General features: G+C 36.1%; 3 protein-coding genes across 4 annotated transcripts; 2 read left to right on the top strand and 1 right to left on the bottom strand.

Moving 5' to 3' along the window:
- The first annotated feature begins 12,508 nt into the window (after positions 1–12,508).
- Positions 12,509–64,818, top strand: LOC140135885 (uncharacterized). 2 transcript variants are annotated; one of them, XM_072157546.1, is made up of 13 exons: positions 12,509–12,648; positions 36,733–36,894; positions 38,573–38,759; positions 40,049–40,204; positions 45,749–45,885; positions 49,712–49,857; positions 57,610–57,798; positions 58,444–58,533; positions 59,135–59,224; positions 59,968–60,090; positions 60,701–60,832; positions 62,454–62,570; positions 64,558–64,818. In XM_072157546.1, exons 2-13 carry the CDS (start codon positions 36,888–36,890, stop codon positions 64,672–64,674), a joined length of 1,491 nt encoding a protein of 496 aa, XP_072013647.1. In that variant the 5' UTR covers positions 12,509–12,648; positions 36,733–36,887; the 3' UTR covers positions 64,675–64,818. The 2 variants fall into 2 exon arrangements, with proteins under 2 accessions (XP_072013647.1, XP_072013648.1); XM_072157547.1 differs by having other exon boundaries at positions 12,640–12,755.
- Positions 64,819–71,361: 6,543 nt separating this feature from the next.
- Positions 71,362–89,363, bottom strand: LOC140136568 (dolichol-phosphate mannosyltransferase subunit 1-like). Its single transcript, XM_072158264.1, has 9 exons — positions 89,209–89,363; positions 79,323–79,422; positions 78,115–78,148; positions 77,524–77,600; positions 76,935–76,960; positions 76,209–76,304; positions 74,884–74,952; positions 73,744–73,858; positions 71,362–71,559 (listed from the first exon to the last, which is right to left on the bottom strand). The coding sequence occupies exons 1-9, from the start codon at positions 89,313–89,315 to the stop codon at positions 71,455–71,457; spliced, it is 729 nt and encodes a 242-aa protein (XP_072014365.1). The 5' UTR covers positions 89,316–89,363; the 3' UTR covers positions 71,362–71,454.
- A 10,299-nt stretch (positions 89,364–99,662) lies between these two features.
- On the top strand, positions 99,663–114,159 carry LOC140136567 (solute carrier family 23 member 1-like). Its single transcript, XM_072158263.1, has 13 exons — positions 99,663–99,909; positions 101,925–102,082; positions 105,186–105,274; positions 106,255–106,316; positions 106,619–106,800; positions 107,611–107,731; positions 107,916–108,072; positions 108,675–108,928; positions 109,603–109,729; positions 110,357–110,500; positions 111,215–111,310; positions 113,156–113,353; positions 113,889–114,159. The coding sequence occupies exons 1-13, from the start codon at positions 99,715–99,717 to the stop codon at positions 113,969–113,971; spliced, it is 1,866 nt and encodes a 621-aa protein (XP_072014364.1). The 5' UTR covers positions 99,663–99,714; the 3' UTR covers positions 113,972–114,159.
- Positions 114,160–118,243: the final 4,084 nt, after the last annotated feature.

Below are 118,243 nucleotides of genomic sequence, written 5' to 3'. Positions count from 1 at the left end.
GGCCCGAAAGTTTCTATAATTCCAGGGTTCAGACCAACCTTAATGCTAAAAACCCTTCATATGTCCACAAGTAGCTGACAACCTAAGGTTTTTTTCCCAGTTTACTTTCATATTCGTTCAATGGGTGGCAAGTCTTGAAATTTGCAGGCGCTGGGATTAAATTTTCCCCCATAAAGCCACCAATGTCTCCTGGTCTTTGTAAAAATTTACATAAACCAGGAGCAAAATTGCTCCTGGTTTGGTTCTAGTTTTGCACTTGATGCAGTAATGCTGGTGTGCTGTATTGTATTATGCAGAAAAGGATTTACTAAGTTTGAAAACTGCTCCTGTTTCTTCAGAAATTGCTCCTAGTTCTTCAGTGAACCAGGAGCAATGTTCAAAGACTGACAATCTTATTATGTGAACTACATTTTTCTTATTTATTTATTTTTTAATGTAAATTGTACAAATTTTAAATTTAGAATCTATTTTTAAAGGTATGAGGACTGAAAGAAAGACATGAATATACAAATGTAGATAATCATGGAAGTAAATACTGTTAAGTAAATACATAGATAATAGAACATATTACTTTATCTTTTAACTTAAGGATCTTTGAAATTGAATAGAAATTTTATTTATCGACAAGTTAACAATGCATGACGTTTATTTGTAATTGTATAGTCACCCTTTATTTATTTATGCAGACTTTATGGTAGACTTAAATTGATTGTGAAATCTTAAAATTTTTATTATGTTTATGATATCTTACCTTCTAGGTATATAAAGAGATGTACCGTAATGTTCCTAATAAGCGCCCAGTCTCTATTAAACGCCCACCCCAAAATTTTCCAAAATGAAATTGAAAAAGCAATAAAATTTACCATTAGAGTGCAAATATACATGAAAGAATGTTAGATCATTATACTAGGTCTCACTCAGGGTCTTAGCTAGCCACCCGTCTGGCCGTCATTTTAGACGGCCAGTTTGCTCCTGGGACGGGCAAAATTAATGCCTTTGACAGATGCTATATTATAAATTGTATGTTTTGAGAAGCTAATTGACCTTTTTAGTAGACCCAATTGGTAGAACAAGGCCATATCAGCACATATTTGAACTCTTTGAACCCCCAATGGGCTATAGATGTCTGGTAAATGTTTTAGAGGTCAAATTAGGACAGGCAATTTCATTCAAATGACGGGCAACCCACAATTTCTAGCTAAGACCCTGGTCTCACTGGATGTTATAAGAAATTCATTTCTCATGATGACAAGCCCATTCCTCCTGCAAACAGACATGTCTAAAACTGGAATGGAATGGGTGGTGTTATTTTGGTTATTTAAAGGCCCATTCAGTGATTTGCTCATCCGGACGATCGTAAAAATCATCAAAATTCAGATTTTGGTACCTTTGTCATTGTCATAAATGTGCCGAAAGCCGTGTATTTAAGACAAAATAATAAATTTTACACGAATCTGTAATTTAGATACTGACAGGATCTAAATTAGCTACATGTATTTGAATGGGACTTCAACTTTGTCAGTACTGCTGTTTTCTTTGTTTTTTGCCAAATTTGTCATTTCAAAAATACCAAATGACAATTTGAATGACTTGTCCTTCACTTTTAAAGGGGCATTTAAGTGATCCACAGCCTCATCCCCCACTTTTCTCAAAAAAGTTGAGATTTTTATATCACTGGAATACTCTGGCTACATAATGTTTATGTACAAAATATTTCTTGCAGATTAATTCGTTTGGCAAAGATATCGCGAAATTTGAATTTCGTTCTGGTGCACCAGAACGAAATTACAACATATTGTCTATGGAGCAGTGTAATACACATAATCATGCATAACTCGCAAACGCAAAATCGGAATCAACTGAAATTTTGGGAATATGCTTTTTTAGTGGATATGTACTGAAAAATGTCATAAAAAGAGGATGCTAGGATCACGAAATACTCCTTTAAGCAATTTATAAACAATTTAAATTTTTTTACACTTGCGCTGGGATCACTGAATGGGTCTTTAAAGTAAATATGTACACAAAAAATTGATCCCTGATTGATGAATAAACGTCCACCCTTCATGAAATGTCACAGCCCATGGGCGCTTATTAGAAACAATACAGTAAATTATATGTGGCATGATCTGACCCAAGCAAGCCAAAGGGGCCATTTTGAAAAATGAGTTATTATTAGCATCAATATAATGTGCCTAACAACCAAGCATGCTAGTGCTGAAAACGTTACGATGTCTGCATCACATACTGTCGTATCTCAAAAGGCTGCCTTGTGTGATTTTTTTTTATTATTGTCATCTAATTGTGTAGTGAGATACACTGTAAAATTAACTTTTTATATTAATTTACAGGTATTATCACTAAATTACAATACCATGTCCATTCATAAAGGAAGCATGCTGAAATATAACATAACAATGAAAGTCAATATGAAATGGAACAATGATATAAACAAATCACATACGGCAGCCTTTTGAGATAAGTCAATATGTGATGCAGATGACGATTACATCCCTAGCATACTTGGTCGTAAAATTATCAGTTTGTTTTTGGATTTGTGATTTTCTTATGTATTTAATTTTTGCTCCCTGTTTTGTACCTCAATTACATGCGCTATTCCAGTTGAAATCCATCCACCCCTTATTGAAGACATAATTTTAATCTTCCGCACAGGGAGGGTGAATTTCAAATGAGGTTACATGAATGGGTGACTCCATTTGCAATCTACACTCCCTGTGTGGGAGATTATAAGTTCAAGTCATCCATAGGGGGTGTATGAATTTCAACTGGAATAGCCCATTGCAATCTATGACCTGATTGGATCAGATCAGATCACATTATTTTAACCCCATGAGTACTACCTTCTAATTGGCTACAAGAAGGCTATATATGAATTATTGAGCCAATCAGCAACATTGTAAGAATGCTGGTAGGGCTGAAGAGGCTTAACATGGTAAGAAACAGTTGTGCAGCTGAAGAGGATTGAGCTTAATTATTTAGAAGCTGTATCTTAATTGGTCTCTCAGATGGACATATCGCGTAATTATCCAATCGGAAACGCTGTAAGATTAAGAGAATAGTTGTCAGGGGGTTAATAATTTTGTTATTTTTTTGCACATAATTCTGTTATTTGGGTAATTCCAAGCAACATCATTCCACAACGCAAAGTTTGCACATGAATTCTTTTTAATGCAGCAGCCAATTATGTAGGTGAATAGTATAATGGAAACTATCTTGGGTAAGTGAAAGTTTAAGGTGGGAGAAACTTCTCCAAACGACCCTAATTTGCATATGCAAACTTCGCGTTGCGGAATGATGCTTGGAATTGCCGATTTGTTCGTTCAAACCTTGTGCCTGTTGAGAAGAAAGTCACACTATACATACGTTGATCTATTATTATGTACAGTATACAAATATTGACTGCTATGAGGGGCATGGTTAAAAGTATAGGCCCGAGGTGATCTCAAAACCATGCTATGACCCGAGGCGCAGCCGAGGGGCATAGCATGGTTTTGAGATCACCGCGGGCATATAATGTTAACCATGACCCGAATAAAGCAGTCAATATTTGTTTTGTATACCTCATTAATATAGCTTTTTGTCATCTGATTGGTTAAAAGGCCTATTTTATTGTTCATAGGCCATGGTAAAATTTACAACGAAAGTTTTTCGTTATGAACCGATCGCGTCACCGCAACTGGCAGACAGCCTGTTGGCGCCGCGTGTGTAATGTGAACACGCCATCACGCGCATAGAGTTTGATCGGGACGCACACTGATGATGTGAAAATGACTATGCACGGGGAATAGTCTTTTTAAAAGACTATTGCACGGGTAATAGTTCAGTTTTTACGTAATTCTTAAAAAGGAGGGCATAGCTAATTCAATGACTGCACTTTTAACCAATCAGATGACAGGAATCTATAATATATGAGGTATATAATCTATTTTATTGACCAAAGCAAAATTTGATGTTTTTTCAAAAGTAAGTTGTGGGTATATTCTTAGTACAAGATACTAGTATTCTTAGTGCAAGATACTAGTATTAATGAGTAAATCACTGTAAACCTTTAACAAGAGTGTAGGGCCTACTTCCGCTATGTCAACAAGGCTCAACTCGCAACTCAAAGGCCCTCTGAGCCCCCACAGGAAAAGATCCTGGACATGCCGGTGGTAATAATTAAAGATTCAATTGAGGAATTATGCAGCTTATGGAATAAAGCTGTACAATCCTTCAATAGAAGATTTCTGTGCTAGGCTAATTCCTTGCTCTTTCACACGAAGGTTAAACCCAGTATCAGTAGTGAGTCCCATCACATACATGCATAGGAACACATGACATGATATTTCACATAAACCATGGACCTCTCTGTAATGGGGACTGTCTGTTCAAGGAGGTCTGCAAATGTCCGCAAATGCATGTATAATGCATTTGCGAGATAAGTCCTTTATCATATGTTAGGTATACCGTCCACATTTGCAGTGGCGGTGCTAGGGTGGGGGGGCAAATCCCCCCCAGACAGAAGCTCTGCCCCTCCCCCCAGAAAAATTGAAAAGAGGGGTGAAAAGCCACTTTTAGCTAAAATTAGGTGAAAATGCCTGTGAAGTGTTACCATGTGCTTCTATTGTCCAGTTTGCCATCAAGATTTTGAATGGAAACAGTTCAGACCCAGAACAGGATCATGTCTGTAAATGAATATTTTGTCCTGGCACTGATTATTCAGACTAGTAATAAGGGTCTTTTGAGAGGGAAAAAGGTTGTTTGAAATAAAGTTTCTGGCCTTGTGAGATGTTTTTGCAGTTGTATAATCAGTAATGTGTATACTAGATATGACACTTGCAATACAGTCCAACCTCTCTTATCTGGACCTCTTTTATACAGATCTCTCTGTTATCCGGCTGTGAAATCTTCACAAGAAAACATATTTTTGATCATTTGACTCCTTAATTCCATGCACTGAATGCTTAGAATGACATGTCTTTTTTGCATAAAGCACTCAAATGCCATCCTTTAGTGGTATTACACCATGTTGAAACAATTTTTTGTTGTTCCAATTTCAGTACTTGGGACGGTCAATGCAGAATTACATGTAATTTACTTATCCGGATTTTTCACTTATCTAGACCATGCTTGGTCCCATCATGGCCGGATAAAAGAGGTCGGACTGTACTTGTTTAGCAGTGCATTTTTAAATCAATGCTTATTATACATATTTAGGATGCTTTTTGAAAGTCCATGTTGACGGATGGTACCCCTGTTGTTAATGTCAAGTGGCCACCATGGGCACCTATTCCTTGGTACCTGGGCCAGGGCATAATTAAGCAGTATCAAGATACTATACAGGCTATATCAAAATGATTGGTACCCATAAATTTTGATATTTATGGAAAAGCCTGCCTCTTCCAAATGCAATATTGGATACTCTTGAAATGTCCAGAATGTATAGTTTATGACTTGTTATACAATTAATCTACATATTATCGTAAACGTTCGCCTAATGGCGCACCTGGGCTCCTTTGCCTTGGGGTAAATTTCATGAGCAAATAGAGAGCTCCCTCCTCTGAAATCCCAACAAGAATTAAGGTTCCGTGCACTTATTTGCTGGTGGGAATTTTACAGCAGGGCACTTTTAGGTTGTGCCTAAAATTCCACTTATGTCAAGGGAGCTTATAGCACCATTAGGCGAACGTTTATGGTATTCGGATCTTAAGTTGAATTTTGATGTGTCAGACTCATCCATTATAAATGAAAACTGATGGGTACCAATCATTTTGATAGAACTTATATAGCAGTAAATTATAAGGGTTTAAAAAAAAGTTTTTCGCACAGTGTTATATGATATAATTTAAGGTGAATGTATATGTATTTGCCCAATCTTGCTTCTTAGTTGCAATGTTAGTTCCATTTAAAGTATGTTGCAATATTTGTTTAACTTATTTTGATACCAGCACTAATTTAAACTTTATGTACCAGTAGAGTTCAAGAATATAGATTATTTAAACATTGCTCATTTACAGAACAAAATTAATATTCTTACACTTACTAAGCAAATTCTTTTATGAGAAAACAAAACAATTCAACATTAATTTATATTATTGCATTTATATGTAAAAACTGAAAGAGGAATGGGCTATTCCAGAAATTAATGGCTCCCCCTAAAGAAGACATGTACGTTTGTACCATAATATTTTTGGAATTCACAGACCAAAATTTTATACAAAAAAAAATGGGAATTCCCATTTTGACAATAAAATGGTTAAAAAATTGGGAATTCCTACTGTCCTTAAAAAAGACAGGCAAATTTTTGGGAATTCCCAAGCCTAAAAAGGTGTCTTTTTCTTGGGAATTCCCATGTCTTCTTTAGGGTTGTGAAAATAATTACCATTATTTTTTTTGGAATTCCCAGAGCAAAAAATGGTGAAAAAATTGGGGAATCTCATGTCTTCTTTAGGGGGGAGGGGTGCCTTTAATTTCTGGAATAGTAAGCCCAATGCAACTTAATAGCCATGGCATTGAAAGGGGCTGCTTAGTGCCAGAAGTGGGTAAGTGCAATAGCTGCTCTGTGAATATTTGGCTATTGCACTTGCCCACTTCTGGCAGTGAGCAGTCGATGTGCTTTTAAAGTATAGAGAGATTTTTGCTACTTTGAGAAGTATGCGTTTGCGAGTTATGCATGATTTAGTGTATTACACTGCTCCATATGCCACTGTTGTAATTTCGTTCTGGTATACCAGAACGAAATTCAAAATTGGCGATATTTTTGCTAAACGAATAATCTGCAAGAAATTGTTGGTACATAAACATTATGTAGCCAGAGGTATCCAGTGGTATAAAAATCTCAACTTTTTTTGAGAAAAGTGGGGGGATGAGGTTGTGGATCACGAAATGCCCTTTAAGAGTGTTTGTTTACAATTTGATGAAAGTGATTTACAACTTACATTGGTAAATTTGTGGACCTTCAATTAAGACAATTCTGTCAAGTCTTATTTGGGAAAATAAAAAGGAATCCATGATGTGGAATCATAATATTAGTTTTTTGACTACTTATTTACTATGACCCTTTTCATCCTAGATGATTGTCTTGCTCACTCATAGGCGTAGATCCCAAGGGGATGGGGGATAACCCCACCCCAATATTTTGTCAGGGGGTATGGTCCATGCAATCATCCCCCTATTGATGCCTGTGTGTGGGTTTCTTAACCAAATTATTTAGCCATTTTAGCCCCAAAAAGCTTCGCTCAAATTTATTCCACTTTTGCACCATATTTCAACAGTTTAACTGCAATATGGTAAAACTTATTCTGTTGCCAAAGGTGCTGGATGCACTACAGGTACTACTTCAAGAATTTTGGTTCCAATCCCACCCCCCCATGTCAAAAAGAAATCTACGCCACTGGGTTCACTGTCTGTTTGGCTGTCTGTCTCGGCAGATGTAAAAACTCAATAAAATTCTTCATCTTGATCACAGTGAATTGAGTGAAACTGTACATTGTAATTTTTGTAAGTGTGCATACATTACCCAGGATACATTATTCCCTGCCATACAAAAAAATTGTCCCGCAGTTGAGTTAATGCGGCTGTGTACTCTAGACATTGTTTCTTTCGCGAAATTGAGTTTTTTTGATATGTTTGTACTTTGTTATGTTTTTTATAAATACAAGGAATGAAAATCCAGATTTGTAAACTCCAAACCTGCAATATTTTAAGGATTTTATTTCACTATTCCACTCATGTTTGAAATTGAAAAGGAAAGAAGATATTTGTTGTACCAGCAGGGTACACGCGCGCAACAACGCATCGCGTTGCGTATCACGCAATTTGTTAATGCAAAATACGCTACGCATACGCGACGCTTATCTGCATGCGCGGCGCATCTTATGGAAACACCATGGAAGCACTGATTTCACAAAAACCTAGTGGTCAAATGGCTCCGTTTTAGCTGATAAAATGTGAGTGGACACGTCGAATGAGCCGTAAACTCGGCAAACTGCATTTTGAGTTATAGTGTAAAATGTATGTGACGGTCGTATTCATAGGTATCTCAATTCGTTGCGACAAGTGTCTGATCAACCACCGTTTAAACCAATCAATAATCCTATTGCTAAAGAGGATAATAAGCTTCTACCTATTTCTATAGAATAGTTCTTGTCTTTGTTTGCTTTGGCTAAATCCTGTTCAAGTGGTAGATAACAAAGCATTGCATTTTGTCTAGGTATGTATAACCAACAATTAACAATGAGAGGACATTCCTGAACCTCGTTGACTTGGGGATGATTTGCAATGACCTCCAATTATGTCTGTTTGATATTTATTACCAGAAATGTGGAAAAAAAGAGTCACACGTAGAACCGAAAAAGGTACAATTTTGTTGAAGGAAAAAAGTTCAACAAACCATAACCCGCTTCTGGATATCATTTGAAGTCAAATGATATACCATTTTAAAGCTTACGATATATATTTTCTAAACACGAAATGAAACAAAATTGACCGGGGGCCGAATTTACGGCTGATTCGCCGTGTCCAATCACAAATGTGGGTTTTTTTCAAGTTCTTTCCCCGATTTAAATATCAAGTTATGAATGGATTTCGCTCAAAGTTTTCAAAGGGCCATGGATTTACCCGATGTTCATGTAATGTAAGATAGAAAAACGAAAACTGGCGCATTCTCCTGTGAGATTCGATGAAAGTGCAAAATGTGACCACTTAAAACTTCAACAGCCATTATTTCAATGTTCATTTTCTTGGTAAAATGACGATAATAAATAAATACAGCATCTATAGGTAAGCAAATATGATCATCGTAAGAAGCATGATTGACTCAAGAAACGGTTTTCCCATTTTTTTATATTTTGGTCTATTTCCGATTTTAGGCATCATTTTGTGCAAATAGGCGTTTGTGAATTTTAAAAAGTTCATGTTGATGCCTTATATGGTCAATATCTCAAAAAATAAGGCCAATATCAAAAAACTAAAAAAAAACGTTTTTGGAATGGAGCCTCAAGATTGAGATAAAAACAAAATAAAATATTTTGGAAAGAGTGTTTTTTTTTGTTATGATGTACCAAACAAATATTGCCAAAAACTGACTTTTTTGTGATTTTCTTCATAACTGTTGTTTTTACACCAAATCTATATTTATATTAAGATTCACTGATGTCTTGCCTTTATAAAAATGTATACTTTTATATGTCTTGCGCGAATAATTACAAAGTTATTGCCTTTTACTACATGCATGACTGAGAGTACACAGCTATAAAAAAAAAAAAGAACAAAAAGAAAGAAATTAGTTTGTCAACTTGGGAAGAGCTTAGAGACAAACTATTAAAATAAGATGCCCGACAGTCAATAGCTGTCAATCATCCAATTAAAAAGTTTCTGAAGTTGGGGTATGACATCATCCAAGCCCCATCTCATTGGTTGTTTTTGGCATACAAGCTATTTACGATTACGAGCTCTGCCATGAAGTTGATAGTAAAGCTAGTTAATGCAAAAAATTTGCACATTGTGGTAAACCACGTAAACTTGTATGGCTCAAAATTACTGTCAAAAATCATGACAAAAATATCTTAAGGGCTGGGGTATGAGCGACCTTGAAGTTCCGGTATCTGGAGAGGGGAAGCAATGAGTTACCTCAAATCACAGCGGCAGGTAGTGACTGGGCCGCCGAGTGCTAATATATATTTATTTTGGAAGGTTCGTGTTTGTTTTAAATTTTGGGGCGTTTTTCCAAAATTTGATATTTTTGGTCATATTTCAAAAAAGCGACATGCCAAAGACAACTCTTTGGGCACATAGTTTGTTATTGTTATTGCAGTTCTTTTCCACATACCTACGTTAACATTCGATTGGGTGATTTACTAATATTATATATTTTATGACTGCAATTTGGCGTTTTCAATGCGTTTTACACGTATCATGAAATTAACGCAAATATCTAGTCACGCTGCTTTTAGAATTTTTACCTGATCGTCGGCTTTTTCAGGCAACAGAATGCAGATTGGCTCACGATAGATGTCGTATTCCTCTATGTGGTTCACTCATTGATAAAATGAGTTTGCATTCCTTGTAACAACACACACATTGCCGTCTGGAAACCGGGTCTGGTACTGATTTTGGGACAGCCAATAGACTTCAGCGCCGTATCAAATCTCATAAAAACCACACGACTGACGACTATGTGTTTATGTTTCCCGCACGAAAGCTTGTGTCTACATCTAATTACTATACTTCTTTGGAAACGTTGACCTTTGACCATTCTTTGTATAACGCCCTGATATGACCTTGATATGTTCGCTTGATTGGGTACGTTATAGCATCCATTTCATTGAGGTGTTAGGACTTGGTCAGTATAATACTTGCAGGGATACAATAGTTTAACATGGTGTGTGAGCATGGTGAAAGACTCATTATTGATTAGGCGCGGACATATTAAAGGCACAGGTCCTTTGCGTGTATAGCAGAAAATTATAATAGAATGTGTGAATAGAATGTTTGGAATTTTGCAACTAAAATACTAACTGCATTCTGCATTATGTATTTATTTATTTATTTAGGCCTATGCCTATTTATTTATTTACTGACTTATTTATTTATTTTATTTATTTGGTATATTAGTTAGTAGGCCTAGTTAGTAATATTCCATGATAGGCCTACGTCGGTTTATTATTGATTGTTGATAACTTGACAACTTGATTGATTGATCGATTGATAGTCATTTCACATTATATTCCTAGTTTATAGGCCAATTTGAATAACATCGTACATTAGATAAATAGACCTATCAGTATTGATTTATTCTATTCAGCAATATCAAGGATTACTATCAAACTTCTCATAGCTGATTGTCAGTTGGCTCAGTGGTAACGCAGTAGGTTTTACAACACCGAGGTCCCGGGTTCGATTCCCACCTCTGCCTATTTTTTGCAAGGCTGAGAAAAATGAAATTTCTGGACTGCAAACTTATTTGGCGCGCGATCTGAGCTGGTCCTTTTCTGGTGGCTGTGTCTGTTACAGGCACACTCCCTCTGCATCCAAACCAGGTTCACGCTCATTAGACCTCCCTTAAGAGAAAAGTTGGCAAATTGCCTCCTCCTTTTAGACAGTAATCCTACCAAAAAGTTATTTGAGTACCTCCGAGTACCCCTCTACCAGGGGGAAGTGTGACAATTTACTGCAGCTGCGCTTTCTTGTTGAATGTGGGTTTCAAAATTGTGGTGGTCGTGGAAAGTTCTTGGTTATCAATATAACAATATTGCTATTGCAATTTTACACAGAAATGAATGGCAAATATTTTGAAAAATAACATAATTAATAACAAGGACCTCCCTCACCAATTTTTGTTCGGATGATGGGGGGGGGGGACGATGATAGGCCTACATGGTTTTTTTACTTGGCCTTAGACATCATTACATGTTTAAAATTTTTGGCAGACAAATCTGAACAATCAAAAACATTTTAGGCCAAGAAAAACAAAAACAAGTTTGTTTCCTGTAGCGCGTGCATTTCGTTTTTGACGGCTTATTTTGCGCATTTGATTTTTTTTTTGCTTTAAGGAGAAAAAACAAAAAAAACACCAAAAAATCACAAAAAAATAATATAAAACACTACTGGAGAAAACATTTACACATTACATCAGTGGCGTGCGCAGCATATTGAAAGTGGGGGGCCAGGTTGTTCAGTTCCCCCGAATGGAGTCTGAGTGGAAGGTGCGGGCATAGCCCGCACTGCGAGTGGCTTGCCGCGAAGCCCCTCACGGGTGGGATCCAGGTGTCCGCCTTAGGGCCTCTGGTGGGGGCGAGGGGCAAAGCCCCTGGCAGGGGTCCTGGGGCCAGTGCCCCGGAAGGTCTGGGGTTTTAGCATTTTAAAAGACCAAGGAATCCTATTTTGAGGGGGCAAATTTTAACATTTTTCCCCCGAATAACCAACAAAAGCACGCCACTGCATTACATAAACATGTGTAGTGAAAAACTACTGGAGAAAACATCACACATTTTTACTATTAATACCTTTTTTAATTTGCAGCTTAAAGGGGATCATAAAATTATTCTTGAATATGAAGAAATGTGATTTTTTTGTGGGTGTCGGAGAAACCCACTGTAAATTCCCATTCCAATTCGCATTAAAAAAGTTCATTTCAAGGCATGGATTTAAAAAAAATAATAAAAATAAAAAACCGCATTTCGCATTTGACTTTTTAGACCTGCTAAAAAGGAAACAAACATGGTTTTTTTTGGCCTTACACAGGTATGTTGATAAAATACTCAGTGCTGTGGCCTTCCAGTCTCCACTTTGATCCCGACTTTGTGTTGCATGCAACGCGACGACTTTATCATGAAATGCTCCATCCTGCTGTAATGTTGTATGTCGGCTTTACTACATCGACCGGCCAATTAAGCTCATTTAATACTCCATCGCTTTGGGACGAGCGATTGGTATTTGACGAATGAGCTAGCGCGCTTTTCCCAAAGCAACAAAAAGTGCTCTATCTCATTGGTTGAAACTAATCGCTATTGCCCAGCGATGCTTAAATTTATGCGACCCTAATCATGCGATGTTTAAGTTCAAGCAGCAGGTGATGTTATTCACGCATACATGCAGTGCAGTGATGCTGACGGAATCTACCATTAACCAACAGTGCAGTTTTTGACGGTATTTATACAAAATATTTATTTTCCATGAATTAGTGTTTGCTGTACACGTTGTACAAAAATTATTAATGTACTGGACAAGCTGATGCATGTACAATGTGTTTACAAGTAAGTAAGCTTAAAAATCATCACATTCACAGACAGTCACAGACTCTCACGTCACTGGTTACCACTACCAGTAGTACAGAGAAAGCATCAATAAAATGACGGGAATTAATTTTTAATGTGTGTTGTCTTGATCGAGAATAGAAGTCTATAATCAAATTAAGTAATTCTTGGCCAAACTGGAACACTGTGAACGCTAGTGGCTCCGCGATAAACACACGCGAATTCATATACCGCGGACAGACTCACTACAGTACAGATGAGAAGAAAGTATACACACGCCTTACACTGCGTACACGCTTAGTACACAACAGGGACACAACACGCATGTTCCAGTTTGGCCAAGAATTACTTAATTTGATTATAGTTAGTGGGGATTTATGCACTTTTCAGTTTCCCACACGTTTGAATGGGAATTGGATTGCGTACTTTCCCCCCGGGGAGGGCACTCAAATTTTTTTTGGTAGGGGTGTGCCACCGCCAGTTTTGAACTCGAGGTCTAAGGAACTGATCGGCCGGCCAAAAGGGGGTCTAGGGAACTGATCGGCCGGCCAAAAAGGGGGTCTTGGGAACTAATTAACCAGCCAAAAAGGGGGGTCTTGGGAACTAATTAACCAGCCAAAAAGGGGGGTCTTGGGAACTGATCAGCCGCCAAAATCTGGAAATGGTCTCGGAACTTAAAGCCATGCAGGCCAAACCAGGGCTCAATTTGGTTGCGTTTTTGCCACAGATTTTTGAAGGAATCAATTTCACTTTGAATTGTACATTAAATTATTAAATCAAGAAAACCATCAATGTAAAATTGGTCTGGGGTGGCCTACGATGGAAATCTCAGCAAAGCAAAACAGCATTCGGATCAAAATTACTAGACCCTGCAGACCTACCGATAGCCTACTGATAATTATAGCAGCAGCGAGCAGCATTACATAAAAGCCCACCATAAGGCGTGGCAAAGTCGATTTTGAGTTTCCCGTCGCCCGCCCGCACTTCATAAAATAAAAATAAAAACTTATCATTTTTGCAAAAAAACGATGTAAATCCGTGCATTTTTAGTGGAAAAATCAAATTCAAAACATCGATTTCGCTACCGGCAGTAAACTCATTGCGGCCGGTTTATTGGCGTCTGATAGTGATAGCCTAGATCCTGTAGGCCCGGTTCGCAACGCTTTGTAAATATGTTGACGTCGCAGTCCTTTTCCACTGGACTGACAGGCTAATAATGTTGTCATTGGCAGATCAATGATTCTACAGTGCTGTTCGCGAAATCGCACAATGAATAGCGATGTTTGTGCGAATTAAAAAAAAATATATTGATTCTGTTATTTTTGGATTTATTTTCATAAATATCAATCATATATTTTAAAATAGTACTTGTATCGTTTTACATTAATTTGACTGTACAAAATGGCAAAATTTATATATTTCAACTCTGCTCTATTGTGACACTGTTGCACGAAATATGCGGTCGAACAAAAATATTTTTCAATGTCTGATTTTTTATTCTACAGTGCTGTTTGTGACTTTGCACAATATTGTTGTTTGTGGTAATTAAAGAAATAATATATATTAATACTGTTAATTTTATTTGTTTTCCCGATTGATCAATTATTTATTTTTAAATAGTATTCGACATAGTTTTAATTTAATTTAATTACAAAAAGAGCAAAAAATTATATATTTCAACTCAGTTGTGTTTTTGACATTGCTGCAAGAACCATGCGGTATTCAACATCAACAAAACACGCATGGGATTTTCCCTTTAATTTTGTTGGCGCAAGATTCGATAGTGGAGTTGTAAAGCTTACCAATTCATGAATTGCAATTGTTTCGTATTTTGATTTCAATTTGATGGGAATGTGCTGACGTTTGTATTAAAGATTTGTCATACGTATATCAATTAAGATATGCGATAGTGGAATTGGTATCAATTTTGACCTTGCAGCCTCTTTGCAAGTTTATATCTTTAGTTAAGTGGCATATTTTCTAATTTCCTGCAGACGTGAAAGATGAAGGTCGGCCGCCATCAATAATATTTTGGGACATTAATAGGTTTTGATAACACTTTTCAATCACGACACTAAAAAATTCTCTGGAGCCCCCCGTTAAAAAATATGACCACCCCCTAAAAATCGCTCCAAAATCACCTAAAATATGTTTTAAAAAGCAGTTTTTCATCGCATTTCAAAGAAATATTGTAAGAAACTACATAATTCAACAGGTCCCAAACAAATTGGCATTGAAAATACATATATTGGTGAATCTCCTCACAAATTTGCAGAAGCCAGCAATTTCATTAAGGTGGATTTTTCATAAACTCAATATAGCCATATTTTCAAAATGTCGAAAATGAGAAAAAATGCAAATTTTACCTAATTTCTAACTTAATTATTGCCTTTATTCAGGCTGAGTTTGATATGACCTTTTAGATAAACATTTCCCATCCTTTGACTATAGGAAAATGCTTTTTCTATTGTGGGATCTTTTTCCAATTTATTATGAGGGGTCTTTAAAATATTGCATTTTGCATTAGTTCGTAAATCAACAAAATCAAAATGAGCATATTAATATTGTCTAATACTATGTACAATCTGTATTAATCAGAAAGAAAATATTATATAACATCAGTATGTAGATTATTAATAACAACTGAGTGCAAGTTTTTACCTAGAAGTGACTTTTTAATGTCCAAATATCCCATTTTGGCTGTATTTGGTCAATAATTTACATTCATATATGCCTACATACATGGCGCTACCTAACGGCGCTTGATTGTTTGAGACTAAACAACGGCGATATGGCCCAGCGTTTAGGACCGGCTGATCTGCGTGAGGGATTTCAGTTGGAGAAATAATGGTATATGATGAAGAAATAGTATAGTATCACAAAATGTTCTGGTATAAGCGTGGTTTTCATGAATGAATCCCTAAATTAAATTTGATGATGCGTGAGAATTTGTTAGATTTTACTACATCCACTTGGTCCCATTTGGTACAATAACCATTTGGTCCTATTTACCATTTAGACCAAAACCCAATAGTCTAGGGACCGTTCACAAACACTTGTGGGGGGGGGGTGATGCAAATCGCGAACATTTTTCGACTTTTTGACATGAAAATTATGGGTCAACCCCATAGAAACCTATTTCGTTTTAAAGTTTGGAGTGACAGATAACTCATACTGGCCCATGTCCCATGCCTGTGGCACCCCGGTGATGCATGATGAGCCTATACCGGTTATATTATTTATATACCTTGTAAAGACCGGAAAAGAAGAACAAATAGCCCGGCAAAATGTCACTTTCAATACATGCAGGCCGCATATGTCTTCTTCTTAATTTTTTGGGTACACTATATTTTATGAATGTAGTATATTTATACACGTGCCCGTCTCATTTACATATATTTACAGCCCGTAACCAGTTGTAGACGTTTTTTTGATGAATTGGCAAATACACGACATAGTATTAGATTATAACTGGTTATTAGACGGTTAATAGACCAAACGGTTATTAAATCAAAGGTAATTAGGCCAGATTGTTAAGGGCTGGGGTATGAGCGTTTGGACAGTATTTATTGTGGGACATTAGAGCACATCAGACATATCGAATTGCATTCTGAATACGAAGAATGTCATTCTGATATCAAATAATTTTGATTTTTTGAAATTGCAATGTAATACATATTTTATGGCAAATCATTAAAAATTGATATTTTTGATATTTAACAGTACTCGAAGTAAACTTTATAAATCTGATGATTTATACTAAACGTGTATGTAGGTGGGATGAAAAGCCGACGATCAATTGAAAATTTTGACCTTTTCAGTATTGAAGATATGGATTTTTTCCTAAAACACCAAAAAAATTAGGTCTTTTGGGAAAAAAATCCATATCTTCAATATGAACGGTCAAAATTTTCAATTGATCGTCGGCTTTTCCTCCCAGCTACATACACTTTAAGAATATATCATTAGATTTATAAAATTTACTTCGAGGACTGTTATATATCAAAAATTGAAAAATATCAAATTTTTATAATTTGTCATAAAATTTGTATTATATCGTGATTTTCAAAAATGAAAATTATTTGATATCAGAAAGACATTCTTCGTATTCAGAATGCAATTCGACACGCCTGAGGTGCTCTCATGTCCCACAAAAAATACTGTCGAACGCCATAAACGCTCATTCCAGATCCCTTAATAATACTAGAATTTACGCGGTTCATAATTAAGGTGGCCCCCACCCAAAGGTGTGTAAACAACAAATAATATGCAATATGTTAATAAGCTCATTAATATCAATAAAATATATGCAAATAACATGACACAAAACTATCCACCACATCAGGCCACCATATACTACATGTATCACAAGACCAAGTTAGAAGATGATCGGTTGTTGCGTTTAAGCTGTAGAGTGGATTGATGAAAATGTAAGCAAAATATGCAAATTAGCTCATCAATATTCATAAATATCACAAAACTATACAGCTTATCAGGCCACCATATCCAATCACCAAACCAAGTTTGAAATTTATCGGTTATTATGCGTTTAAGCTGCAGAGTGGATGAATGAAAATATAGGCAAAATATGCAAATAAGCTAATTAATATTCATTGATATACAAATAACATGACACAAACTATACAGCACACCAGGCCACCATATCCAATCACCAAATCAAGTTTGAAGTTGATCGGTTATTGCGTTTAAGCTGCAGAGTGAATTAATGAAAATGTAGCTGCAAAATGTAGGCAAAATATGCAAATAAGCTCATTAATATTTATAAATATGCCAATAACATGACATAAAACTATACAGCACATCAAGCTACCATGACCAATCACCAAACCAAGTTTGAAGTTGATAGGTTATTACGTTTAAGCTGCACAGTGGATTAATGAATTTGCTTCCGCCCGGACAGCCAAACAAAGAAACAAACAACCAGTCAACCATTTGGATGATAACATAAGCCCCACATATATGTGGGGGCCAAAAATATTAGACCAAATGGTTATTAGTCTATATGGTCAGTAGACATACTGGTTAATGGACCAAACAATATTATACTAAATGGACATTAGACTATATGATTATTAGATGTGGTAATTAGCCTTTCTGGTACTAGACCTTTTGTATATACAGACTTGATATTTAGTATGGAATATTTTTTTTGCAAAATTCCAAGACTGGTCTGGAAGGGGTCTGCATTTAAACAGCACGGGCTAAATATTAATCGGGGTGTGTCGGGAGATGGTGTAACATAATTTTTTGACAGAAAATGTGCTTTCCAAATTCCATTAGTTTACATTATGGCGCTCATAATGTAGTGAATTATCCTAAAATTGCGGTTTTAAGGAGACTGAATTGGATTTTTTTTTTTTTTTTATTTCTGAATTTGAGCAACATCATTCTGTTATTATCAAATTTATTGAGGTTTAAGGTGATGTTTACTGAACCTTAATACCAATAAGTGTTCATCAGAACTGAAATGCACTTGTAATTTACCAGTTTTGAAAGTGGGAGGAGCTTTAAAAATATGGCTCTTAAAAAGTGGTACGCACTCAGAAAGTTTGAATGGCCCTTACAATCTTACTGTACACAAAGAAGCAGCGTGAGTTCATTGGACAACCAGAATTCCGTGCAGTTGTTTTTGGTACCAAAAGTTTATAACATTTGACCCCAGGGGTCATTTAAACTTTCTGAGTACGTACCACTTTTAAGAGCCATATTTTAATCTCCTCCCATGTTCAAAAATGTGTACATTGCAAGTGTATTTCAAATGTGATAAATGCCAATTGCTGACGAAGTTTAGGAAATATCACCTCAAACCCCTATACATTTGATTTTGATAATAACAGAACAATTTTGCATAAAGTCCGAAATTACAGCCCAGTCCTCGAATTTTGCGAGAAAATATTCCATACTAAATGTCAAGTCAGTAGATAAAATGGGTATTAGACCAAATGGTATTAGACCAAATGGCAATAGATCTGACACCTGATAAAGTCCCCGAATGCGTGAGTCTCACGCTCAATGAGATATTGTAAACGTACATCATTACATGTACATATTCACATTCAATTTTAGACAATGCTTGAAGTACCTGTACATGTTATTTGATAGATAACTCATATTATCAAATTCGCCTTTGAAAAGAAATGAAAATTCCATTGCATTGGTAGTAGATATTATATAAAGTATGGCGTGGTGTTTGTTTTGTTTTGTTATAAATGTGTTGTTGTTTTTTGCCTGATCTAACAGTTAACTAAATATTAGTCAATTTTATTTTAAATATGATTTATTACCTAAACAGTGTAGGCCCCCTAATGTTGGTTGCAAATTCCACTTTCTAAAATATGTTTAAAGACACAAATTCCTTGGAAAAAACAAATTCCATTAAAAAAAAACACATTCTGTTATTAGAAACATATTTCTAAAATCAGCAATCAAAATAAATATATCAATCTAGGAAATCCGAGTTTTATATCATTAGTTAGCAGGGAGATTCATATGCAAATTCCATGAAAATTAACAAATTCCACTATAATAAAAGAGCAAAATCCACATGAAAATAGTTATCAAACTTAAATCAATAATAACCTTGGTTGAGAATTGAAGCCGTATTGTGAATGTAAAATAATTAGTATGTTTATACATTGGAAAACGTTAATTGAGTCTACAGAAAAAAAGCAAAAACGGAAAATCCGCCAAAATCAACAAACTCCCCTGCAGTATAGGAAAAAAAAGTCCCACGCTAATTTAAACATATTTCAGAAGTACAACATGTTGGTTATATTATCCAAAAGGTTTGATCCAATGTTAGCCTGAATATAGCAGAAAATGTGATTTGAAAATGCTCTTATTTCGCTACTTTCAAAATTATGAAAAATCCTGTTTTTGCCCAAATTCCACGATGATATTACGTAATTATATCAAAAGAAATAAATTTTTCTGAATAGGTCATCTTATAAAGCATAGTTCAATTCCAATATGTTCAACTTTCTGTCAGACCCAGGTTATTTCAAAGGACATTTTCATGATGTCAAATGTTGTTCATTTTAAGCTGTATCAATTCTGAGGCAGGTCAAAAGAGGGCCAATTTTAGGGGGTCATGGAATTTCCCCAGGGGTCACCTGATTTTTTACTATCATAGTTGTGAACCATCTGACCTAGCTAGACTACATACCAAATATCATTGGATTTGGCTGACCTTCATCTTTCAGCTTTGTGTACAGGCCGCATGGTGCTTAGAAAATATGCCACTTAAACATCCTTTGTTGAGTGAGTGAGCGGTAAATAACAACATATTTTACACTCGCATTTTGTCATATAATGAAAGTCACGAAAATAATGAATAATGAAAAAGTTACCTCACTTGTTTTCAAAAATTATGTGACGGGAAACTCAAAATCGATTGTTCGGAGCCTAAAAACAAACCCACAAAAATATTTTTTCAGTGCCGTAACTAAAGAAAAACATTGAGGCTACATAGAACTGCCATGCATACATGACACGATTAAGTGTTAAGTATGCAGAATTTGACAACCATTCCACTATTGGCACTAAACCAGTAGATCGTAAATTACCTTTTAATTCACTGTTATGGCTAGACTGTCCCACAGTCTCGGTTCGATCCGCCTGGATAATGGAACAATACATACATGTAATTACATAATAGCCTACCAAAAGATGCCCTAGTCCTTCACCTCCCCCCCGATTCTAAATACACAGCCCAAAACCAATTCCTCTCTCTACACAAATTAGCTCAAATTGATGCCACTACACTGATCACACCTCCTATATTGAACGCTAAAATTCAGTGACCGCTCCCCACGCCGAGACTGTTCCGAATTGTTAGAGATTTCACTTCCAAATATTCGTTCAACGAAGCCTGGTGATTCTGATGTCAATTACGAAAGCCCCGCCCAGTTTCAATCCAAATATGGTAGCACAAAGCTATGCCGCGGGATGTGGCGAAGATCGGATGGGACACTTGTCAACAACTGAGAGGTATTGAGCTCAAGTGGCACGCCGCTGATAGACCCATGGTACGCGCAATAATAAAAGGCAACCACTCGACTCAGACTTAGGCCTATTGTCCATATTGCGTATTATCGTGTGCGGTTTGCAAATGTTTGCACATTATTTAGCTAGGTAAGCCTTTTCAAATATCCCCGCGCTGCCAAGCTGCGTTGATTGGTCGGATACAATATCGTTGTTTTAGCATGTTTAGTCGCTTACACAAACGTTAATGTAGTGAAAACATGGACGTGGTATATAGAAAGATTGTGTGACTCCAAATCCGTAAAAGTGAACTCCCAGCATTTTGTGGGAACTGGAAGTCAAATTGCTTACAGACTGGGAGGGTCCATGTATTGGGTTGATTTTTAATGCTATGTAATCTACATTACCAGTCGTTCTCCATGGACCCGAGGGAGGGTCTATGTTATGGCCAGCTGCAAGGACGTGTACATAATTATTTGAGGTACTTTTCCTTATATTTGGCAATTTTATTCCCAAAAGAGATCTCAAAATCATTTATTTCCAGCAAAATGTTTATCAGCTGAAGGTCGGCTGGCCTGTAACTTTTTGAGGCATATTTCGAACACTGGGCTAGCGGCTCTGAAAAAGGGGGTCGTCGTCGCCGCGGCACATACCTGTATAGTTGGTGAGCATATTTCTCCAATATTTGGTGAGCATATATTCTCCAATATTTTGAGAAGTTGACGTTGAATTTTCTATTCTATATTGTTTGGTACCGTAATAATGTCTTTTGCCAATAGTATGTTTAAAGTTGTAATTTTGTGTTTTTGATCACAAAGATCGGATATTTTTATTCCCGATTCAAATTCTGAACCCTTCGCAAGGGTGCAGAATTCGGCAGAACTTTGACGATAATTTTGCCTTTTTGGACACTAAAATGCATTTGATCCTTAATTTTGTTTGCTTGTCTTAAATTAGCAAGCACAATAAAGTTGGTACCACTTTTATAAACATTGATGAAGTTTTTAATAATTTTTTTCAAGTTTCTGACCTGCGCAAATCGTTATTGTGTATTTTCCATTGACATCCAAAAATCCAAGCGAGTCTAAGTCTAGTTATTTATTTATTATTTCCATGGTGGTCTACTGGTCTGTCATGTGTGTGATGTGATGTGCGCAAAGCTGTGTGTGTCGAGACAAGAATACCAACAGAGTCAGAGATCGGAAGCATGATAGCCTGAGCCCATTCATCGCTGTGTGCAACGTCCGGTTTAGGCATCTTTATTAAAGGCCTACCAGCCTATATAACTCAAAAACATGCCTGGCGACTTGCTCCGGGTTTTGCTGGAGCTGGACACATATACGCGATCGCTGATCGCTAGTGCATATGTGACATGATCAAGCCTTATCCAAGTAGCCCTAGGTATTCACACCTCCATCACTACGATTTCCACTGTCCTTTTCCGTACGAAGGTCTGAGACTCCTGAGCCTATCTGGTCCAGGGTACACATAAAATACCACCTTTTCTCATAAATACCACTTCCTACCATTCCTCACATGAAGATGAGACTAAAACAAAACATATTTGTCGACATGTGACTCATTCCCTTTGATCATGTCACGTATATGGACCCAAGTTCAAGTAATAAAAATAAAAATAAAAAAAAGCTTTATCCTCAATCCACTTATTCAGGCCAATGAGAAAACTTTGCTCTGAAGATACAGATAAGTCACAAATTTCGGTAACATTAAACTTCACAAAGATTTTTTTTTTTGTGTGTTTGAAAATTGGTGACGATTGAGAGACTGAAGTTCAAGTATATGTACGGTTATAATTACATATGCTGCTCCCATGCGCACGTCCGCGTAGACAGACGGACTGACAACTTTTTGTAATTAGTATTGCTAATAGTCCAGTGCCATACAGGGTGTCCCAGAAAAAATTACCGGGCAAACTAACTTGGCTGTAAGTTGAAAATTAAGCATCCAAATCAAACAATTTAAGAAGCAGGGTGTAGCCCACCTTATTTTGCAACTTACCTGTCAATTTTACTTGAATCTGTTGACCAATTGCGAAGAAATGAGCGATTACATAATGCATGCGTCAATGCAGTTCATTCCAAGTTTGATCAAAAGGCCCTTTTTCATATTCGCTCACCTCTTCCAAAGTTCTGTGTATCTCATTAAATCTAGTCCTCGTATCTATTTTATAATCTATAATGTTTTGTTTTTCATGCTTTCACCTTTGAACGTGGACGACCTGAATTCAGTCAATGAATAAGGGTAAAGCTGATGAATGAAGACATTACATCTCAAAAACTAACAACAAGCCCAACAACTCATCCCGTCTTCCAACAATGGTTTTTGATATTCCGACAGGTTGGATGGAGTGGACATAATTTTATAAATGATGGTTTAACAATGGGTTTTTAATTAACATGATAATAACTGGACAACCAGCATATAGACCTAGCTGTCAAACTAAGATTGTACTTCACTTATAGCAGTGCAGTCTATGCCCATTCTTGCCAATATGGTTGGCGAACAGTTTACTGCCCGTCAAAGGGCCTTCGTTGTCTTAAGATATGCAGAAACACACAGTGCTGTCCAGGCCCAGCAAGATTTCAGGCGGCGATATCACAGAAGGCCTCCTTGTGAACAATCAGGAACAATTTCAAAAAGTATCAGGAAAAAGGTACGAGCCTCAACCTGAATAAGGGCAGGTCACTGAATAAGGGCAGGTCAGAGAGACCAAGACTGTACGTACTTTGCACAACATAGCCGCTATCAGACAAGCCTTCCAACTCAATCCCAGAATGAGTGCAAGGCGGAACAACATAATGTCCAAATCCTCATTTAACAGGGTTACTCGTCTGGACATTTCCTTCCATCCCTACAAGATTTAAGAAGTTTGTTTACCATTTCTTGGAAATATTCCAAAAATAAGAAAGAAAACCGATATTTTTAACCAGCTCGAATTCATTCTTTATGTTGTCCAATATGTTAACATTTTCTAAACGAAGAAAGCTATTTACAAGTACTGAGTATCATGCAAGGTTTCATTTTAATATTGTAAAGTGTGTTTGTAAGAAACAGATTGGTTACGAAGAACAAGAAGGACTTCACCAAACAAAATATAAAGCATGTTAACCACTAGTGCATTGTGTTAAGTGAAGTTTCTTGCAAACTTGGAATGAAGTGAATTTGTGCATACGTTATGTAATCGCTCATTTCTTCGCAACTGGTCGACCGTTTTAAATAAAAATGACATATAAGATGCAAAATAAAATGGGCTACACGCTGCTTTTTAAATTTTACGATTGCTTAATTCTCAAGTTATGGCCTAATTAGTTTGCCCGGTAATTTTTTCTGGGACACCCTGTATATATTTGATTAATTTATTGAATCAGTAGTTATCCTTTTGCACTTGCCATTTTTAGTGCTTTTAAACAGTTTTGATGTAATCCATGTATGCAGCTGTCATTATTATTTATATAATTTATATACATGTATTTTGTATATGTGTGAGTGGGAGCATGAGGGAGTACCAGGTGTTTTGGAGTATGTTTGAGCTCAGTGATATGTATGGTGTGGCGGTGGTGTGAATTGGGTATGTGTGTGTGAGTATATTGTGCAGGTGTGGGTGGCTGTTTTCTGTGGTGGTTGGGTGTTGTTTGTATTCAGAGGTAGTCCATACAGGACCAACGCAATATTTAGCACCATAATCAACGCCGTCAGGCGTTGGTCCTTACAAATCCGTTCGCTACCCCCAGCAGTGCACCCTCATTATAATAAACAGTGACCAAAACCAAACCAGTCGATAAGTTACGTCATGAATCCAAATATGGGAAATAGTCCCGCCCATCATTCGGGCCATCATTCAACCGCATCTATTACATAACTGGAACTCTCAAGTCATCTCAAGTACTTGGCATCCCAATCGATTGATTTTGATAATGCAATCAAAGCAATACAAACTTTTGAGGTCGCTTACCAGTGCATGGAAATAGTAGATATCTACTATTTTCCATGACCAGTGTAAATCGGGCTGGTATGAATTAAATGAAGTTTTTTGTTGCTATATCAGTGCAGAGATAATGTAGGCCTAATCAGTGTTAACAAAAAGTCATTTGTATGATTCTAGGTTTGTTTTCTTTTTTTATATTTAATATTGTCACATTTGTCGATAGGCCTAACCGTGATACCATTAAAAAAGCTAAAAGAACATCAATTCTGCACACCGTTTATTTGGAACTGAACTTAAAGTCATAATGTACGATCTTATAATATGAATTTGGTTAATTTTTTTCAAACCTGATTTTATGGCATATTTGTAATGTATACACATGTCACAACTTGCATTTAAATGGAACCAGCCAAATTTGTTGTGTTTGGGTTTAACACGCAAAGTTCTACATAAAGTCATAATTCAAGAATTATGACTTTATAGAACTGCGTGTTAAACGGCCAAAATAACAAACAGTGTTTACCTCGTTATTTCAGTTCAAAATGGACAGAAGCCATTCCCGATAATTACATGTAGGGCCTATTACTGGTATTATTTCAGCATTTTGAATATATAATGACAAATTAAAAATTTGAAGAAATCGTACATTAACCCTTTAACACCAAACTGGAAATAACAGAGTGAGTAAAATAAAACAAAAGGCGATACCACTAGCAAGTCGGCCTACTGTTGAATGTGTTGATATTTCAAATGCATGTGAAAAAAAAGGAACGGAAAAAAATCACAGTATATTTCTTTAATCCCGAAGGCATGAAAGGGCATGTGATTACTATTTGAATTGAGGGTTTTGATTTTTTTCCTATTTTAATATCAAATCTTTAAAAAAAAACATGGTCTTCTCGTTTTAACCGAGGGGCATGGGATTCATCACTTTTAACTACGTCATTCACGGACGGAGCTGAGGCAACGTCTCTCCGCTCCGTTGATAGTAATACTTTCCTGGTCTTTGTTTCATTTCAAAGTTACAAACAACTAAAGACAAGACAAGACAAAATTTTAAAAAGTGCACTGCTTTCATCGTTTTTCAATTTTTGGCAGCCGTCTGTTTGTATGAGGCGAGGTCCAAAAAAGGAACACTGCAAAATCTAAATGTTTATAGGCCTAATTTGCCATATTTGGAAGAGATACAGTACTTAAAAAGCTAAGGGAACGTTCATAAATACCTGGGGGCTGGAAAATTTTGATATCGGTATGTCAAAACTTTTTGACCCCTACACATGTTAAACTTTTAGAACCACTTTTTTGGATCCTTTTTGTATACACCAAAATATTTTGTACCCCCACACCAAAATCACTAAAAACACGCTTTAGGCCTACTTATGAATTCCAAGGGGTCATAGGTCAAAAACCATAGGTCGCAGAAAAATGTTATGATTGACGTTTTTGTTTTTTACATCCATCTTAGTAAACTGATACACTTTGCAAGATGTATATGTCAATTTTCAAAAAAATTCCCATATAAAAACTTGTTCTTTTGGTCAAAACTGAAAAAAAATATCCAAAAAATGCCATTTTTACCAATAAATTAAATGTATTGAATAAAGCGATGGTTTTTTTGCCTTATTCCAGGGTCCTAAAATAATGGAGAAAATTTGAACATCATTAAAATAATGAAGAGTTTGGTTCCAAAAGGCATTAAGTCCAAAGACTGTTTTGTGGGATTTTTTATTTGAAAATATTGAGTAGCAGTAACCTTGCCACTCTAATAACATTGGCGTAGTAGAATATATAGTTATAACAATTGCAAATCCTTTAACTTCCCATGCGAAGAAGAAAAGGGCATCAAGTGCAATGGCAGCCATTTTAAAACCTTGGATTTGACAATTTTAGGGGACAAATCTATTATTGAAAGAGAATAAGCCAGATGTGCAAACATATCCATTCCAATCGTTAAATGTCATTTAAACTTTAGAATGTAAAAATATTCCAGCAAAATGTTACACAAGGCAGCTATTTAACTAATGCCTTTTGGAAACAAACTCTTGAAATATTGTGTTAGTAAAGAAAGTGAATAGACCTACCTCACTTTAATAGGAATTGGACTAAACTACAAATCAAGTAAATGACTACATTTTATGGCGATGTCGACATTTTAAAGAAAATTAACACAAATTGGCGCTGACTGGAAAATAAAGCTCTTCCCATATCCTGTCGGAAAACCATGTCCATGTAAAATTTAGTTTATTCAAAGCATGCAAAATAGCGGCGTCATCCATTTTTATAGTATTGTAAAACAAATAATAATAACTGAGGCCTAATGATAAAATGAAACGATGGCCACCCCCCCCAAAAAACCCTGTATAATGTGCGCAACCTACAAAGTGAAGAACTTGAAAAAGAACATTTCAGCCCGAGTCACGGGTCAAATAATCGCCAAGTATCTTCTTAACCATTGATTTTCATATATGGGACAGGAATAGAGGTTATCCATGTTCTATAAGCCGCATGTCCTATCAACGACTGCTATACCTTGTTTAGGACATTCTAAAGAAGTACCTGCTGCATGTGCAACCATGACTGTTTCAAAATAGCCCGCCAAAGTCATGCAGGTAACTCCGAGGTCGTGCATTGAATTAGTTTGAATGACGAATACTACGGGAACCAGTGCCTTTTGTTAGAAGTCACACATGGGTGAAGTGGATAACCTCTATTATCAAAAGTCCCGGGGAAAATCTTCAATAGTTTCCCAATTGAAGAGGACATAGATAAATTGAATGAATGAATGAATGGACATGATTATCGATATTGTTACGCAATAGTGGTGTTAGATCCAAAGCTGGAAGCTAGTAGTTGGCAGGTGGAAGGCAAGTCTAATCTGATTGGCTAAATATCGTCAGTAGCTGTCAGTAGGCGTGGTTAGTCAGTTTGACATTTCCCTTGACTTTCCAAGGGAGGATATGTCGGATCTATAAGGACCAACGCCTGACGGCGTTGATTATAGTACTAAATATTGCGTTGGTCCTGTATGGACTATTCAGAGGTGAAGGGACTACATGTATGTGTGCTGGGCATGCTGTTGTGTGTGCATCTTTTTGCATGCATGGGGGTGTGTGCACTCATGCTCCCTTCACCTGTGTACCCTTTTTCCACCCACACCCGACTGAGTGACCGACTCACACCTGCATGCTGATGTGGCAATATCCATTTATGCTTTATATACTGTGCAATATTTTTCATCTTTTATCTTGCATTATTTGAATTTAAATTTGTTGTTTATATATTTTGTATTTGTAATTTTGTAATATTTTGATGTCTTTTAATTAATGTAAAAATTGCTCAATTTGGCCTTAGGGCCACAATGCTTTAAAAAAAAAAAAAATGAATGAAATGAATGAATGAAATAAATAATAGGGGTCCAATTTACCCTGTGTTACACTTCAAGTTCAAAAAGTTTAACTTATATATAAAGTAAGGCCAAATAACAAAAATAACATGTACATATCGTCCCCGCCCTCAACGATTTTTGGAGATTTTCAAATATTTTTGTTATTTTTCCTATTTTCTCCCTTACTTTATTTCTAAAATTGTTGTGATGAAAAGACATGTTCAGAAGTTCTTGGTTATCATTTATAAACACATTGCAAACACTTTCTTCAAGCTAGGGGTAGGGCTTTAGGGAAATAGCAAAAATATCTGGTGGCCTCACCGATTTGATGATGTGTTGACAAACACTGTGCAATTGCAATTTTACACAGAAATGAATGCGGTGGTAAAACTAGAGCGGTTACCGCACCATAGCTGAACCATGGGGATTTGGCAGTACATTGTGGTACATGTATATCACCCCTTAATGACCTTAAATGAATTTTAAAATATTTTAAACATGTTTAGAATGTCATGAGGATCATTGCATTGGTGCATTTTTGGTTAAAATGACCTTTTTTGACCCCTGTGACCCCTTGGATGACCTCTGATGTTAGGAAATAATTTTATTATATTCTTTACTCCTTCCTCTTTCATTTGACATCACTCGGGGGTTCATACCTTCGTGGCATTTAAAGATATGTCCATTTCAGACCAAGTAAGCAAGTAAGTAACATACACTAATATAGGCTGATACCATTTCATGGTTCAGCAAAAATAACACAATATAAATAATAAGGACTCCCTCACAGATTTTTTGAAAAAGTCTGGACGATATACATGTTATTTTTGTTACTTGGCCTAACATGATTCATATTTACAATTTTTCCAAATTGTCCAGTGTAATGTAATGTGTATTGTAAGGACATTTTGTTGTTGTTCCTTGGTAGGTTGTCATAAAAATGTCAATCCACTTGTTGAAAGTACACACCTGGCTCACTAATGTCTGGTTTTAAAATGCAATTTTTTAAAATAAATTATATAAAATGTTAAAATTAGAAAAGAAATTGGGTTGAGGTAGAAGGGTAAATGTAACTTCATTTAATTGACTTGTCATTATTTTTAATTACCTGCAGCTCCATGAAAGTACAACCAGGTTCATTAATGTCATTAAGTTTATGGTATTGTAAATCAGAATTCATGCAAAAAGACTCAAACTTTGCCTAAAAATAAAATGCACACAGCTGTCTACAATTTCATGAAATTACAGTCTACATGTAGACCTGTAAAATGTAATGATCAGAAAAAAAATATTTGGAGGCTAGGTTTTCATTTCAAATATTAATCCATTAAATTGAATTATCACTTTTTACAACTTGATGAAAGTACATGGTGTACTGACATGAAGTTAAACAGTATTAATTTAAAAAAACGTTAATCATGAAAATTGAAAAACGCATATAATAAACATTGTATTAAATGTTGCATAAAATCCTCCATAAAATGCACACCCTATGTCCCTACAATCTCAAAATGTGATAAGATTTCTGTAAATTTTGCAAGTTAAATGGCGCAAAGGTGCATTTAAGTTGTCGGCAAATTGTATGAAATTCGGCAAAGTTGCATACAAATTTCATTACAAAAGATTAAACACTCTGTTTATGAACTAAATGTCATTGCTTAACTTTAAACACAAAGATGTTTAGTTCATAAACAGGGTGTTATTTTCTATTTACAAGCAATACCTTTGATATCCAAATGATCTGTTGTGTCTATCAGTTAGGAACGGCTATGTGTTTAGTTTAGCGTTGAAACTGTTTAGTATTTACCTTGATACCAGTATACCTTGATTGTGTAAATACCAAGAAGAGTTTAAAAAGCGTTATACAAGTAAACAATGTTGAAGTGTGTTTAAAAGTGCACCCCTGATTAGTGATTATGCCTTTATTATCAAAGCGAATTTATGTCCTATCCTGGCAAAGTTGGCCAGCTGATTTGCTCACAAATTGCGCGTGGAGCGAGCACTCCACATTATAAGAGACTCTATTATAATGTGTATCTTTCTTGGAATTTTGTTTAGTTTTTTGCCATAAAATCATGAAATTCTGAGACAAATTTGGAAGAAAAGTAACATGATTCGATACTCGCTTTGATTAGGTATCGTATTTTTCTTATTCCTATTCTGAAATTTGACGCTCCAAGTCGATGTATTTCCGGAGAAATCAGAGAATTCATGCCAATATACCTCCTTTGGTGGCTACCAATTTCTGGAATTCTGGACAGGCTTATCGTAGAGAATTATAGTCTCCTCAACAGCTAGTTTGGTTTCGCGTCATTCACATTGTATGAAAAGAGCGAACCGCAATAACTGCTGAAGAGACTTCAGTTACTATAAAGCTTTAAAAGTCCTTCCGAAATTAGAAGCTGCCCGCGTGGCGCAGTTGGTTAGAGCGTCATATTTTGGTACCAGAGGTCCCCGGTTCAAATCCCGCACCTCCCCAAATTTGCAAAAGTATACAAAAAGTCCCAAAATTTAGTAATTTAGTAAAAATCAGTTTTTTAACGTTTTTTGGGTCAAAAATGGTCAAAATTTGAAGGAAAAGTCCACTTTTCACAAAATCGCCCCTTTTGGAAAAAGTCCACTTTTTCAAAATCAGCACCCCCAAAAAAATCCTGCGTCACGGGCCTGGTTGGACGCAAGACCACTGAGTGTAGGAACATGGAAATTGTGTGAGCTAGATCTGGTACATTGAGTGTTGGTGACAGTGGTTTAAGTGAAAAATTGATAAGTGGAACCCATTGAATAGAAAACATTGAAATCATGTGATTGAGTCAGGATTTGTTTGACTCTATCATGGATTTTCAAAAGTTTGATGGAATCTAAGTGAACCTGATGACCAATATATGTCTAATGATCTGTGGGAGATAAGATGAGGCTATCGTGGATTTTCAAAAGTTTGATGGAATCTACAATCTAAGTGAACCCAACCAATATGTCTTATGATCTGTGGGAGATAAGATGAGGCTATCGTGGATTTTCAAAAGTTTGATGGAATCTACGTGAACCTGACCAATATGATCTCTGGGAGATAAGCTGAGAATGAAACAAGCTTTTTCTCAAAAGCTTGTGTCCCTGTTGCTTGTAGGTTGTAAAAATAAGTGAAATAAAAGTTGGGAAATCAAATGGGAAATCCTTTGTTTTCTGTACCTACTTGACACATAATTCAAATTGGATTTAATTAAAAAGTGGTATAAAGGTATGTCTCATTTCATTTGAACAATAGACATGCAGGTAAGGGACGCACCATTAGATTCTCGTGGAGGGGGGAGGAAGTTTTTGAAAAAATTGTGCATCGAACCATATCTCAATGCAAGCTCTGCAAACATTACAGCTCATCCTGGTGATTGGTCACTTAATGACAGACACGTACTAGATCAGTGCAGGGTTGTAGTTAGCCAAATTTATGTGCGGGCTAAAATTTAGAGAAATTTGTATCAGAATGCCAATTACTTGACAGTAATGGCATTTGACAGCTGTTTTGAGGCCTTATTTCATATTTGTCATTTTAGTGCTGGTCAGCAAGACCTATAATTCCCTTGAGTGCCCGTTGGTCAGGTCAGACCTTCCATAGTCAGACTGATCGAGTACTGGCATAGATTATCAAGAGATAATCTATGGTACTGGTTACTAAGGCTGGCATTTTCGGGCGGGCTCGCGGGTACCCGCCTGAGATTACATTACCCGGGCAGGAAATACCCTGCCCGGGTGCCCGAAATTTAAAAAAAAATGAAAACAAAGTAACAATTTTCATATTAAAAACACAAAACATCATGCAAAATTTTTTTTTTTAGGTCAACCATGAATGATCCTAGCATTTAGATCTATAGGTCCAGGGACACTACAAATCCGGGAAAAAAAAGCAATTTTTTTGTTGTTGCAATTTTGGGTACCCGGTTACCCGCCCGAAAAATGCGGCGGGTACCCGGGCACAAAATTACCAAAAAAATACCAGGCCTACTGGTTACCATGGTTACTGCTGACCACCAAACCCCCTGTCAGTGCATAGACACTGATAATTCTTTTCGCCAGCCCATACGCGGGCTGGTATCTATTTCTGAGATTGGGTTTGTATGCTCAAGAGATTAACTTTATTGGTATTGGTAAGAATTATTTTATTTTACTTTTTGAGGTGGAATGTTTTAAAATTATTGTTATTCGATTTGTAAGGAAAAGTAAGTATGTTTTGCCGTTTCAACGAATGAAAACGCAGTGAGTATTACCAAAGTTATGTTTGAACTAATTATGACTTTAAAAGTTCTAGGTATAGGCCTAAATGTAACAATAATAGTTAATATACAGCATCATATGGTCAGCAGAAGAAAATAACATCACCTATGATGTCATATCAGTGTCCTTGACCAGTGGTCCTTACTCCTTGACCACTGAACAGCGTGATATCATGTTGATAACAGATCTATAGAATCAAAATCTTCATCATATCACAGATTCTCAACAATCTGTGATCATATGGACCATATTGATGTGAAAGTAGTTATCTATCATATCCTGTGTCGTTTTATGGATAAAAATGACTCAAAATGTTATTGATGAAATGGTTGCTATCATAAACATCAGTTTTGTCTTTTCAACGGGAAAAATCCGATGCAAAATAAAGTTTTTAGGGCCTAGCTATACTATGGGCATAATTTATGCATGCAGGCCTATACTATTGAACAATGTAACTCATTTGTTATGCACTTATATAGATAAATAAATTGTCTTACTTTATTAACTTAATAACTTCTTTATTATAAATAAAATGACACATAACTTATGTGAAGTCACTTTCTATCTTTTTTATTTGATTCATAAAATTACATTCAACAAAATGATTGAAGAGAAAACACACAAGGCACTAGGCAGACTGTTATAGAATGGAATACATGAATAGGTAAGATGCCATGTCCATAGCTTCGCAGAAGTTTCCGACTAGCAATCAACATGATCAGCACATTCAGAAAAACCCAGTTTAAGAGTGAAGATTATATATAGTGAGTAATCAGTCCTTTATAAATGTGCTGGCCACTATCTATTATAATATAGTAGGCTTAAACTATATACATTGCGAATTAATATCAAGTTATTTTAAAATAAAATGTACATGTAAGTTAACTCAAACCGGCAGTGTATTTGTGACGCTTGTATATCGAAAGCAGTGAAATCGGTAAGCGAAGATATGGAGTTCGTAGGTTGTGGTATTACAAAATGGGAAATTGAGATATCGTGGGGAAAAAGCTGAAAAGACAAAAAAAACAACAAAAAAACAGACCAGAACATTTTGGAGTAATGAATTAAAGAGTTGACATGAGATTAGGAATTAATGTTTTCTGCTGTTTCAGTGTACATGTTCTCATCATTGATGGTTTGGTGGACTGTCATGTAACATGGATGTAAGCGTGATCCTAAAAATGCCTTTCACATTGACCAAAACGAATTACAAGACTTCTTCTACATTGAGGCTGGCTTTCCCTTTTAAAGGGAATTTTTATTTCAGGGTCTATGATCAATGTCAATTTGAAAAGACACTTAACCTTGACCGATTTCATGCATCAGGTGTAGCGTTCGTGATCAGTATCTCTAAGTTATGTATAGAATACCTACATGTAGGGATTTATATCATCACACCACCAAAACCATCCGACTACAATGGCTACAAAGTCCATTCTTATCAAATATTTGTAGTGTTTGGAGTAAAGATTGTATAATATTTGTGTGTGCTTGTCTGAACAAATGATAAATTACATCTATATAAATCAAAGGAAGTCGCTAAATCTTGTCCAGAAGCAGGCTCCGAGATGCTTTCACTTTCAGCTCTGATTTATTCGTACATTGATCGGGTACATATTGCCATTAAACCATCTGACGTTCATTTTTGCAAAACTATTCAATCACTATGGAAATAACAAAAAAATTGGTCGGTTGCTAGGCCGTTGAGGTCAATAACCTTATGGGTCAGGTCATGACAGCAAACGCGTCAAGGGTGCATGCCACTAAATCCGCGTGTGAAGCGGTTTCCGGTAAAAGTTTATCACGACTATAGTCCCAACTTTGCATAAAAAATGTGCAAAATCGGTACAATATTAACAATTTTAGTGTTGCAAATCGTGTTTTGCTAGAACTTGTGAATGTGATCTCTACTAATTTGAACAGAAGGGTGTAAGCAGGTAAAAGCGGGGTCATTGGGTGACAGATTTACAAACAAATTCCACTTTTCAGAGGGAATGTTAAAATGTAGCCAACAGAGTCGTTCAACTGTTCAGTATAGCCCGAGAAGATTAAATGTTAGGGGTGGGTGGGTGAGCCCACTTTAGTGGAAGTTGAAAGTCCACATTTTGGAAATTCTTCGGCCCCGCAAATAAATCCTGGCTGTAATGTAGGTCTAACTATTAACAACGCGGGCTCGCTTAAAATAGTTTGCTGCAACTTTTAAACATGTTGCTTACAGCTTCTTTAATATGACAGGAGCTAACATGTGATTATCAAGCTAACATGATCATTACTATACTGGATGAATAATCTACATCAAGACACCATGATTATCATCACCGTTTACCATGTTTACTAACTACTCCCGTTTACTAACCGCTCCCGTTTACTCAACTAGCGGGGACCCGCGCGAAGCGCGGGTCTCCCGCTAGTTTTTAAATAAATACATCTCCTAGAGGTATTGCTTTTAGGGGTCGGTCACCCACCTTTGCACAGTATTTTTTTGTGGGACCTCAGAGCACATCGGACATATCGAATTGAATTCTGAATATGAAGAATGTCCTTCTGATATATCAAATAATTTTAATTTTTTGAAATTCAGGATATGATACAAATTTTATGGCAAATTGTTAAATTATTGATAAGTAAAATTTATAAATCTAGTGATATTTACTTAAAAGTGTATGTAGCTGATGGGTGGAAAAGCCGACGGTCATTTGGAAATTTTTCGTATTAAAGATACACATTTTTTCAAAAAAAAACCCCTAAAAAATTCAGGTCTTTTGGTGAAAAAAATGTATATCTTCAATACGAAAGGTCAAAATTTTCAAATGATGGTCGACTGGTCGTGGCTTTTCCTCCCAGCTACATACACTTTGAAGTACATATCATTAGATTTATAAATATTACTTTGAGGACTGTTAAATATGAAAAATAAATTTAAAAACAAAATCGTCATAAAATGTGTATTATATCGCCAATAATTTCAAAAAGTCAAAAATTATTTGATATCAGATACAGAAGGACATTCCTTGTATTCAGAATGTAATTCGATATGTCTGATGTGCTCTCAAGCCCCACCAAAAATACCGCAATGGTGGGTGACCGACCCCTTAAATCACACAATGGATGAGTGTGAAATTATTCACCTCAAGAGTTGCCACAGAGTACCGGTACAATATATTCAAACAACCGAGTTATGAAATTATTTCTAAGTTCCACATGCCTTCTGCCTCTTAATACATTAGGGACCATTCACAAACACTTGTAAGGGGGGCCTGATGCAAAACAAATTCATCATGAAAAATTTTTGGGCCCCCCCTTTACAGACCTCAACAATTACAAAGCCCCCCCTTTTGACATGAAAATTATGGGTCAACCCCATAGAAAAGCATATAAACTCAATTTTCCCAGGAAAGTTTGTGGTCATTTTTTTCAGGCCCCCCCCTTAGGAGGGTCAAAAAAATTCAGTATTCAGGGGGGTAGTGTCAGACCTGCATTGAGAAAGGAGACACATTTGCAGGTATCTGTTGTGACATTGATTGCTACCAGTTCACTAAGCCTCACGAGCGTAACCCAGCTGTTTGTAATTAACATAATTATCATATTCATTCCATTAATTATTTTTGGCATTGTTTTAAAACATAATTGCAAATTATGTAAACAATGGCCCTAAATATTGATTTTAATTGTATAGATAAAATCAATACATGATGATAGGGAATCATGTGTATATGTAGTTGGTTTCTGCAAATGATAGGGGATCATAGTTGCAGTGGCGGCACCAGGAATTTTTTTTTGGGGGGGGCATTGAGGGGAAAAGTGAATTTCAGGGGGGTCAAAATCAAAAGTGAAAATCAAAAAAGCAAAAAGTGAAATTTTTTGCAATGTTGGGTTTTTACTGGGGCGGCAACAGGGGGGGGGGGTGTAAGAGTTCTGGCTGGGGGGAAAATCTGTTTAGTTGGTTTCCTGCACATAATGGTAGAGGACCAAGTGTAGTAAAGTTGCTGGGTGGGCGCTTATAGGGTTTGGGCAGTAAATGGAATAAGTACAATGTACTGCAAGTCACTTAATGCCATGTGGCATCAAGGGCATGCTAATTACAAAGTCCATGGTTGAATGCATTTCAACCTATACTGATACACTAGGATCCACAACATGCTCATCTATCAGGGCACAGTTCTTTAACCCCAATACATTTGCACATTCATTGGTTGACCTTTGAAAATTTGGGTATAAAAACTCATACTCTGCAACATGAGGTCAAATTTTGCACTATGATCGTTTAATTGAGGTTATTGCACTATGCCATTGGGATGAGGCCATTGTGGTCCATAGTGATAGGCCTTCATTGTAGCTGTGTAAATCTGCGGTGTGCACATGTGTATTTTTTGCAGATTGAGTAATGAGACCGAGGGGTAGGCTTGTCAACTGTCGAAGTCGTTCTTTCAGTCGCACCAGAAGAGCTATACACTCAATTTGACACGAACAACTAAGAATTATTGCACCTGCAGAGGAAATAGTGGTTTTCTAGAAACAATACTGACTGAAAATGGCTGGTGAGTATATGATGCAATTCTGTTTGTGTATTTGCAATATTTCCAGATAACATGCCAAGTTTCTATTGCTACAACATGTAGTCAGATAGAAGAAGAGTATAGCTCAGCATACACAAGTTTTACAGAAAAAAGTTTAAATGTCCGGTTATATAATAGTGTACATTCAAAAAGGGTATTAATTTATCAACAACAAAAAATCAGTTGCTGAAAAAATCATCATAAAATGTTGATGTAGTATTTTTTCATATTTTGTTTTTTAATGTTTTCATGACCTTTATATAACCCAATATTTAAATTAAAGTGTTTTGATTCATTTATAACAGATTAACATGTAATATTTTATCACATGAATGATCAGAAAATGGCCCTACATTATAATTATTAATATTTCAAGGGGTGGAGAGCCAGCATTGGTTATTATCTCCACTACTTGAAGGGCATTTTATTTAAAGATTGATAGTAATATATATATTTAGTCCACCAATTTAAAAAAAAAAATTTTAGACAAATTTGGATTTCGGACATGCTTCTAAGTTCAGGTTTTGAGATACATGTATAACTTTCAGTTTACAGTTACCAGACTTTGTTAAAAAAAGATTCAAGGTGAAGATTTGAAGATTAAATACTGATAGTGATAGTGTGTCCATTATCTTTATGTGGAGTGGACCTACACTTATGTAACTAATCAACTGTGTCTTATTTCAGTCAGTTGATGGTATTGTGTTTAGGTCTCAAAGCTCGCGCGCGCATTTGTAAAATCGTGAGATTCGGGAAAAAAGAAATGCAGAATTTTTTTTATTTCAAAAAAATTCTTTTATAGTTTTTCCAGAAAAATCCGCGAAAATCAGAATTTTTTCTCCAAATACCATGAAAAAAGTCGGGAATAAAAAATGAAAATAAAATCGCATTTCGCATTTGTTTTCAAACCACTCGTGAGCTGTTATTTTTTTTTGACCTTATAAGTTGTTTTTTTCTATACACCCACTTTTTATACACCCAATCATCTACATGTACAGTGAGTACTGCTGTTATTTAGAATAGAATGACTATAGATGATTTGGTTCAGGTCAACTGCATCAATGCATGCACTGTTTTATTTCTGACAGAACAATGCACAATCCCGATTTTAAGTGGGAAGTAATTTGAACACCAGCAATATCATCCATTCTTTATACATAAACACCACAAAGGATTTGTTTTAATTGCCTTAATACATTTTGTAGGCCCTAATACTTAAACTCCCAACCCTTAGTACCCACGAATTAGTACTCCCCCAAAAAAAAAAACCTGCAAAAATTAAATAAAATTCGATATCAATTAGCATGTAAATGGCAAGATTCAATCTATGATCTATGCATTGACAAATAAAACAGCTGTTGGTCCATTGAATATTAATGATTTAAAAAAAAAATATATATTTGTGTGTTGTGTGTTTCTGGTTGACCAACCCCTACTCATACCATGCTAATCAAAATGGGGGGGGTGAGAATGTAACATTTTTCCTGCGATTTGTATTTTGTGCCCCAAAGTGGATATTTTTTTAAATGTTATTATTTTTACCAGGGATGAGAGCCAAGTAGGGGGGGGGGGCCACCACCACAATTATGTAATTAACCTGTGAAAAGTTTCCATCACCAAGTGTATTTCACTCTAATCATTGAAGTACATTCTCTTTCAGAAAAATCGGAAGCAGTGCGTGAGGACATGACAAAGTTCTGGAAGGAACATGCCAAGGATGCTTCCCTGGATGAGATGATGTTAATGAGTGGTGCCAGTGCTATTGATAAGAAGGAGAGACCGGAAGTATTGGCACTGCTCCCTGATATTGGTGGCAAGAAAGTCTTGGAACTTGGTGCAGGCATTGGGTATGTTTTTAGATCAAAGGGACAATTAAAACTAATGTTCCACAACTTAAGGTCAGATCTTGTGATATATGATTGCAAAATTTGCATTAGATGAAAAAATAATGCATTCACTAATATAGGCAAAGTCCCTGTGCTTTATATGCTGAGAATTCTTGCATATTTTTGAGGGCCCTAACAAATCACACCAGCAATATATTGCTTGCCTTTGTGTTACGCAATAGCGCATTGAGTTGCTTTACCGTAAGAATATGCGGTGTGCGTAGCAATTTTGTCTCTCGTATTCGATGGAATGATTGTCCCTCATTAATGGGTGATACTGGGACTTCACTTTGCCTATTTTTGCAGGCTGGGAAATAAGTGGGGGCCAGGGGCCATTTAACCCCTGGTTCATTGAAAAAAGCCTAAAACCCCGTGAACCAGGGGCTATTTTTTTCTTCACAAAGTAGACCCTGGTCCGGTGCTTCTTATTTCCCAGCCTGTTGATTGATCTGTATCAACATGTAGTTTATGTATGGTTGTCTAAATGAAGTTTTGAACTATGCCATTGAGGATGAGGCCATTATGGTCCAGTTGGTACACATGTGATGGATCACTTTATTGCATTGCTTGTTTTTGCCAGGATTCGGCTGTTCCACCTTGCACCCTCTGACACCAAGGGGACACTCACTATTGCACTTAATTGGGGAAATCGCAATACAAAAATGAATCCCTGTTATTTGTTTGTTTGTTTTATTTCTTCTTAATCAGTTGAAAACACAATTAATCATCTGTTCTTCCTTGAGGCCCAGGGAAACAATTCAAAAAGGTTGATTTCTTACCATTGGAATAAACTCTGAATAATTACAAAAGAAAAGGCAATGGGTATTTTCTATGTGGAGAAAATTGCCTGGAACTGAAAGGCCCTGAAGGGATTTCGTGAGGGTGTCCCTTTGACAGACGTAAGAAATAGGTAAGGGCAATAGATGGAATAGCCCGGACTGAAAGAATAGAGGCCGTCAGCGTGACGTCATATGCCGCCACCTTGTGGGTACACGCTGTGATGGTCGTTCAATCTCCATGCGTGAGCAGCAAAATCACCGCCGCGTTGAGGCGTGATAACAGCTGCGTGGCAAGCTGTGCCCTGTGCGTAGTGTCCGACGCATGAACACACAGATCATTTGTACCCACAAGATGGCGAAAGGCTGATGGCCTCTATAACATAAGTTTTTCCTCCCTTTGTTTCTATTTGGCTAAAATAATTCTTTCTTCGTCTTTGTTGTACCTGATGATTTAAAATATCTCATTTTCAGACGCTTCACAGGTGAATTGGCCCAGGAGGCCTCACATGTAACCGCTGTAGATTTTATGGAACAGTTCATCAGTAAAAATAAAGAGCAACATGGTCATCTGGGCAATATTGACTTCCGTCAGGCTGATGTCACCACACTGGAATTGCCTAAAAATAGGTTGGTAGATTTAGTGATTTTCATTCCTATAATTGCCCTACAACTATGGTTTGGTTTACTGATACTCCAAATACCGGAAAAATAAATAAATAAAACTTGAACAAAGGTTTCAATTGAAGGTCACATTCTGCAAAATGAAAGTAGCATGAATTTTTATATGAGGAAAGTATTGGTAATAATGATGAGCATCATATATGTGACACGATCAAGGGAAATGAGTCGGATGTCGCTAATATTGATTTTGAGATATTGGCAAAGAAAGTGTTAAAATTCTTTTGTTTTATATTGTTTTCAGCGATTGATAAATTGATGTAACTTCACAAAGAAAAGTCGTATCAACATGGGGTTTTCAGTTTCTGAAAGCTCTAAATGGCCTCTTTAGAAATATGTATAAAACTCATTTTCGACCAGGGCCGACATGTGACTCATTCCCCTTGATCATGTCACATATATTTAGCTCATTAACTAAATTGATTTATTGGTAAAACTAAAGCAATAAAATTTATGTTCAAAGAAATTATAAATCAATGTATCATCAATGAATGGCTAAATTTCCTCAAACAAATGCATATTATTATGTGCTCTGTGTTAACTAATTTCAAGAAAATGCAAGATTTGGGGATCTTATAACTTCACAGTACTTAGAAGCTTAAGGAAAGTAACACATTGCTGTTGTGGTGAAATTTTTCCACAAGAACAGAAACGACACTGTGGCGGCTCAAACTTGATCATACTGTCAAGCACTCACTAACTCCTTACTGATTGAGCTGACTTAGTTCTTACTTTGGACGGCTTACGACCACACTTTACAATCCATGTGTCAATAATTGACCAGCTCGTAATCGGCGGGAATTGTTAGGCTTTTACCTACGCCGAAAACAAAGAGTGCAATAGTAGAACTGTCTGATCTATATTGTCCGAGTTAAATAAAGTATAGACAAAGTATAGACAAAGTATGGGACTTAAATTAATAATTTGTGTTACTTCTGTCAAGTTTCCACGGACAGTTCTTCAAATCAAATATATTGATATTAATCTGTGATGTTATAAGGCCCGCCGATTACGAGCTGATCAAAGTATAGCTTGAAATTACCTGGGTCTACCCTTACAAAACTTTGGGAGCCAATCCTGTTTGCCCTGGTTATATCACTTGCAGGCAGATTAGGGTTCTGTGCCAGTATAGAGCTGCATTTATAAATGATGCTAAATGGTTTTAAGGTGTGTGTTGCACAGTGTCATCGCCCCGATATCTTCATGGCAGAAATCGCCATGCATATGGTAGGTTGAATCCACAGCCACGCATGGCCATTTTGTTCCGACCTTTGACACGCATAATGAGCCGAGGGACATCCGAGTAAGGCTACTGACAATAGCCTGGTAATCAACCTCTCTGTGTGTGAGTGAGCATGTATACGCCATGATGAGGTCAATGGTCATCTGCTTTGGCCACGAGTGAGTGGAGCTAGCCTACGCTGCCCTATAGTTCGGCACATATAAAATCGGTTTTTGAGTTCAAGACGCAAGCTTCTTTCTCAAGACGCAAGCTAGCAACTATCATATCCGTTCAACACATATATTCAAGTGCAAGGAACAAAATCTGGCTTCTTTAGACTAAATAAATTACGGAGATATTCATCATTTTCTAACCCGTATCCAAAGATTCATCGTCTGAATATCAAATCGTGCATAGCACATTCACGTGTATCGATCCCGGTATTCATTTCAGTGTCTCTGCTGTATAATGTAATTATTAACCGGGCGATGTCGGTGTGTGTGTGTTGGCCACAGTGGTCAGTGAATTCCTGTGAAGTTTACCCAGGCTTGTGGATTTATGCATATAGCATACTATAAATTACTGTGCTTCAAAGTGGGTCCATGGTTAAAGTTTCAGGTTCAAAATGTCCTTGCTTAGATATGTTCAAGTTAAAAGATCCTCGGTTGGAAAATCCTAGGTCCATGTTTGCTGATCTGATAAGTAGGGGAGGTGTGTGCAGGCATGCATATCTATGTTTGTCAATGTTTTTTTCCAGTTATGACAGGATTTTCACCAATTGGTTATTGATGTACCTTTCTGATGAGGAAAGTAGTAATTTGTGCAATAATATACTTCTATGGCTGAGGGAGGGTGGATTTCTCTTTGTGAGAGAGTCGTGCTTTTGTCCAGCCGGTGGCTTTCGGAACACTTCTGTGCAAGATGTAATTGCTGCAAGTAAGTGTGCACCTTGGTATGCAGTCAATCCCAGCGTTAATGTATATTTTAGATTTTTTGACTTACTATCAGTGACAGCTTATAAAACTGCATGGGTAGTCTCTTTGTGCAAGTTGTAAATGTACTAAATATCACCTTATGGGCTATTAGGGTCTGGTGTTAAATGCACACGGTTACACATTTTATAATATATTCATGGCTGGCTATCGACAGGCTTGTCGGTGATTCAAAATTGCACCAGTGATTATTCTTTCTTTCTTTCTTTCTTTCTTTCTTTCTTTCTTTCTTTCTTTCTTTCTTTCTTTCTTTCTTTCTTTCTTTCTTTCTTTCTTTCTTTCTTTCTTTCTTTCTTTCTTTCTTTCTTTCTTTCTTTCTTTCTTGCTTCCTTTCTTTCTTTGCTTCCTTTCTTTCTTTGCTTCCTTGCTTCCTTCCTTCTTTCCAAGTTGTGGAGATGTATGCAGGACTGCAGGCATGTATGTCCATGTTTGTCAATGTTTTTTTCCAGTTATGACATCGTATTCACCAATTGGTTATTGATGTACCTTTCTGATGAAGAAAGTAATAATTTGTGCAATAATATACTTCTGTGGCTGAGGGAGGGCGGTTTTCTCTTTGTGAAAGAGTCGTGCTTTTGTGGAACCTACACCCTTCAGAACACTTCTGTGCAAGATGTAAATGCTGCTCAGCCAGCAAGTAAGTGTGCCCCTTGGTATGCAGCCAATCCTTCGGAGCTTATGTGTATTTTAGATTTGTATTTGACTTACTAACAATAAAACTATTTACAGAACTGCATGAGTAGGTAGGCACAAAATTTTTTTGGTCCTATAGTGCTATCGCTGCCCGAAGAGGTACCGATGATACTTTTTATCGTACCCTGAATATTTGTACAGTGCATTTGTTTTTTATTTGAATGAAAAACAATAACAGTATGCAACTCGTAATTATTATGCTTGATACAATTTATAATATCTCCAGGAAGCGATGTTAAGAGTCATCGGTACCTAACCGGGCACCGATAGTTCTATAGGACCAAATTAAACGTGGTGCCGTACTCTTTGTGCATGTTGTACATGTACTGTCTGGTATTACATGCACACGGTTACACATTTTATAATATACTAATGGCTGGCATGAAAGATATGAAAACGATCTTGGCTTTTGAAATGTGATGCTGGCGGAAGACGCTGAGAATATCGTGGATAGAACATAAGACTGATGAATTTGTAAGAAACCAAATTGGAGGGCAAAAGATGACGCGTATCACGCGTTGACTCCCAGCCGTTGACCTCATGAGCCGAGCTGCTTCCTGCAAGTAGGCCTACTAATTTTCTTCCAATTTATGAAGGAAAACGGTATGGAAATGTTATTTAAACTTGTAAACCCATATTATTTTCATCTGTATTGAATTGCTAAGAATGTTGGGTATGTATGAACGGGTTTCATTCATAGGATTTCGGGCATGATCGCTGTTTATGCCCTCGGCTCATGCCTCGGGCATAAATAGGGATCATGCCCTCAATCCTATGAATGAACCCCTAATTTGATAATATATTTGATTTGATTTGGATACACTGCAACCTTGGACACTATAAATAAAATAAATAAATTTTGGATTTATATAGCACCTTTTTCCAGGTCTTCAAAGCGCTGTAATTTTGGTGCCATGTTGAATCATCACAATCAGATCGCATCAACTAGGCCAGTTGCAGCCGAATCTGGTGCAGACCTATCCGCACTTCGATTATATAACATCCACCAAGTATCTGTGCGACTCCCCAAATTCCATTGGGTGAAGGAAGTTTTTAATAACCAAACAACTAATCACCGTTTTTTTGAAAATCTATCTATCGCTTTGTTTTTTAAGCAGGGTAAAGATGCATTAAACCATGTGTCAGTTGAATCCTAAGTGGTCTAAAGTAAGAACTAAGCGATTCAGTTATAGCTCAATCAGTAAGCTTAGTCTACTGTAGTAGACCATTTTAATTTATCATCCCTCTAATCCCTCTGATTATGGAAAATCCACCAATGACCTGTTCTGATCCAAGAGCTAGCTATCCATACTACTATATTTAGAATATACAATGAACTATGCACTCTAATACTGGGTATGATGCTACCTCGTTAAAAATGCAGCTTTGGTTAATGTTTATGCACAGACCTCATGTTTCCCTGAGACGAATATACCTGACCCAGATAGAGCTACCCAGTTGGACCAAGTGGGTTGAGTGTACAGTGGGTGGGGTTAATGCATAAACATGTATGCTTGCCTATCTGTTATTGGTTAAGATAACCACCCACATTGATTTTAACTTCATTAACATTCATCTCAGATTGGAGATGAAAGAGGTTGAGTCTATGTGTTAAGATATGGTGGGTCACACAGGTCATATTCAACTAGAGCAGTCCCTTTTTTCTCTGGACAGGGCAGTCACTGGGGATATTGATTGTGTTTTATGCATGGAATGGTATGAATTGTTTATCAAAAAGGGAATGCAGAGCAGTCTATAAGGTTCTAGACTCAGTGCTGCCAAACTTTTCAGCGCCAAGGTGCAGCAAATTGGCTCGCCATCGCCAGGTTGTGGTAAAGGATTCTCAAGTAGCCCAATTTTTAAGCTTCCAATAACGGATAATTGGTTTGATTTTACCTGTTTTAGATTCCCTAATCACACAATTGGGCGGAAAAGCACTTGACTTAAAAACTTCCGGTACTTAATGGGAAGTTACACAGTACACACTGATCTATAAAAGATCACAAAACCCATTGTAATAGCAATTTGCAGCTTTAGAGACTCAAAACTTTTACAAATCGGATCGGCTAAATCGAAATGAAAATTTGTTAAATTACTGCCGCTGCTTGACACTGGCAAAAGTAGCCCAAATTTAGGCAAGTAGCCACATGCTTTTTTTGAGTAGCAGCAAGCGATCGCCAAGAAGCCCAATTGTGTGTATTGTGGGAATTCCAATTGAATGGACACAGCTTTCAATAGCGTGACGATTTTTTGCGTACACTGCGCGATGTACGCCAGCGTGTGCAATTGTGTGTGAATAACGCGGAAGTGAATCCAACCATGCCAACACACTCGTGATTGGTTAGCATTGTATCCAAGGTCGTGTGTTTGTGTTGTAATTTGAAATACGCGATATACGATCGCGGTTGGATCGAGTACAGCTGCTGAAAGCTGCGTTCATTCAATTGGAATTCATACTATAGACTTTAACTCTTTATTCTGAAATGCTTCGCAAAATTATGGATCAAATTGTATCACAATTTAATGTATCAGTTTAATACTGTGCTTGTTAAAATTTATTGAATGCCTAACTTACTCTGTTTTCAGCTTTGATGTAATATTTTCAAATTGGTTGATGATGTACTTGGCGGATGAAGAAATTCTAAAGCTAGCTGATAAAATGTCATCATGGTTGAAGGAGGATGGGTTCCTTTTCTTCAGGGAGTCTTGTTACCATCAATCAGGTGAAGGGGCTGGTGGTCAGGAAAAATTGTTCGATGTATTTGTTGTAAATTTTTGTTTGCTTGTTTTGCATGTTTTGTGCTTTTGTTTATTTGTCATTGTGTATTTGTTTGCTTGTTTTTGTTTCTATTAGAACACTAAGACATTTTGTTTGCATGTTGCACTCCTTTTAAACTTGAATGATCTAATATGGTTCTCAAGTCTTGTTCATTGAATGTCATTTTTTGAGTGCCTGATATCATGTAATTTGATTTGGCAGCAATTTATTTGCTTTAAGGAATCTGATAACAATGTTTGCACAGTATTTTTGTGGGACCTGAGAGCACATCAGACACATCAAATGTGACACGATCTGGTCCATGGGGGCCAAAGGAGGCATTTTGAAAATTGAGTTACTGTGATTAGTACATTATACATACAATAGGCTATCATTTACTGAAAACACCAAAGGTCTAGCATACTTGGTTCTAAAGTTATGCAAGTTTTTGATGCCTATTTTCTTATGTATTTCATTGTTTTTTACTCCATATTTTACCTTTATCTCAGTTTCAAATTTGCCGCCTTTGGCCCCCATGGACCAGATCATGTCACAAATATAATACAATTTTTATGCCAAATTATATCTTCAATTTTCATATGAATTTTCAAACAGAATATTTCACCAGTCTAAAGTACCACAATCAAACTGTTTTAAAATATATTCAAGCAAAAATAGGAAAGTTAAGTTTCCATTAAATAAATAGCAATAAAAGTTCATCTGTATAGGGTAGAATTATGAGTGAAATTTAAACTTAAGATCCAAAAGCTTTACCTTCAATGAAGGTGAAATATGTAATATAACACACTTCAGAATAGCTGTAAATTAGCATAATAATCTGTATAATGTCATTGTTCTGGCAAAACCTTGTAACCCCAATAGATGCTATTTGTTAGATATGTACAGTTTTACTCCAATAGCTGATATAGTGCGATGTGTTAAATGTGAAACGCTTGTAAAGTCAACCCCTGGTCAATTTTGTTTTCTTCCGTGTTACGAAAATATATATCATAAGCTTTACAATGATATATGTGACACGATCTGGTCCATGGGGGCCAAAGGCTACAAATATTAGGCTATCATATACTGAAAACACCAAGGTCCGTATGCATAAAAGAGATAGACCGGGTCTAAAGTTAAGTGGAATTTAGTTCCATCAGGAATGGTCCTTTACTCTTATTTTTTTCCTAGAGTAGCTAGCGAATTCTCAAGATTTAAATGCAATGTTAAAAAATAATGCAAAATAACTTAAGCAAATGTAAAGGAAAATGACCTTTCTCCTGGGACTAAATTCCACTAAGACCAGGTCTAACTTTAGACCCGGTCTAACTCTTTCGTGCATACGGGCCCAAAGGTCTAGCATACTTGGTTCTAAAGTTATGTAGTTTTGAGAAGTTTATTTTCTTAAGTATTTTATTGTTTTTTACCTCAATATTTTTGCCTTTATCTCAATTTCAAATTTGCCACCTTTGGCCCCCATGGACCAGATTGTGTCACATATCATTTGACTTCAAACGATATCCAGAAGCGGAGTTACGGTTTGTTAAACTTTGCTCCTGCAGCAAAAGGGTACACTATTTCGTTGCTACATTATTTCTCTTTTTCCACATGGTATTAAATATCAAAATGGTCATAATTGGCGGTCACTTCAAATCATCCCCAAGTCAACGAGGTTCAGGAATGTCCTTTCATTGTTAATTATTGGTTAACCCCTAATAGGATTTAGCCAAAGCAAACAAAGACTAAAGCTATTTAGGAGTTCTATACATAAGTAGAAGCTTTTTATCCTCTTCAAGAATAGGATTAATGATTGGTTTAAAAGGTATTGTGACTCTCACTAGCAAAATGAGAAACATGTCACACCAACTTGAGGTGCATATGAATACAACCTTTATGCACATTTTGCACTGTAACTCCGAATACAATATGCCGACTTTATGAGCGGTTTGTGGTGGACGGCCACAAATATGTACAATACAATATATTGTATTGTACATATGTGACTGGACACTACGAATCAGCCGTAAACTTGGCCCGGTCAATTTTGTTTTATTTTGTGTTTAGAAAATATCAGAGATGCCAATCTTCCGATTTAAATCGGAATTCCGATTTTTTGTATTTTTCCAAAAAAATCAGATTTTCTAAAAAAAAAAAAAAAAAAAAAAAAAAAAAAATTTTTTTTTTTTTTTTTTTTAAGTAAAAAAAATATTTTTGGCCAAAAAAGCAAGTTATAGACCCTAAATTACTTGTTATTCAAGGTTGAAACCATAGAAATACTGCTATTTCAAAAAAATTGCCAATTTCATTTTACAAAGTTGGATAAAGTTGTACATTTTGATTACTTTTGCTTCTATTGAACAGTCAGGAACACATTGAATTAATATACATTGCTAGCTGTTCAGTAGAAGTAAAAGTAATTAAAATGTACAACTTTATCCAACTTTAAAATAAAATTGGCAATTTTTTTTTTTTGAAGTAGCAGTATTTCTATGGTTTCCAAAAACAAGTAATTTAGGGCATATAACTTGATTTTTTGGCCAAAAATATTTTTTTGAAAATTTAACAAAAAAATAGGGGGGTCAAAATTTGATGAATCATCGTTTTATATTACGCATTATATATATCCATTTCAGCCATGTAGGCCATGTTATTAGGCCAAAAAATGCTTTGGAAAATGGTCTCTCATGTACAAAAGTATAGGAAATTGAACATTTAAAACCACTTTTTTGGGATGAAGGAAGCATTTTTTTCAAAAAAGTCTAAAACTGGTTTTTATGTTAAAAATGGCCTTTTGGGGTGCTAATTCTGCTAAAATTGCCTGGGCTTATGTACCCAATTTGCATATTTTATGGTATAATTTTCAGAAAACAAGCCTTGAAGAATATTACATGTATAATAGATAGTCTTCAATACTGCTATCTAGGCTTGTTTTCTCAAAATAACCTTATTTTTTAATCCATTTGAATGTAATTTTACCTCAGAAATGGTGTCTCCTGCAGTGTAAAATGTGTAGAAACCCTCTGGCTTTGGGGGCTTCATCCCTCAACTTCACCGGGCTTTCCCCTGACCCCACCAGGGGCCCTTAAGCTGGCCCCTGGACCCCCGGCCGTGGGGGCGAGACTTCGGTCGCTTCGCTCCCTACGTTCGCAAATTTCAGATTTTTTTTCCATAACCCATTGGCATCTCTGAAATATATATCATAAGCTTTAAAATAGTATATCATTTGACTTCAAACGATATCCAGAAGCGGGGTTATGGTTTGTTGAACTCTGGTCCTTCAACAAAATGGTACCCTTTTCTGTTCTATATGTGTCTCCTTTTCACTTTGCTGGTAATAAAGTCATAATTGGCGGTCATTTCAAATCATCCCGAGACAACAAGGTACAGGAATGTCCTCTCATTGTTAATTGTTGGTTATGCATACCCAGCCAAAATACAATGCAATTGTAACTCACCACTTGAACAGGATTTAGCCAAAGCAAACAACGACTAGAGCTATTTAATGATTTTATATGTAGAAGGTTATTATCCTCTTCAGCAATAGGATTATTGATTGGTTTAAACGCTATCAAATGAGAAACATGCCGCGCCTAATTGAGACACCTATGAATACGACTTGCGGCACATTTTGCACTGTATCTCAGAATACAATTTGCCGTTTTACGGCTCATTCGTAGTGTCCACTCACATATTTAACACAAGGTAGCTATTGGAGTTTGGAGGTTTTTCCAGAACAGCAATGACAAGATGACCTACATATAAGATGACCTTTATGCCTTTCTCACCAACAGGAGATAAGGACCGTACATTTAACCCCACAAAATACCGTTCTCCCGCCTTCTACAATGCATTGTTCCAGTCGGCCGGTTCGGAGGAGGGGGGCAAGAATTTTGGCTTTGAGATGATTTTCAGCAGAAGTATTCAGACTTACGTTGAGGTATGTAATCATCCAATTAACAAAGGTACATGTAGATTGAACCAAAATAATTAAGTCCCAAATTTTAACTATATGCATTGGGCTATTCCAGTTGAAATCCATATGCCCCCCCATATGGAAGACATGTCCTTAATGGTGCATGATACAGGGAGTGTGAATTTCCAATGGACTTACCTAAATTGGTGACTCTATTTGAAATCTACACCCCCTGTGTAGGAGATTAAGGTCATGTCTTCCATAGGGGGTATGGATTTCAACTGGAATAGCCCATTTACAGTAGTCTGCTACCAGTGATTTGTCTTATGATGACAGTGCGTGCTAGTATGATATGAGCATTACTGTAGTATATTAATATGTGTCGTAGTATTGAGCACTCTCTGTGGGTCCTACATGCATGGAGGTGTGATGGTAATAATTTGCATCCCTGTGTATATTTTTCTGTTTGACTCATTTGGCTATAATGCAGTATTAACTATTTTGTCCCCTAAATTGGGCTTTTAAAGTTGAAATCTATATTATTATGACTACACAGGGAGTGTAGATTTCAAATGGAGTCACCCACTCATGTGGGTCCTACATGTAAGAAGGTGTGATGTTAGCTAGTGATTTGCATCCCTATGTTTCATGGTACTCATTTGGCTATAATGCAGTATTAACTATTTTGTCCCCTAAATTGGGCTTTTAAAGTTGAAATCTATATTATTATGACTACACAGGGTGTAGATTTCAAATGGAGTCACCCACTCATGTGGGTCCTACATGTAAGAAGGTGTGATGTTAGCTAGTGATTTGCATCCCTATGTTTCATGGTACTCATTTGGCTATAATGCAGTATTAACTATTTTGTCCCCTAAATTGGGCTTTTAAAGTTGAAATCTATATTATTATGACTACACAGGAGTGTAGATTTCAAATGGAGTCACCCACTCATGTGGGTCCTACATGTAAGAAGGTGTGATGTTAGCTAGTGATTTGCATCCCTATGTTTCATGGTACTCATTTGGCTATAATGCAGTATTAACTATTTTGTCCCCTAAATTGGGCTTTTAAAGTTGAAATCTATATTATTATGACTACACAGGGAGTGTAGATTTCAAATGGAGTCACCCACTCATGTGGGTCCTACATGTAAGAAGGTGTGATGTTAGCTAGTGATTTGCATCCCTATGTTTCATGGTACTCATTTGGCTATAATGCAGTATTAACTATTTTGTCCCCTAAATTGGGCTTTTAAAGTTGAAATCTATATTATTATGGCTACACAGGGAGTGTAGATTTCAAATGGAGTCACCCACTCATGTGGGTCCTACATGTAAGAAGGTGTGATGTTAGCTAGTGATTTGCATCCCTATGTTTCATGGTACTCATTTGGCTATAATGCAGTATTAACTATTTTGTCCCCTAAATTGGATTTTCCCATTCGGGTAACCCCATTTGACATTCACACTCCCTTGTATGGATTTCAACTGGAATAGCGCATTGTCATTAATAAAAGCATTTGTATGGGGTGCTGTTTTTGTGACCAAATGATGTATTTATATAATTTTAGCTTTTAGGGCTCTTCCTCTACTACTGGTATATTACTTACTTTAAAACTTAAACCTAAAATGTCATCCCTTTCAAGCATTCATGCAAAAAGAACATGTAAATGTGACATTTATACATCGTGATATTGGAAGTCAATCAGGTTACCCACCTTTAATATTTACTATAAATATAGGCTTAGTTTCCTAGTGTATATGCAACTCTTAATATTTAGGCCTATTTTCTTGTTGCCCTTGTGTTAGTACCACAAGTCAATTTCATTACAAATTGCAACACATTGTATGTCCTTGATTCCATCATAAGTCCAAAGTCAGCCCAACTCATGATCACATAATATGGGATGGTTACGATGTGTGAAGAACTTATACGATGTGTAGTGTTTATAGTGATATCCCTACGCTTGCCAGCCGCTTGTCATGCAAACATCATACAATGTATCACAGCTTTTCTATTTGCAATTTCTTCTGGTACTTGTAGGATCCCGTTGTAAGTATTAGTGTGAGTTATTTTGTCGTCTGCTTATTAATTACTAATCATAAAGCTAGCTTGTATGCTGCTAATTAGTCACTAATTGTACAGCTTTCATGTACTCAAAGGGGTATACTAACATATTCGCCATCAACCAACATTTTTAAAAATGTGTTTGTTTGTTTGTTGTAGTTTTTCATTCATATTGAATACATGTACACCAATATTCTTCATATGTGACACAATCTGGTCCATGGGGGCCAAAGGTGGCAAATTTGAAACTGAGATAAAGGTAAAAACATGGAGTTAAATAATAATGAAATATATAAGAAAATAGACATTCAAAAACTTCATAACTTTAGAACCAAATATGCCATGCCATGCCTTTGGTAAATGATACTAGCCTATTGTATAATGTAATAATTACAGTAACTCAATTTTCAAAAATGCCTCATTTGGCCCCCATTGGCCAGATTGTGTCACATATGTACATGTATGTCACATTTCGTTTGTTTGTTGTTATTGTAATTTTTCGTTCATATTGCATGCATATACCAATGTTGGGCTATTCCAGTCAATATACACCCCCAATGGAAGACATAACCTTAATCTCCCCACAGGGAGTGTGAATTTCAAATGGTGTTGCCTGAATAGGTTGCTGTAATTGAAATCTACACCCCCTGTGTGGTTATGTCGTCCATAGGGGGTGTATGTATTTCAACTGGAATAGCCCATTCTTTACATGCATACAATGTCACATTTTCAGAAATAAGGCAGATGAAATTATTATATAATTTCAAGTAAATCTGGTCTGTTCCCCAAATTTGATTTTCTTAGACATTGTTCTCATTTTGCTTGATCAGGGGTCCATTTCACTAAACGTTATGAAGCTTCATAAGTCTCAAAATCATTTGTAACTTATGACGAGTCGTTAGTTCCATTTCACTAAACTTACTTACGAATGGTACCTTTCGTAAGTAATAGGGATTTACTACAGGGACCCTTCGTAAAGTTACATCTAGTATTGGGTATTCGTAACTTTACGAATGGTCAGTGGAGTTACGAAGGGTTAAAAGTTTAGTGAAATTGATCCCATATCATATGATTTCAGAGGTATAAGATCGGCCTAAAAGACACTTTTTGACAAAAAAGATAATTTCTTCTATTTACCTCAGATTGAATATTAACTGCGCACAGGATTTACATGCACATTTAATGAAATATGTATGATCATGGAACCTAGTATTGGGAGTGGGGTTGTGCTGATAAACATTCCAGATGATCCCCTACTCTTTTATACAATAAGTATAGTTAACACACTAACACTAACTTGATATAATATTAAAAATTTTGTTTGAGTGGTGTGATCATGATCATTTCTTTATCATTTCATGTGTGCATTGCCATTGACTAATCCACCAGAAAATACTGTAGTGGTTCAAATTGCACTTAAGGGCAGAGTAATGGGAGAGAACATGGACCTTTTCGGGCTTCATTATTTCTGAATTGTATGTCCAAAGTATATAAAACTATACATTTTTGGAAAGGAAATGAGTCAAGGAATCCCATGGTGACGTCAGATTTGTTCAAAAATCTCAAGTTTTTGAAAAATCACAAAATTTACTTTTTACCCCAATTTTTTGTGACAACTTAGAAAAAAAATCCGTTCGAGTAAACAAAATTCAGTTAGCTTTTCATGAAGAAGAGACATGAACTTAGGGAAGGTTTTTACATTTTTTTGAAATTCGTCTCTTTTTTCGTAATATTTAAAAAAACATGTGAAAAAAGCCATTTTGTCACTCTATTAAGCTAAAATTGCACATAATGGTGTATATTTTTGTTTAAAACAAATATTTTGAAAAATGAAAAAACCTTCCCTAGACTTTGATGTACTCTAAAGGATAGTGCAAAAGTTTACCCTTTGCTTGCATATTTTTCGAGTTATCTTGTCACAAAAATCGCATAATATTGTCAAAAGTGAACTCTACTAAATCGACGTTTTAGTAAAAAATGTCAAAATTATGCACAAAACGTCCTTAAATTTTAAAACGGTAAGACTTTCACACTTGTAAAAGCTGTATCTGGTGCATGGTCTAAATATGCATCTTTTTGCACCAATGAATCTATAATCTCTGCTTTCAGTTCGCCAAAATTCAAAATAATTAAAAAATCTAAGTGGCATTTTGACTGCAAATTTTTGTTTTGTTTGCTGGCGTTAACAACATACCGAATGCGCCTTGACTGCGTTGGATATACTGCGCAGAGTTACGCCAGCGTCACGCTTGACGCGAATCGCTGCGTAATCACAATATTTCGCATTCAGCGCATTTCTGACTCATTATTTCCGCCAATTTACTAAGCTGTCTTGAGCCATGTGACTTTTTAGAGTTGAAAAGAGTGAAATAAATCAAGCAAAAATACGAATAAATATTAGCAAGTTGTATTTTATCAGTTTCAAGTGAAAGAATACATCTTAGTGTTGATAAATATCAAAAAATCTCAAATTCGGTCGTGGACGAATGTGTCTTCCATTACTCTGGCCTTAAAGGGATTATTAGTGATTTGCTGAACTAGAACACCCTAAAATTTATCAAAATTCAGATTTTTGCATTTCTGGAGACAAATGACAAAGTTGTAAGTAATCTGATGAAGACAAAATCAGAATGAAGATTACTTCCGGTATTTTTTTATTGAGCCAGAGAGGCTGTCAAATTTAGCATGGTATAGGGCTTGCAGTAGACTTGAAGCAGGCTATTTTCAGTAAGATATTGTGATGATATCGGTCTTTCTATATAATTGTTGACCATTTGGTTGTGCTGCTGGACTAAATATGTGACCTGCTACCATGAAATGAACATAAAGTCGCAAGTTGATTATTTCAAGACATCCTGGCTGCTACGTTGGTGTTCTTTGTTTGCTGTGCACCTGTCTTGAAATGACCAACTTGCGACTTTGCACTCAATTGGTGGTAGCAGGTCACATATAATGATCAGAAATGATCTGATAATTCCTTTAAAATAGTGTGCATGAGCATTGGCAACCTGCTTGAATCAAACTTACATAACAGAAACTCAATCATTTTGATGAAGTTCAACTTAGGCCAAAAAAAACATGTTTGTTTCCTGTAGCAGGTCCAAAATGCCAAATGTGTTTTGGTTTTTTTGTTTTGTTTTTTAATCTATGTCCTGAAATGGAAAAAATACCCTTTTCGCTGCGAATTGGAATGGGAATTTACAGTGGGTTTCTCCGACACACACACAAAAAAAAAAAAAAATCATATTTCTTCATATTCAAGAATATTTATGACCCTCTTTCAACCAGCAGTAGTTTTTCACTATGCTTGTTTGTTGTATAATGTGTAAATGTTTACTCCAGTAGTGTTTTATTATATTTTTTTTGCGATTTTTCCGGGTTTTTTTCTTCGTAAGTGAAAAAAAATCAAATGCGCACAATAAGCCGTCAAAAACGAAATGTGTGCACGCTACAGGAAACAAACTTGTTTTTTTGGGGGCTTATCACAATTCAAGGAAGCATAGTGAATTTTTCAGAGGTCAAAGAGGTGTACTATTTTGCTCTTCAAAAGGGGCATACAAACAGATTGAGTCTGGACCTCTAAACTGTGTCTTGTCTCAAATTGAGAGTCTGAATGCCATTTCGTAGTGACCGATTCAAATTGCGCGTGCTAATCTAACCCTGTGGGGCGTATACATACATGTAGAAAGGTGATTTGTCTGTACGCTGGTGACACTAAATGCACTGATTCGAGTCTACCATTACACAATCCAACATGGCATTGCTCTCAAACTTGAGACAACCCACAATATAGTTTACCCCTAATAAACAATCACATTTTTGCCTGTTTGCTTTTTGTTTTTGGGGAGGGGAACAGTATTGTTTCCTTTTTGTCTGTTGACTAAAACGATTTGATTTACTCTCCTTACCTGAAAACATCAGTGACTTGCTCCTCAACTAACTGCTAAATGCTGTTGCTACTTACCCTAACACTATAAAATCTTACAAAATCTTGCAAGGAAAACCACTGCGCATCATATTTTTGATGAAAAATGACAATTTTCAGACCCCCCTTAGACCCCCCCTGTCCGAATAAGTTTTTGGCCGGCACCTTCTCATTTTTTGGCCGATTTCAGTAAAAAAGGTGTCAAAATGTTCAGGAGATCATCCTGCATCAAATAAGCTTGAGCCCTAAGGAATCTGACACATCACCCTTTTTTTACCCCTCTATAACCGACCCCTAACTAACATAATGTAACCTTACAGAATAAATCACAATAAAATATTATGTATTAGGCAAACAACAGTTTCCGTAACATCAAAAAGTTATGATAATTATGAAAACCAAGCATCAACTGATACTAAGCAATTGACAATAATGACAATGATGGTGATGGAAAAAGTAAATAAACATATCAAAAAAAGTAACTAACCCCCCTTAAATAATGATCATTATTCAAAAACGGGCAATTGTATTACAAATCTGTAAAATGCATTGGAAGCAGAATTTATTTCTGCGTATTTTGACACCAATTGTAGCAATTGTCTAAATATTGATGCCGCAGCGTACATTTAAATCAATGTAACCCAAGATTTGAAAGTTGCAGTAAATTCTATTGATATGTATTCAGTATAATGGAAAGAAATCTGCTGGACTCTCATGGGAATGTTCGTTTTGTTTCGTGCATTTAGGGATCAAAATTTCGGGAAAATCAATACCAATTGTATTATTCTTATCGTTGGTCAATATTCGCTTAATGATTAATCCCTAGTTGAAACATGAAGAGTTAACACATTTTTAAATACCCCGCCGAGTTGTCCATTTCAACGGTTAAGGCAGATCAGGTTAGGCTGGTCATCTTTGTAACATGTCAGTGATGTCACCTTTTGAACATGCCAAGGTTACAAGAGACTTCATCTTGATGGACGATAATGCAACTCCACATAGGGCTAGGATAACCAACCAGTTTCTGGAACAAGAAGGCATCAATCGTATGTTATTGCCTGTTATGACCTGAACCCGTTGGAGCATCTGTGGGGACATTTAAAGTACCGGGTAGACAAGAGGATCAAGCCAACAACAACTTTGATTGGACTGGATCAAATTCTGAGACGGGAATGGGCAGCAATAGACCAGAGACGTATCAGACGTCTTGTAAACAGTATGAGGCGGAGGTGCTTGGCAGAAGGAAGTCACACCCGATATTAACTGATATGACAGTGATCATTACAACAACAGTTACAAGAGACATTTGTAAAAACCATTAAATCACATGAGTTTAAAACTGTAAATGACAATGTGTGTAATGATATAAGTGTTTTTGTATTGTTGTAAGTGCAACTTTCAAATCTGGACCTTACTACATTAAATTGACCAGTGTTTTATTGTTTTCTGAGCTATCGTATCAAATGAGGTATCAAAATACGCAAAAATAAATTCTGCTTCCAACGCATTTTACAGATTTGTAATACAATATCCCGTTTTTGAATAATGGCCATTATTTAAGGGGGGTTAGTTACTTTTTTTGATATGTTTATTAGGAAATACTTAAAACTATGCAGAACAACTGGTGCTTGACATTGTGGAGCTGTACATATCAAATTTAGAATTCTTCAACATGGCGATTTCCCTTCATGATTTAAAGCAATAATGATTACATAATAACATCCGCATCTCAAATAAACCGCTATAAACTTGTATATCTTATTTATTATTTTTACTTTTAGTTGAAGAATAACCAAAACCAATACTGCTGGCTTCTGCACAAGACCCAGCAAGACACTACCGCCAATCATGGCTTTGAGACATTCCAGAAGTTCTTGGACAGCAGGCAATACACACGCAATAGCATATTGAGTTATGAGAAAGTATTTGGTGATGGCTATGTTAGCACAGGTGGACCAGAAACTACAGAGGTATGGTGTGAATTTACAGTTGAGGAATTCATTCAAAGAAAATCACTTTATTAGAGTTATTCTAATCCATGGTTCGAAATAAGCAGGAGCCAGAGCCAATTTTATCCCTACTGAACCTGCAAATGCCCCTGGTTTCCATGGAAATCTTCATGACCAGGGGCAAATATTGAAAATTGCCCCAGATGACTACATCCACTACATGTAAGGCATAATCATCTTTTCACCCAGGTAATGTGAAATTGCCTCTGGTTCAATACAAATACATGTGAACCAGCAAGGGCAGTTCTCAAAAGAAGTTGCTCCTGCTTCAGAAGATCTTATTTCGACCCCTGTTCTAATTAGCCAGTGAAGTAATGAGGGTATGACATCTTTGTGTGCAAGGTTGGGACACTTGTAAGGTGTGGGTATGGTAGTCCTCAATCTCATTCCAAGTTAAACGGTTCCAACAATTTGGATATCAGGTTCTTCAGATGCTAAAATCTGAATTTTGATGGGATAACATAGAGAGGGGAGATGAGGCTGTCAGTCGGGTCAACCACCTTTAATGCATTCCACATGTTTGTGCTCGGATATGACAGCCATAATTATTACAGGGCTATTTTGTTTTATGTGACTTAAATTGCATCTATTTTCTGACATTGATAGGCCTTTGTAGCCATGTTGAATCTGAAATCAGGCCAGAGGGTGCTGGATGTTGGCTGTGGAATTGGTGGAGGAGATTTCTATATGGCAAAGGTAAGCATCAAAGATTTCACTCTTGTTGCTGAACAATGCAAAGGGAACAATGCAAAGGCTCAGAGCAGCTTGTTGCACCAGTAAAGGCAGTAAAGGAACCAGTAATGGTTCTCTCCTGTAGATGTAAAATTGTGTTTGTTCACCAGTGGCCATTTTGTCAGGCCAGGTATGGTGTGATATGGCTAGCTTGTTGATGACTCTGGGAATGAGCACTGGTAAACAAACAAAGACATTTGATGCATCTATCCCACAATGTTTTGTGTCACGGAGGAAGTTTATAATTGTATTTGGTTCAACGTGGGGAAACAAGGCAAAGTAATCCCGCCTGTGAATTGAACCAAGGACCTCAGGTTTGTGAGACCTATGGTTAGCCACTTGGCTACAGGTGCTTTTTGATTAGACAACACTAACAAGGAATAAATGCGTCATTATTGATGGGAATTAACAGACTTTTATAGAAAGGTTTAAAATAGTCTCACTGTCATTAACATATTTTAAAGGAGAAACAGGAAAAGGGAGATAGTTTTAGTTATTTCAGATTCTCATCTGAAATAAGACTGAATAAAAACTGTTTTGTTGTGTTGTGTTTTCCTTGTTGCAGCAATATGGAGCTGATGTTGTGGGTATGGACCTATCTACTAACATGATAGAGATTGCTATGGAGAGAGTTGTACACAACAATGGATTGAAGGTAAGAGTTGTACTTTTAGGTACTCTCATTGACCCACACGAAAGTGTAAAAAATAGAATTTGTAGTATATTTTGCTCAAGGTGGAATACAAGGCATTATCTGGAAATTTTTGTAAACATGATACCACAGAGACAATTCGATTGTTATTGCCTTTTCCTTCTAACCATAAACCATCTTGAAAGCCACAAAAAGTGAGGATCTGGGTGGGAGTGGTCAACCAAACCACCGTCCCTTTATGCCTTGTTTTTCCTTGAGTTTGGTTGTAAAACTCAGGTAAAATGGAGTATAGGGTTTGTGAAATGTATATTTATGATATTCCAAGACTTCAAGAATTGAGTTTTGAAAAGAACAGGTGTGATATAAAATTGGATCAATTGAGCCCATATTTATTGGTCAAGCTATGAGTTTTAAAATATTGGATGAGACGTAGTCGAGTCCAATATTTTAAAACTCATAGCGAGACCAATAAATATTGGGCGTGAAGCATCCGATTTTATCATTATTATGTTTCGGATCCAAAATTTTCACACACTTGGATTCATCAAAACATAATAATGCTACAAATCGCACTTCTGGAAATGTTAAGGCGGGTTGTCAGGTGTGCCTAAGAAGTTTAGGAATTGAGGTGTGCTATAAATCGCACTCGGACAGACGATTTAAGGTGTGCGATGGTGAGTGATCGCACACCTTAAAACTGTGAGGTCAGTATTACCTTGTCTGTTTTATTTGTTGCATTATTTTAGGTTCAGTTTGAGATGGCTGATGTGACAAAGAGAAACTATCCTCCAGAGACATTTGATGTGGTATACAGCCGAGACACCATTCTACATATCAAAGACAAACCAGTGCTGTTTAAAAAGTTTCTGGTAAGATGTTTAAATATTATTCCATATACATAGCAATAGTTTCTGTCTAAATGATAATTGTCACTAGGAGTGTATTCTGTAGTAGAGCTATAAATGCACTTAAGAGCATGTGCCATGTAAGAATGGGGTCTCCCCGTCAGTTCGAAACACCGTCAGTCCAAAACACCGCTAGTTCGAATTTTTAGGTTAGGGTTAGCTTTAGGTAAGCTTAAAATTCGGACTAGCGGTGGTTCGGACTGATGGGGTTTTGGACTGACGGGGTGTACCCGTAAGAATTGGCCCACTCTTCATGATATGAGCTGGTATCATTAAGCTTGGAAAGGCAATTGAATAAACCATGTGTGATTAATGCCCATAGTCCTGCCACTCAACCATGACAAAGTGCCTACACTACAGGGAGATTATGGGACACAGCAGATGCATGGAATTACAAACATTGCAAACATTCAATTGATTGTCTGACTGGTTAATGCTTTACTGAAAGCAATCCCAATGTAAACCCTGTATTTGTGTTATAACTACATATACCAATCATACAAGCCCAAGTTTACTTTTAACAATAAGAAAAGTAAAAATGATTAATTCCTACTGCATTGTGTCTTTTTTGTAGACTTGGTTGAAACCAGGTGGTAAGCTTCTGATCTCTGACTACTGCTGTGGAGAACCACCCCACAGTGAAGCATTTGACAAGTATGTGGCACAAAGAGGCTATACACTATGTACTCCCCCAGAATATGGAAAGGTAAGTATCATGCTCTGATTTGGATGGGAATGTGTGTCTAGAATTTTGAAAATTGACCCTAAAACCAAATGTGACGAAAAAGAGACCCAAAAATACAATCATTTTTGGGATTTTTAAATGAATTTAGTTCAAAATGATGCTTATAAGTTGCTAAATTCTGACAAGTGTTCAAATTTTTTTTTTAAATCTACAAAAAACATTAATAAATTACCCATTTTTGCAGACAATTTTGAAAAACACCCTTCCTTCATTTTTAATCCAGTTTTCTGCAATTTGCGACCCATATCTAAACCTGGTTAAGAGCCTACAGATGGTGCCCGAATCAGCCCCAAATTCCATGTAACATCATGACAGAGCAATGCGCTATTCCTTTAAAATTCACACTACCCCTGTGGAAGATTAGCTAAAGCCTTCCAGAGAGGGAGTATGAGTTTCAAATAGAATAGACAATTGGGTAACTTCCATTTGAAATACTCACTCCAGTTCTGGAAGATATTGGTAAGGTCATAATACAGGGGGAGTATGGGTTGCAAAATGATTAACCCTGACCAATTATATTTGAAAAACATACTCCCTCTGTGGAAGATATTTCCCAAATCTTCCACAGGGGTAGTCCGGATTTCAACTAGAATAGCCCAATGTTCACATGCTGAAGTGCCCATCCATTTTCTTTAGCATTTGGGCCAAACTCCCCTGAATTAACCAGTGTTCCTTCTAAGGATTTTATTGTTGGGCCAATTTGACCATTTATTGAGATTTCTGGCCAAAGGATTGGACAGAAAAATTAATTGCAAAATTATTATTATTGATCTCAAAACCTCTTTTTTCCTTTTTCATCCTGGAAGGGAGCAGCGTGGCACACTGGTTAAGGTCTTTGCTTTTTAGTGCAAGAGCTCCTGGGTTCAATTTCCCGCAGGACCAATCATCTAATCCACTCTCCCTGTGTCTCATCTGGTAAAGATGGAGCAGATGACCCATGATAAAAGACATAGTTACAGGCGGTTCCAATCACAGTAATACCGTATTTCGTCGAATAAACGCCCCCGGGGGCGTTACATTTTCCCCAAGGGGGGGGGGCGTTTATTAGAGGTCATTTGTAGCACGACAATTCCTATTAAAATCATTAGGTAAGCTTAAAAGTCACGCTAAAATGACGAACTATGACCTTTTGACACTGACTTTTGGTTCACTTCCGGGTTCAGATGCAGATTTTCGCCAATTATTGACGCTATTATTGACCATGTGGGGAACTTGGTAAGCTTACTACACAAGATAGCATGGAAATATCGGAATTTTTGAAACATCTTGGTTGAACTAAAGTGGTGGGGGCTTTATTTGAGGGGGGGGGGGGCGACTATTTGACGAAATACGGTAAGTCCAATTGTTGGCTACACTTGCCTGTCCTGAAAAATTCCCAGACCAGTTATCTCGGCAACCGCCTTCACCAAGTCACTTGTGCCTGGCCGAAGTTCCATTAGCGTTATCTCCTAGATTTCAACTGTTAAATATGCTTGACATAAAAGGAAAAAAAGGCTTTGCACCAATCATGCACAATAGCATTAACACTGATATCATCCCATCTGCCTCACATAACATGTTATTGTCTTATCTATTCTAATAGCTCATTGAAGCAGCTGGTTTTGTCAACGTGAAGGCTGAAGATAGGAGCTGGCAATTTACCGACATGCTGACTAAAGAAAAGAAATGGCTGCATGAAAACAAGGAAACTTTCCTCAAGGTGAGTCACTTTACGCCTAAAAAAAGTTTGATTGGCGTAACACGACCAACCCTAAAAATAGGCACAACCCTAGACTTCTTATCTTATTTTTTTGCAAAAAATTTATTTCAAAAGATTAAAAAAATAAAATTGAAAAAAGAAGATACAAAAAAGTTCCAAAGCCTGTATCATATGCAATTTACAGGGTGTCCCAGAATGATTTATACCGGGAAAGATGGAATTTTTTAGGTATGAACAGCATTTTTATTGGTCATATTGTTTTGCATTTTAAATTCTACATATATTTAGCTTTCTCAGATTTTTTAGATTTTAAAAATTGGACGTTTCTAGTAAAAATGGTGAATCCCAAGTTTTGACAAAGCAACCTATTTTGAAAATCTGTAAAATTAACTAACCGTTCAGCACAAAGTTATTTGGAAAATGTTATGCAGTATATTTGTTGTGTCCTGTTCTTACTTCTACTAAATAGTCGATATCTATCGTTTATTTATGATATTACGAAGCAATCCTTGTATGGAATAAAGGATTTGCTATGCTTGAGTGACCTTAAACTATTCTTCATTTGAAATGCAGACAGAGATGGATTTTTCATAAAAGTATAGAGAAGGTTCGTTCTTAGTGTCACAGCATGCATTTATGTCCACAGTATATTGACAAACCCACAGCTATGTGACGAAGAAGATTAACATTTACTCATGGAGGATCCTTGAGGAAGTTACATCCTCTGTAATAATGCCATTTTTGGGTAAAAATTGGGGTAAAAATCACATAAAAAGTATGCTTTCAACCTAAATATCTGCTGTCATATTGAAATGTTTCACTTAATCCCGTATCAAGAATTATTTAGCATTGTAAGCTCTACATCTGTGCCAAATTTGGTGTATTTCCTATAAAAGAATGTAGGATTTCTCCAATATATTGCACAGTGCGGCTGGACGATGGTGATAAAGGATCCATGTGTTATGATGCATTTGCACTGTAAATTACACACATGCAGTTTTCGTCCATTTTCAGTAATAGCAATGTCATGCAAAAACGAATCAAGCTATTTCCATGAAAGTCACAGAATAAGTAGGAGACATATGTGGCATTGTATTGGAATTATTAAGATTAGATACACTTGACTATTATATTTTTGATATTTTGTTCAATCACGGTATAAATCATTCTGGGACACCTTGTACGACTTAAAATGTGTGGGTAAAAAAACTTCACTGTCTGCAAGCACTAGATATTGATTCAATTATTTGAAGCAATTTAATCATTTTCAAAAAATAAATTTGTAATGATTTCCATATAGATATGGGCAACCTTTTTAATCAAATTAGCCCATCGTTTAAATTCTTTTCAGACCGTTTTAAACGTACCGTTTTAATCTGTATTCTCTTTAATCAGTACACCTTAACAACCAAAAATCACATTTTAATCAAATAACTTTTATTTTATGGCCAAGATTAAGGAGTATAATCATGGGTAATTTCAATTTTCTGGTAAGTAAGATTACAGATATGTGACGATGGAGGTCAGAACTTTGTGAATGACCCTTGTATATTGAAAGTTCCAGTGCTAGAATTATTCCAAATTGTGATTGAATACAAGGCCAAAAAAATATGTTTGATTGTCCTCAGAGACTGACCCAAAAAATCAGAAATCTTGGGTCAGGTTTTTTTCCCATCACATTTTTAGAAGAAACCTAAAATTTGGACAGTATCAAGGACCTTTTATATTTCTTATTCACTCATTTCATTAATTAAATGCATATTTGATTAAAAGTAAGAAGTATTTTCATTTAAATTCTGTCCAAAAACACACAATTTTTTTAATGTAAAATGATCAAGAATTTGTCAATTCAAAATGGAGGAAAGTTGGAGGAAGTGCTCATGAAAAAAAAAAAAAGATTGACCTACCGACCCTCCAAATTTCTGTCTTTTTCTTTTTGGCCAAATGTTAATAAACTTGCTTGTATGATTTGTTCTCTCTCTTGCAGGACCATAGTGAGGCGGACTACCAGGGGCTAATGGATGGTTGGACCAACAAGTTAGTACGTGTAGATTCTGGCAATCAGAAATGGGGCCTAATCTATGCTGAAAAAGCAGCTCAGTAGATGCAGTATTTATTTTTATATTAGATTTATACTTGTGAATTAAACAGGTAGTTCTATTCCATGTACAAATATTGAACGTTTATGAGTACAATGGTAAGAATATTTTCACGAGGTGAAATATGGACTGTTCCATAAGCCTTTTTGAAATATAAGCGGGCACAAAAGGAGAGGCGTACTTTGAAGTGAGTAATCTTTTGTCAGCTGAGAAGCATACAAAAGATTACTCACTTCAAAGTACCGCCCTCTCCTTTTGTGCCCGCCATATTTCAAAAAGGCTTATTCAAAGTTCACATTTCACCGAATGAAAATATTCTTTCCATTGAACGAATAAAAACATTCAATATTCGTTTTATATAAAATACTTTTCTTCCACTTAATTTATAAATCAACAGGAAAACAAAATAAAAAAATATTTACATGTTAGTGTATTGATTTTAGAATGGATATCCACACCTATAATTGGCGAGTCGAGATGGTCACTGTGCGCTATACACGCTCACGTGTGTCAGCATTGCAAAGGTAGCTGTGCGTGAGTGCAATGGAAAATGGACTATTGCACTCACGCGGAGTGCAATCGTCTTTTTTTAAATAGCAAAAATAATAATAGGAGTAATTGATCAATCAAACGATAAGAATCTTTGTATGAGTTATATAAAAATAAATATTGTCTGATGCTTTTACTGAAGCTCCACTGGTTTATGCCAAAACATGATAAACTGTTTGTGGGGGCGCCTTATAAACTGTAATTCTAATTTTTCTAAGGTTAATGAGTGTTGATTTTCTTAATCAGTGCCTTGTTACTCAAAATGTATAAAATGTAAGCTCAAATTTCCTGCTAGACTTCCAGACAATGTGTCGCTACGATACTCTTTGCCCAATTAAATGTATTTACAATTCTGTTAATGCAAGTGTTGACAAATTAAACTTTGTCAACGCTTGCAAAGACAGGTGCCATTTTGTAACCCTAGTATGTACATACTCTGTTGAGTTATTATTTCCAGAAATGCAATTTTGTATCTTAAATTGGTTACGTTTTAGTGATCATTTTGAGGAGAGTATGTTACCATTTTTAAAAAGTTATCGTATGTATGTGAAAATACAGCTTTCTGCAAATAGAAGAGTGCAATTTAATGCCTGAGCATATGCGCTGGGTCAAGCCTTGAAATAAGCGGACTGGAACCCAAGAGCAATTTGTTTTCGAACATTGCTCCTGGTTCACTGGAATTTTACAAGAACCAGGAGCAATTTCTGAAGAAACTGGAGCAATTTTCAAATAGTAAATCCTTTTCTGCATATACAATGCAGCATACCAGCACTACTGCATCAAGTTCAAAACTGGAACCAGGAGCAATTTGTTTTAGAACATTGCTCCTGGCTCATTTGAATTTTACAAAGACCAGCCTTCTACAGGGTGATTTAAAATGAACTGTACCCAAATTCAAAAATTAAAATTAAATACTTAATACCGACATTTAAATAATTTGTGTTTGTAAGCTGTAACAGGATAGTATGTTTCCTATTATTGGTGAAAAAATCATGTCTTTACCTCAAATGGTTTTGAAGAAAAGTACGTTTTTATAAAACAGACCAATTTTTTTACTGCGGTAGAGAACACGGATAAACTTAGTTCCATGCGTTGGTCTAAAAATGTGATGATAAATTGAAAATGCGATATCTTCTGACTAAAACCACTTATTATCAAAATTCAAAATTTCTACTACACCTATACAGAACACTTATCACTGCTTTCTATGATAGTTTTTTGATATGTACAATCTCCGCGAAAATATATAAAAAATGGGTTAAGTTAGGTACAGTTCATTTTAAAACACCCTGTAATTGGCTATAAACACAGGAGTAAACATAACTCAAAAACACAATGTCTGATTAAGATGCAAATTGCTGCAGATGATCTGAACAATACTTACAAAACTATGAAGAGCTTTTTTTTTTTTGAAAAATGTGGGTTTTTAAACTACGCAGTGCAATAACTGCATGTTTCACTTTGTGCCAGAAGTTCACAATCCATTGATCTGTGAATTCAGACTGTATGTGAAATAAGAGGCGGCTGTGATAAACGAGCTCCTGGGAACCAAAAATAGGAGAACGATATGTTGGAATAAAACAAAATAAGAACAATTACCCCTTCAGAAAATCACTAGAAAACTTATAATAGTCTACCTCCAATCACATATATCATCATTGGGTATTAAAAACCTCCTTTGTGTCATCGGCTGTGTACATAACATGTTTAAAGCAAAACCTCCAATGTATCCTGTTGGCAGTTTTGCTTTAAACATGTTCCGGGGCCAAAATCACATAGGTTTTTCCTGCCCAACAACGATGTAATGGGTTGTTATCAAAATGTCAAGTAAGTTTTGTCAAATTTGCCAAAAAATATGAGCAGTATTCAGTTGAATTTGACCAGTAATAACAGTATTTAGTGATCATGCAATTTCTGTATACAGCTAGTCTAATATTATAGAGATCAGTTAAGAGAGCTCTTAGAATGGCTAAATTCTAAAATATACCCAAAAATACTGTTGTTTGGCTTCATATTCATTCGTTTAAATTGGTTTGGTAATCATCTTATGAGAAAATAGGTGGCTATATAGTTTTATTAAGTAAATTGATGAATGTTCTCAGTCATCCAGTTGTAACATGAAATTTGGAATCAAATCAAAATACTGGACTTACTATTTTTAGCAATGCTATGTTACGTGTGAAACCATCACACTTCATCGCGTAGCTGACCTGCTGGACTGGTCTTGTGACACGCAACGTAGCATTGCTAAAAATAGTAAGTCCAGTATTTTGATTCCAATTCCAAATTTCAGTTTTATTAAGTGTTATATTATAAGTGTTTTTTGCACGTAATTGGTTCAAGGGCTGGGCATAAACCCGGGGCATAAACAATATTAATGTGGCTGCGTGTGATGATTTTGGTATAAAAAACAGGAAAATCACATTTTAAAGAATATATTAGATCTTATTTTAAGTTATTGATTGATGAAATACAATCACTGAATGTTGGGAAATCTTATGAATGGAATTCATTAATAAAATTGAGGCATAATGATCATTGTTTATGCCCTTGGCTCTGCATGCCTGTGGCATAAACAATCGATCATGCCTTCAATTCTATTAATGAACTCCAATTCCTTCTCTAAGGATAAAATAATCATGAGTGATTTTGAAGTCTTCATTACTGAAATAGACCTGCATGATTGCAGTTGTAATATATTTTTGACAAGGAGTATATTTATGAGGTAATAAATATTAATTAACAACTCTCATGAAATTGGATTTGTTTTAAAATATAGCATAGATCTTATGGAAAATGTTTAATTATATTTCTGTTCTTTGTAGATGAAAGTAATAAATACGGTAATAAATGAAACGGAAAGATGAAGTGTTTGAATTGTTTTTATTTTAATAAAAGAAGTTTATTATACATGATCTATTCAATAGTTAATTACAGGAATGTGGTGAAAATTATACCAGATTCATTCTCAATTTATATTGGCATAACAGGCTGTAAAAAGTATTCCATTTGGAATTCACACCCGCTGTGATCATGTCTTCCATAGGAGGTGTATGGATTTCAATTGGAATGATTTTTGATGCATTTTCTAGTTAAATAGCGGGCCTTGTAATATCGCAGATTGATATCAATATATTTAATTTGGAGATAGCAGTATTAAAAATTATTAATTGAAGTCCTATACTTCGTTGACTGTCTTCAACACGCAAAATATAGTCCAACTAAATCACTCTTAACGTGGGTCTACTTTCCGGCATAGTGGTAAAAAGCCTAATAATTCCCGCCGATTACGAGCTGATCAAAGTATAACATGGTATTAAAGTTATAGCACTGCATGTGAAACAATTTTGTTTAAAATTGTATTAAACTTATAGCTCTGTATGTGATGTGACTGATCTTGGGTTCAAAACACAAAACAGATTGGTAATTTCAATAATTTAAATACAAACACATCTTTGGCACTTTGTATACTTTTCAGTATGTGACATGATCTGAACCAATCGGACCAAAGCTAGCAATAAATTGAGATAAAGGTAAAAATAAATTTAAAGAATTTATATATTAAAATTCAGTTCATAACTTTGCAGCCAAGTGTACCAGGGACTTAACAATTTCAACATCAATAACCTTAGGCAAAAAAAAAAGTTTGTTTGTCCATAGAGGCTTATGAAACAGTTGGGTCGGTAGGTTGGATTTTTTTTTTTTTACAGATATTGCACTTGAAACTGACAAATAAACTGGTAAATAAGTCAAACACACAGCACTTTACTGGTTTAATTCTTGAGATGGTTCTGCATGTTATACTGTTCATTTTCTTTACATTTTCTTTCTTTAAATTTATACTAACCACTGTTTTACTAGCACATTCAACACAAATTAAAAAAAAAGAAAAAAAAAAAAAAAAAAAAAAAAAAAAGACAAAAAAAAAAAAAGACACGGTCGGGACCAGAGTACACGGTCGGTCGGACGTGGACAAACCAACAATTTTTTTTTTGGCCTTAGTTACTGAGGAACTTAGTAATGGTAATAACTAATTCAAGTTTGGGTCTGAGTGGATAAAATTGCATCCCATATAGTGAAGTCACTGAAAAATGTTTAACATAAGGCTGATAATAGCGATTACGACAAATTATAGAAGTAAATTTTATTTTTCAACATGTAGATTTGATGAAGCCCATTCTCAGTTGCAATTTCTTTGCTCTTCACAACCATGACTTTACTATGGAGAGGACTGAAAATCGTGTGAGAACAATTCTCAATAGAACATGAATTGTGCTGGCTGGATAATGGTGCATGAAGGCCGCACATTACTTCATATTGAAAAGCATTTTCACATGATTTCATATTTCACAACCCTCTTGTACACAAATTTACAAAATGGCGGTTTTAAATTTGGCAGACGACCTAATCAATCACTTACCGGACCATACACTCTAATCTGCACCAAATAGGCAGACATTTATTATTGTTGCTACCAGCCAGTGTCATACAGAACAAGATTTTCAATAAATAAATTGACCTGCTAATCCGCTCCCAGGGGTAAACTTGCCCTCTCTCACCTATCTCCTGGTCAGTTTGTCACTGGTTGATAAATGCACATTTTAAAAATACTTTTTTGATGACAGCGGCTAATTTGAGCATATTCTACAAAAACTAGCCCTCTTTTTGCCATTGACAAAATGGTCCAAGTTCCCCTTAAATACTTTTTACGAATAAATCGAAAAATATTTGACAAAATGCGAATGTATAAAAAAGTATGAGTATGTAGCCTTATTTGTTGCACACATATGGACCAAATTATAGCGTCACACATTTGCGTTAAGTCACAATGGTTCATTATGTAAAAAAGATACCATTTTGTGCATCCGAGTCATTAGGAGTCAGCTCTCAAACAATACAGTATGCCAGATCTATTCACGAGTTTGTTGAAGAAAAGCTGACTGCTATGGACTAGGGCGCAACTCTTAAAATGGCCTCTTTTCTTACACAATTAACCATTGTGACTGAACGCAATGTGTGACGCTATAAATTGGACCACATGTGTAAAACAAATACCTTTTTACATTTTGTAAAATACTTTTCGACTTATTTTAAAAAGTATTAGGGGGGACTTATAAGTAGTGGACCCTATATATATCACTGGTGCTATTTTGGGAAACTTGTGGCTATGTACAGCCCACAGATTGATGCATATTGAGCCCTGCTACAGACATGTAAAATAGAGCCATTTTTGACCAGCGCTTAATCTAAGTTAATTTCATTTTGAAGAACTTTTTAATTTCTCAATACATCAGGAACAATACAAAAATGTATTTCTAAAATCACATACAATTATTTTGTCCCAAAAATATTTACTGATATTATATATTATGATGAAATGTATATATTGTAAGATAGTGGATGATGTGAAAGAATCTGTACAAAAGTTCAAAAATAAATAATAAAAATTAAACAATAATGTCCAAAATTTGCCTTATAACACCATTTAGTGTAATTTATCTTAATACTGTGATTAAATTACACTGCCCACATAAAAATCAATTCATTCAAATCACTATAAGGCCATCATTTCCCAACTTTGCTTCACTAGTTCTAAACTTAAAAAATTGATAGACAAAACACACCAATATGTGACATGATCAAGGGGAATGGGTCATGTGTTAACCCTGGTCGAAAATGAGTTTCACATGTTTCTAAAGAGGACATTTGAAGCTTTTAGAAACTGAAAACCCCATGTTGATACAACTTTTCTTTGCAAAGTTATGTCAATTTATCAATCACTGTAAACAATATAAAACAAAAGAATTTGATCACTTTCTTTGCCAATATCTCAAATTCAATATTAGTGACATTTGACTCATTTCCCATGATCATGTCACATCGTCAGCCTGCTACGCTAATTGCCTATGTAATTTTTTTTAATTTTGAGAACAAAGTACAAAATATGGTTCAAGTATGCATTTAAACATATTTATTCACCAATCTTTGCACAAGAACAGATGATAATGATATAAATGAAAGAGAATAATCCGAAATAATTAGGGTGATTATGTAACTGATGCATACTTGAACCACATTTTGTTCTCTGTTCTCAAATTACAAAAATTGACTTAGGCAATTAGCGTAGCAGGCTGACGACATGTAACGATATTGGTGGAGCAGTAAAGCAAAGTATTTTGTAGAAAAAATCTCAGATTGTTCTATCAAGTTCTTTCTAGGCAATGGCGTACTGAGTACTATGTTGTAGCAAATAAGAAGAGTAATCCTTTAGCAAAGCCTATGATTTCTTGTCCACCTAGTTTGGATTCACCGTACACTCTGTCTACAAATGTAATTGGCACCTGTATTGAGATAAAAAGACAAAAAAAAAGTAATTAAGAAATAGACAAAACTGCACAATTGAATATTCGGACATTTAACATTCAATTAAGGGATGCACCATTAGATATTATTGGGGGGGGGGGGGTGAAAAAATTGATGCACCACCCAAGGAAAAAAATGATGCACAAAACCCTACCTATTCCAACAAAATCCAATCTATGAATCACTTATGAACTTTTCACCTCTATCTAAGACATACTTCTTTTGTCTTATTAATTCATATACTTTTATCGTCTGTAAATGAAGGGACTGAATCCAACCCCATTATGATGGGGGAAAAATCACTTAGATCCATAAGAAAAAAAAATTACTCTCCAAGATGGTAAAAAAAAATGATATTGAGTGAAAAAAAATGTCATAACCCTAACTCCCTAGACCCCCCTCCCGATAATATCTAATGGTGCATCCCTAAACAGAATAGTAGCCAACATTTTCCCCCAGTACACAAGTCAAACAAAAGGACCTCTGGTGATTCAATAAGAGTTTATGTTAAAGTATAGTTGGACCTTTTCTGTGTGTATAAAGAAGGCTCAGCAGCAGAAAGGCATTTCTCCTTATGTGTGAATGATTATCTACAAATCCAGGGGTCAGTGACACAAAGATGTAACTCCATTTGTTGTGCGAAAATGAGATTTTGATATCAGAATTTTCAGAAACATGAGCACTTTCCAATAAACACATAGAAGTAGCTCCATTTAACACACCATTGAAATCAATGGCCAGTGAAACATAGACTTAACTACATAAGTCAATGTGGACCATTAAGTTAAACTCTCCATGTGGGTGTCGACTGTAGATGACAAGTTTCAAATTTATTCAGAATTCTAAAATTTCATGGCCATATTTGGAATCAGCATGAAAAATGCAGTAAAATTAGTATTGGTTCAGTGGTTCTTAAGATAGCTCTTGATATTTTTAGAAAATATCACAAACTTTTTATGTTGAAACTTATGGCTAGCATGCAGACTGCAGAGTATTAAACTCATTTTTCTCAGAATGGCCAAAATGGTGTTACGTCTTTGTGTCACCCACCCCTCGATATGTGTTTATAGTGGGAGAAGATGTATGGTACTTTGGCATATAAATTCTGTACTTGGGGCAACTAATTGTCTGGAAATTCCTCACTATGTCTGGAATGTAACATACATAGTCTCGGTCCCATCCGGCTTGTACTCTTTCCTCATCATGTTCAGTGACAAAGGAGCACAAGCCAGCTGGGACTAGTATATACCATATACAGGGATGAAAGTGGCCTGAAGTGACTTGGCAGGAAAAGCCTGAAAAGCGCATAAATTTGGGCTATAAAGCCTCAAAACGGGCTGAAAATAAATAAAAGTGGGGAAATTTGGAGTAGCAAAAGGCCTGAAATCAGGCAATTGCCTGAAAACTGACATCCCTGCATATATAAAAGAAGTGTCTTGACCAATGTGCTCAAAACTCGACCTATGCGGTATATTTACTATAAACACGCTATGTTGAAATGCAACCCTATATATGCGCCACAGGCAATCAATCTTACAGGCACAAACTGCTAAAAAATGACTCTCATTTTTCTGCCTTCTGGTATTTACATGGGTCTTAATTTTCAAAAAAGATCTCAAATTTGTCAGGAAATTGGCCCAATTTTGAGACATATTGTCAAATGTATGCTAAATTTAGCCCAAAATTGGGACCTCAGGTATAGAAACGGGTCCCATTTTTGGACAAAAATTTGTATAAATATGCAGGATCCCTTTCCAGATTCTCAGCGGCACATCTCTACCAAGAATGAACTTGAGTGTTTCTTTTGTCTCACTGTGATACCCATTTCCATTTTAACCCCTGAGCACTACATGTACCTGCCGATCTAACATTGCCTCTGATTGGTCAATTACATGACATCTTCATTTTAATCACCAATCAGAATGGAGCTTTGCAAATAATTCACCCCAATTTTTTGTGTGGTGAAATTATTCTAACAATGTTGCTGATTGGTCCAATTGACAATGAAAACTTTGTTTTGACCAATAGGTAGGTAGTTCTCATGTGGTTAAATCAAACTAAGTCAAATTATTATTATTATTATTATTATTTCAAAGAAAGAAAAAAAGAAAAAAAAAAGAAAAAAAAAAAAAAATGAATAATCCATTGTGGCTAGCACTTACCTCTCCTATTGAGTATCTATTCTGTCTAGCTCTGATGATCATTTCCATTTGAAACACATAACCCTTAGACACACATGAATCTATCAAATGATGTAGCACATCTTTCTTGTACAGTCTGAAACAAAATGCATAACACATTGAAACAGATAAAATCAAACTTCAGGTAAAGTTGCAGAAGTAAAAGATATGGTATGGGCCCTCTGGTTTACGATACAAGGATAAATATGACCAAAAATTCTGTTTACACTTCACCTCTAAAGTTCTAAAAAATGGCTCATGTACATTTATCCAAATGCAATACACAAGTCTTTTTTTTTTTTCAGGTGGCTGATTTGGCATTTACATTGTACACGACTCAAAATTTGGCCCAGTGTGACTCTAGTTACGGGTATATAAATCATTAAATCAAGGTACTAAATCATTGCACAGTAATGTATCATTTTCTGCCTAATTATCACCCACATGCCTAAGCAATTCATATTAAAGAGGCACTCATTATATATTTTCCATACCAAACAACCCTGTAATTCAGGGTAGAGCAAATCAATAATGTAGAACAAAAATGTCACAGCCAATGAATGGATGATTTTCCTCCTGTATTTAAGTTGCACTTTTTTCGACCCAACTTAATGTTAAAAGTGCAATGAAAGGAGGTACTGAAATTGGGACATTAATTATGTAAGTTTTATGTTGAATTACGGTTCTTATTCTGACCCATGTACATGTACACACGCAAGATGTCCTTTACAATTACGGGATAAATACAGCCACTTGGAAATCGCAATTGGTTTGGTGCAACAGGATTGACCCTCCAAACCCTGCTAACAGTGTGCATCACAACATAGGCTAAAGATTGCTTCATTTGATAACAAATCAACAGTCCGACTCACTCATATCATGACCTAAAAGAAAGTACACTATGACTTACTTAGTATCTAAATTTTATAAAGGTTGGGGACATGTTTATGTCGTTCTTTTCCTTTTCCACCTTGGTACTTGAAATGTTTATGTTTAATGCTCTCTCTGTCAACCCACCCTTGATAGGATGGGTGGTTTTTTGACACATATTTAAAGACCAGGATATTTTTGTCAATACAATATGAGCACACACTCGGCTGAGAAAAGAACCTTGATACTCACCTAAAACTTCCTGTAAGGTCTGATGCCCCTGGGCGTAGTAATATTTGTGTAAGGAAATTAGCTCCTCGGCTGAAATCCAAAGACAAAATTTTATGAAAAAATATGTTCCTCAACTCAATGATTAATTTCGTTTAACTTTGACTGCTATCACACTAGTTTAATGTTTATTTCTACTCCCTATTCCAGAAAATACAGACTAATTTTTTTGGGATTAAAAAAATATTAGCCAGTTTTGTCAAATGAAACATACCATAACTGGCAATGAAAGTCAATTTTTGGGAATAAAGGCCAAAAACATGCATTTTTTTTGTATGCTGTGACAATCAAGCCCAAAGACTTGTACAAAGACTAATTTCTAGTAAGACATTCCATATTTCGGAAAACATACAAGTATCACGTCCTGAGACGAAAATACCTAAGATCCAGTGCTTGCTTCCTATCCCTTAGGTATTTTCATCTCAGATCGCGTCGACATGCACACGTTCAAGTGTGTGATATCATGTCATATCACACAACTAAGAACCAAGAAGATTGCAGGAACTTTCTTAAGGGGGTACTACACCCCTGTGGTAAATTTGTGACTATATTTGCATTTTTCTCAAAAATTAATAACATACTGGTAACAAAAGTTATGTATATTATTAGGGCAAGGAATCCAATTACTACACTGAAATTTCAGTGAATCAAGACAAGCGGTTAAGTAAATATGGTAGGAAATTAGGTACATCCTAGCGGTACCTCATTTTCTATCACAAGTATCGAACCGCTTGTCTTGGGTCACTGAAATTCCAGTGTAGTAATTGGATTCCTTGCCCCTATAATATACACAACTTTTGTTACCAGGGTGTTATTAGTTTTTGAGAAAAATGCAAAAATAGTCACAAATTTATTCAGGGGTGTATAGTACCCCCTTAAGTGTTTAAGAGTATGCCTTTCAATACGTCCCAGCTGTGTGAAGCTCTGCTGAATAATACATGTAATACGACTGGCGAGCTAATACACACATTGTAGGCGCTGCAATGAAATAGTAATTTTCTTTGTTTTACCTCATTTGTTTGGCTTGAAATTAAAAGGGAACAATCAATGTGATCAGTGAATACTAACATTTAAATAGGAATCTATTCTTTATGAAAATCACTTATTATTGCTTTACGCACACAGTAACCAAAGCACTCAGTACCTCCACTAAAGCATCCAATGCAAATACAACCATGAGCCTAAATGTGTGGCTTCAACTTTACTTGGAGCCTTCAGCCTTTAGTAGTATCACACAAGACAAGACAATACAGTAATCTTCAGAGCAATGTAAATTAAAACCAACTTACCTGATGACTTTTCTTTTTAGGTCCCAGCCATACACACCACCTCCTAAGGCATATCTAGTTCCTGATACCACATCATAATCATGCTCCTTCTGTTTCCTACCAAAGACAGTACAGTGACATTGATTGAATTACATGCTGGATGCATACTTGTCTTTCACAAGTGGAAGGCACATATGCTTTTAAAGAATAGTCCGTTTGTATCACTTATGCTACTCTAAGACAAAACAAGAACTTTTCGATTGGACCAGCTAGTTCAGTTCTAAAAACTTATTGATTGAACATTTTAACTGAACATCGTAGATAGCATATCAGATTGCTAGAGGTCAGTAACATCTTAAATTAATTTATAGTGACATTGATGTAAAGGGGACAATTTATTATATGGTGTGTGTGGGGGGGGGGTGTCAGGTGGGTGGGTGCAAATTTGTTATGGTGTATCCCTGCCAAAAATCATCACTTCATAAGTTACGTAAAATAACTGTTTTTATTGTTTACAACTAGAATTACACAGTTTGTAATTAAGGTGGCCCTCACAACATAGGTTTGAAAACAGTGATTTGTAAATGCAAAGAATATGCAAATATGGTCACAAATATTCATAAGTGTGCAAATAACATGACACAAAGTAAATCAAGTTAGAAATTGGTTATTGTGTGTAGGTTGAGTGGGAGGAAATATTAATTCATCTTCCCTTTAATTCAATTTACCAAAATAATACACACTTACTTGATAAATTCTGGAATGAACTTTGGCTGCAAAAAGAAAAGAAAACAAAAGCTATTATTATACTGTTAATTGCATAACATGGCAGTAGGACCAGTGGCCATGACTGGCAACATATGGTACCACCACAACATCTATCCATCTAACAGTATTTGTGCACAGTGCCTTTTAAATAGCAATGCTACTTATTTTATAGTGGGTATCAAAATGGCCATTCTTTGGGAGGTCACAGAATGTTACCTAGGTAGAATTGAACTCAGTGCCAGTGATGATAAACCTGATGTTCAGCCTTGTACTATTGTAGCATTTGTTTAATGGTTGCTCCATGCAGAGACACACTTGGGTCCTGATCGGACTACGGTCAAACAAAATGTGCTCAAGCCAGGCTAAAAAGCCTACATCCGCATGATGGCCTAGTGAAAGAAAAGAGGGGGAACGCCCCAATCGATTTGAAAATTTAGGAAAATTGTTAAATTGCCAATTGCTTGTGCCTTCAATCAGGCCCGGTGCCACCTCAATCATGGTCAGTGCCCCCCCCCCCAATACGAGGATTCACACTATGTCACTGGTACCAAGCTTTAACATTACTTACATGATGTGACAAATCTGCATCCATAATGATAATAAAATCCCCTGTGGCATGTTTGATACCATGTATATAAGCAGTACCTGAAAAGAAAAGAAATTATGGACAGTATTTTTATTATCCATACCATTAGACAATGCTAACTGTACGCCGCCATATATATACATGTAGCTGTCTGTTATCAAAACTTTTTAAAATGGCTCTCTTCACCACCAAATTGGGGTAGGGCCTATTCCAATCTATACACCCCTATGGAAGATATGACCTTAATCTTCCACACAGGGTATGTGAATTTCAAATGGGGTAACATGAATGGGTAACAAAATCCAAATTTACACCTCCTGTGTGGGAAATTAAATTAAAATTAAATTAAAAAACAACAACTACACAGTGAAATCTGACATCTCTTGACTGAGAGAGTTGCTAGCCAGATGTTGTTTGACACTTTGTTTAAATGCAGACTTCAAGTTGGTAGGCATCCCTTGATGTTTGATGGGAGTGTATTCCAGTCCAAAATGGGATTGTAGGAGAATGTGTTTGAAGCAATACCTTTTACCCTAGGAATGATGAAATTAGATGAAATTACAGCATACATACCTAATCCAAGCTTTTTTGCTCTTGGTCTTAAAACCTGTGGAAGAATACAAGAACATTATGATAACAATAGATAATTGATTTCTTTCATTGAAGCTTTTAAATTGCTACTCTAAAATAAAGTGTTATTTTTAGAACTAATCATTAAGTAAAATATTACATTAATAGAATAGTCTGCACACATATTCATGTTATCCTACGTGTTTATAAAATTAAAACTATATAAAAAACTCACTGGTTCAATACGCACCTTTAGGTTTCTCTATTGGATGCCGATTTGTACCTAAATTCCCTCTCACAAGGTAATGAGCATATTGCACAACAATAGATACAGTTCAGACATTAACCCATCTCCTTTGTTATGCAATACGGATAGGGTATTGTGGGAAGGAATTTCGGTACAAATCAACATCCGGTAGAGAAACCCTAAAGGTGCGTATTGAATAGATTGTATTTTGTGTTCCTTAGACTCAGCAGTTCAGAAAGCATCAGTTTGTTTTTCTGTCTCCCACACCCTCTCACCTCCATCGCTCTCAACTCTCTCACTCACACACACCCCCCCACTTACACTTCATTTTTAAGTGCATTTTGTAAGCAAATTTATCAATATTTATTTAGTCAGATCCTGCAATTCCATTCCATGAGCATTTTTCTTTTTCTGTTTAAATTTATAATAACACATTTGTGAAATCAAAATTAAATAAAAAGATATGAAGCATGGCAAACCCTAATCCAACTTTTTGGAAAGATATTGCTCTTCTTCCATACCATATTTCTTCGAATAGTCGCCCTCCTCAAATAAACGCTACACCTCTTTTTTCAACCAAGATGTTTCAAAAATGCCGATATTTCCATGCTATCTTGTGTAGTAAGCTTACCAAGTTGCATACATGGCATCGATAACCAGCGAATATCTGGTCGGAAACCCGGAAGTGAACCAGAAGTCAGTGTTTCTAGTTCGTAGTTCGTCATTTCAGCTGAGTTTTAAGCTTACCTAATGATTTTTAACGGGAATTGTTGTTCTAAATATGACCTCTAATAAACGCCAACCGTTTGGAAAGTGCAATGCCCCAGAGGGCGTTTATTTGAGGAAATACAGCATTTTTTACTTTTCATTATGGACTTACATTACCCTGATTAAATCATATAAAATAAAACTTCCATTAAAAACAGATCTTGGTTGGCAAATTTTAGAAAGACATCATTCTTACTATTTTATCCTTGCCATACATCTTCTCTAATTGTCTTCCTACTTCCAGAGTTCCATCAGGACTGCCATCATCTATGACAATGATTTCAAAATTGTACCCACTAGGAAAGAAACAGACAAAATTAATAGTGTTATAGTCTGTCCACATAGAAGTACAAAGTAAATAGACCTCGGAAACTGGAAGTATGAGAATAATTATTTCAGTGCAATGCTTCTTTGGCGCGCCAACTGCTACGCGATTTGTGCACCACGCTCTTTACGCGTCACGCTCACGTGTGATGCAAAGCATCGACCCCCGATGCCACAGATTTGGTTTGTATTTCTAAGTGGACAGACTGTAGTTAAAAAGTTAAGGGGGTACTACACCCCTGGCCAATTTTTGCATTTTTCTCAAAAAGTATATACATTGGTGACAAGTAAAATATGTATATTATAGGGGCAAGGACTACAAATACTGCACTGAAAATTCAGGAACTCAAGGCAAGTAGTTATTGATTTATTTATCAAATATTGGTTTCCCTCATTTTTGACTGTAACTCCACAATTGTTGTCTGTGCTGAAATCAAAACATCCCGTGTTATTCCTCAAAACTACATGTACCTTCATTAATAAAAATTGAAATCCTAGTAGAAATCTGTTATCGAAAATTGTTTGATATAAAACGTCAACAAAAGTTATTTTTCTGAAGAGTAGATACCACATGTCAAAATGGCGGCTCGCAGTCGCATCCCCTGCTTTGTACGTGTTTACTCAGGTCACAATCTGTCTACGTGACAAACAGTCAGGGTCAGAGGACAGCGCAACCTGTCTGCTGCCATGCCGTAATATATGCACCAGTCACCTTTTTGTACCGTTCGCAGAGCGTGACGTGTGCACAACAACAGCCTACATGTAATATGGGCATAATGGCTCCGCCCAATGAACCATATACGGCGCTGTCAATCATCCTTTATTCACAATCACCTTTGTCAAACAGACTCTTATGCAGGTACCGAGCTCACGCTGTCCTCACTTTAGCGATTAGGATCGACGAGCGTCAGGCCGACACAATCTGGTTGTGTAGGAGACTATCATCGTGATGCCCACGTTGGAACCATTGGATTACGGAAGAAATATTCATTACCAGGACTGAAGCAATGTGGCCATTTCTCAGTGCCGTACTATTACGCTGACTTTCGTATTCGGCGAGGAGGACGATTTTGACCTCCTCGTTTGTTTACAAACAGAGAGGTAGACAAAGGGGCACAGTGTCAACAGCCAGTGTTATATAAATATAAACTTAATACTCTGTTGGTGAGCGACGGGCGATTGGTATTTCACCGAACGCAAGAAAAAAACGCTTTGTCGCTCAGAGGTGTAGTACAAACTCAAAATGGAGACATGTTTTCAATTCGATTGAATCGATATTCTATTATTGACACAGATAAAGAAAGTCGATAAATGTACATTGTATTATAGATACAGCACCTGGGTTTTACACGGGTTCCTTTGTATAATTCATTTCTCAAACAGTTGAAAATATCACAATTTTTACTTTGGATTTCAAAATCTTTACTTATAAAATGCAGTTTAAGATATCCACAGCAAACAACAAGGCCCGCTAATTAGTGTATGGTATAGCTTTTCGAGTTAGGAAACAAAACCTGCGTTTTTCCTGACAACAAATCAAATTTTCTATAATAGTAACACCATATGTGGTACTGATCATGCGCATATCGTAGAATAGAAACTAAGCGGCAGGCTCTATGGCAGGGCTATGGTATCTCATATCATGTAAATGGTATGCTTAGCCTGAGTCGCTCGGCCTATCTCAAACAAAATCGCCATGTGTAGCTTTTTGAAAAACGAGAGGATTCGCCGTACTATCCCCGGTACTATCACAGTAATTTTTGACACGAAGATATAGGGATGATGACGCAGTGAGGGACCTGTCAAAACTGTTCCGCTTGTCCAAATACTCTAGTATCAAAAGGATGGTCCACAATAGACTGATTCACGCAACATGAATAGGGGATTAAAAAACTGTGAAGTAGGACCATGTGCTTCCATTGTCCAATTTGCCATCAAGATTTCAAATGAAAACAGTTCAGACCCAGAACACGATCATGTCAGAAATTAATATTTTGTTCTGGGTCTGATTATTCGGACTAGCCATTTCTCTGTTTGTACCGGAAATGACCGGGCAAGTACCTGACATTTTTCAACACAGAGCTAGCGGAGATTACTACAATCAGGATCGCATTTTAACTTTGACCAAACTGTTTCGGAGTTATTTAAAGGCCCGCTAAAAGTAGACCATTTCGGGGGCTGTATTTGTTGTGCATGTCACATTTTGAACAATGAGTGAAAATCTTGTTTTTTTTAAAAACTTCCATGGTCGTGCCTGTGTGTATCACGTACTCGAGCGTAAACGCAAAAGCAATAAACAATCACGCTGATTGCCTGATCAATGCACTTGACAACAAGCCGGCTGACCCATGGTCTTCGGCGCGGCGTGTAGTAGGCGACCTTGTCACTCAGGGGTAGCGTTTTAAGGGGTCTTGGGGTCCAGGACTCCTTGATTTGGCAGGTCCCCGTGATTTGGACCCCTTAATTTTGTACGTCTGTGTAGAATTTGATGCCTAACCTATTGTAGTTCGCAACGCAAACTTAAAAAACCGGGCAAAACAGACACGTCATTTATCAGTATGACATTTTCGTATTGGTGCTGCCCTATTTAAGTTTGCACTGAAGTGCCATCTCAATTTGGGTGCGCCAATTTGGATCATGTGCTAATGAATTTTTATTTATTCTGGATAAATAATAAAGTATTAATTACAATTTCAAGCATAGGTGTTTAGGCAAGAAGTACAAGAAGCTGCGTAATTAATATTATGACAAACATGCAACTATTTAAGCCACAGGAGCCTTGTATTTTTAGTGCAAACTCTAATTGAAATCATGCAATGACGTTGCACTAGCTTTTTGTATACAGATCATCCCATACCGTACTAGCAGAGCTAAGTACGGTATGGGTTCCTCGTACTAACCCTATTGTCACTTCTACGCGATCGCAATTCACTAGTGCGTACCCGGACCACGGAGGTTTTATAAAAACAACTTTACATGTATACCTATAGTGAGCTTGTGGTTTCGTAAGTAACTTATGTTTAGAAGTGAGAAGTGTTCTCAGGAAGCTAAAAAAGTGACGGGCCGTCTACATCCTCAAAGTACTTCGACTGCATATCGGAGTTTGGCGAATAGCAGGACACATCACACACATGAAGTGTGATGTGTCCAGACAGGATACATGTATATAGGTCATGACGGCAGATGGTAGACAATGGTAGATGAATTCGGAAGTCATTTTTATTTTAAGGTCATGTTTTTTAACCTGGGACCCAATTGTGTAACATGTGCATTTTCAAGAAATATGGCACCTTTTCACACTGGAAGCAATGAATCTCAAAAACTTTACAAATTAAGTATATAAAAGTATATATTTCCTGGAAGCATATTGTATAAGGAATCTAAAAAGTATAAAATTAAGTCAAATATACAGGGTGACCTGAACATTATACAGGGTGAAACAAACCAAAAAAATTTGAAAATGATGGTTTAGTATTTTCCCTCTACAGTACTCATTAGGCAAAAACATTAAAAATGTGTGCATTGTTAATGAAGCTTAACCCAATACCCACCCAGCCATTTCAAAATTATTTTTTTTAATTAATGTTATGTCAAAAATACAGGGTGGTCAAAAAATGCTACTTTTTAAGTGTTCAAAACTACACTTTTCAATAAAATTGTTATGCAAATCAAATAAAACTGACTATTAATTTTATTTTAATTGGATAAACACATTTTGATATCCTGTAAATAATTTCTAAACAATTATCACATAGTTTTATTTGCATGTTGCATGTATTTTGCATATATAGGGTGTCTCAAATGCTGAATTGGGAATGTAATTTTCTTCTTGGTACTGTACTGCAGTAATACACACTATAACTGCTGTCTTTTTAATGCATTTTATAAAAGAATGTTTAAACAAATTTGATAATTGTCCTGCATGTATAACATGTAATACCCCAAGTGATTCAGGGTGGCTCAAAATAAATATAAGTGATCAGAAGATATATATGTATGTACTATGTAGGTAACATATCACAGACGATAGACACTTCGGTAATTATTACAAAGTATAAAATGAAAAGTATTTTCATTGACTTAAATAAAACATCAAATGTACCATAATCTTTTGAGGAAAACTGCATGTAGGCCTATTGTGAAGATGTTTTACAGTCAGAAAGCCTACAAAAATATTATTCCCAGATATACAAACTGTAAATTGCTCTGCACAATTTGCGTTTTGTTGAATCTGTAATTAAAACCTCATTAATTATCATTAATTAACCATTTTCTTAATTATAATGAGCAAAACATACTTAATTATACAACAACAAGGAGTTGTACATTTATACATTGCATACAACAAATAATATTTAAGTAAATACTGGACCCAGTATGTAGAATAATACTCCTCCTCCTCTACCACATCCTCCTCTACCACATCCCCCACCCCTGACTAATTACACTTAATGAACTGTAGCAATTAGCAGAAACTTTTTTTTTTAATTTTTCCTTCTGATATTTAAAGCTAAATAACTAAGCTTTCCAATGAGCCCATGATCAAGTCTCTCTTACAGAGTATTGTGAAAATACATGCATACAAAGTCATATTATGGGGTGAAAATGTTACAACCCCACCTTTTATTGGGTCCCAGGTTAAATAAAAATTCCTTTAAAAAGGAACAGGGCGAATCAAGAGGAAGTGCCATGATAAAGGTGTAGTTATTTTATTCGAATTGTTTTTACAATTATTCATAATAATCACTTGGTGTTTGTCAAATGACAAGTAGGGCATGTAGTAAAAATACACTGGATAATTCTTGATAGGCAATTGTTGGCTAAAGGTTGGTTAAAAGAAACACAAATAATTACTACAGACACATGCAATGTAGTTTTGTAATTTTAATAATACTGGAAATAGAATCTGATAAAGATCGAGATAACATAAAAGCATTATCATACAGTAGTTATTACGTTGACATTATTATGTAAATAAGTTTATGTGCATCAGTCATATCCATAACAAAATATGAATGTCATTAGAAGGTTAGTGGTGGTTGGCATATGAATTGTTTTCATGTGTTTGTTAAGTCACTTATAATGAAGATGAAAGACTTAAAAGTGAAAGTTTGGCATTATATTGAGTTTTGTTGGTGCAAAAATATATAGTAATTTTAATAATGTACATATTTACATTTGTAACTGGCAGGCTTTTGAAGTTACTGATATATTGTACAAGGAGGAGCATAGTGTTGAAGCTTACGTTTGAAAGTTACAACATTACATAGTATTAAGTGATGGTACATAAATTGCTTAGAATTGTTGATATAAATTTTAGACAAGGTGACATTTGTGAACATGGTAGAGAGCTGTTTAAAAAAGGAAAGAAATAAGTATTTTGCTGACAAATATGTATTAAGAGTAGAAGTTGTAAAGGTTACACTAATACACATTATGTGATGGCATCAAGCAGAAGTTGGAACTTTGAAATGTTAAATTTGCTATAGGACATTTATTAAGTTGCCTATAGGATAGTAAGCAGCATTTACAACCCTGCATTTTTTTGAGACTTCATTGAATTTGAATAAGTAGTCCTAAAGATATGAGCAAGTACAGTGTTTCCAAAAGAGGAATGAAAAGGAAATATTGCTTTGGATCATTTTTTCCCATGAAATATGTTTGTTTTTGTTGATGGCATCACATAGTTATTAAGTCGTTAGCTGGATAAAAAAGTATAAAAATATATGTTGATATGTAAATAGTAACTATAGTTATGAGCATACAAGGTTTACGCAATAAGAATGTTATTATATTATAAGCATGAGAAAATTTATAAAAGGATGTTCAATTGTTGGCAAATTATAGATATGTGTTTTTATGGGCATGGTTTTTTATTGTGTTATACATGTATTTCTTAATATACTGGATTGAAAAGATTGTACACGTTGATGAAATTCATAAGCATTGAATAATACTTAGTGCAACAGTCAATGAACGTGAATTGTTAGCATAATAAGCAGTTTAGGTATTGTGTTTATTTAAAGAAATGTGGTTACAAATGAATAACTTTTGTTATATATACATCTACTTCCTAATACACTGAAAATCTAATAGAAATGAAGAATAAAGAACTATTACAGAACACATATTGGTCAATAAAAGTACGTTTTGCAGGGGTAGCGCTAGGTTTTCAAACACGGGGTCCAAAATTTTAAATGTTGTGAAATTGTGGATCTAAAACAATAGAAATAAAAGGTCCAAATGACCCTTTAGTAACCTCTACATTGAAGTTTTGTGCGCCAAAAGCTAAAAGAATGCGTTCAGATTCCAAGCGCAGGTTAGTGCTACCCCTGAGCTATTGGTATACAATATTTACATGATAAGAGCGTTGGTGTTTACATGAAGTAAATGTCTTTGATACATAGCTAGATACTGGTAGTGTACAGTGTTGTCATTCATGATAATTATCATGATAATTTAATATTATTATAAGTGAATGGTCATATTTGTCACATAAACATACTAAAATTATTAGTACAAGCGCAGTTTGAAGTTATAATCAAAGAATGCTGTCTTGGTTTTAAATGTGGTATACCATATTTGAGACTATATATTGGCAGTAATAATGACTTTTTCTTATTTATACTTGAACATTAAATTTCAATATGTTAATGAGAAAAATCTGAGCTTTCACTGGATTCTAAAACCACCTTTGATGATTAGTAGGGGATGACGCGTTCAACCAAGATACTTCCTTCAATCAGAGATGATATTTTTGGAGTTGTAATTACTTTTTGCAAAACTAGCAACGTATTAAAGGTACACTCAAACAATATCTGAACATGTACACGAAAGAGTTCGTTGAATGAGTTTGTGCATGGTGCATGGTGAAATTTCCTGATTGCAGTCTTTGGCGACATTCGTTCAAAGAAAATTAGTAATTGAGCAGGCGGCGGATGACATGATCGAGCCGGCAACTCGTGAAACCGCCCGGCCGTATGGCATTTTCCATATACTGGTTAGTTTTGTGGGGTTCATTATCGAACCCCAACGGTTTTAGCTTGTATTTATATTATTTATCAACATAGGCCTATTTGTTTGTGATATTTCAAGCGTTTAAAAATTTCAAAATAATCCCATTCAATTACACGGTTGACGATGAAAATTTACTGAATTTAGGGACTGCACGTCATACACCACCTGTAATTGAGTTCTTTATGAGAAACTTTATAAAGTGTGTGCATGGTGAAATTTCCTGATTGCAGTCTTTGGCGACATTCGTTCAAAGAAAATTAGTAACACATTTTAGCAGCTACCCTACCTGATGAGTATATATGAACATGTACACGACCTAAACAGTTCGTTGAATGGACCTTGTGTAATGTTTTTCAATAAATTGCGGTGAAATCCTAGTACCGATTTCTTTTTTTAATAATTATGAACATGTACACGAAAGAGTTCGTTGAATGGACCTGTATTGTTGCAGCGAAATCCTAGAGCCGATTCCTTTTTTTAATGATTGTTTAACAAAAGTATGGCAATATTGTTATCAGCAATGCATGAATTAAGCACGATTGCAATTGTTTTTGATGGACCTTATTCCGTGATTGAATAAAAGTGTTGTCCTTATGCAAATCCCAGATGCGTTCAGGGATTTTTAAAAATCGTTTGAAAAAATAAGGCAACATGTTACCAGCAATGCATGAATTAAGCACGATTCGAATTGTTTTCGATGAAATAAGCACGATCCAAATTGTTTATGAATTAAGCACGATCCAAATTGTTTCTGATGGGCCTTATCCCGTGATTAAATAAAAATGTTGTCCGTTATGCAATTCCTAGATTCGATTCAGTGATGAAAATATAGGTAGCAAAATATCAATATCAAGCCATTCAAATTGTTTTTGATGGGCCTTACTCCGTGATTAAACAAAATTGTTGTCCTTATGCAATTCCTAAATGCGTTTCAATGACTTTTTAGGGATCGTTCAAAGAAATGTATGGCAATATGTTAAATGCACGATTCAAATTGTTTTCGATGAATTAAGCACGATTCAAATTGTTTTCGATGAATTAAGCACGATTCAAATTGTTTTCAATGAATTAAGCACGAGTCAAATGTTCTTGATGGGCCTTATTCCGTGATTAAATAAAAGTGTTCCAGCATTAAAGGTAGGTTAATCAAATATCCTGCAGATCAATATTGGGTGTACATTGTTATCATTCAGAATTCATCTCTTTAGCTTCCAAACTATTTTGTACAAAACGACGCAGTTTATTTGGTATACACTTATTGTCCGAACTATATGCAGTTTCTACCTTTGCTACAGAAGCTATAAAATCGATGTACAATAATAAGAAAGTAGTATGCGAACAAATTATTGCCGTATTTATTGAAAAAAATTTCTGACAAATCGATGTTTAGGTCCTTAACGTCTCGAGTCCAGGCACAAAATTGAGAAGATTCAACAAAGTCTTTGTCACGATATTGACAAGGCACGCCGATCGATACCGATGCTACTTCAAGTTTATCACCAAAAGTATCCAATGAATACAATTGTAAGTATTGCACATCAACAACAATTGACCAATGAAAACACAGGTAAGAGGAAGTCAAGTGGAAGAAGTGCATGATCAAAGCGTGCCAAGCTACTTCAAGTTTGACACCAAAAGTATCCAATGAATACAATTGTAAGTAATGCACATCAACAACAATTGACCAATGAAAACACAGGTAAGTGAAAGTCAAGTGGAAGAAGTGCGTGATCACATCATGTAATTTACCTGATATCATGATGACTATGATGATGGCTTGCGTGTATTGTGAGATAGAAGTGCATCAATCTTCTAACAATTCAATGCTATTTTATCTCCGTGTTCTAACAATAAATTTCATCCGCAGAATAACATTTTCACATGTAATTTTTGCCTTTAGCCTTAAATGTTTGATAAATATAAATGACGTTCTTTGTAAGTTAACTTCCACGCTTACCCAGATATTATTACCAGTATCAGATCTCTCAATCTAGTATATACAGATTTACGAGTCATCTTACCCCCCCTTCAGAAAGTCAAATTGGCACGGTACATGTACAATAATTTACTTCCGAATGGTACCTTGCGCCTTTTAGCTCCACTTATTCATTTACACCGATTAAAGGATTCTCCTTAAACCAGCAAGCCTGAGTGAGGGCGTTACGGTGTTACATCAGCAGAGCCAAGTGAAGACGTATAGTATCATTAACACATTCTATACGCTACAGTAAAGCAACAAGCACATGCAAGCAAGTATTTCGACAGTATCAATAAAACTAAATGAGGCTAAATGTAGCCCAACTGTACGCATAATCTGGCAATACCGCTCAGTCTGAAAGAAATGAAAAATATCTGTTGCAATTTTCTGATTTGCATAAAAGTAATGCTAGTTCATGGAAGTTGTAAAACAATTATTTCTTTTAATACAAACACATTTCTTGGTACGACAACTTTATAGCACTGTTTGAATATCAACATGAAGAAGTAATGACAAATTTTAATGGATACTAAGGCCTCTGTAGTTTCCTGATTACATAGACAGCACGAATATTTCGTTTTTATTCTGAAACGCCGTGAAGAAGTATTGTAGAACAAAACCCAGCGCAATATGGGTCGAAAATCACTTCGTGATTTTCGCCCAAAAACATGACCTTAAGCTTTATCAATCAGCTGATTAAGATTATAAAACAAGGTCGTAAACTGCAATAAGAAACTGAGTGAAATCCCCATGTATACACTACCTTTCTTCAAATGATTTCACCAACAGCCATACAATCAATGGCAGATTTTCTCGCTCGTTGTATGTTGGTAAAAGGATGCTGTACTTTTCTTCCGTGGGCGCCGCCATCTTGAAATCGATGAGTTGTCAAAAGTTGGGCAATGTCGGATCTTCACTTTCGATACGACATCATGATATCGGATATCGACAGGGTCTGATATCGACGAGCTCAGGCCTGAAATACGGTGTTCTCCACAGACGTTAAAAGATGAGGGCCATTATTTTTCCCAGAATTTATATATCATAAAGCCGTATTCCCGGGGCCATATTCCATTGATATATTTTTAAAATATCAGTTTAAATGCTGTTTTTGATGTCGCCTTAAAGGGCATTTCGTGATCCACAGCCTCATCCCCCACTTTTCACAAAAAAGTTGAGATTTTTATACCTCTGGCTAAAAATGTTTATGTACCAAATATTTCTTGCAGATTAATTCGTTTTGCAAAAATATCGCCAAATTTGAATTTCATTCTGGTATACCAGAACGAAATTACAACTAGCGTATTTAGCCCTTTTTGAACGGGCGCGCGCCCCCCGGTACCAAAAAAAAAAAAAAAAAGGAGAGAGAGAGAGGGAAGGAGGAGGGAGAGAGAGAGAGAGAAAGAGGAGAGATCGAACTAGGGGAACGGGACATTATTTTGCAGGCTTCAAAATTTGGGCCTTATGCGACTATAGATAGCCCTAGGCCTATACTAGCATATATTTTGTGATAGGGGCCTTACTTTCCGAGCACGCTGGCAATTTGAGAGCACACTTGTAGGCCTATGCCTAGGCATAAATTGTTTGGGCCAGGGAGGGGGGGGGGCAAGTATAATATTTTGAGCATTTTTCAGCAGTTACTAGTTGTAACTAATGATACCGTTCAGGCGCGGATTCAGGGAAAGAGGAAAGGAGAAAAATTGCACGTATAAGTAGGCCCATGCCTAAACCGCAATCGGGTCAATCTATATATAATATAGGCTTAGGCCTATACATAATAAAGTTGTGTTTCTTCTTTCATGAATAAAAATTCCTTTAAAAAAGGAATGGGGCGCCCAATGTGAGCTGGACGGGATATGATGATCAAATACGAGAGAAATGCTCGATCCGTTTCGCCCGAAGGCTATATGTGACGCGATCAAGCAAAATCAGTCGGAACTCGGAAATATTGATTTAGAGATATAGCCAAACAAAGAAAACATTTCCTTTTGTTTCTTATTGTTTTGGAAACTCTTAAATTGCTCATACCTTTGGAACTGGTTATTCAATTTCAATGGGGTTTTCTCCAAACTCCAGCTTTGTAAATACTTTTTACTATCCTATAAGAAACTGAAAATTTAATATTTCCGAGTTCCGACTGATTTTGCTTGATCGCGTCACATATAGGCTTATTATAGGTCTGTGATTATTTTAGGCATTGCTTGAAGGCGGGTCCTCTGCCCAAAAGCACTTTGGCGGGCCCGCCGATAGGGCCCGTCACATTTTGTCACCAAAGTCAGTAGGCCTAAGAAGGCGGACTCCACGCTGACTTCAATTCAACATCGATCCATGCATGCTTTAATTGCGAATCTCAAGTCTTAGGCCTAAAATGTAACATTTAAAATTTTACAATTTGAGTTCGGGCCCTTTTTGTTTCATTTTCCAAATTTCAAAACTTCTCAGGGGGAACATCCCCTCAAGACACCACCTGCGTATATAAACATCTGCCCGTTTTCGCTTCTGTATTTAATACCCAGCACTTGATGATGTTTAAACCAAATACAATAACAGTAAAAAAAAAAGTGGCTTCAATTGCCTGTCATTTCGCAAATTTGATATTTTCGGCTTTTTCAAACTAAAAATTTTACACAATAATATTGCCAAAATGGTCCACCAAATGGCATCAATTAGGTCTTCATTTTGCAAAAGTTTCTCTCTTCTGACACCACCCCCCCCCCCTGCGTGCGCAACTTTATGTTTACATGTAAAGCAATACCGGGTAATTTATACAATAAAGGTCAAAACTTGTCCACGAATGGCTTCAATTAGGTCTTCATTTTGTAAAATTTTCTCACTTCTGAGGGGGCACATCCCCCTCAGACACCCCCTGCATGCGCAACTTCATGGGTACATAATTATAAAGCAATCATTCATACAATAAAAGTCCAAACTTGTCCACAAATGGCTTCAATTGGGCCATCTTTTCGCAAATTTTAGGCTTTTTCAAACTCAAAGTTTACACAATAATGACAGAAATGGTCCACCAAATGGCTTCAATTAGGTCTTCATTTTGTAAAAGTTTCTCACTTCGGAGGGGGGCACATCCCCCCTCAGATATTTTACAAAGATCTATTTTGCGCCCCCCGGTCTACGAATTCCTGGATACGCGCCTGATGGAGCAGCATAATGCACATAGGCCTAATCATGCATAGGGCTTAACTCGCAAACGCAAAATCGGAATCAACTGAAATTTTGGGAATAAGCTTTTTTCATGGATCATATCTACTGAAAAATGTCATAAAAAGAGGATGTTAGGATCACGAAATCCTCCTAAAAGTATGAAAAAAAAATTACTTTGGTGGCCATTTTGGTTTTAATTTTTGGCACCATTTTGGATTTAAAACATGTTATATACAACCCGAAAGTTAGGGACAAATGTTTCTGTTATAATCCCTAAAACCATTTACCATTTATGTGTTTAATGCTCTCTTAATTACGGTGTACCATTTTTTTACAATCTCAAATAATTTTTACAATCTCAAATATTTTTTTACAAACTCAAATAATATTTTACAAACGCAAATAATTTTTCACAAACTCAAAATTTTTGCAAACTTAAATTATTTTTTCACAAACTCAAATAATTTTTGCAAACTCAAATAATTTTGCAAACTTAAACTAATATTTGCAAACTTCAAATAATTTAATAAACATTTTAAAAGCAAACACTAAAAAAATGTTTAAAGCAAGTCTTTAGGCCTAGTTGAAATTTTATTTGGATCTTCAGTAGATATATATAGCACAGCAGGCCTAACTTCTGTATCCGTAAAATGTATCTGTGTTTTCATCGCCGGCCAACAAAAGTAATATGAGAAACCAAATAATATGAGAAACATAATAATACCAAAAGAAATTTGTTCAGAGACTGACCATTTCCCACTGGAGCAGTCAACACAAATTATTTTTAAAAAAATCCTCCGCTCTGTAGTCGATGAAAAACCCTAATTGTTTGAACAACTTGGATTTCATTTTACCTATGCCGGTACATTTTGGACATTCCTAGTTAGTTTAGGTACAGAGATACCATGAATGAATATAATTGATTGTTTATTTCAATCAAGTTTTGTTCTGCTCATAAAACGTGTTTGCATCGATTCGGTTGTATCGTTAATGAATTCGTGTGGCTTTTCTACTGAAGATATATAGCTCAAATTTGATGCGTTATTTTCATCTGTTGAACGAGATATTTTTAGAATCGTGTTAGTGGCGCTATCTACTGAAGATCAAATTAGATTACAAGTACGGTGTTGTGACATTTTCTTTTGTTATATGTTGAATTCATGTGTTTTGCTATCTACTGAAGATAGCTCAAATTAAATGAATGTTGTCAATTTGTCTCCTAAACGAGACACGTTGATATTTTAGAAATTTTTATGAAATCTTAGGCATCCATGTGCATTTTATGCAACTCTGCAATGTTTTTTTTTTTGTGTTTTTTTTTTTTGGTTTTGCATTTTCTCTAAGAGGCCAACGTCGATGTCGGAAATGCAATGGTCATTTGGAATGAAACAATAAAATAAAATTGATTCATATTTTAAATGAAAAACTACCCTTCTAAATAACTCTAACAATTTATTTACTAATTATCACATACAGTACCCTTGACATCAGTGACCCGTTGCACTTGACATCAGAACTTGGACCAGCTCTGTACTTTCATCGAGCTGTAGCTCTAGGAAACAAAAAGCAATTAAACGGATTTATATTTTAAATCAAAACCTACCCGTCTAAATAATTCTAACCATTAATTTTCTAATTATCATACAGCTACCCTTGACATCAGTCCCCCGTTGAACTTGACATCAGAAAATTTCATCGAGCTGTAGCCCTAGGAAAAAAAAACAATTACACGGATTTACATTTTAAATGAAACCCTACCCTTCTAAAATAACTCCAACCTTTTATTTTCTAATTAACCCCCTGAGCAGTACCTGCCGATCTAACATTGCCTCTGATAGGTCAATTACATGATATCTTTACTTTAATCACCAATCAGAATGGAGCTTTGCCAATAATTCACCCCAATTTTTTTTGCGTGGTGAAATTATTCTAACAATGTTGCTGATTGGTCCAATTGATAATGAGAACTTCTTTTTGGCCAATCGGCATGTAGTTCTCATGGGGTTAACATGCAAAATACACAGGTGAATCCTTTGAACTTGAAAACAGTGAACCAGCTGTGTACTTTCATCGACCTGTAGATTCAATTAAACGGATTTACATTTTAATGAAAACATACCCTTCTAAATAACATTTTCTTTTCTGATTAACATTTGTTATTAAACAAATAAAGTTTAATTGATATTAGTGAAACCGGTAAATTTGTGTGTGTGCGTACTTATCGAGCCACGCACTTTCAATTATTTTGTGTAGCTATTTAGTTATGACAGAAAAGATCGTCATAAAATAATTAGAATGGTAATCTAACAAGCCGTTTGATTAACACGTCAAAGTTGACGTCATCAATAAGGAATATCCTGATTGTAGACAAGATTTTAGTGACAACATCACCATCTGCTGAAGACGCTGGTCAAACTAGTCAAAACGTTCCAGGTGAGCGAAAAATAGTGTAACGCTATCAACGAGGAATATCCCGATCGTAGAAAAGATATCATTACAGCATTGAACTAGTGAAAACGTTCCAGGTGAGCGAAATACAGAGTGACGCCATCAGTGAGGAATACCCTGATTGTAGAAAAGATTTCATCGGAGTATCGCCATCTGCTGAAGACGCTGGTCAACTAGTGAAAACGTTCCAGGTGAGCGAAATAAAGTGTGACGCCATCAATGAGGAATATTCCTATTGTAAATAAGATTTCATCGCAGCATCCCCATCTACTGAAGACGCTTGTCAACAGTGAAAACGTTCCAGGTGAGCGAAATAAAGTGTGACGCCATCAATGAGGAATATTCCGATTGTAAATAAGATTTCATCGCAGCATCACCATCTGCTGAAGACGCTGGTCAACAGTGAGGTGAACGAAATATATATAGTGTGACGCCATCAATGAGGAATATCCCGATTGTAGAAAAGATTTCATCGCAGCATCCCCATCTACTGAAGACGCTTGTGAAGTAGTGAAAACGTTCCAGGTGAGCGAAAAATAGTGTAATGTCGAAGTTAAATTCTTTATTCATGTTAAAACTTATTTATTATTTCATTAAGAGCTCTGGTATGAACGTTTCAATTGTATTTTTTTTGGGACATGAGAGCACATCAGACATATCGAATTGAATTCTGAATATGAGGAATGTCTTTCTGATATCAATTTTTTTAAATTCGCGATATGATACAAATGTTATGACAAATGATCAAAATTTGATATTTTTTGAATTTTTGATATTTAACAGTCCTCGAAATGAACTTTCTAAATCTAATTATATGTATTTAAAGTGTATATAGCTTGGATGAAAAGCCGATGATCAATTGAAAATTTTGAACTTATATTGAAGATATACATTCCCCCTCCTATCCCCCAAGACCTATTTTTTGGTGTTTTGGTGATCATCGGCTTTTTATCCCAGCTACATACACTTTAATCAAATATCATTTGATTGATAAAGTTTACTTCGAGGACTGTTAAATATCAAAAATATTAATTTGCCATAAAATGTGTATTATATATATAATTAAAAAAATCTAAATTATTTGATATCAGAAGGTCATTCTTCGTATGTAGAATGCAATTTGATATATGTGCTCTCATGTCCCACAAAAAAAATTGTCCAAACGTTCATACCCCACCCCTTAATCGTGTTACAATCTTTTAAGACGAAAATATTCATAAAGAAAAGAAGAGACAAGATTATTTTACAAGGGTCATTCACAAAGTACCATCTCCATCATCTAGCTCTATTATCTTGCGTGCCAGGATATTGAAATTACCCCCGCCTATTACCTTTAAATCTTAGCTACAGAATAAAGGTTATTTGATGAAAATGTGATTTTTGGTTCTTAAGATATGTTGGTTATTTAAAGCGAATGCAGATTTGGTTCATCGGAAACGGTTAATATCTGAAGCCAGAAGTTTAGTAAACATCATATTGTAGCTTTTGAAAATGTCCATAAAAATGTTTTCAAGAAGTGGTTGTCAAAATGCTTACGCAGGATGAATATTTTGGTCATAGTCGCGCTTCATGACATGCCTTGGGACTTCAAAACAAAATAAAACGTGTTTTATATGAGAAGAAATCATTGAAGGGCTCAACAGGAACACAAATGTTTGTGAAATTTGCCAGATTTCGATTAGACCCCACGTTAAAGGGTAATTCGTGATTACGTCCAATTTTTAGCAATGGGTGCATCTTGATGTGGAAATAAGATGAACAGTCTGTTAATAACCTTATATCCACTTAAAAAATACAGAAACTGTGCATAAGACTTAATTAATTTTAACTTACGAACCAATTAATACGACTTGAACCAACAAGTGCTTATCCCACGATCGAAGTCAACAACCCAGCAAACACAAAACGTTTTCGACATCATTCGCAAAAGGTTATAAAAGGTTGTCAGAAAACGTTTAAATGTCGGGTTATTTAAAGGGTATATTACGGGTATAAAACGTTTTCATAACATTAAAAGTCATTTTTTGATAATCTGCTGCTCAGCAAACAAAAATGTTTTACAGAAAACGTTTAAAAGTCGGGTTATATAAAGGGTATAAAAACGTTTTAATAACATTCCAAAATTTTTTTTGAAAACTTGATACAAAACATTTTAAACAGAATGTTATTTTGGGGTTGAAAAAATATTTTGCGAAAAATGTTTGCCCAAAATATTTGCAATGACGTTTTAAAAACGTTTTCATGACCTTTATATAACCCGACATTTAAATGTTATTAAAACGTTTAGCAAAAAACATTTTAAGAACATTTCTGTGTTTGCTGGGTGCAAATATTTTAACATAATGTTATTTAAGTGTTGACAAAATATATGGCAAAATATGTTTGCACAAATAGTTTACAATAACATATTTGAAAACATTTTAAAAATATTATTGTAGTGTGTTTTCATATAAAACGTTTTAAAACGTTTTCATGACCTTTATATAACCCGACATTTTAATGTTATTAAAACGTTTTATGTAAACCAAAAGCCAAAATATAACTTATTAAAAACGTTTTTAAAACGTTTTTGTGTTTGCTGGGAACCTATGGAAAAGGGTCAATACGAAGGCTATTCTGTATGGATGGCGGAAACCTTCAAAATACGCCTAAGAATACGCCTAAGAATACGCCTAACCTTAGACGTCTAAGATGCAATCTTAGACGTCTAAGATGCATTCTTAGGCGTCTAAGATGTAATCTTAGGCGTCTAAGAAATTCGCGGTAGACTTAAATCAACGAATCACAGGACTAGAAATCCCAAACAACCAATCATCTTAGGCGTATCCAATTATTGACCAATGAAATCTTAGACGCCTAAGATTTTACACGCCTAAGAATTCTTACACGTCTAAGATTGACCATTTGACCGTGACTAGTGATGGACGGTATCAAAACGTACAACGGGCGCTGTGCGTTAGAGAATATTTCGAACAATGGCTGGGTGGTGTGTTTTTAATAAACTCCTTTTCTCTCCATAGCCACTCGCGTCAATCCCAAAGAGAAAGGGGTGATGGGGTGGGAGGGGGATAGGGTACATGTTCTCCCACCTTTCGGCACAATGGCCTATTGTTTTGTTCTTTTCAGCCACTTTTTGACAACTCAGGCGGAACAATGTATTTTTTACATAATAGGCTTTTTTTTTTCATTTGAACATAATCTAGCGGTTGATGTTGTTGTTGCAAACTGATAAAACTTTAATTTGTTTTAAATATTTTGTTTTTCTGATGACTTGCAGTTAATGTAAGATTTCTATTTGTGTGGCTATAGTGTAAATGAAGATGATAATGATGATGATGATGATGATGGTGTTGTTGTTGCTGTTGTTGTTGTTGTTGTTGTTGTTGTTGTTGTTGATGATGATGATGATGATGATGATGATGATGATGATGATGATGATGATGATGATAATATGGATAATACAAATGATGTCAGATGATTATTAGAGTCGTGGTGGTGATGATGATGACAGTGATGAGGGATTAAATTTAGTCTGAAATTTCACCCCCCCCCCCCGTACCCACCCAGTCATGTTGTTTTGATACTGAGATAGGAACGGACTAGTATTGGCTCCAACATTGATTGGGGGAGGGGTTGTAAGCAATATGAAACATTAATGTTTGCCACTCATGTTACTTGTAATGTTTAAACAAAGAGCACGTGTCTGTCACCCTGCTCACTTTTCATGTATGTTTTTTCTTAACACGTATGCTATGACTGAGCCAAAATACACAGTTAAGAGACCTCGATACCTCCATTCAACAAGAAAGTTAACCTGACGGTGTAGGGTATGATGCGTTTATATCCAATATGTTCAGAGGTCAAGTTATTACTGCATACACATTATTAGGTCAACCAACTATGTCTTTATAATTCGAACAGCGTGTGACATATTTTCACCAAGGCCCACGGGCCAAGGCCAAATCGTCTTTTATAATTGAAGAGATCAGATATGCATAATTTCAGTCTGCAAAGTGCAAGAAGACAAGAGGTCAAATTTTCTATGTTAAAAATAGAATCATGGAGGTATATAAATATATGCTAGGCATGTTTGTTCCTCTTTGTTGTTTGTGTATTAATTTTCATCATCATCATAATCATCATCATCATCATCATCATATCATCATCGTCGTCGCCGTCATCATGCTCATCAACATTAATACCTGACTACTACTAGCCACACCAAAACAGCACACCAAACCAACGAAAATAAAATCAAACCAATTAATCAATTTTGCTGCAAGTTCTCAGAGAAAATCACATTGGTGATACCGTCCATCACTAAAATATCAATCTTAGACGTGTAAGAATTCTTAGGCGTGTAAAATCTTAGGCGTCTAAGATTTCATTGGTCAATAATTGAATACGCCTAAGATGATTGGTTGTTTGGGATTTCTGGTCCTGTGATTCGTTGATTTAAATCTACCGCGAATTTCTTAGACGCCTAAGATTGCATCTTAGACGCCTAAGAATGCATCTTAGACGTCTAAGATTGCATCTTAGACGTCTAAGGTTAGGCGTATTCTTAGGCGTATTCTTAGGCGTATTTTGAAGGTTTCCGCCATCCATAATTCTGAAGATATGACGCCCAGTAAAAACTTTACTATCTGCAAGCGTTAGATATTGATTAAAGTTTTGAACAAAAATTAAAGCAATTGTTTTCAGAAATAAATCTGTAATGATTTCCACATAGGCCCTAGATGTTGGCAATCTTTTTAATCAAAATTAGTCTTTCCTTTCGTACCGTTTCCGACGTACCAAATCTATATTCACTTTAACCAACACATCTTAGCAACTAAAAATCACATTTTCATCAAATAACTTTTATTGTGTAGTCAAGATGTAAGAGTATAACCATGGGTAATGTCAATATCTTGGCACGTAAGATAACAGAGATGTGAGGATGGGGGTAGAACTTTTCGAATGACCGTCGTAGATTCATTTTCGAATTTGTTTTTTTAACCATGAACAATAAATAAATAAATAAATAAATAAATAAATAAATAAATAAATAAATAAATAAATAAATAAATAAATAAATAAATAAATAAATAAATAAATAAATAAATAAATAAATAAATAAATAAGTAAATAAATAAATGTTTTTATTTAAACGTCGTCTCATAAATGTGTGCCAAAATCGCCTGCCCCTTTCGTTCTGCCAAAATGTGCTTCCAATTCCCCCTTTGGGATGCTAACAATTACACCCTCCCCCCGTTTGACCCTCTCTCAGGGCTCATAATTGCTGCACAGCCCTTATGAATTTTATAAGTGTCATGACGAGTCGAGAAAAATTTAAAATTTACTTGCTTAGGGAATACTTGTTTAGGGTATTGAAATGATACCTGTCTTGTCATACTTGTTTAAAGGGGGGGGGGTGCATTTTCAGATATTTTAACGTGGTATTAGGGTGAATTTTGAAGTTCGATGTTCACGGGTGATACCCCTTTGAGCTCCTTTGTCAATGTCAAGTACCCCACGGAATCTGAGACTAAAATAACTTTAAATATTTTCATGTTACGTGCGTTTTTTATAGCCACATCTGTTATTATTACCATATAAAATCAGTGACGAATCTTCAAGCCGTCCAAGCCCCGACATTCACAGCTATTCACGGAAAATAATGTTGCAGAAGCCGGTGCAGGAGTCGGACACTTTCTTGCATGAGCTTAGGGATAAGCCTACACAGGATGGTGAAGAGGTGGCGGAATCTTGTAATCATGAGGTGAAAGAGCCGCCTGTAAATGACACACGACAACTAATCTATGGACTGGAAGATGTGCCGCCATGGTATGCTGCCATAGCGTTTGGATTCCAGGTACAACACGGCAAAAACTCGGGTGTTAAAAGTAACACCGGTTCGTTGGAGTCAAAGAGGACCGCATCCAGGGGTGTTATTTTTAACATTTTTAGGTGTTTATTTACACTCTTGGTGTCACTTTTGACACCTGGAAGGTATAACAAGAGCACCAAAAGTGTTAACAAACAACACCCCTGGGTGCGGTCCTCTATTGACTCCAACCGGTGTTACTTTCAACACCGGAGTTGTTGCAGCGTATACAAATTCATTCGTCGGACCGGATTGTTCTCTTCCCTATTTAGTAGTAGTAATATAATAATAATGCTAATACCATAGCAATGGAACATGTCATGAGCTAGCCCGAAACACTCGGTATTCAGCTATACTGCTCCAAGAAAGTATCCTTACACTTGGAAAATAATCACAATTTCAAAACTGAACCATATTGGGGTTAATTTGTTTTTTTCATAGATGCAGTATCTAATCCGGCACATTTTGACACCCCATTGAATCCAATGTGACTTCAAGAAGCAAAGTTACAAGCATTTGATTAGGCGAAGGTCCAGTTTTAGAAGTGACACACTGGCCTTTTCAAAACTCCACGGACTAGACATTTGGTTTGAGAGTGGTACATGTCTAATTTGTGTGTGCCTTTAATTTAAAACAAAAGGAACAAAAGAAAACTGAAACAAATGAGCTGACAAATAAAATGCAAGTTATGAAAAGTACAGAAGTAAAAACTAAAATAAATACTGCTTTCAATAAAGTTTCATTGAAAAAACTGTGTAGTCTCTTTGTTGCGCTTGTTGGAATCTTTTTGCGCCTTGTATAGGCCAATTTGTCACTTTTAAAACTGGACCTTTGTCTATTCAATTGCTTATAACTTTACTTCTGGATGTCACATTGGATTCAATGTCGTGTCATAATGTGCAGGATTAGATAGTGCATCTATTACAAATTTACCCCAATATGGTTCAGTTTTGAATTGTGATTATTTTTCCAAGAGTAAGGATACTTTCTTGGCGCAGTATATATTCTTTCTTCACTGAGCCTTCACTGAACGATTTCCACTAGACATGAGCTTGCCCATGGAACCTACGTTCTGATGATCTAATACACTGTATTTAGATCGGCAGAACGTAAGTTCCATTGGCAGGCTAACTTAACGATTTGGTAACATGCTGCAGTTACTGTTCATTTTCCTATACACAATACACAGTGCTCTCACCATTGAGGTATGACCTCTACAAACAGTGTATGTTAGAGGTATAGGACAGTTCCTAGTTAACGTCACTGTGTGAAATAGCCGGCCAATATTGTTTGTACTCTCTGAAATTCTAGGAAATATAGTTTTGTAACATGTCCTAAATTTTTAGCTAATTTAGTTATTTGGAAATATTCGTACTTTGGTGTTTTAGTAAGTAGGGCACGGCATGGCCTGCAAAATTCCCTGTGTAAATCGAATGCAACTTTTAGTGACTATCACTCACTTGTAGACCGCTCTCTTCCAAAGGGCATTAAAGCTAAACCACTTGACGGATATTTTTTGTACTTGCTGTCAATCAAGAATAATGTATACATTACATGTAGGCTGAAAACTGAGTATGTGGGGCATCTGCAAATGTTCGTACCTCCCTGATATGTAAATGACAGATAACAGCAAAAACGGCTTCCCTATCTGTCCATAACTTTGTTCAGTGCAGCGAGTCAGGGATTTCAAGTGGGTGATTATTGATTGGCAAGTGCCATATTTGGGCATAAGTGCACTCCACCATTCAATGTGGATGATAGACTATACTTTATCGATTGATTTTGCTGGAGTAGTTTCCTGTTAACCAGGATTAAATACTGCAAAGGTCGAATCATGTTTGCTGTGCAGTATAACTGCAGTATGAATGTTACTATCCGTATTTAACATCAAAGCAAGGAAGATATACTTCCACTTCCATGATCAAAGCAAGAGTTGGTTTACTATTCTGTGCTTTGAAGACAGAGGAATTAATATTTGGTTTCGTTTGTACTTATTTTCACAGCAATTTCTAGCGAGTTTTGGATCTATCATTGCAGCTCAAATAATAATTGGTATGAAGATGTGTATGTCGTTTGACACGGTGCTAATGGGACGTTTAATAAGTACGGGATTTCTTGTGTGTGGCATTGCAACATTTCTTCAATCTACATTTGGATGTAGGTAAGAACTCATACACAAGGATCGCTGTGTAAAAGAAAAAGATTACCAAAGAAAGACTGTAGATCTTTAAAATGTGGAGTCGTCAAGGCAGTAAAGAGACTAAAAGAGCTGCATTGAACGGAGGCGTAGGACAAATATTTCAAATGGACAAGTCACATACCAAAATGTTCAGAAGAGCCTGGAGAATCTTTTCTGTCATGTTGTCAAATTTGTAACCCGTGCGTTTTATTCCGTTTCCATGACAACAGTCACGCTATTTAAGTATTTTTGTCAACTTTTGCGCCAAAATGTCACATTTTAAGTAGATATTTCTTTAAAACTAAATGGAATTAAATGTATCCAAGCATTTAATTTTAAAGAAATATCGAATTAAAATATGAGACTTTTGGATACAAAATTACAAAGATCGTCAAATAGCGTGATCGGTGGCATGAAATCGGAATAGAACGTGCGTTTTACATATTTGACAACATGGCAGAAAAGATTCTCAAGACTCTTCTGAATATTTTGATACATGATTTGTCCATTTCAAACATCTGTCCAATGACTGACGGGAAAATTTCATGGGGTTGGCCCCAATAATGAAGATCTTGTTGATTATTTTCAGAGCAACGTACTTTGAACGGTATATAGAAAGATTTTAAACTCTTGATCACAATACAAAATATTTACCTCCGAAATTTTCAGCTGTTGATACTACAGCTTTCTTCAGCGGACTGACCCGATCGAGCACACTTGAAGTGTGACGTAATGATCGGGTCATAGACCTTTGGCAGCTTGTAGCGCCCTCCGTCCTTGTTCAGAGATGGTTGGTTGGCCCTGATGTGTATGGCTTCCTTAACTCCCAGCGGGGCTCCCTATCCAAAATTTGGACTTTGTCCAAGTCAACGTGGTGGCCCGGTGACTCAATATGGATGTGGTTGGAAACCTCGGACGAAGTGGTGCTTGGACGTCGGTGTTCTAAAAATCTGGTTTTAAGAGAACGTTCCGTCTCACCGATGTATGATTCTTGGCAGGTTCCTCTTGTGGTCTGCCCCTGGCATGGAATCATATACACCGGACCAGTGACGTCCTTTTTCTCGGGTTTGTCCTTTGGCGCCACTAAAAATTGGCGCAATGTTCTTGTAGGTTTAAATGTCACTCTTATACCAACTTTCTGGAAGTTTCTGCGAAGTGCTTCCGAAATTCCTTTGATGTAAGGTAACAACACCTGTCCTTTAGATGTAACCGTACTGTCCCTCTTATGGTTGGATTTTGAGCTCTTGGGTTTGTTGATTTTATTAAACGCCCATTCGGGGTAGCCGCACTTAGTGAGAGCTTGCGTAATGTGCTGTTTTTCTTCTACCACAGCTTGGGGTTTGGTAATCACAGACTCCGCACGGTGAAACAAGGTCTGGATTACCCCAAACTTATGTTCTAAAGGGTGGTTAGAAGAGAAATACAGATATTGATCTGTGTGGGTTGGCTTGCGATAGATTTTTTATTTCTAAGCTACCGTCAGCTTGGATCACAGTGGAAGTGTCCAGGAACGCTAATGATCTATCCTCCTCTCCTTCAGTGGTGAATTTGATGTCTGGGTCTAATGAGTTAAGATGGTCTGTAAATTCCTCAGCGTACTCATTCTTGAGTTTCGTGTGCGTGTCGTCGACGTAGCGATACCACCACACCGGGGGTGGGGTGCTGTTCTAATGGCTATTTGCTCTAAGTGTTCCATGTATAAGTTACACACAATTGGTGAAACCGGCGAGCCCATAGCTGATCCATGAATTTGCTGGTAATATGTGCCATCTTTTCAGCGCAACCTTTTTAGAGTAGTCTTTGAACAAGCCATCGTTATTGGGGGACCTCCTAAAGCTGAATTTATACTAGATCGCCGAACGATTGCGATGCAACACTTTTGAAAAGCGATGGGCAATTGCCGAATTTTGCGATGCATCGCTCGTTGCTTTTGCATTTATACTTATCACGGCGATAGCGATTGCAGACGACAAATTAAAATATTCTAAATGCCACAGAATACATTTTTAGAACATCCATTGATGTCAAAAATTATTGCTTTGAATTAATTCATCACCGAAAGTTAATAATCGAGACGGTTAAATTAAGTAGCAAAATAATAGATTCAGTTGTTGATAGGAAATGGTTGGTTGATGCATTCACGTGTCAAGCGATATCGCTGGAAAGTTGAGATTTCTTCAACTTGCAAAAGCGACGTCGTTTTTGCCTCAGCAATTTGTATCGATTGATCGGCTTGACGCTCTGAAAATGGTAGTAAACCTTGAGCATGCGTGAGAATCGCGTTTCTGCAAAAGGAGTATAAATTCAGCTTAATGTGAAAAGCTCCTTTGAGGGTCACTCTTTACATTTTTCGTCCCAAAGAAGTCAATTATTCCTTACGAAAAGTTAGACCCATGCTTGAAATTGAATACATGAATACAAAAGCCACCTAAGTCCATGGGAAGTGATTTTGAGAGAAAAACCTGTGTATCATTTTAATTCCTTCAGTTAGATTTACCTGGTCAATATGGTAAGTTTTACGTGCAAATGAGTGGATTAACCTGTATTAGGTATGACGATTAGCATTTCAGGGACTTCGTGGGGTTCATTTTAAATTTTGGACTTTTTGAATCATATACAAAGACAACAATGTTAGAATGAGATTACCACTAGTAAGATAATACAAAATAAAGCGCACAGGTATGTATAATGTTGATAAGCATTCTGCCATGTAATATAAACCACACACTTTCTTTTATTAAACCCATTTTTTTTTTCAAAAGTCACTCTCTAGCAATGAATGTGTTACAAGTGGACTTTTATACATACTGGATTTTAATCAATGTGTTACAAGACTCAAATCATGGAATTGGGTGATTCTTTCATACATGCTATTTTCACACGCTCAATAGACACAGAGGATGAATTTGAGTTGTTCTTTCATACGTATGACAGGCCTATGTAAAGCAACACTTTCCCATGCTTAACTCAATTTGGTTTAAGTATGGATTTAGGTGGCTTTTGTATTCATATATTCAATTGTATCTGACGACGAAGTTGGGTATATCGGAATAATGAGCAAAGATTTGCCTTTTTTTCTATACAGATTGGCAATTATTCAGGGTTCAGGTGCATTCTTCGTAGCAGTATTCACTATCCTAGACCTGAAGGGTCCTTGTCCTATGGTTACACCAGGTAGGTAAGGGACTTTGGGTAGAGATCAAACGGTTTTGTTTAAGGTTTAACACCGAAGCAGGTGAATTAGCCTGGGTACCCCACCTTCCCATCGCATCATTCGCATGATAACTATTATAAGACCTAGCATACCAATAGGTGAGAACAATGTTTGAATATTCCGCGCTGCACTGGTACGTTCACGCGGTACCTCTGCATTGAACCATATCATGCTGATCACTCGCACCTGTAAAATTAGTATCTTTGAAAAGAACGGTATTGTATTCAATCTATAATTGCAGACATATACAGGTGATGAGTGCAACCTGCTTGTAGTGCAGCGCGATATATTCAAAATTGTTTTCACCTATTGCTATGGTAGTTAATCCGGTACGGTATTACGTCACTTCGCCAGCGAATACGTACTAATTCTACGTTACGATAGTATTCAATCTTTAAGACTGAGATCGTAATGCGAAAAATATCTTTTTGTGATCGAAAACTATATTTTGAGGATTTTGTTGACTAAACTCCGACTGGGTAATTTAAACTTGGAAGTAGTTTAGGAAGATATGATGGTATGTCACGTGATGAACCTTTTGTAAATTGCGTGGTTCTGGATTGGTCGAAGATGAGTTTTATACTAGTGTGTATTTTTTTAAGAAAAAATATCTGTCTTTTAGCCTACGCAGAAGGATCTCATTATCAAGTGTCAAATGCTATCAATGTGTTCGACAGTTCGCGATCAGCGAACACGGCCAAATGCCAGCTTTACGAAAGAAGGCGGAAATGCATGAGGAAGGGCGATGGGGCGAATAATTTCTTGATCAAGCCTCCGCTCACTCACTGATTCGTCGCTATGTAGGACTGGGCGATTTTTGTTACTATTAATAATCTTAACAAACTTTTATACAGCGTCTTACGCCAACAAGAAGGATGCTAAGTTAAGAAATATACCCCCCGTCTTGCTTGTTTTATTAATTTTACTCTCTTTTACTTAGGAAACGCTACACAGGAAGAACTATACATTGCTGATGAAGAATGGAGAAGTCGTATGTTGGAGGTACTATCTTTTTCTTTAATCCGTAAATTATTAAGAGATGTTTCACCATGTTCATTTTGTTTAAAATGGTACTGGGCAATTCTACAAAAAATGCGTCCAACAATCTGCCATTTGTTGATATAAAAAACTTTATATTACATTAAATTCAACTGTCGTAAAAATTCGTTAATAAGCATATGTGCCTACTAACGAGTTGCTGGGACAAGGAATGTACATACATCATGTACATTGAAATACAAGTCAAAGTAAAAGCAATGCCAACATAATGACGTTTTCCACTAAATAATTGTCTTCTCTTCTAGCTTTCTGGTGCTATTCTGATCGCCTCTTTCGTACAAGTAGTTCTCGGTTCAACTGGATGCATCGGGCTTCTTCTGCGTTATATTGGGCCTATGACCGTAACCCCGCCCTTGACATTGGCCGGATTGAAAGTGACGACCATAGCAGTTAACATGTGTGGGGACCACTGGGGAATTGCAACAATGTATGTTTCAATGGGATCAATGAAACTAAATATTTCAGATATGTTTTTGCAGTGTACAAACTCAAACATTAGAAATAACATTAACATTACAATGAAAGATACAGCATTGTTTTCACTAAAGTACCGTGTCACAACGGTTATACAAAGAACAAATTATCATTCTTATTCAGGTAAATATGACTTTAACCAAAAACCAATTGAATTCAGAAAAAAATTGGTGTCATGAAATCTCCCGCGTTACAGACAAAAACGAAAATGAACGAAGCCCTCTGTGGTCATAATAATACAAAATAATACATGCGGACACTTTGTAGTCGTTTGCTATTTGTCCGTACGACGTTCGTTAACGTTGTTCTTAAGTTGTAATAATGTAACGTCGCACAATGACGTATTTACCACGTTATTTTAACGTAGGCTTTTTAAAACATTCGGTAATGACGTGGTATTTACGTCTTAAACACGACAACGTTCGACCGGCTGTTTGAATAATACATTCACAACTTGACGTCGAAACAACGTCATAATGACGTTATAGCAATGTCTAAAAATCAACGTTCGAAATAACATTGTCACAATACGAATACGAGTTCACAATTTTACGTACTTACAACGTGGATGACTTTTATCACTGTTTATACATGTACGACGTTGTAACAACGTGCAATTGTTGGCTGGGAATCACCAGGTATGTCACAATGATATGAATGGAAATGGCCCATTCTTGATAATTATTTAAACATTTTCGTTGTTTTTTGTGAAAGTTAAAATAATGAAACTCTTTTAATAACGTTAATGTGATATCTTCCACAGGACATTTGGTTTGGTTGTATTGACGTCACAATATTTGGCTTCATTTAGTATCCCAATACCAGCTTACAATTCACAGAAACGTTTTTACATAGGTAGAGCACGAATCTTCCAATTGTATCCGGTACGTTGATAAAGAAGTCTATACATGATTATAATATAAATATAGAACAATCGTCAATCTGATCTTCTTAGAGTGGTAAATAAAGTGGTCAATAATACTATTAGATGACGATAACGATGATGCAATGATGATATGATCATGATGTTAATTGTTATTTTTGTTGTTACCATACTATGATTATCAGATCATCATCGCAATTGTTACAACGTGGATATTTTGTTGGATATTGACGGTAGCTGACGTATTTCCAGATGATCCGACTAATCCCGCGTATAATGCACGTACTGACATTAAAAATGACGCACTCTTTGCTACGCCGTGGTTTGTAGCTCCTTATCCTGGTATGTAACGGTCTATAAAATAATTTGTTTGAAACAATAATTGTGAGGTTTTTACAAATCATCTCCGGGAGAAGCGACACTGACGTCACATACAAAACAAAACAATTGTTTTATGATGAATCAGCGGATTCGAACGTTTGGATCAGCAAGATTAATTCCAAAAGGTAGGCGCGTATATGTTTAAAAAGCATTGACGTGCGCTCAAAGGGGGCGTACAATATAATTATTTAGCTGGTGTTGTCGCTGTGTACTATACACCTGCTTGTTTTGTGTGCGACGTCACCGTCCCCGAGAGATGATTTGCACAAACTGTTTAATTACTAAGCAATCTATCTTTCTTGCGACTAATACCAGGGTGCTATTAAATTGAAATCAAGACACCGAAATGAATAGTCATGAGAGCAAAACATGTAATTAATTTCTTTAGTTTTATTCACTATACCAACTCGTTTCTATCTATCCTTATTCTGTGTCGACTCTTTCTCCTCCTTCTCTATCGCTCACCTCGTCACCGTTTCTTAAGTTTCAAATTTATGCCTCTCGCCTTTTGTATGAACTATTTGTCTTCAACGTTCCACCTTCTTTTCCCCCCTTTTCACCAGGGCAATGGGGAAGACCATATATTACTGCTGGGGCTTTGTTAGGGGTAACTACTGGAGTTTTTGGTTCTGTCATCGATTCAGTGGGAGATTACTACGCATGTGCAAGGTTGTCATCAGCACCAAAGCCTCCTAAACATGCTGTAAACAGGGGTATATTGATAGAAGGTATCGCCTGTATACTTGCTGGTGCATGGGGCACAGGTTTGGGAATGGCTTCTTACAGCGAATGTATTGGAAACATTGGACTTACCAGGGTCTGTATAACATTTTAAAGATACATGAACATATAAATGTAATATTAGTCTATGTTTATCATTACCGGGGGAGACATCAAACATTTTTGGCGGGTATGCCCCCACCCCCGGAATTTTGAGGTGGTGGGGTTCTTTGGGAGCTAACGGCATACCAGTAAAAGGATGTCTTTTGGAGCTGGGAACAATTAAAATGGGGGTCTTTTGGAGCTGCAAACAATCAAAATCAAGGGTCTTTCTGGTTGCAAATCGCCTAAAAACAGACATGTGAGGATTTTGGTCAAATTTCGGGAGCCTTTCGGAGCTTCGAAAAGGGGGAGCCTTTCCGGGGGAGCATACCCGTGTGGTCATTTGTGTTATGTCGCCCCCAGGATCATTTCTAGCATATCATAAACTTATAACAACCGTCAAATAGGTCAATTACAACTGGTAATAATCAATAGAGTTTTGATTTTACACTCCTAGACCCTAGACATGGTAGATAGATTATTTAATCTCATAGACTATAGAGTATTTAAACATTGATGGAATGTCTTTTTTACCGTATCTGAAGAGTTCAAAGGGAACACAAGATTCCATACTTGCTATATTAGTCATGAAAATTGGGAAAACCACAAATTGTGTTCCATTGTCGGTCCAAACATTCTTAAGCCATCTGTCGAAATATTTGCTTTCAGGTTGCTAGCCGAACTGTTGCTCAAGCGGCCGGTCTGATTATGATAACCTTTGCATTTTTCGCTAAGATTGGTGCTGTATTTGCTACTGTGCCATACCCAATAATTGGCGGCTCTCTTATCGGCTCATGTAAGTTCATCATCTCGCCTTTGGACGTTAATGAACAAACCTCAGCTAGTTATGGATACTCAGTGGCATTTTATGGAAATGTTTTATTACTGCATTAAATTTTGATTTATTTTTTGAGGGTTCATGCCACTATATATGTGACCGTACAGCACGAATGAGCCGTAAATGTCCTCAATTGTATTCTGAGTTACAGTGTAAAATGGGCATGAAGGTCGTATTCATAGGTACCTCAATTTGGTGCTACGTGTACCTCATTTAATGAGATACACGTAGCACCAAATTGAAATACCTATGAATATGACCTTCATGCCCATTTTACACGGTAACTCAGAATACAATTGAGGACATTTACGGCTCATTCGTGCTGTACGGTCACATATCAGTCTGTGAAGCTGAAGCGGTGTTCAATTTATGTAAAGGAGTCTTCATGGAGACACTCAAAGCCATGTTTACATCTAGGAATGACATAATTGCATCATTGGCAAACAATTGTATGTAAATCTATTGGATGGTTGACAATATAAAGCGGCCCTTTGATGCAACACCAAAAGTAAATAATGAACATTTCTAGACTTATTTTCAACATAAATCGTAAATAAATATATCAAATGATTATTTTGTTTTCAGCCCTGGCAATTGGAGTAGGTTTATCCCATCTACAATTCATCGATATGAATAGCACTCGTAATTTGCTGGTGGTTGGCTTTTCACTCAGTGGTGGTTTTGGAATTCCAATGTGGATATTAACGCACCCTCACGCGATTCAAACAGGTTATTATACATTTTATACATTACCTTTCAGTATGTTCAGGTAAAACAAACGTTAGAACATCGTTTTCAAAGATACGGCTTATTAGTACACACTTGTTTATTGACGATTCAAGGATTGAGAACAGCCCCCGGTACAGCCATTACATCTACGTAATTCATCCTAAGTCTTGCAGTTACTACTATCGAACGCAATTTCTTAACGATGATTATGAGGAAAAATGATGATGATGATGATGATGATGATGATGATGATGATGATGATGATGATGATGATGATGATTTTCCGCGCCAAACCTTTCTTTCCCATAACTTAGATTGTTTGGCATATGGAAGGGCATTAGATTATGATTAGTATTAGGCTGACGAAAAATAAAATTACGAACCGAAAGCAAAAATTATCTCCATTTATGTATAAAAACGTCATTGCTGAAAAAAAGCGCAATGCCTAGATATTGATCCACAAGCCTCAGCACACTTTACAGGTTGTCGCTGACCACTACAGCCCCACATCAATCCATAAACCATTTAACAACAAACCAGGGACTTTGATGCTTCAAGAGCGCACACCCTAGACATTCCACAAATAACCATCGCAACCAGGATCAGCTCCCCGAGTTTCGTACGGGTTACAACGAGACACTTAGCAGTAAGTTCCTTGTCCAGGGGAATTTCAAGCTCAATAACTCAAGCTAATATCATATTATATTCGTGTAGGTTCATCTGATTTAGACAGCATCTTGACAATTGCTTTAGCAAATGATGTTTTCGTTGGAGGAATGATAGGCTTCTTCTTGGACAATACTATTCCTGGTAAGTACAATAGTTTCTTCGACCTTTATGTCCCACAACAAAGGCTAAACCTACAAAACCACAACCAAAGCCTACAACCTAATTTAGTGGTTCTACTGACAATACTAAGGAAGCGTAGAAGGGTCGTACAAACAAGATATTTAGGCCTACTTACTTATTTGTAGTAACAACTTTTAACTTGACCATCTTACGTCAAAAGAGCTATCAAAATGACGACTGGCCCGCTTTATAGGCAACTCATTATCTCAATATTTTCATTTCAATGAAACATCTTGAGGTGCCGATTTCTCTACAACTCGGCAAGTCGTCGTTGTTTGTGCAAAATATCGAGATGTCAATTTGCCTATAGACGAGTCCAATTTCACGCATTCCTATACCTTAATGGCTGCCAAAGTTAGGTCCCCGACGGCTCAATCTTACCTAAAATGTGACATAATGCGGCCTTGGAGGGTATTTTAAACTACATTCTATCACCCGTGTTACACGTAGACAAAAGAATGATGACAGTTTACAACACAAAAGAATCTAACATCGATTTTTAAGCGGCTTTTTGGTGTTGCGGGGACCCAAAGATGGCCGACCAAATCCTGACCATGACTTGGCTCGTATAATTCGGCAAGTCGTCATTTTGGTAACAAATATCAAGAAAACGAGTTGCCTACAACTCTCAAATAGGAAATAGGGGAATCCTTGGTGTAAGATATTTATGAGTTAGACTATGTGAGTTAGACTAGTGTAAATACAACATTGTGGAATTAAGCAGCTTACGTAATAAGGCTATATTCAATTCACCGTAAAAGTAACATAATAATCGGATTAACTACCATAGCGATAGATAAATACAATATCTTCCTGCACTACAAGCAGGTTGCACTTTTCAACTGTGTCTGTCTGCAATCATAGATTGAAAACGATATCACTCTTTTCAAAGATACTTATCTTACAGGTGCGAGTGATCAGCATGATATGAATATTCAATAGAAAGAATTCTTTATCCCTGTTCTTTGACATCTATGGTTCAATACATAGATACCGCGTGAACGTTGTAGTGCAGGGCGATATATTCAAAATTGTAATCATCTATAGCTATGATAATTAATCCGATTTCTACGGGGAATAGAAGATTTCTGTGCTAGGCTAATCCCGTGCTCGTTTGCACGAAGGATAATTCGTCATTTTGATGCAAGATATTGAGATGCAAACTCGGCAATATCGAGATATCGAGTTTATCATTGATTTAAGCTTTTCATATCACTCAACTGGATAAATAAAACAAATTTTTATTAAAACTTTATGAAAGTCATAATTATAAAATAGGACATGATATAATTAGAGAATAAAGGTATTGGTTTTAGCCACTGGAGTGCATCTATCGCCTCTTATAACACGGGCGACATCATTATTTTAAGTAAAACAACGAGGCGAATTTTACGCCAAAATAGATAGATGCACGACAGCAGCTAAAAACAATACCTTTATTCTCATTCTTAAACACTTCAATTCAAATAGAAATATCATAAGTAATTTTAATCAAATTTTAATTTTACAAGGAACTACCTGTCAGTCCCGTTGTTGCTATGCGCCTCCGATTGGTTCAAATAGCGAGCACGCGTATCACGTTGATGCACACGCGCCGACCCGTACGATATCGTGTCATATTACATGGGTAAGAACCAATGAGATTGCAGGAACGTTCTCAAGTGTTTAAGAATTCCCAGTTTTTTCTCATATGTTTGCTAAGAATACTTTTCATAATCTTGTATTCATTCGCCAAAAACTGCACTATTTATTAATGCACATTATATGGGCAAATCTTAGTTGTAATCATGTTTCTGTTACTTTCAGGTACCTTAGAAGAGCGTGGCATCCTGCAATGGTTAGAAGCAGCTGATGTAAATGATACAACTCTAAGCTCTATAAAAGGTTACGATCTTCCATTTGGTATGAACTACATAAGACGATCTACACTTTGCAGATATTTACCCTTTAGTCCAACATTCAAAGGTTTTCCATGGGAAAAGAACTCAGTGATCCAATCCAAAGGTAAATATTGTAAATGGAATATAATACATGATTGTACTCAACACAGATGAACTTTCATGAACGTAGTGCAGACATTTGTTTGTGTCTTTTCGTTAGATTGTAATGAAAATTAAAACACCCAAAACCTCGAATATTATCCAGGAAGGGAATCTCCAGATGAGGTCTCGATGAACTGACACATACACACATATTTTACGATTTTTTTTACCGTTTCCGTTGTATTAAATCTTATTTTGGTTCTGAGGTCACCTACAAAAATATGAAAAGGTAATTAATATACATTTGCCCTCATTTATAGGTGACATTTCATTGAATAATCATGCTAAGTTTGCAGAAAAGACCATTTACAGATCTAAAGTTATAAGCAATTAAGCATAAGAGAGGAGAATTATTGAATGCCCTTGTATAATTATATATAATAAACTGCGTTTGCACTTAGCGTAAAAATAATGTAATGCCGTAAAGGAAATTCATGCATGTGTAAAGACATTCAAAATGTTGAGTGTTGAAAAATTATTTTCCTTGTTTTGCCTAGATGATACTAAAGGACAAAATGGTGATATCCGACTTGATGTGCACGTCGAGTGTGACGACCGATCAATCCCCGAATCAATCTAACTTGGACATGAAGACTAAATAGCCTGTAAAGTGTAAATTGCATGAATTAATATATCTTACGGATAAAATACTTAAAATCTCACTGGAATGTGTTTTAACTCCATGAGAACTACCTGCCGATTGGCCAAATAGAAGTTTTATTATCAATTGGCCCAATCAGCAACATTGTTAGAATAATTTCAGCACACACACACACACCGCCCACCCCCACCCCCACACACCCCACACACAAAATTTGGGTGAATTATTTGCAAAGCTCCATTCTTACTGGCGATTAAAGTGAAAATATCATGTAGTTGATCAATCAGAGGCAATGTTAGATCGGCAGGTAGTGCTCAGTGGGTTAACACATTCCAGTGATAATACCAATATGATCTTAAAAGATCATAATTGGTAGCATTTAAGGATTGTGGAATAAATTAAGTAGGTAATGTGGCTACGCATCCTGCTGGCTGCACAAGAACATGTAAATATGATAGGTATACGATTGCTTGCTACATGAGATAACTGAATATAACTCAAAGGAAAGAAATAACAGTTAAACAACCCAAAGTGGTGCGATAAACAGTGTACTTCGGTTATATATATAAATGCGCTTTTATAAATACGCAAGTGACCACCTGCGCGCTGCCATAACAGCTTATAGACAGTAAGTCTCGAAGTGACCTTCTACATAGCGAGTGGTCTTTTTATACATTTGAATGCAAATGCGGAACAACATGAGACTGCTGTGCAACAAAATTGTCTATTTTGTTCAACTTTGTGATTATATTGTTAACGTTTCCTTCGTTGAATATTTTTTCCGTCGTCAAATACTTTCAAAATGTTGTTTTTGATAACATGTTACAAATTCGGAATTGCAAAATGTGTAATAATTTTGCAATTCAATTAATACTTAAATTTGATGATATTTATCTACAGAGTTCCTATCCCTTTCTGTATAGTGGTCAATGCATGAGGATTTAGTCACGCTTGCTGATCTTGGTATGTCGTGCCCATGGGTGACGTGCGAATTTATAAAAGCATATTTATAGATATAACCGAAGTACACTGATAAACTAGGCAATATATAAACGAAATCCCAACCGGCTCACAACCCAACTGAAACATCGCAATGGAATGTGCTGGTATGAAACTCGAACCCATGACCTTGCATTTACTTGTCTGACGTCCTATCCATTAGGTCACCAGCTCCATCCCACTGATAAACGCTGGTGAAACCAGATTCTAATGTAGGCAGCCAGGGTACGCACAATAGACTGGTTCTATTTGGGCAATATGTGCTTATTCAAGCATCAAGCGGCAAGTTCGCGTAAAAACTGGCAACCAAATTATTTTGATTAATTCAGGTATGCCGAATTCCAAAATTTTGTCTGGAAAGCTATATTGGAACCCTGTGACCCTAAAAAAGAACCCCCAAACCATACACTTTACAGGGGGCAAAATTTAAAAACGCTCCAAATTCACTAAAGACATGTCAAATTATTCGTCTGTGTCTAAGGATCACAAAAATGTAACATATTTGCGCGTAGGCCATATAGTTACCAAGTTATGAAGTCCATGGTCAATTTGCATGTTATATAGGGGTGAAAAATTCAAGTTGCTCCGATTTTCGTAAAAATGGATGCAAACTGTTCTTCAAGTTCAAGGGATTCAGGAAAGGAATAGTTTCTAATATCTGCGATGTCAAGTTCAGAAGATATTTGATAAATAAATACAAATTCAATTGAATCTTCTTCTTCTTATGGAATCCTGCATATATTTGGACTCTTTGCTAACTAGACATCGCAGATAGTACAAACAATTCTTTTTTTGAAACCTCTAAGCTAGGCAAACAATTAACCTTGACTTTGACTTTGACCTATGCACAACAAGCAATCGACCTGTGACCTTTTGTGCAACTTCTTAACGATAGGTCGTACACGCACAAACATTACATTTCTGCGATCCGTGGGCCCAGACGCATAATTTGACATGTTTGAAAATGTTATAGGAATAAAATTAATTTTTGCCCCATATACGATCCTATGGGGTCATTTGGTGGTCTTTGTGCATGTTGTGAGGGGCAAGGTCTCAAAATATTGCTTGGTATACAACAGAATCGATTTCAGCATCAAAAATAAGCTAGTTGCTAACTTTTACGCAAACTTGCCTCTAGGAACGCGATATTTACAAAAGAGAACCAGTCTACAACGCTGTTAGGCAAATACAGGAGATCACTAACTAGTGCTTAATCGCCACCCCAGCATTATACATATTAAGTAGGTAATTTGGCAAGAATAACGCATAATGGCAAAAAATGTCTTGACAAGATTTTGAAATCTAATCTATAGGAACGTGATTTTTTAAAATAGAACCAGTCTACAACGCTGTTAGGCAAGTACAGGAGATAACTAACTGATGCTTAGTCGCCACCCAGCATTATACATATTAAGTAGGTAATTTGGCTAAGCATCCTTATTTTTTTCCAGACTCAAACTCAGTCAAAATAAGCTTACATTCTGAAACACAAAATGAAATATTTTCACTACACAAGACAAAAATGCCCACCATAAAACGATTTGGCGCGGAATACAGAAAAGAATAGAAATTTTTTAGATAAATATTATCAAATTTAAGTTAAATTAAAACAACATTTTGAAGGTATGTTCCGACGGAAAAATATTTATCGACGGAAACGTTTAATATATCACAAAGTTGAACAAAATAGACAATTTTGCTGCACAGTCTGGTGTTGTTTACCGCCTCTGCATTCAAATGTACAGCACGACCACCCGCTGTGTAGAAGGCCACTTTCAGACTACCTGTCTACAAGCTGTTATGGTGCGTATTTATAAATACGTATTTATAAATATAGCCGAATTATACTGATAAACGAAATCCCGGCCGTCGCACAACCCAACAGAGATAAGCAAGGGAATATATGTTGATATACTTAAAGCCATATTGCAACATTTCCATAAAAATAGATTGGTATTTCTTTTCCATAAAATGTTAGCTTTTACTGTCGGATATGGCCCCTTATAATTTGAGCCGAACAACTGAGGTAAAGCAAAGGAAATCGAAATTTACCACAGGGCCGATGTCGCCAATGCTTGTCAGTCCGTTACGGCACGGTCCTTTGATGTGTGTATGGCCGTCCCGCCCGCCATGTACGTACTGTGTTAAGAACATCGCGTACGCGTTCGACTAATATTTCCATCGTAATAATCAAACGACGATTTCTACGCTTTATTCAAATCTGGATTTTGACAAAACTACAGCACCTAAAGTTTTGATTTTTTAGGGTATGATAGTTTTATAAAGTACATTACAATCGTGTAAAAACAGAATTTGGAAAAATATTAAGGGCGTTCTCCTCAGCAAATGTTATAATATGGCTTTAAGTTAAGGTCTCAGATAGCAACGTGTATACAGTATTTTTTCTGGGACATGAGAGCACAGCAGACATATCGAATTGCATTTTGAATACGAGGAATGTTCTGATTATATCATATAATTTGGATTTTTTGAAATTCGCGATATAATACAAATTTTATGGCAATTTAAAAAAAATAGCTTTTTGATATTTAACAGTCCTGAAAGTTAACTTTATAAATATAATGATACGTACTTTAAGTGTATGTAGCTGGGAGGAAAACCTAACGATCAAATTTTGACCTTTCGTATTGAAGATACACATTTTTTCCAAAAATATTTTTTAAGACTTTTGGGGAAACATATGTTTACCTTCAATACGAAAGGTCAAAATTTTTCAATTATCGTCGGCTTTTCCCTTCCATCTACATACACTTGAAGTACATTTTATTATTAGATTTATATACTTCGAGGACTGTTAAATAACAAAAATAAAAAATATCAAATTTTAATAATTTGCCATAAAATTTGTATTATATCACGAATCATAAAATTATTTGATATCAGAAGGACATTCCTCGTATTCAGAATGCAATTCGAGAGTCTGGTATGTGCTCTTATGTCTTAGAAAACTTAACAAACATAATTGACCACGAACGATTAACCAATCGTTAGAAGAGAAAAGAAGAGCAGTATTTAATGTGGTTTCAATTGGTTCATTCATTCGATTCGATTCGATTTAGATGACAATGTTTTCTCTAAAATGAATGTAATTGTCCACAATTTGTATTATAAAATTAGGTTAAATTTTTAAGTTTTAAATTTATCTTGTAAAAACGTCAGATTTTACTATTTAGGGTACAGGTTTTATGCCTTTTATTGATGTGCAAATTTAATTTTAAAGTTGTTCTTAGT

Source organism: Amphiura filiformis, chromosome 16, assembly GCF_039555335.1.
Source record: "Amphiura filiformis chromosome 16, Afil_fr2py, whole genome shotgun sequence".
Classification (NCBI taxonomy): Eukaryota; Metazoa; Echinodermata; class Ophiuroidea; order Amphilepidida; family Amphiuridae; genus Amphiura; species Amphiura filiformis.
The sequence above is the reverse complement of the archived record's forward strand: the minus strand, read 5'-3'. Positions and strand labels throughout refer to the sequence as shown.

Excerpts from the sequence above, each read along its gene's own strand:
- LOC140136567 (XM_072158263.1), top strand. The coding sequence starts at position 99,715 with ATGTTGCAGAAGCCGGTGCAGGAGTCGGACACTTTCTTGCATGAGCTT. Across the intron at positions 108,073-108,674 it reads GTTTGTAGCTCCTTATCCTG|GGCAATGGGGAAGACCATAT; the intron begins GTATGTAACGGT and ends CCTTTTCACCAG. Across the intron at positions 110,501-111,214 it reads CCCTCACGCGATTCAAACAG|GTTCATCTGATTTAGACAGC; the intron begins GTTATTATACAT and ends ATATTCGTGTAG.
- LOC140135885 (XM_072157546.1), top strand. Across the intron at positions 59,225-59,967 it reads TACACAACAATGGATTGAAG|GTTCAGTTTGAGATGGCTGA; the intron begins GTAAGAGTTGTA and ends GCATTATTTTAG. Across the intron at positions 62,571-64,557 it reads ACAAGGAAACTTTCCTCAAG|GACCATAGTGAGGCGGACTA; the intron begins GTGAGTCACTTT and ends TCTCTCTTGCAG.
- LOC140136568 (XM_072158264.1), bottom strand. The coding sequence starts at position 89,315 with ATGGCGGCGCCCACGGAAGAAAAGTACAGCATCCTTTTACCAACATAC. Across the intron at positions 76,305-76,934 it reads TTCATTCCAGAATTTATCAA|GAAACAGAAGGAGCATGATT; the intron begins GTAAGTGTGTAT and ends TGTCTTTGGTAG. Across the intron at positions 71,560-73,743 it reads ATAGATACTCAATAGGAGAG|GTGCCAATTACATTTGTAGA; the intron begins GTAAGTGCTAGC and ends ATCTCAATACAG.